Source organism: Carassius carassius, chromosome 22 (assembly GCF_963082965.1).
Source record: "Carassius carassius chromosome 22, fCarCar2.1, whole genome shotgun sequence".
NCBI lineage: Eukaryota > Metazoa > Chordata > Actinopteri > Cypriniformes > Cyprinidae > Carassius > Carassius carassius.
This window is the reverse complement of record NC_081776.1, coordinates 25,211,312-25,355,490: the sequence shown is the minus strand read 5'-3', so window position 1 is coordinate 25,355,490 and position 144,179 is coordinate 25,211,312. Positions and strand designations below refer to the sequence as shown.

Sequence of the window (144,179 nt, the reverse complement as noted above, 5' to 3'; positions counted from 1 at the left end):
TGTTTGTGACTTGCACTGGTCCTTTTTTAACAATTTGACAGCACACACTATCAGCCAGGACTGCTGGCCACTGCGCAGGGTCATCAGCTATAATGACAGTGCTTGTGGTACCTTGAGCTGTAGAGGAAAGAAACCTCAGTGTTGGGAAGTGGTGCAGACTCACTTTCTGTTCTGGATGCAGTGTCTTCCACTGTGAGAGATGGTATTGATGGTGTAGCTTTTGGAAAATAATGTTTTTATTAATATAACCCATCTGTTCAGGTAAAGAATGCATCACCTGACACCTAGAAATTTGACAGGCACTACTGTATATTAAAAATTCTGAAATGTCCATGGGCAAAAGTGATTGTTTTTTACACAGTTTGGTGGGAATTCAATAGTGACTTGCACTGTTTTTTTCTAATAATATGACAGCACACACTTATCAGTTTAAACTCTGGGCTGTGCAGGATATCAGCTATAATTATAGAGCTTGTGGTACCTTGTGCCATAGAGGAAACATCAGCACTGAGAAGTGATGCATCTGTTGATGTTGATGGTGTATAGCTGGGAAAATAATTGAAAACAAAAATCTGAAATTATCTGTGAAATACGTTTTACCATTTCACTGTTAGCATATTGAAAGAGGTCACTATTAACAGCTCAGCTCAGTAAGAGAAATTCACTCTACCTTCATCAGTGGTGGTATCCTTAGGAAGAGCCTGAGGGCTTAGAAATCTAAGCAAAGCACCTTGAGGGAGAAAGAAAAGATGGTAACGTCTTCCTTATCCCGTTAAAAACATATTACAGTAACCATATTCCGTCCGTTCGAAAAAAAAGTTGCACTAACTGTTCGTTACAAGCAGCATTTGCGATCAGGCAGGTAGCTAACATAAACATATTTTTGCTAGCCTACCTGCTGCAAAATTACACCATTTGTACAAGACTGACAAGTAGAGCTATTTTATCCAGTGTAATTTATCACTTACCACTATCTTGTTTTTTTCTTATCCTCCTCTTCTTTCTCTTTTGGCTTCCTGAAGCATAATTCCGCTTCATGACTGCCGAATGGGTTTTGTATTTTGCCGGCAGCAGAAATCACGTGGTTGGCTGGCTGCTGTCAGTGACTACTGAGAGGGGCCCCCTTGAGGGTGATTCCGATAACAGTGTCATTACACTTTACTGCATTGACGATCAAAGGGGCGCTCAGACAGTGTCGTTGCATTTTATTCTTAACCAGTCATTGTCTTGGGGCCCCAAGCAATTGCTTGGTTTGCTTGCCTTGTCGTGACGGGCCTGATCTTACAAACCACAAACAAATGCCTTTCAATTTGATTTGGGAGTAAATGATTGTGCAGCGATTTGTACATATTGCAGACATGTTTGTGAATAAAAATGTTCTGTTATGCATTAATATATCATAAATTGCTCATGCAAAAAGGAAACCATGCATATGTGGTGACACGCATGCATTAATTGACTTCTAGTTCGAGTCGATCTTGTTCGGTTCATTTGGATTTTGAGACTTCATTTTCACAGTTTTCAGCATTTCACATCCCACACACAAAAACGAACAAGATCGACTCAAACTAGAAGGTGTAATCTCAATGTCATGGGTGTTTATTTCTAAGGTTGATGTTACATTGTCTGTCTGAGTGTGCGGTTGTTCAGATACACGCAGCATCAGAAGCACGCGTTTATCACTCTATGGCTTCTATACATCGGCCTATAAGAACGTGATTTCAATAGCCACGTTTGCATGTACTTTTTTTTTCTTCTTTTGGCATTCAGATTTAAAGATTCGATGGACTGTTTACATGACACGTTATCTAATCTGACATGCTAAGTGGCCTACGATGACATACAAATTACCAGAGAAAAAAACAAAATAACAACGCCGTTACATTAATATTTTTAATAACTGCTCGCACTTGTTTGGAATACAAAGACTAATATTTGAACCTCTAGTGTTCATTCGTGCGCTCAGTCATGTGACCAGAACACGATCATATACACACTATGGCCGTCTTCTATCATACCACACCAGTGGTGTAGTCGGGGCCATACACAAGTATACGCCGTATGCTTACTTTTTTCCCCGGGCCATTTGCATATTACAACTTCTAATTGCATATACCCTCATTATACCCACTTGTTTTGTTGCTTCGCAAAGTCTGTAATCTACTATCATGAATTGTTTCCCCTTTAATGGTATACCATACAGTTATGTGAAATTCGTGATTCTTTGTTGTAATTGGCGCATTATCACTTCTGTCATTCTACATTTCCCCGCTCATCATCTACTGAGCGCGTGTGTCCGCTGCAGCAAGAGAACTCCGCTCAAATGCCATCGGGAGCACCGGAACATTTATGGACCAGTTCAGTTGAGAGCTGATCGCCAAAGCAAGGGAAACCTCCCACACATTAGGCACTGTTTTTAATTACACCAAACTGCAAAAATAAAAAACTGCAAGAACGAAACACTGCAAAAACATTATTTCTTACATGCTTAGCATTTTGAATGCAGTGCAATAAAATATTTTAATGCACACCTAGCTTATGCATCTATTTCATTTTATATATATATATATATATATATATATATATATATATATATATATATAAATAAAAGTTACTATAAATATATAAATAATAGGTTACAAAAGCATATATATGGCGAAGAAAAAAAAGATATTTAGAATATGATATAAGCAACAACATCAGACGACCAAGAGCGATGATCAGGACGATTGCAAGTGTGACATTTAGTTAATATTAATTGACTTAGCCTACATTTTAGAAAGAATATTGACTATTTAGGCTCTGTTTATTCAACGAAAATAGTTCCAAACAAAGCCACAGGAGACTGTTGCCGTGTTCAAGAAACACAAAACAGTGTTTTGTTCTTGAATGATTCCGTTTTTTTTATTAAATGAATCGAATGAATCAATTATTGAGTTAGTGACTTGCGCCACTTACTGGTGATTTGGTTTCATATTTAAAAGTATTGCATTTTGTCAACTCTGATTTCACTTGAATGTTAATAACCCCATTGTGCCCTATTATTACTACTTTATTTATTGATAACATTAAGAATCTGTTGTGAAAGATGACACATACGTCTACATTTAATAAGGTTAAGATAAAATGCCCCCTAATAAAAGTAAAAAAAAAAAATGTACTAGAAATCAATTTAATATGGTAAATATCACAAAATGCAAATTAAAGTAAGACATAATAGAACACTGATATTGTACAAGTAACATTTTTTGCTTTGACAGGTGATACATATTTAGACAAGTGCCAGCTTAATGCAGAGCCCTGTATTGAATCTGTATCTTTTTTTTTTTTTTTTTTTTTAAGTAATAATCATCATTAATGTTTTTTTGTGTCACTGTTTCATGTTGTGTGACAGAACGCTCAATTGAAAAAAAGGAAGGGAGACATAGACAGCTATTTTTTCTTAAAAAACAGAGAGGAAGCAGGACAACAGGAGCAAAAAGCAGATGCAGGAGATAAAGATGCAACTGAGAGACATATTTAAAGGGATGTTTAACCTAAACATGAAAATGCTGTCATTTATTCATTTAGGGTTCAGAGTTTAGCTTCAGTCCTAATCAGATACACTAGAAGCAGATAATGAATTTGCTACGGATTACATGCAAAGTGCAGCTAAATCTGTTTGTAGCCATTCAGTAGCAGATATATCCCTGTTGTGGAGGAATCAAGTAACTGTTATGAGTGTAAGGTAATTTTAAGGTATTGTGTTATGAATTAAAAAACAATATATCTCATTCTTAGATATATCCAGATTCAGAAGCGAGGGACCCACCCAGCCACAATTGCAGACATTCCCTAAAAGTATTCAAGGAGCTGCAAAGAGAAGTTTTCACATTGGGTGGTACAAGACATACACATGGCTGGAGTAGTCACAGTCCAAGGATTCTGCATACTGCTTCGCTTGCAGACACTTCTCACTCCCTAATGCTGCTAGTAGTGTGTTCACATCTGTAAATGGATACTCAAACTGGAAGAAAGCCACATTTAAAGGCAGTGGATTCAGTTTGCATGCAAACTCAGATGTCCATATTCATGCAATGACTGCCTGGCTTGAGAACAAAAGAATGGGGGAGAACAACTCGTCATTGTTTGCTCTGATGGATCATGACCACAAAAAAAAAGGTTACTGAAAATCAGAATTTTGTGAAAACTTTAGCAGAAGTTCTCCTCCTGACAGCTACACAGAACATTGCCCAGCGAGCCCATGGTGAATCTGCAGTATCTGCAGCTGTCAAGAGAGTGCTTGAGGACATTTCAGAGAAAAGTCATCCAGATAGGGTTGTAGAAGCGAGGGGGTTACTTGGTCAGATTGATTTGAATTTCACTGGGCTTTTGTCAGTCTTTAAGAAGGTTCTTGGTAGCACAAAAATTTATCAGACATGCTTCAGTCTCCTAAGTTAGATCTTTCAAAAGCAGTTGATCTCATTGGAGTACTAAAACAAACCTTTGAAGAGTACCGTAGTGAGACTTACTTCAACAACTTGCAACTTCTTGGATGAAGAAAGCATAGCCCTCTTAGCCAAAGCATATGATGCAGATATGGAGGACCTAAAACATGAGCACCAAAGTACTGTTCCTGAGGAGTAGTACAGTAGGTGGCCATCCAAAATGCCCCTTCTACCGCCGTGGCTCTGTAAAGTGCATTTGCAGCTTTTGAACGCTGAGTGGCGCTTTAACCACAAGTTATCAAACAAGCGCATCAAAGCACATTTTCGCAAATAGACGTCCATTTTGCCTCGCTGATGTGTAACATTTGATTTTTTTAGTCAGGGAAAATGAAAGAAAAACACTATTGTTTAAAATATTTAATATTCACAGATTCAAGTTTGGTACTTATTAAGTTATGTGCATTTCATAGAACGAATTCAAGCAGGATAAATGTCAAGCCTGTGCCTGAGATTATATTTTCTCTAAGCTACATGGTATTAAACCATATTTTAGATTTGACATTTAAATGGTGTGCAGCATTATTTTTATTATATGAATTAATTGTTTTATTATTCAAAAGAAATTGTGGTTTACCTTGCATCGGAGCATTAAAAGTGGTAGTCTATTTTAATGAGATAGGCTACATGGATTAATATGCAAAATGTCAATATGTTCATATATTAGGCCTATATTTTAATTTATATAAAAAAATTCCTTTAATAAAATAACATGCATTTTTGTTATTCGTTACCTGTCCTTTATTTTGACATAACTTCTTGGGGAAAATACATTTGTCTGTACATTAAGAAATTGTTGCATTTTTCGTAAAAAGTGAGGCACTGTATAATTTCGTTCTCATTATTTAGGCCTAATTAGCCTAAAACAAGAAACGAATAAATTAAACCTGCACGATTTAGCTAAATCTTTGAAACTCTAAAGCAGGGGTTTTCAAGCTGTGGGCCACGTGGTATTGCAGGTGGGAAGCCAATTACTATTAAAATAAATAATAATATTCTTAATACATGTATAAATTCAATTTTAAATTTAATTTAATTTAATTTTTTTATTTAATTTAATTTTAATTTTAAATGTCTAAGTCATAACATAACTTCTACCAGAAAGACTCGGGAGATGAAACGTACGAAGCATACATTTATTGACAGCTCAGCAAGCATAATTATAAATTTCTTTGGCGGAAGGCCCCGTCCATGGTTCATAATCCGAGGGTATCGAATCTTTTGCAATATGGGCATGGTAATAGGCAGACGTTTGTCTTTGATTTTGTTGGGGGACTGCTTGCTCCACTCACTGCCGAGCTCTGCCTGGATCTGGTTTTCCCATTTTGCTGAGCGGTGCCAGCCCGAGTTATTTTCTGTTCATTGGCAGTTCATTCTAGGGCTATGCGATTAATAGAAATTGTTATAAAATCACGATTTGAGCGTGCACGATTTCTAAATCGCTTTATAGCACGATTTTCCGCGGCCCTGACCATCCAATCAGAATGCAACGCGCCTAGCACGAGAACAGACTGGGTATATGCATAGGTAACTCCAGGTTCACACACTGTCTGTGATGCGTCTTTTTTCAGAGCCCATGTTAACGGATCAGAGCGTTCACACTGCACACGGTAAAAAAATAGAAATAAAAACCTGCCAAAATAATTAATATCTAGCACATGATCATAGAGAGAGTTGTGAGTGCACAGGACGCAGTTTCAGTAAGAGGAGACACGTTTTAAGTGCGCACACTCTCTCCGGCGAGATCAGCGTGTATCTGAGCAAGCACGTCTGGTTTTGTGACAGAGCAAAGGAAATATGCGTGCGAACAGAGAGTCGCGCTCGTGCATTATTTTAATGTGCTTTCGCATTACAATAATGCGCTCTCACTGCTGCTTCTGCACCGCGCACATACTATATACACACTGCAAACAGAGTACTTCTGAACCTGTATAATGTATAACAAATCTACACCTGAGGCACCGCTACAGTTAATGAGCTCTATGAACAATGCATGGCAAAAAAGAAAAAAAAGTCCCAGGACACGGGATTTATAAAATTTTTTTTTTTGCCTTAAGTCTAGAAATTTTGTTACACGATTACTTTTTGACTTATGTCTGTTCTAGAGACGTTACAACTTTTTGATAAAGCTCTAATTGGTTTTCTTTTGGAAATATCGCAAATATCGCAAAATTGCTCAAAGAAATCGCAAAATTGCTCAAAGAAATCGCGATAGTTTTTTTTTTTTTTGTCAATATCACACAGTCTTAGTTAATTCAATAAATATTGTTAACAATCTGCCTTCTGAGTGCTAAGTTATTTACCCAACAACAGCGGGGTCAGTTAATTATTTTTTTGCAGTGGGCTGCGCAAACATATGCGTTTGGTTGGTGGGCCGCGAGTTGAAAAAGGTTGGGAACCACTGCTCTAAAGAATGGATGGATTAATAAAAAACGTCCTCACGATTAAACTCAAGTTCTCTCATTATAATCAACAAAATGCACACAATGTAAAAAAGAGCTTCATTAATTGACAACTTAAGTGATTTTAAAGGGAGCCTTCTTTACTTGCTTTTAGGGCTGGGCGATAGCATATGGCCTAAAAAAAAAATTCCCCGATTTTTTTTCAGGAAAAAAAAATCAGATTTATGATTTAAATCGATTTTAAAATCAATATTCAAATGACAAAGAAATTTTTCAAAACAAGTTTTAATATAGTTCGTTATAATTCATTTACCAGTCATATTTATAACTGAGACAAGATGATTAAAAAAAATAGTAATGCTATTACCTTAATGATGGAAAGACCTTTATTTTATTTTTATTAATTTTTTGTTGTTGTTAATCCTAGCCCATCATGCATCTAACCATCCACTGGCCGTTAAGAGCTGTCCAGATTAAAACTGGAAGCTCCGCAGTGAGTCAGTGTCATGGACGGAGGACTAGTCTATATTTCCATCTCATTGTGCCGCTGGTTTAGTTTTTTTTTTATTATGTAACTTATATATAAATAGAGCAGACACTGTCTGTGACTACACCGGACATGAGAGTTGTCCAGCGCACCCCGCTGCGCTAAAAGTGTGTCTAAACTTGATGACATCACACTACAGTGTCAAATCATCTGAACGCAGTGTCAGAACATTTCATCATAAATAGGATTGTCAACATTGTTAAAAAAATACATTTCTTTGTCTTTATCTTTTTCAATGCCGTCTGACCATTCTCAGTCCTTGCGTGGGCCCATGGAAAGAAGAAAATGAACATAAACATCAAGCCAAGTCTGCTCACAAACTTCTTCCAAGTTTATTATTACATTCACACATTATATAGTTACATTGCAAGGGGTTGTGCTTTAGTTTATCAAATGATATATGGATTACATATGTGTTGAGTAAGGGCCAAAACAAAAAGTTAGTTGAGGTAAGCATATAGTCAGCAATTACTGGACATATAAGGAATAATATTGGCACTGAGCCTTTCAACTTTCTGTAAAGGACAAACTAAACTCAACAACCTGGGCCTAAAAGGTCCCTCCACCAATCTTCACTGATTCACCTCTAGGTATCATCTGCACATGCAGGTATACATTGGGGTTAAGAGACATACGACTAAAGAATAGAGAGAGAGGGAGAAAAACAAAGAAAAAGAGAAAGGGAGGGCAAGAGATAGAGAGAAGACAGAAACACTCACACCCAACAATAACAAGAAACATCTGTTGAAGGGAGCGAGTAAGAAGGGAGAAGGGATTGCAAACTACCATATTTTTCGGACTGTAAGTCACACCTGAGTATAAGTCGCATCAGTCCAAAACTACGTCATGAAGAGGAAAAAACATATATAAGTCGCATTTATTTAGAACCAAGAACCAAGAGAAAACATTACCGTGTACAGCCGCGAGAGGGCGCTCTATGCTGCTCAGAGTAGACTACAGGAGAACTGAGCAGCATATAGCGCCCTCTCGGGGCAGTAGACGGTAATGTTTTCTCTTAGTTAATTTCTCTTGGTTCATGTCAAACAAATTTTTATAAATAAGTCGCACCTGACTATAAGGACCAGCCAAACTATTAAAAAAGTGTGACTTATAGTCCGGAAAATACGGTAACCGTAATATTTGACAGAGATCATGAAATAATCTGTTCATTTTGCAGTGCAGGTAACTGTAGCCTTGTAGCTTTTCCTTGGCTTCAGTCTTAACAATATGGTTGGCTAGTCACTACCACATGTCCATAGCAAATGTATGGTGTATCTGCATAATCTAGCCAGTTTTCCTCACCCATATTTAGAAGGAAATATGTACAGGTGAGAAGGTATTCAACACAGCCAGGCATATTACCAGTTTAGCAGCCATTGCCTGATCATTTTAGTATTATTCTTACAAGTTCTAGTTTCCTTCACATAATTCTTTATCAAAACTTAATATGTTAGACTACAAAAAATGTAAATGCTTTGCATTATACTGTTCACATCTTTAGTTTCTAAAAATACCTCTTTATCCCCAACCGGATATCTTTAATGTTTGAACCTAACCAGGACAGTCAGATTCAAGCCAATATAATAACTAACCCCTAATGTCACCTGGATGTCTGCTGGGCTGAGGACTTGCTAAAGCTCTCAGGTTTTTAATGTCAGGTGGACTTCTAGAGGTGATCCAATTTTCAACTCACCTCATTTGTGCTACACTTTTAATTTTAGCTTCTGTTATTAATAATTATATTGTAAATAATTTATTAATCTAACAAATTACCTTTTAAAGTCTATATCAGTGCTAAAGACCTAAGCAGTAACGTACTCGGTTACTAATGTAACCTCAGTTCTCTCTAGAAGAGGGAACGAGTACTGCGTCTTGATTAGATGCTACAGGAAAAGTCTCTTTTCACAATACACTGAAGCAAAAAATTATCCTTAATTTTGAATTATTGTAAAGCGCATTTGCAGCAGCACACAGCCATAGGCGAGACGGCTCGCTCGCTCATTGGCTGCTCTGCGGCAACTGCATAAGCCTATCGAGCGCAGGCTGATGCAACATCAGACCAATGAGGGCACTTCGCGCCCTCCATGCCACTTCCCGCCGAAACGGGTGTGGCCTAGCCCTATAAAGGGAGCTCGAAAAGGCTGACTCACCTGATTTATTTCATCACCGAAGCGAACCAGAGTGAATCGTACGCACGGCAGAGAACGCAGTACTCGTTCCCTCTTCTAGAGAGAACCGAGGTTACATTAGTAACCGAGTATGTTCTCTTACGAGAGTTCTCTTGTACTGCATCTTAGCTAAGACGCTACGGGAACCCAATGTAAAACGCCGTGCGTGCAGAGATCACACACCAATAAACCTGGAAGCGACGCCCAGGATTTACAGTGCAAAATCACCAGAGGGACTCACAGAGAGTCCTAGAACAGGAGGGGGAAACCCTCCGTCCCATATCTAGCAGCGTCCGTAGACGCGGCAATATGACATCACATATTCAAGGCAAGGCCTGACCAATGTGGGAATGTGGGTCTTACGCAATACTGCCCATATAACAGTCGGCAGCGCATCGCGCTTGCGATCTCAGAGTTCCAATCAGGACACTGATTCAACTATACCGACAACAGCTTTGCTTGCAGAGCGGGAACCTCTAGGTTATAGAACCTGATAAATGTAGACGACGAGGCCCATCCTGCCGCCATACATATATCCTGTAAGGAAATCCCACTAGACCACGCCCACGATGAGGCGATGCCTCTTGTGGAGTGTGCTCTGACACCCAGTGGGCACTGAAGGCCCCTGGAAGTGTAAGCTAACGCTATAGCGTCAACTATCCATCTGGATAGGCTCTGTTTCGAAACAGCCATTCCCTCGGAACGTCCACTGAACGAGACAAACAGCTGCTCAGTCTGTCTGAAGACAGCAGAACGAGACACATAAGCTCTTAAAACCCTAACGGGGCAAAGAAGACTTGAGTCTCCATCCTCTTCAGATACCGACAGGGCAGACAGGGAAATAACCTGAGCCCGAAACGGTGTGTTGAGGGATTTCGGCACATAACTGTGCCTAGGTTTGAGTATGACTCTTGAGTCAATAGGCCCAAACTCCAAGCACGTCGGGCTCACCAAGAGCGCGTGCAGGTCACCCACACGCTTCACTGAAGCGAGAGCCAACAAGAACACTGTCTTGAATGACAGATGTTTGAGGCTAATCGTTCGGATAGGCTCGAAAGGGGAACCTTTCATGGCCTCCAAAACCGTCGAGAGGTCCCATACAGGGACTGATGGAGGTCTGGGAGGATTCACTCTCCTAGCTCCTCTAAGGAAGCGGATGACCAAATCGTTCCTTCCTATTGACTGACCGAGCGTTGTCTCGGAAAACGCTGCGATAGCCGCCACATAAACTTTGAGCGTGGAGGGGGCTCTGCCCTTATCCAACAGCTCCTGTAGGGAGGAGAGAACCTCCGTCACCTCACAACTAAGGGGTGAACGTCCCAGAGCTGTGCACCAGCTGGAGAATACTGACCACTTCGAGGCATATAGCCGTCGAGTCGACGGCGCTCTAGCCTGAGTGATAGTACTTAGCACTCCCACTGAGAGATCAGCGGGTAACTGTTGAGCGCCCAGACATGGAGGGACCAAAACTCCGGTTGAGGGTGCCAAATCGAGCCCCTGGCCTGCGAGAGGAGGTCCCTCTTCAACGCCACTGGCCACGGGGAAGTGTCTGCTAACTGCATCAAATCTGGAAACCATGGTTGGTTCTTCCAAAGTGGTGCTACAAGCAGTACTGAGCATCATGTTTCCCTCAACCGTTCGATCACCTGCGGAAGGAACAAGACGGTGGGAAAAGCATAGAGCGGGCAGCACGGCCACCTTTGTGACAGCGCGCTTTCGTTCTTGGAAAAGAACGCAGGGCAGTGAGCGTTTTCGTGGGACGCGAAGAGGTCCACTTCCGCCCTGCCAAATCTCTCCCACAGCAGCTGGACTGTCTGTGGGTGTAGAGACCATTCGCCCATGGGAATGTTGTTTCTGGACAGTCTGTCTGGACCCAGATTCTGTAGCCCAGGCACATGAACTGCTCTCAGCGAGCACAAGTTGCGCTTAGCCCAAACCAGGAGGCGTTCCGCCAACCTGTACAGGTTTCAGGCCCTGAGACCGCCCTGGCGATTTATGTAGGACACCACAGACATGTTGTCCAAACGGACTAAGACGTGGTGGCCCTTGATTTGGGGACAAAAGCGCATCAGCGCGTTCTCCACTGCCAGCATTTCCAGACAGTTGATATGTTGGAGCTTTACCCGTTCTGACCACAGGCCAAAGAACGGTCTGCCCTCGATCAGCGCTCCCCATCCCGAAGTGGAGGCGTCCGTCGACACCACTTTCACTTTCGAGGAAGTCCCCAGGCTTACACCTGATTGGTACCAGTCGTTCGCTGTCCAGGGTTTCAAGGCTGTAACACAGCTCTGATTGACCTTGAGACGCAACTGACCAGATATCCATGCTCTACGCGGTACTCGCGCTTTCAGCCAGAACTGCAAGGGGCGCATGCGGAGCAGGCCCAACTGAAGAACTGGTGATGCTGAGGCCATGAGACCTAGCATCTTCTGAAATTCTCTGAGCGAGAAGGTCGCGCCGCAGCGGAGAGAGCTCGCTGCGTGCTGAATGCCCAACGCGCGCTGTGGCGACAGCCGCGCCGTCATGGAGCGCCGTCAGTTGTCACTGAGACCGAGTTTCTCGAGGTGATCGAGAAGAATGGCCCTGTGTTCCACGAGCTCCGATCGTGATTGAGCCAGAATCAGCCAGTCATCCAAATAGTAATAGTAAATGCACCTCGTAAACGTACTAGGAGCCATGGACAAGCCGAACGGCAGGACTGTATACTGGTATGTCTGGCCCTCGAAGGCGAATCTCATGTATCGCCTGTGACGTGACGCTATCTGTATTTGAAAATACGCGTCCTTCAGATCTATCGACATGAACCAGTCTCCTCTGCGAATATGCGCAAGGAGTTTCCTGGTTGTAAGCATTTTGAAACTGCGTTTCGCCAATGCTTTGTTCATACATATGACACATTAACAGTTTGATGAAGGCCGTCATGACATCCTGAAAAGGTCAAAATAAAAAGTTAAGTGTGGGGTGGACAGGCTTGCATTCTTGCTCTGCCTTCCAATGTTTTACCCTGCGCAGGTGTGGTACTTTTTCTTTTCTTTCTGCCACAAAAAAAAAATATATATATCCCAGGTCAGGATATTAGCCAAATTAATCCATAGCCATTATTTTCTCTGGTATAATCTGCTTTGTGTGCCCACTTAGAAAATTTTGAAACAGCTGTTCATAGCGGTTTGTCTGCCTTGCTGCACCATCACTCACACACTTTCACACACTCTCACACCCACCTCTGGCCAGAGCATGATCTCTTTTTGTAACAATGTCTAAACGTTGGACTAAAACAGTTGGACGATGTCCTCCACAATGGGGTTGAATTTCTCATCGCCTTCATAACCCACAAATTTTTCACTATTTTGTCAAAACAATCTGTTTTTAACCTACACTGTAAAACATCATAGCCCAAATAAGTTATATGGACTTACTTTTCCTCTTTAACTTAAATTGTCATTTTAAGTTTTGGATACTGAACTTAAGTTTATAAGTTATTGAAAATTTAAACGTAAAGTAATGTGTTGTCTTGAATTCTTCTGAGTTTTGTCTGGCTTGTAAAAGTTCATTTAACTCGTGTCTGTAAATTATATGTTGGGGGAGGGGCGATACACGGAGAGAGCGAAATACAGAGAGAAGTAATCGCCATTTTGAGTTAATGCAGCTGCCTGGAGACCTTACACGAATTCGTGTCGAGAAACACAAAGAATGCGAGGAAGGTGAGTTTGTGTTTTTTTATTTGTAATGGTAAATGAATAATGTTGCGATTTATTGCATGTTAGCAAATTTGACTGTGCTTCGCTAATGTAATACGACACCACGAGTTTTTCCCTCGTTAATTCACTGTTTTCCAGAGCCTCAAACGCTAAAATAGTTATATCACTTTGGTTCACAGTGCTTATATTTTAGTTGGTCTTCGACCTGAAAACTGCAGGTATTATTATTTATTGCACTCGCTCCGCGAGTGACCGTGTTCAGTTGAGCCGCCGTCTGTGAACACCCGGTCAAGCCTGCCGTCGCCTGGATTTTGCTGCACGTCTGCTTGTGGATGTAAGGTGCCGCGATACATTAAGCTTCCAAAAAGCACCTTTCTCTGCTTTTTGGCCACACCACGCATTTGTACTGTAATTCAAAAATAGACAAATGTTCAAATCCAGGCAGCGGCTGGCTTGACCGGGTGTACACAGATGAAGACGCACTTGAATGGGGCAATATGGACACAGGGTTTTCCCTCGCTAATTTTACAGTTTACTAGAGCCTCAAATGCTAAAATAGCTTAATATTTCACTTCGGGTTTCAATGCTTATATTTTAGTTAATTTTAAACGTTTCTGACAGCTGTTTGTCTACTAATTTTTGTGTAGCACAATGTCATATGCTTAGTTTGTATTGCTTCTACTGATATGCTACTGCCTTTTCACTCCATTACAGCTCCTCCTCTTCAAAGTTATTGTCAGCTCAAGATATAAGGTTGTCACCCTGCAGAGTTTTCAAGAAGCTGATTTTAAGGACATTCATGTTACAATGAGGTACAGTTAACATCCTTATTGATATTAAAATCTTTTGCTGTTTAACTTGTATATTTGTTGCAGGCCTAATGCAATCACACAACATACGTATTTAATGCAGACCATGCAATTCTTTTTGTACAATTTCATATGCTTAGTCTATATTGCTTTACTGATATGCTACTGCTTTTCCACACCGTTATAGCTGTTGATTCCTCTTCAAAGTTATTGTCACCTCAAGATATAAAGTGTCATACCTACAAAGTTTTCAAGAAGCTTTGTGAAGGATGTTTATTTTACAATAAGGTAATTGTGAACTTGCTTATTTTTAAAACATTCTTTATTGTTGATTTTATTACTTGTGTCATGACCTCTATATATGACCTATATATGAAGTTATAAGATGGCATGTGATTTACATATGTGATTATTTTTCATCTGTACTTGCTGCCCACTACTAGTCTCTTTGGCTCCATTTTTCCTCCTGTCTTGTGTCTGTTTCAGATGAGCACAGAGTTCACCATCGATCGTCTGTAGTCATTCTTGGATGGACTAGATGCCTTGGTGTCTTTTAGAGCTGTACAAAGCATCTGTATCATCAAGCAGGAGCTTGAGCCTTAGCAATTATAGTGCCTTGATAAGGAGGTATGAATAAAAATGAACTCAATTTGATCAGTTTGCACTAATATAAATGTTCTTATATATATATATATATATATATATATATATATATTGGAGTCACTCAGTCTTGTTTATAATTGTATGTAGGACACACATATTGGAACCGAAGAAAAGCTGCCTTACTTGGACTTCTGTACTTCCTTTCAGAGGAGACTTATGAGATAATCAAAATATATTTAAATCTTGTTAATGTACTGATGATACTGATTTCAATGTAGAGCAGTATGTGTAGGGAAAAAGTAAATCAGTTTAACTATTACAATATATTTATTATTATTATTTAATCCCAGAACCAGTAATAATTTATGCTAAAATGCTTTTTTGACTGTCAGTTAATCTAAGTACTATACTATATATATCGTGCCTAAACATGTCATCAATAATATAATGTACAAATATAACAAAATATTAAAGTTTTTTTTGTTTTTTGCTTTATCTGGAATCTCAAATGTTGGTCAAGTGTTTACTATAAGGTAAAACCTTTGAGCATTTATTGGAAATAGACCAATTTCACATGTGTGTTCTTATTGCTTTTAGTGAGAGTTTACTACATGAGTATTGTTCAACACAGTCAATGACCATGTATTGTGCAAATCATTCAAAGGTCAAAAAGCTACATGTACTTGTTTATATAGAGAACACTTACAATCTTTAAAGTGGTTGATGAGCCGTTATTTTGTATCATTACACATGGCCTGCCACTCCTCATTTTTCCCCAATTCATGCCTTTTTCTTTCCCTCTCATTTACATTTTCTATACCTCTTTTATAACACTCATCTACTTTTCTTCTAGTTCTGTATATTATTAGAGAAACTTTGATGTTTTGATGAAATGGATGTTTAAGCACTTGTGTTCTTAAATGGCTTTTTAAAACCTGTTTTCTTACAAGAATTTGTATTCTCAAACCAATGTTAAAGCTTGTACAACATTACTTGAATTTTGAATATTTCAATAAGTTTTTTACATTTGAGCAGACCAGTTACAAGTTTATTTATTATAAGCTTATTTGAGTTTTCTTGAACTGATAATGTAACATAGTAAGTTGTTTTAACTCAGAGCATCAAGTTGAAACAACAAATGACCATTAGTTTAATAAATTGTAAACTTCTTGAGTTGAAACAAAGAGTATCTGTAAGTTGAGTTAACTCACATTTTTAAGGCAGCAGGTGAACTTTCGTTTATAAGTTTAACCAACATGAAATGTTTTACAGTGTAGGTATGCCATTATTTTTTTTTTATATATAATTCTATAAAAAAAAATATATATGAGAATTAACTAAATAAACTATATAAGAGTTTTTGCATTTTATAACAAAAAAAAAAAATGCATATATATATAAAATTGAAATAAAAACAAACAAACAAACATAAAACAGTGAGGTTCAATGTAAATCTCTATAAACAGCTGATGTCAAAGTTACATTGTAGACATGTAGGTGCAGAAATTGTCCCATTGTTCCTTCATGGTTTCATTCGTACAGTGTAGCCTTCCCAACATCTTTTCGCATGCTGCATTTTCAGTCATTCTTTCTTTCCACATTCTAAGTGTTGGGGCATGAGAGTCCTTCCAAAATTTCAAAATGAGTCGAGAACATGTTACCAAAGCAGTATTTAATACTCTAAAAGTATATTTATTTAACATTGGGACTTCTCTTTTATCTCCGAGTAGACACAGTCTAGGTGACTTGGGAAAAACTACAGGGTAACCAACCCTGCATGTAACCTAAAACACTGCTCCAAAAGGCATAAATCACTGGGCATTCCCAAAGGGCATGCATCAAAGTGCCTTTAGCTATTTGGCATTTCCAACACAAATCGTCTCTGCCAATACCCATTTTATAAAGCCTAGAAGGAGTATAATAATATCTATTAAGGATTTTGTATTGAATAAACTTGCCCCTTGCTTCTCTAATGTACAATCCATTATTTGACAGAATTGAATCCCATGTATCATCATCCATTGTACATCCTAAATCTCTTTCCCATATTACTTTCAGACTTTTATTTGTCTTATTTTTAACCCAGGGGCAAATATTATACCATTTTGAGGCTTTGCGCAATAGTGGAGGTAGTAGCAGAGAGGTTTCTATAGGATTTTTCCCATTTAATAGCTTGACACTTCCTTTCAAACAATCTCTGATTTGTAAATACTTCCAAAAGTGGTCAGGACCCTCCAAGTTAAATTTCCTTTTGACATCATCATATGACATAAATGTATCTCCCTCCATTAGATCACCTATAGTTCTAATACCTTTTCTTAGCCATTGTGCCCAGTAAATAGTCTGTTTATTAATTTTAATTTTTGGGTTATGCCACAAGGAGGCGTATTTTTTCACATATGTAACAAGCTTGTATTTTTTATGTACCTCCAACCACACCATTTTAGAAAATTTCAAGACAGGATTTTGCATTTTATCCCCTTTATTTGACTTTTGTGATAAAATATCTATTGGTGTGAACGGAGAGGCAAGCTCTTGTTCTATTAAAATCCAGTCCAGGTTATTTTTCCCTGCCCAATGTTTGGCCATCCTAGACATTTCAAAAGAGATACTATAATGTTCTATATTGGGCAGGGCCAACCCCCCTTCTTTTCTTGGTTGGCAAAGCCGATTAATATTAATACGAGGTTTACCACCATTCCAAAGAAAGTGTTTTATCATGTTATTGTAACTTATTAGTATTGGCCTTGGTATACACATAGGCAACATTCCAGTATAATCATTAATAAGAGGGGCTATGGCCATTTTCACTGTGTTTACTTTCCCCCATAATGTTAAGTTTAACTTACTCCATTTATCCAAGTTAGTCTTAATTTTGTTGAGCATTTTTCCCATATTGTCAGCCATAATATCATCAATATTTGGGTTCAATTCAATTCCAAGATATTTCATTCCTTTATCCAACCACCTAAAATTTAAACCAGTTAATAAACTATGAGTGCAAGCTTGTGAGACTGGCATCGCCTCAGACTTATGCCAATTAATTTTGTATCCAGAGAACAACGAATAGTTATCAATAACTTCAAGTAAGGTTGCGATAGAGTTAGTGGGGTCTTGACTTAATACCAAAATGTCCTCTGCGTACAAAAATAATTTGTGTTCCCTGCCCCCAGCGAATACACCCTTGATTCTTGAGTTTTCTCTAATTTGAATAGCCAATGGCTCTAAAAAGATAGTGAATAACAGTGGACTTAAACTACACCCTTGGCGGGTTGATCTGGAAATATTAAAAAATGGAGAAAGTACCCCATTTGTGAACACAGCTGCCTTTGGTCCCGAATACAAGGTTCTAATCCATCTACTAAATTTTCCACCCAGACCGAATTTCGCCATGGCGGTAAACAAAAAACTCCACTCTACCCTGTCGAAAGCTTTCTGGGCATCTAGAGATATAGCTAACACAGGATTTGCATTGTTTCTATTCATATATAAGAGATGCAATAATCTTCTCATGTTATCTGACGCAGATCTGTTCTTGATAAAACCTACCTGGTCGTTATGAATAATTTGTGGCAGTACAACCTCTAACCTTGTTGCTAACACTTTGGATAATATTTTACAATCGACATTTATTAAACTTATTGGTCTATAATTGGCTGGGTCGGTTAAATCTTTGTCGCCTTTTGGAATTAGAGATATTACTGCCTGGTTAAAACTTTCAGGAAGTGATCCATATTCAAATGCTTCATGAAATACTTCAGTCAAAAATGGGCAGAGTATGTCTATAAATTTTTGATAGAATTCGATTGGAAAGCCATCTATCCCAGGTGACTTTCCAGATTTCATTGCACCAATAGCTTTATTTACTTCAACCTCTGTTAAAGGAGTTTCCAATTTGTCTTTATCGTTTTGTGAAATTTTTGGTATTGTCATTTTGTCAAAAAATGCATCCATCCGATCCTTACTGACCATGTTCTCAGATGTATACAAGTCTTGACAAAACATTTTGAAAGCCATGTTAATATCTGAGGAAGATGTAACCAATGTATCATCCTTTTTGATTGCGGTAATTACATTCTGATTATCTATTTTTTTAAGTTGTCTTGCCAATAACCTTCCCGTTTTTCCCCCATTCTCATAGAAGTTCGTTTTAAGTCGAAAAAGAGCATACTCTGCCTTCTTGTTATAGATTTCATGGAGACTAAATTTAAGCTGACAAATCTCTTTAAATTTACTATCATCAAATTTCCCTGCTATTTGTTTTTCCAAAGTACCAATATGTTCCTCCAAAGTTTGGATCTTTGCCTTATTTTCTTTAACTTTTTTAGAGCTAAAAGCTAAGCATTTACCACGAACAAACGCTTTCAGAGCATCCCACAATGTAGCCAACCTGTTAGTAGACCCCACATTTATCTCTAGAAAATATTTGATATCCTCCTTCAATGTTGACACAAATTGTTCATCCTGCAGTATGTTTGAATTCAGTCTCCATCTTCCTTTAAAGTTTTTCTCAACCTTTAAATTTATATGTAGTTCCACCGGTGCATGATCCGTTAAAGCGATAACACCTATTTTACAGCTCGATACTAAGTCAACACATGAATTAGAGATCAAAAAATAGTCTATTCGAGAATAGGTTTTGTGGCAGTGAGAATAAAAGGTGTACTCCCTCTCCAGAGGATGTATAAGTCTCCAAATGACCACCAAGCCAACATCATCTTTTAGAGAACTTAAAGCCAAACCTGTTTTAGTGATTGAAGTTACATTATTGGCACTTCTATCAATATATTCATCCAAAACATTATTGAAATCTCCACCTAATAAAACATGTCCCTGCAAGCTTCCCAACATCTTATTAACCTTATGTATAAAATTAGGTTCATCCCTGTTTGGAACATAAATGTTGCATAAAACGACCTGAACGCCATTAATAAGTGCCTGGAGACATAAATAACGTCCAGTTTCGTCCTTAAATTGTTGTAACAAAACAAAATTAAGTCTTTTATTAATAAGTATCACAACACCGCGGCTTTTATTTGATACTGAATTATGAAATACTTTCCCAACCCAATCCCTTTTTAACTTCAAGGCTTCATTTTCATTTTCAAAGTGTGTTTCTTGAATGTATGCAACATCAGTGCTATGAGACTTAAGATAACTGAGTATTTTTTTCCTTTTGATTGGCGTACCGCATCCATTTATGTTCCATGATACAATATTAATATCTATATTACCCATTGTTATGCCACCGCAAGTTATATAGAAGCCCCGCATCTTCCAGTCTACAATAGTTAAACAAATATTGACAGCTTTGTGTGAACCAAAATGTAAATAATACCACCTCACTTTGAAAACCCATACTGGAACAACCAAAAAACAAAACTAGCACTGACCTAAAAACGAACATGACAGTGCAAATGCCCTCTAGGCAAAGCTAAAGTTATCTCTGGTCCGTGTGGGTCCCACAGACAGCGAACTCCGCTCCTCTGGCTGTCCAGGCGATGCCCCAGCGATCCCGCCCCGTCTTCTGAAAGAACTTATCAACTCTCCCCCACATGTGTAGTAAAACCTGTTGACCGATCACTCCATCTCGTCTTGAATGTTATCACGTACAAATTTCTCTGCCTCCGCAACGTCTTCAAAGCTCTTCCGTTCATCTTTCCATGTAAATCGTAATGTTGCTGGATGTGCAAGTGTGTGCTTCACCTGATGTTTCCACAGCGTTTTCATTACTGGGGAGAATAGCTTCCTTTGCGCAGCGCGCTCGGCGGTCATGTCCTCATAAAACGACATGCGACAGTTCTCCCATATTATGCCTTTCTTCTGTTTTGCGGCAGCCAAAACTTTCTGTCGTGCAGAGTAACGAAGAAATCTCACAAGAATAATCCGAGGGGGTTGCCCAGGGTCCGGGTGAGGTCTCAAACTACGGTGGCATCTTTCAATTTCAAACTCGTCTCCACGTAGCCCCAGGCCCTCAGCGAGTATCTTCTTCACAAAATCGCTCATATTGCCACCTTTTTCCATGCCTTCTTTCACACCGATAAGCCGAATATTCTTCCTGCGACTTCTATTTTCCTGGTCGTCAACACGAGCCCAGAGTTGCTTGAGTTGTTTAGAACATTTACCGTTGTCTGCAGCCATGCTTTTCACCTTGTCCTCCACATCCGAAATGCGTCCCTCGGCCTCGCTCATCCGTATTTGGGTCGCAGTCACAGCGTTTTTTAATTCAGTCATGTCTGACTTAATAAAAGATACATCTGCTGCAACACCATTCAAAATAGCTCCCATTTTAGTCATTTCGGCAAACAGAACGCTTATGTCCATCTTCTGGGTTTCTTCTTGGTTAGCGTTGGTATTGCTAGCTGTTGCAGAGTTAACATTAGCATCACGCACCGTAACTGTAGGCAAACGAGTTTGTACACTCTTCTTCTTGGACCCCATGGATATGTTTTACATCGATATCAAGATTAGTGACTTAAGAAGTTACCACCGTTCAGTAATGTGTTGTTTTGGGGAGATTAAGTTGTTTAAAACCAGCATTAGGTTGACGGGGTTCGGAGCTTTGCTACGGCGCGGCCATTCCCTGGTACCTCACCACGTGACTCCCCAGGTATGCCATTATTGAAAGAACCTTTTTGAATAATTTGAATTATTTTAACTGCTTTCCTTTGAAAAACACAGGAAAAAGGAAAGGGAGGGCAAGAGATAGAGAGAAGACAAAAACACACACCCAACAATAACAGGAAACATCTGTTGAAAGGGAGAAGGGATTGCAAACTCACAGTAATATCTGACAGAGATTATGAAATAATCTAACAAACATGAATTTATAGAACTGGCTGAAACTGAAAATGTCCAAAAAAATAACTTTCACTTCAATTACAGAACCCACCAGAAAAAAAAAAAGTATTACCATAAAAGTCTCTAAAACAAACATGGATAACATTGTAATCATGTCTACAGGAAACTTAAACAAGCCATTACAATTAAACCAACAACAACAAAACAAGGTTTTTTTTTTAACAAGCACTTAGGTGTGTAAAAGACATAACTATTCTCTGTCATTAGAGTAAAGATACTCAGTGTACGAAAAAGAAGCAGCGTCTTCATGGTGATGTGGTGGTGTCGGTCTGGTTGTTGCTGAAGAGGGGGCAGAGACAACAACTTGAGTATAGAGGTAAACATGGTGCTGATGGTGTGAGATGTAATGTGGTGGTGGTTGCCCTGACTTACTGTAGCAGGGGAAGGAGCTAAACTAAAGTGTGTAGGAGAAGGGCTATCACGACTGACTGACAGTGTGTAATCGGTGGTGCTGCTGTTGTTAATGTTGCTTCGATGCAACAATTAATGGTTGAATTAATGGCTGAAGAAACACCCCAGATCTGTTTCCAGAGTTCAAAGTACAAGATTACTACTCTTCCATGCCCGCTTCTCTTTCCGGAGTCTACCGCATGTCTGTACTTAAGCCTTATAGCCTTTAATTTTGTTGTGATAATGAGTTTTGTGAGCTGGTCCTTACTGTGGGGGTAAGTGACATCATTAACAGGATACTGTTCTTTGAAGTGGTCCAATATTTTGGCATATTTGTTTTGGCATGTTTCCCATTCTATATTCTCGCTCTCTTTTGAAACTTTATACCCCTGTGTTACTCACAGCAACAACTCCTCCTCACTGTCCGTCCATTAAAATTTTTTTGTGTTTTTCCTCAACATATTGCCGTGACATTTTAAACAGCCGGAAAGTAATAAGCGCCAAACGGAAATGACACAGGTCAAAGCGCATTACATTTTACGCATACACAGTACAGGAATGAAAGCGTTTTCAGTCGTTTCAGTGTGGATGACCAACTTTTGGAAAACTATTGAAAATGATAGTGTGGATGGGGAGCGTTTTTAGATGACAATACAGTTTTGAAAATTATCCGGATTTATGTAGACATAGGCTAAATCAAACTTAAAAGAAGATAGAAAAGGAGGAAACTTTTATTGTACTCATTCTGCAACCAGAAAAGGGTATTTTGTTTTGTCTCTATCATCTTACCATTGGCCCTAATCTTTCCTTACAAAAAAAACTTTATTTTGTAGGAAAAGTGGAAGCAGCCAAATATTATTCTTTTCCTTGCTCTGTTTGTTACTCTTCTTTTCTCCATCTGTTCTCTAGCTATACAACCTGTGTGTGCTTATTAATTTTCTCCACAGAGACTACAAATTAGAAGCATGCCCACCAGAGGATCACAGTCGCTGAGAACTACACTCACTCGCCCAGTACACACTCCACATTAAACAGTAGCTCCCCCTCTTTTCAAGCCATGCAGTTTGGTTAGATCCAAACACTCCACTGAAACGGCTGTGCCTTTTTAACAAGAAAACTTTTTTTTCTCTTGACAGGGGGGGAGTAGTAGTAGTAGTAAAAGCCTCTGATACAGTGAACCACTCAGTTCTACTTAACAAGCTTCAACAATTTACATTTTCTCGTGACACTGTTAGCTGGTTTGAATCCTATCTGCATGATCGTACACAATCTGTACTAATTAACAACTGCAATTCTGAGTCGCTTAGGCTAACCACCGGGGTTCCTCAGGGCTCAATATTAGCCTTTATATCAATGACTTGCCTAATGTTTGCTCTGAAGTACAATGTTTAATGTATGCAGATGACACCGTTCTATTTGTTCATGGTCGCTCTAAAGACATTGTTGCAGATAAACTTACTAAAGTAATGACTCGTGTTACATCCTGGCTGCAGGAGAACTGCCTGCAGCTAAATATTTTGAAAACTGTTTTCATAGGTATGTTCTTCAGTAAAACCAATAGAGCTTCATTTAATCCTGACATAATAGTTGCCGGAGAAAAATTACGAATCGTAAATCAATCAAAATATCTTGGCTTAGTAATAGATTCACATCTCTCCTTTAAAGCCCATATTAAAAAATTATGTAAAATAATCAAGTTTAATCTTGTAAATATCCGCTCAATTCGAAATGACATGTCAACCGAAGCTGCACTAATTTTTTTACATTCCATGATTTTCAGCCACCTCAACTACTGCTTTACAAGTTGGTCTCAAGCAAGTCAGAGCGCAAAAAGACCTATGGAGACATTATACAAACAAGCCATTAAAATCATGGACAAAAAACCAAGGCACTATCATCACTGCGCAATTTTACAAAAACACAGCCTTTTAAACTGGAACAGTCTTCATAAGTTTTTAAATCTGAATCTTATATACAAAGTGACACATGATTTGGCACCAGCTCCTCTGGCTGAGTTCATCAGCCAAAGAAACAGCTCTGAGCACGTTACTCAAGCATATTCAGTCGCTCGACCTGGTCAGTGAGGGGCGCTACTGAATGGAATTTTATACCTGAGGAGGTTAGACAGCTCAACACTTATACAAGGCCTTTACAAAAAAAACCCAGAACATTTGGCTCATTAACAATTATGCCTGCCAACATTAAAAGCTGAGCCTATTGAGCTGTGTTATATATTTGATTATACTTCTATCCTTTTTGAAAATGTGTTTTTTGTGTCTTATTATTAGCGCCAGAAGTTGGCGAATCCCAGAAACTGCTGCAGAGCCTTGCGTGAGTCTGGAGGTGGCCACTCAGCTATGGCCCTTACCTTAGCGGGATCTGCTTTGATTCCCTCTGCCGAAATGATATAGCCCAGGAATGGAACTGACTTGGAGTTGAAAACACACTTCTCCACTCTAACATACAGCTGGTTCTCCAGCAGCCGTTTTAGCACCTGACGCATGTGTTGAGGGTGTACCTGAAGCGAAGGAGAAAAGATTAGAATGTCATCAAGGTAAACAAAGACAAACTTGTTAACCATGTCTCTTAACACATCAGGGTTGTGGAAGACAGCTGGGGCATTGTCAAGCCAAAAGGTAGCACCTAGTACTCATAGTGTCCCAAAAGAGTGAAAAATGCTGTCTTCCACTCATCTCCCTCTCGAATCTGAACTAGATGATAAGCATTGTGGAGGTCCAATTTACTGAAGACCATGGCTCCCTGCAAAAGTTCAAAGGCAGATGACATTAAAGACAGGGGGTACCTATTCTTAATTGTAATGTCATTCAAATCTCTGTAATCAATACAAGGACACAAGGAGCCATCCTTCTTCTTTACGAAGAAAAACCCTGCTCCAGCTGGAGATTAGTAGGGACGGATGAGACCAGAATCTAGGGACTCTCAAATATATTTGTCCATAGCCTCTATTTCTGGACCAGGCAGGGAATATAAACAACCCTTGGGCGGAGAATTGCCTGAGAGGAGGTTGATAGCACAATCATAAGGACGGTGAGGAGGCAGGGACATGGCCATGGTGACATGGTTAAGGAGAGATGGGCCCACCAGAATCCTCCTGGCTAATGATGGGCCTTGGCTTTTACCCTCCCACAGTAGAAGCATAGGCCCCGGGTGAGTCTCTCTTGTTTTTGCTGAGGAGTGAGACGCAGGCTTCCCACCTGCATTGGTTCAGGATCAGCAGGGGAAGGCAGAGGCAAGGCAGAGATGGAGTCACTGGTCATTTCTCCCACTTTCTGAGAGGCGCGAACAGTCGATCATTGGCAACGAAGGCAGCTTTCCACATGGAGGGCCAAGTCAAGGAGATCATTATAGGTGTGCGGAAGCTCATGGGTTGTGATCCTGTCTTGGATCCCCTCATCCAGTCCAGCATGGAATACAGCTCTACAAGACCCCTCATTCCAGTCACAGGCCGCTGCTAAGGTCTTGAACTTGATAGCGAACTCAGTCATTGAACGAAGAAGAGCCAAGCTTGGGTTGAGCAGGAGAAGGTTAACGCTGCCAGGAAGCAGAAGGCAGAGGAAAATAAAAACTAAAAGATGAAAGCAAAAATGTTCAAGGTCTCTGCACAGCCAAAAAATATAAGAGATGATGTGGTCAGAGCTCAGCTTGCACAGAGCACAACAAGATGGTCTGACACAAGACAGCACACACAAGGAAACTAAATAGGGAAGGAGTGATTAACATAATGCGGAGCAGGTGATGGTGTGGGCCAAAAATAAGATAATAAATGGAGCAAGAGGGTGGGAAAGGACACCACAATGACACAGAAGGACATGATAAGTGTAAACACAACACACAATCAAAATAAGGGAAGAACAGACAGATCAGCCTAGGGCCATGACATAATAGTATTAAAATTTAAATACTGACTTTTTTTAATGCATTTATTATCATTTAAATCAGGGGTCGGCAACCTTTTCGACATGACGTGCCATTTTTAATTTTCCTGGTTAACCCTCTGAGGTCTAAGGGTATTTTTGGGGCCTGGAAAAGTTTTGTCATGCCCTGATATTTGTCCCTTTTTTCAGTTGCTTATAAACATCTAAATGGCTGAAGTCTAATGATACTGTAATCAGCACAAACAGGGTAAATGATTGTGTTTTTAGAGAAATTTTTTTATGCGTGGTTAGTGGAAAACTAAACATGTTAAATCACTTGAATAAGGCCATAAAGCACATACAGAACATTGGTTCCCGGGACTTTTGAGAACTGGAGCTTGTAGCCTAGAATTATTCTTTCTAAATGATGTGAAAATCATCTTGTTTACTCATTCACAGAAAACAATATATTTATTTACATTTTCTAAGACACTTTTTGCTTGTAAAAGTCATATGTGAGTAGGCGTCATTTATCATGAATATCATTGGGATTTACACCTGAGAAGACAAAGGCCTGCATAATGAGCTACATAATGAGCTGCATAATGAGCCTTTCAGTCAGGTGTGTGACTGAGAGGGAAGTCACAGTTATGTTATAGCAATTGTTTTTATGTATTTTAGCATTTAAATAATAGTAAATCTAAATTATATTATTATTACTATTTAACAAAATATTATTTTTACTTAATTTAAAATATATATAAAAAAAAAAAAAGTCTTTATTAATAACCAAAATAGTAATTTTTTAAAAATATTATAACAATAGCAATTAACCAATAATTATATAATAATAATATAATACTACTAATAATAATATTTATTGTTATTTAAATGTTAACAAATCCATTAAAATGTTACAATTGCTGTTAAATTAAAGTTAGTAGTTAGTATTTTAATTATATTATTATTTTTACTAAATAATTTGAGTTTTTATATTATATTATACGTCTTATAATAATAATTACTTTTTATTTAATAAATACATATTAAAATAAATATTATAATATATACTATTTATTTAATAAATATTTAGTAATATTTATTTGTTTAACTATTGTATAAATAATACAGTTATCATATATTATTAATAAATATTATTGATATTTATGTCATCATAACATTTATTTATTTCTTATAATATTTGTTCAAATTTAAATTGTAGTAGCCAAACTAATATTTTTATTTCATTATTAAATACTGACTTTTTATTTTTAAGTTCAATATTATTACCGCATTAAGATTTTCGAACTGGTATAAAATAAAAAATAAATTACATTAATATTTAGTATTATAATTATTATTATTAATAATAATAATAAAAATAATACATGCATAAACACTTTTTATTTAAGAGTACAAAAGTATTATTGTTAATCATAAAATTTATTTGATTTGTTATAATTCAAATAATTAAAACAATCATATCGTGGCTGTTGTTATTATCAATTCAGCAAAGATTATGCATATTTTATCACATTTTTACATATTTAGGTAAATAAAAACCACAAATAAAATCACAGCTTGAAAGAGACTCCATAATAATTTAAAACAGCTTTTCTATAGTAACAATATATTTTATTGAATGCAATGATTAATGTTTTATTCTAGGTCAGAAACTCTCCTGAAACCTATATCAGTCTTGTGAGGAATCAGTTATATTCATGATACAAGCATCAATTCAAACCTGATCTCAAGTTCATTTCTCACTGTGTATTATTTATGCACAAAAACAATAGAGAAAAATAAATTACATGTACTTTTCACAAACATGACTCGTAAAGAACTTTTCAATTGAAAGGAAATGTTGATAGTAATAATAGAAATGAATGATGTGACACTACAATAAAAACACAAATTTAGATACACACAAACACACTCTTACAAATACACACGTACTGATCTCACTAGCTGAGTTTACATGGACACTACTAATCCGATCGCAATAGGACTAGAAGCACAATCAGAATAAAAAAAAGTCACATGTAAACACGTCAATCGGATTGAATTGGCTCGATCCGACTAAAATTTTGATCGGATTGTAAGGGGTGGATAATCCCTTTTGTAATCCAAGCGAGAGGAAATGTAAACACTTGATCGGATTGAAAACCGAAACGGGAAAGTACTGGGCATGCGCAGTGACATAGACATAGCGTAATGACGTATGACGCGGTGAACGAGCTGTTCTTCCTGGTGACTAAAGTGTCATAAATAAGTGTCCTGTCATTATCCCCTATATCCCCTTTCACTCAGCGTATGTGAAGTGGAACACGACCACGTTCCACCCATCCTCGTTTAAGACTCCCATCAACAGACAACTAGTTTTGGGTGCAGGAAGGGACACTTTTAAACCTTTTCTTATTTTAAGTAACATTAAGCAGCACAACAGTTCATGTGCTGGTCGTCGCCTAATTAGGACCCGAAGTAGATAAATATCACGTGTGCTTTTTAAAAGAGAATGCGACAGCAGCGGGAAACTCTGTATATTCACGCAGTGTGCGCATGTCAAAAGAGTAAATCCGATCAAAAGTTTGTAACATGTAAACGCGCATATCAACCAGATCACTTTATCCAGTGTTCATGTAAACTACGTTTGGATTTGTCAATCAGAATGAATTCAATCCGATGGAAGCAAAAAGTGTCCATGTAAACGCACCTACTGTCTATACTGTATGAGGATTTTAGACATTTATTCTGACTGTTATTTCAGTCACAGAAGTTCAGCTGCAGTATTACATTTACAATTATTCATTTAGCTGACGATTTTATCCAAAGCGACTTACGATTGCTATATATGTCAAAGGTTGCACGCCTCTGGAGCAACTAGGGGTTACGTGTCTTGCTCAGGATACATTGGTGTCTCACAGTGGATTCGGACCCGGGTCTCTCACACCAAAGGTGGTGTGTCTTATCCACTGCGTCAACACCTCCCCTATTATTATTAGTCGTCAGTCTCATCTGATTCATCAACACAGTTTCACTGATGATCCACAATAATGAACATCAAACCCAGGGTAGAGCGGCTGAGTGAATGTGGTCTGGACTGTGTGGATGAGGCTCACTGTGTGAGAGACCCTGTAGAAGGACAGAGTTCCTGCACTGTGGTCCACATACACTCCTATTCTACTGATGATGGAGTTCACAGGGAGAACAGTATGTTTGTTATTGTGTCTAAATGAGAAACTGTCAGGAGAGCAGAACAAACTCCAGGACTGATCATTAAATCCAAACACACACTCCTCACCCCGTCCCTTCCTGTTGATTCTCTTATATGACACTGATATAAACACACCATAAACTCCACTCCATTCAATCTCCCAGTAACAGCGTCCACACACACTCTCTCTACACAACACCTGACACACATCATCAAATCTGTCTGGATGATCAGGATACGGCTGAGACTCTTCCACACCTGTCACCTTTCTGTTCTCCTCAGACAGAATGAGATGAGTGTTTGCTGTGTTTGGATCCAGTGTGAGAAAACAGGCATCTGAACACAAGAAAAGAGACATAACAATTAATGTGAGTGTGTGTGTGTGTGTGTGAGAGAGAGAGAGAGAGAGAGAGAGAGAGACTTTGACTTTAAAAAACACTTTAATACCAAAAAAAAAAAAATAAAGTTTTGCCAAAGCAGAATGTACAGGTAATTAAGCATCACATTTCATCATATTATCAACAAAAAGTTTGGTCTACTGTCTCTGGAAAAATCAACAGTGATTGATCAGCCTTTGTTTATGTATTGTAGACATTATTACTAGGCGAAGCAAAATTAGCTTTTTGTAAGAGCAGTTGTCCATCAGATGCATGTCAATTGCTGTATTGCTGAAGACTCCCAATTGAGGTGTCTTAAAAGATAATAGTCCACCATCAGTTTCTTCCCAGCTTTCAGTCTCTTCTGTAATGTCCAATTCTGTAAAGTCAAATGTGTTCATCTCTCCATTATAGGTTTCTAAGAAAAGTCTATAACTCTGTGGCAGAAACTCAGCAATCTGACTCAAAATTTTCTTTGCCACACAAATTGATCTTATGCCCAGTTTTTCGGCAAAAATTTCAGCTGATAGCCATACACCTTTAGGTATCAAGTGTCCATCTTCCAAGCATTCTGCTCGCCAATGTCCAGTCTCTGGTGAATAAGATGGACCAACTTACGGCCAGGATAAGTTTCCAACAGGACATTAGGGACTTTAACATCCTTTGTTTGTCTGAAACATGGCTCACAACCTTGGTCCCATACACTGTTGTAATGACGTCTGATAACTTCTCTGTTTTACAGATAAATAGAACATACGAGGCCGGTAAATCCAAAGGTGGAGGAGTATGTTTCATGATTAATAAGAAAAGGTGTGACCCCAGGAATATCTGCACTCTGTCATGCTCCTGCTTGCCTCATCTGGAACATTTATCCATTATTTTCCACCTATTTTATCTGCCCCGGGAGTTGTCATCGATCATCATTACTGCTGTTACATCCCACCACAAGCAGACACTGGCTTGGCTTTGTCTAAGCTTCATGATGCGCTCAGCGGCAACATTAACAAACATCCTGATGCTGCTTTTATCATCGCTGGGAACTTTAACAAAGCCAACCTCAGGCAGGTTATGCTGAACTTTTATCAACATGTTTCCAACCAGAGGACCGAATTCACTGGATCATTGCTACACTCAGTTTAAGAATGCCTAAAAAGCTCGCTCACTACCAGCTTTTGGCAAATTGGATCATGCTGCCATTTTCTTCAAACCGGAATATAGACAAAGGTTCATTCAACAATCCCCGTTGCAGAGGGTGGTGACTCGCTGGTCCGCCACTCTGAAGCCATGCTACAGGCGGCTCTTGATGACGTAGACTGGGACATGTTTTGGGCAAGTTCATCTGACATCAGTGAGTTCACGGATGTAGCATTAAGCTTTGTAAACACGCTAGATGAGCAAGCAACTGAAACAGTAATTATAAGGACCTTCTCTAATCTTCTCCTAGAAACCATGGGTGGACAGAACAATCCGTGCAGCAGTAAACAAATGCACTGCTGCTTACAACGCCGGTCTTTTGTCGGGAAACATGAGCGCGTACAAAGCATTGTTCTATGCTCTCCGATGCACAATAAGAGCCACCAAACTCTGATACAAGGAAAAAATAGAGTCTCATTTTCAGTTCAATGAGTCTCTACACATGTGGCAGGGACTAAGAACCATCTGTGCCTTTGGAAACCAATCCTCTGCAGAGGTGAGAGCAGATCCGTCACTGGCTGATGAGATAAACTCTTTCTACGGGCACTTCGAAAACAATCTGAGCGGCACAAGTCAGGCAATCATCAGACAGCTGCAGTCAGAGCAGCAATAATCATGTGATCATCGTGTCTGGGGATGAGGTTCGGAGGGCTCTAAAGCGAGTGAACATCAGGAAAGCAGCCGGACATGACGGGAAGCTACATTAAAACTAAGTAAAAACTACATTTGCTCCTTTGTCCCGGATACTTTGGACCCTCTTCAGTTTTCTTATCGCCCCAACAGATCCACTGATGATCCCATCTCTCACATCCTGCACTTTTCTTTCACGCACATTGACAGCAATAACGGGAACTATGTAAGGCTGCAATTTATCAACTATAGCTCAGCTTTCAATAATATAGTCCCCATAAAGCTAGTTTCTTGAATTCAGAGTTCCTGAATTCTTCACTCTGCAACTGGATTCAAGACTTCCTCACCGGAAGACCTCAAGTGGTGAAAGTGGGCCAGTTCACCTCTAACTCCATCCCCCTGAATGTAGGAGCCCCACAGGGCTGTGTCTTGAGTCCCCTACTCTACTCTCTCTACACGCATGACTGTGTGTCTTCCCACAGCTCCACATCTATTATCAAATTTACTGATGATATCGTCGTTCTGGGCCTCATTCACAACAATGAGAGTGCATACTTGGATGAGGTAGAGAAACTAACATCATGGTGCCTGGACAACTGTCTCGCTTTGAATGTGAGCAAAACTATAAAAAGCTGATTGTTAACTTCAAGAAGAGACAGCAGCAGCAGGACCCCTGTGGAGAGGGTGAGTTGTTTCAAGTACCTCGGTATAAACATCTCCGAGGACCTGACTTGGACTACCCAGATTCAAACACAGGTTAATAAAGCCAGGCAAAGACTGTACCATCTGCGACAGCTGAGGAAATTCAGGGTCTCACCAGCAATCCTGAAACCTTCTATTTAGGGGCCATAGAAAGTGTATTGACTCAGTGTGGTATGGGAACAGCTCCAGTCAAGACTGCAAAGAGTGGTGCGCTTAGCTGAGCACATTTCAGGGTCTGCTCTCCCCTCTCTGCAGGACAACTACTTCAAACACTGCAAAAGAAGAGCTGTTAAAATCATCAAGGACTCCATCCACCCCAGTGCATGCAGCTGGCTGTGTAGCCATCACAGTGCTGGATTGTTGCTCCTCTGATTGTTCTGTGCATTTATATCTACAGGTCAATGTTTGACTAGATGTGGTACTGAAGCTTAACAGAAGGGGAGCGTGTGTTTGTTTCTTTTGTTGTAGTTTCTTTTTGATTTGTCACTTGGTTTATGAATTTTTATGCACTGATTTGCTGTGGGGCTTGTCCCTTCTGTTAAAGTAGGCTTTATTACTGTCTCTTCGTAACTGTGGGTATTTAATTGGTAAACTGTTTACGAGTCCATTCTTTTGGAATGTTTTAGGATTAATGACTTCTTTTTAAAATGTTTTACTTTGTTAAGTCACGTCTCTTGCTCCTTTAGTAGAATCGAACCTGTGTTTCCTTGAATAGCACCTGAGGATGCGCAGTATTTCCCTGACTGCAAATTCTAGGGTGGCATACTCTCCCCTATTTCTGTGGCGTGATGCCACATTGCTATACTTATCATTGAAATTATCACCAAAGGCCTTTAGAGCATCGAGAAGAAAAAGTTGATCCACCCGATCAAAAGCCTTTTCTTGAGCTAATGATAAAGCCCCATTTCAATCTTTTCAAAAGCATAGTCATATAAGTCTTACTAAATGTAGATTATCTAAAATATATCTCTCCCAAGGACTATGTTTGCATTGCGGTGGCTCGGATCATTCCCTCCATTCATGCCTGGTAAAAGAGCCAGCCCGGTAGTAAATTTGAGGCTACTATCGGGTGGGATCTCTGCCAGGAAGTCCTTAACTACGTCTTCGACTCTACTTCCGGTAAAAATGCGATGGGAGAATCACACTCACGACTGTCACGCCCTTCTGGACTCTGGGGCCGAAGGTAATTTCATTGACTCTCTATTTGCACGTCACCTGAACCTTCCTGTCCTTCCCGTGTCTCATCTCATCCATGTCATCGCACTCAATGGCCAGGAACTGCCACACGTCACTCACTACACTGAACCCATAACTCTGCTCACCTCAGGCAAGCACAACGAAACCATATCCTTTTACCTCATGGACTCCCCTGTCGCTCCCATTGTTTTAGGTCACCCCTGGTTGATCAAACATAATCCACGAGTGGATTGGGGTTCCAACACAGTTCATCAAACAACCGCAGTAAGAAGAATATTTCATCAAGCACGGTGAGTAATGGCTTCTCCTGTCATTGTTACCTGCACCTCTTGCCACATGTACAGTTTATCTATCTCTGTCGCTGATGAGGGATTCACATGTGATAAATGCAGGGAAATAGTTAGGCTGACAGAGAAGATTTCAGAATTAGAGACACGCATCCAAACTTTAATTGAGGAAAGTAAGAATGTTAGGGCTCTAGATACGGCTTTGGATGCGTCTAGCTCAGGGATTCCTGTACATTGTTCGGTTTCGGAAACAGAGCCCCTGCAGCAGGGCAACTGGGTGACGGTGAGGCAGCGTAGTCGTGGGTCAAAACACCGCTCTTCTGTTCCGATCAAAACATTAAACAGGTTCTCCCCACTCAGTGATGCACCCACTGAGAAACCTGATGAAAGTGCTCTAGTTATTGGTGATTCTATTGTACAGAACGTGAATATAGAGACACCAGCCACCATAGTCAAATGTTTACCGGGAGCCAGAGCGCCTGACATCTTGGCAAATTTAAAAGTGCTGGCTAATGTTAAACGTAAATACAGTAAGATTGTTATTCATGCCGGCGCTAATGATGTTCGACTTCGCCAGTCGGAGATCACTAAAAATAACATTAAAGAGGTGTGTGAACTTGCAAGCACGATGTCAGACACTGTAATATGCTCTGGTCCCCTCCCTGCTTACCGTGGTGACGAGATGCATAGCAGATTGTCATCACTCAATGGCTGGATGTCTAAGTGGTGCCCACAGAATAACATAGGTTTCATAGACAATTGGACGAGCTTTTGGGGCAGACCTGACCTGTTTAAAAGAGATGGTCTTCATCCCTCCTGGGGTGGCGCCACTCTTCTCTCTAGAAATATGGCAAATAGTCTTAGTGTTTATACTTGACTAACTGGGGCCCAGGTCAGGAAGCAGACAGACTGGCTAAACCGACCGTCTGCTAGCTGCCTCCCGTCACAGAGGTCAGTTAATTCTCAGCACATAGAGACTCTTTCACCTAGATATCACACTATAGAGACTGTGTCTGTTCCCCGAACTAGAAAAAACAAAAAACGTCCAAACCAAGTTAAGATTAACAATTTAATTGAGGTTCAACAAATAAAAAACAGAAGCAATATGGATAAACAAATGATAAAGCTTGGCTTATTGAATATCAGATCCCTTTCTACGAAAACACTTTTTGTAAATAATATGATCACTGATCATAATATAGATGTACTCTGTTTGACAGAAACCTGGCTAAAACCTGATGATTACATTATTTTAAATGAGTCCACCCCCAAGATTACTGTTATAAACATGAGCCGCGTCTAAAAGGCAAAGGTGGAGGTGTTGCTTCAATTCATAACAACGTTTTCAGGATTTCTCAGAGGGCAGGCTTCAAGTATAACTCGTTTGAAGTAATGGTGCTTCATATAACATTATCCAGAGAAACAAATATTAATGATAAATCCCCTGTTATGTTTGTACTGGCTACTGTATACAGGCCACCAGGGCACCATACAGACTTTATTAAAGAGTTTGGTGATTTTACATCAGAGTTAGTTCTGGCTGCAGATAAAGTTTTAATAGTTGGTGATTTTAATATCCATGTTGATAATGAAAAAGATGCATTGGGATCAGCATTTATAGACATTCTGAACTCTACTGGGGTTAGACAACACGTTTCAGGACCTACTCACTGTCGAAATCATACTCTAGATTTAATACTGTCACATGGAATTGATGTTGATGGTGTTGAAATTATTCAGCCAAGTGATGATATCTCAGATCATTATTTAGTTCTGTGCAAACTTCATATAGCCAAAATTGTAAATTCTACTTCTTGTTACAAGTATGGAAGAACCATCACTTCTAACACAAAAGACTGCTTTTTAAGTTATCTTCCTGATGTAACCAAATTCCTTAGCATATCCAAAACCTCAGAACAACTTGATGATGTAACAGAAAATATGGACTCTCTCTTTTCTAGCACTTTAAATAAAGTTGCTCCTTTACGCTTAAGGAAGGTTAAGGAAAACAGTGAGCATAGTGAGCAAAGTAACATATCCTACAGAAAAGCATTGAAAACTGCTAGATCCGATTACTTTTCTTCTCTTTTAGAAGAAAACAAACATAACCCCAGGTATTTATTCAATACAGTGGCTAAATTAACGAAAAATAAAGCCTCAACAAGTGTTGACATTTCCCAACACCACAGCAGTAATGACTTTATGAACTACTTTACTTCTAAAATCGATACTATTAGAGATAAAATTGCAACCATTCAGCCGTCAGCTACAGTATCACATCAGACAGTGCACTATAGACCCCCTGAGGAACAGTTCCACTCATTCTCTACTATAGGAGAGGAAGAATTGTATAAACTTGTAAAATCATCTAAACCAACAACATGTATGTTAGACCCTATACCATCTAAGCTCCTAAAAGAGGTGCTTCCAGAAGTCATAGATCCTCTTCTGACTATTATTAATTACTCATTGTCATTAGGATATGTCCCCAAAACCTTCAAACTGGCTGTTATTAAGCCTCTCATCAAAAAACTACAACTTGACCTCAAAGAACTAGTTAATTATAGACCAATCTCGAATCTCCCTTTTCTGTCCAAGATACTAGAAAAGGTGGTATCCTCACAATTATATTCCTTCTTAGAGAAACATGGTATATGTGAGGATTTCAAGTCAGGATTTAGACCGTATCATAGTACTGAGACTGCTCTCCTTAGAGTTACAAATGATCTGCTTTTATCATCTGATCGTGGGTGTATCTCTCTATTAGTTTTATTGGATCTTAGTGCTGCGTTTGACACAATTGACCACATCCATCAGTGGAAGTGCATTAGCATGGTTTAAATCGTACTTATATGACCTCCATCAGTTCGTAGCAGTGAATGAAGATGTATCCTATCGATCACAAGTGCAGTATGGAGTACCTCAAGGCTCAGTACTAGGGCCGCTACTCTTCACGCTTTATATGTTACCCTTGGGAGATATCATCAAGAAACATGGTGTTAGCTTTCACTGTTATGCTGATGATACTCAGCTCTATATTTCTTCGCAGCCCGGTGAAACACACCAATTTGAAAAACTAATGGATTGCATAGTCGATATAAAAAACTGGATGACGAGTAATTTCTTACTGCTAAATTCTGAAAATACAGAGGTGTTAATTAAAGGACCTAAAAACTCCGCTTGTAATAACCTAGAACACTGTCTAAGACTTGATGGTTGCTCTGTCAATTCTTCGTCATCAGTTAGGAACCTAGGTGTGCTATTTGATTGTCATCTTTCCTTCGAAAGCCACATTTCTAGCATTTGTAAAACTGCATTTTTCCATGTCAATGTCACCTTTATTTATATAGCGCTTTAAACAAAATACATTGCGTCAAAGCAACTGAACAACATTCATTAGGAAAACAGTGTCAATAATGCAAAAATGATAGTTAAAGGCAGTTCATCATTGGATTCAGTTATGTCATCTCTGTTCAGTTAAATAGTGTCTGTGCATTTATTTGCAATCAAGTCAACGATATCGCTGTAGATGAAGTGTCCCCAACTAAGCAAGCCAGAGGCGACAGCGGCAAGGAACCGAAACTCCATCGGTGACAGAATGGAGAAAAAAACCTTGGGAGAAACCAGGCTCAGTTGGGGGGCCAGTTCTCCTCTGACCAGACGAAACCAGTAGTTCAATTCCAGGCTGCAGCAAAGTCAGATTGTGCAGAAGAATCATCTGTTTCCTGTGGTCTTGTCCTGGTGCTCCTCTGAGACAAGGTCTTTACAGGGGATCTGTATCTGGGGCTCTAGTTGTCCTGGTCTCCGCTGTCTTTCAGGGATGTAGAGGTCCTTTCTAGGTGCTGATCCACCATCTGGTCTGGATACGTACTGGATCCGGGTGACTGCAGTGACCCTCTGATCTGGACACAGACTGGATCTGGTGGCCACGGTGACCTCGGAACAAGAGAGAAACAGACAAATATTAGCGTAGATGCCATTCTTCTAATGATGTAGCAAGTACATAGGTTGTTATGGGAAGTGTTTCCGGTTCCGGTTTACCTAATTAATGCAGCCTTAAAATCCTTTAACGGATTTGGATAATAAAAGCATATTAGTATGTTATGTGTATGCCAGGTTAAAGAGATGGGTCTTTAATCTAGATTTAAACTGCAAGAGTGTGTCTGCCTCCCGAACAATGTTAGGTAGGTTATTCCAGAGTTTGGGCGCCAAATAGGAAAAGGATATGCCGCCTGCAGTTGATTTTGATATTCTAGGTATTATCAAATTGCCTGAGTTTTGAGAACGTAGCGGACGTAGAGGATTATAATGTAAAAGGAGCTCATTCAAATACTGAGGTGCTAAACCATTCAGGGCTTTATAAGTAATAAGCAATATTTTAAAATCTATGTGATGCTTGATAGGGAGCCAGTGCAGTGTTGACAGGACCGGGCTAATATGGTCATACTTCCTGGTTCTAGTAAGAACTCTTGCTGCTGCATTTTGGACTAGCTGTAGTTTGTTTACTAAGCGTGCAGAACAACCACCCAATAAAGCATTACAATAATCTAACCTTGAGATCATAAATGCATGGATTAACATTTCTGCATTTGACATTGAGAGCATAGGCCGTAATTTAGATATATTTTTGAGATGGAAAAATGCAGTTTTACAAATGCTAGAAATGTGGCTTTCTAAGGAAAGATTGCGATCAAGTAGCACACCTAGGTTCCTAACTGATGACGAAGAATTGACAGAGCAACCATCAAGTCTTAGACAGTGTTCTAGGTTATTACAAGCAGAGTTTTTAGGTCCTATAATTAACACCTCTGTTTTTTCAGAATTTAGCAGTAAGAAATTACTCGTCATCCAGTTTTTTATATCGACTATGCAATCCATTCGTTTTTCAAATTGGTGTGTTTCACCGGGCTGCGAAGAAATATAGAGCTGAGTATCATCAGCATAACAGTGAAAGCTAACACCATGTTTCCTGATGATATCTCCCAAGGGTAACATATAAAGCGTGAAGAGTAGCGGCCCTAGTACTGAGCCTTGAGGTACTCCATACTGCACTTGTGATCGATAGGATACATCTTCATTCACTGCTACGAACTAATGGCGGTCATATAAGTACGATTTAAACCATGCTAATGCACTTCCACTGATGCCAACAAAGTATTCAAGTCTATGCAAAAGAATGTTGTGGTCAATTGTGTCAAACGCAGCACTAAGATCCCATAAAACTAATAGAGAGATACACCCACGATCAGATGATAAGAGCAGATCATTTGTAACTCTAAGAAGAGCAGTCTCAGTACTATGATAAGGTCTAAATCCTGACTGGAAATCCTCACATATACCATTTTTCCCTAAGAAGGAATATAATTGTGTGGATACCACCTTTTCTAGTATCTTGGACAGAAAAGGGAGATTCGAGATTGGTCTGTAATTAATTAGTTCTTTGGGGTCAAGTTGTGGTTTTTTGATCAGAGGCTTAATAACAGCCAGTTTGAAGGTTTTGGGGACATGTCCTAATGACAATGAGGAATTAATAATAGTCAGAAGAGGATCTATGACTTCTGGAAGCACCTCTTTCCGGAGCTTAGATGGTATAGGGTCTAACATACATGTTGTTGGTTTAGATGATTTAACAAGTTTATACAATTCTTCCTCTCCTATGGTAGAGAATGAGTGGAACTGTTCCTCAGGGGGTCTATAGTGCACTGTCTGATGTGATACTGTAGCTGACGGCTGAATGGTTGCAATTTTATCTCTAATATTATCGATTTTAGAAGTAAAGTAGTTCATAAAGTCATTACTGCTGTGGTGTTGGGAAATGTCAACACTTGTTGAGGCTTTATTTTTCGTTAATTTAGCCACTGTATTGAATAAATACCTGGGGTTATGTTTGTTTTCTTCTAAAAGAGAAGAAAAGTAATCGGATCTAGCATTTTTTAATGCTTTTCTGTAGGATATGTTACTTTCCCGCCAAGCAATACGAAATACCTCTAGTTTTGTTTTCCTCCAGCTGCGCTCCATTTTCGGGCTGCTCTCTTTAGGGTGCAAGTATGCTCATTATACCATGGTGTCAAACTGTTTTCCTTAACCTTCCTTAAGCGTAAAGGAGCAACTTTATTTAAAGTGCTAGAAAAGAGAGAGTCCATAGTTTCTGTTACATCATCAAGTTGTTCTGAGGTTTTGGATATGCTAAGGAATTTGGTTACATCAGGAAGATAACTTAAAAAGCAGTCTTTTGTGTTAGAAGTGATGGTTCTTCCATACTTGTAACAAGAAGTAGAATTTACAATTTTGGCTATATGAATTTTGCAAAGAACTAAATAATGATCTGAGATATCATCACTTGGCTGAATAATTTCAACACCATCAACATCAATTCCATGTGACAGTTTTAAATCTAGAGTATGATTTAGACAATGAGTAGGTCCTGAAACTTGTTGTCTAACACCAATAGAGTTCAGAATGTCTATAAATGCTGATCCCAATGCATCGTTTTCATTATCAACATGGATATTAAAATCACCAACTATTAAAACTTTATCTGCCGCCAGAACTAACTCGGATGTAAAATCACCAAACTCTTTAATAAAGTCTGTATGGTGCCCTGGTGGCCTGTATACAGTAGCCAGTACAAACATAACAAGGGATTTATCATTAACATTTGTTTCTTTGGATAATGTTATATGAAGTACCATTACTTCAAACGAGTTATACTTGAAGCCTGCCCTCTGAGAAATCCTGAAAACGTTGTTATAAATTGAAGCAACACCTCCACATCTGCCTTTTAGACGTGGCTCATGTTTATAACAGTAATCTTGGGGGGTGGACTCATTTAAAATAATGTAATCATCAGGTTTTAGCCAGGTTTCTGTCAAACAGAGTACATCTATATTATGATCAGTGATCATATTATTTACAAAAAGTGTTTTCGTAGAAAGGGATCTGATATTCAATAAGCCAAGCTTTATCATTTGTTTATCCATATTGCTTCTGTTGTTTATTTGTTGAACCTCAATTAAATTGTTAATCTTAACTTGGTTTGGACGTTTTTTGTATTTTCTAGTTCGGGGAACAGACACAGTCTCTATAGTGTGATATCTAGGTGAAAGAGTCTCTATGTGCTGAGAATTAACTGACCTCTAGATATAAAATATATCTAAATTACGGCCTATGCTCTCAATGTCAAATGCAGAAATGTTAATCCATGCATTTATGACCTCAAGGTTAGATTATTGTAATGCTTTATTGGGTGGTTGTTCTGCACGCTTAGTAAACAAACTACAGCTAGTCCAAAATGCAGCAGCAAGAGTTCTTACTAGAACCAGGAAGTATGACCATATTAGCCCGGTCCTGTCAACACTGCACTGGTTCCCTATCAAGCACCGTATAGATTTTAAAATATTGCTTATTACTTATAAAGCCCTGAATGGTTTAGCACCTCAGTATTTGAATGAGCTCCTTTTACATTATAATCCTGTACGTCCGCTACGTTCTCAAAACTCAGGCAATTTGATAATACCTAGAATATCAAAATCAACTGCGGGCGGCAGATCCTTTTCCTATTTGGCACCTAAACTCTGGAATATCCTACCTAACATTGTTCGGGAGGCAGACACACTCTTGCAGTTTAAATCTAGATTAAAGACCCATCTCTTTAACCTGGCATACACATAACATACTAATATGCTTTTATTATCCAAATCCGTTAAAGGATTTTTAGGCTGCATTAATTAGATAAACCGGAACCGGAAACACTTCCCATAACACCCTGTGTACTTGCTACATCATTAGAAGAATGGCATCTACGCTAATATTTGTCTGTTTCTCTCTTGTTCCGAGGTCACCGTGGCCACCAGATCCAGTCTGTGTCCAGATCAGAGGGTCACTGCAGTCACCCGGATCCAGTACGTATCCAGACCAGATGGTGGATCAGCACCTAGAAAGGACCTCTACATCCCAGAAAGACAGCGGAGACCAGGACAACTAGAGCCCCAGATACAGATCCCCTGTAAAGACCTTGTCTCAGAGGAGCACCAGGACAAGACCACAGGAAACAGATGATTCTTCTGCACAATCTGACTTTGCTGCAGCCTGGAATTGAACTACTGGTTTCGTCTGGTCAGAGGAGAACTGGCCCCCCAACTGAGCCTGGTTTCTCCCAAGGTTTTTTCTCCCAAGGTTTTTTTCATTTTTGCATTATTGACACTGTTTTCCTAATGAATGTTGTTCAGTTGCTTTGATGCAATGTATTTTGTTTAAAGCGCTATATAAATAAAGGTGACTTGACTTGACCGTGTGGAGTGAAAGTTGTCATAAGTCTTGTCTGGTTTCTGCTTGTCCTGTTGTGCCTGTTTCTGTCTTTCAGGAGGAGACCATGGTGTTATCAAACGTGCCCGCAGAGTACTTGGACCTGAAGGAGGTGTTCAGTAAGTCCTGTGCTGTTTCTCTTCCTCCACATTGTCCCTATGACTGTGCTATATATAGACTTAGTTCCAGGTAAGTCTCCGCCTAAAGGCAAACTTTACTCTCTTTCTATTCCGGAGAGGGAGGCCATGGAGAAATACTTTTCTGATTCCTTGGCATCGAGGTTCATCCGCCCTTCCTCTTCTCCAGTGGGGGCAGGATTCTTTTTTGTGGGTAAGAAGGATGGTTCTCTGCGACCTTGTATTGACTACCGAGAGCTGAACAACATCACGATAAAGAATACCTATCCTTTGCCGTTGATGTCTTCAGCTTTCGAGAGGTTACAGGGAGCATCTGTATTCACAAAATTGGATTTACATAATGCTTATCATTTGGTCCGCATTAGGAAGGGGGATGAATGGAAAACCGCTTTTAACACTCCTAGAGGGCACTTTGAATATTTGGTGATGCCGTTCGGGCTCTCCAAATTGCCAGAGGTTTTCCAAGCACTCGTTAATGACGTGTTGAGAGACATGGTAGATCAGTTTATATATGTTTACCTGGATGACATACTGATTTTTTCTTCATCTCTCCAGGAACATGTGCAACTCGTCAGACGAGTGATCCAGAGATTACTTGAGAATGGTCTTTTTGTCAAGGCAGAGAAATGCGTATTCCATGTCTGTTCCCTTCCTAGGGTATATTGTCTCATCCGAGGGAATGTGTATGGATCCTGACAAAGTTAAGGCTGTGATAGATTGGCCATCTCCAGATTCGCACCTGGTTCAGGTTCGCCAATTTTTATCGATGTTTTATTCGTAATTTCAGCCAACTAGTCTCACCTCTGACCGCCTTGACCTCCCCCAGTACTCCGTTCAGGTGGTCTGATGCAGCCGAAACTGCATTTACCAACCTCAAGAGCCGCTTCGTTTCAGCTCCCATCCTAGTAGCCCCTGATCCCACACGGCAGTTCGTGGTGGAGGTTGACGCATCAGAGGTGGGAGTAGGAGCATTTCTTTCCCAACGTGCTGCCTCGGACGATAAGATGCATCCCTGCGCGTTTTTTTCACATCGTTTGTCTCCTGCTGAACACAATTATGACATTGGTAACAGAGAATTGTTGGCTGTCAAATTAGCTTTAGAGGAGTGGCGTCACTGGTTGGAAGGGTCAGGGGTACCTTTCATTGTTTGGACCAATCACAAGAATTTAGAGTACATTAGAACTGCCAAAAGACTAAATTCCAGGCAGGCTCGGTGGGCACTTTTTTTCGGACACTTTGATTTTACTCTGTCGTACCGCCCGGGTTCCAAAAATGTTAAACCCGATTCTTTGTCAGGTCTTTTTGATCCTTCCAAACGCCCGGTGACTCCCGAGTGAATTTTACCTGAGAAAATATTCGTCTCAGCACTCGTATGGGAGGTCAAATCGAAGGTCAAGACAGCCTTAGAAGGGGTAACGCCTCTGCCCGGATGCCCACCGGATCGTTTATTTGTGCCGGAAGAGTTACGGTCCGAAGTTATTCAGTGGGGTCACTGCTCTAATGTTGCTTGTCATCCAGGAATAAGCCGAACCAAGGGTTTAGATAAACAACGATTCTGGTGGCAAATTATGGCTCGCAACATCCACGATTTTGTTTTGGCTTGCTCAGTTTGCGCCAGTGGTAAGTCATCTAATCGACCTCCAGATGGGCTTCTTCAACCGCTGTCTGTCCCTTCGAGACCCTGGTCACATATTGCTCTAGATTTTGTTACCGCCCTCCCGCCCTCTAATGGCATGACGGTCGTTTTGACCGTAGTGGACCGGTTCTCGAAGGCGGCACATTTCATTCCCTTTCCCAAATTACCTACAGCCAAGGAGACAGCGATCACTGTCCTTGATCACTTTCGGTTACATGGCCTCCCGGTAGACGTGGTTTCTGACAGGGGATCCCAATTCATATCCAAATTTTGGAAAGAGTTTTGTAAATTGTTAGGAGCAACGGTTAGTCTGTCTTCGGGTTATCATCCCCAGAGTAACGGGCAGTCTGAGCGAGCCAACCAAGATTTAGAGAGAATGTTGCGATGTTTAGTCCTCCAAGAATCCAACAACTCTCTATGGTGGAGTACGCTCACAACTCGTTACCAGTGTCAGCCACGGGCCTCTCTCCATTTCAGTGCAGCTTAGGTTACCAGCCACCAGTTTTTCCTAGTCTGGAGTCTGAAGTCGTGGTCCCCTCCGCTCACGCATTTGTCCAGAGGTGCCACCGCACCTGGATCACAGCCCGCGAGACTCTGCTCCGGATGAGGGAGTGCACTAAGGCCAAGGCTGATCGCCACTGGTCGAAGCCTCCCGTATACGTCTTGGGTCAAAAAGTGTGGCTTTCTACTAACAATATTCCACTCCACTCCGTTTCTAACAAATTAGCTCCCAAATTTATTGGCCCGTTTCCTGTCACCAAGATTATTAGTCCGGTGACAGTCCGCCTCAAACTACCTCCAGCGTACAGGAGAATTCATCCCGCCTTCCATGTGTCCAAAATTAAACCCGTGTTTTATTCACGTATTAATTCACCTACCCCGGTTCCCTCACCGCCGCGTCTCGTAGATGGGGAACCAACTTATTCGGTGAATCGTATTCTGGACTCGAGACGGAGGGGACGAGGATTCCAGTACTTGGTGGACTGGGAAGGTTACGGTCCGGAGAAGAGGGGTTGGGTACCTGCTAGGGACATACTGGATCACTCCCTTATTGATGATTACAATCAGCAGGTAGGCCATTCTGGGAACTCCAGGAGGGGTTCCTAGAGGGGGGGGGGGGTTCTGTCACGGTTGGTAAACCGTGATCTCAGGGTTTTTCACTATGTGGGTGAAGTCTGTATGCTACGCGTCAGCTCTCCGCTAATTGTCATCAGCAACAGCTGTAACTCATAATTCATCCCTATATATTGGCTTGTCTAATGTTTTGTGTTTGTGAGAGCGTTGTTTCATGTACTTCAACTTATGTTTGCTTTCTTGTGTGTTTCTGCGTAGGATGTCCGTGTCTCCCCGGAACCCCGTCCACTCTTCGCACATCACCAACAAGCAACATCACTTACCTTCGGCTCGCTTCCCCGCAGTTCTTGTGTCACCTTCTCCTGCTGCAAACTCTCCCGATCCTTCACTCACCTGCACCATCCTGGACTGTGTATTCCCTTCAGCGTCATCTTTGTCTCTTATTGTTGTCCTGTATCCAGTGGCGCCCCCAGAAAATTTTAACAGGGGTGGCCAGATGAGGCCACAGTAAATCTTGGGGTGGCACACCAAAATAAAGAGAAAATAATTAAGGGTTTCCAATATTGACAAAAAAATGGTATCCCTGGTATTTCTGGGATTTTATCGATGACGATAAATAGACAATAATGTCACTTTAATAGTGCTGATATCTTATTTCTAATTGTGCTGACAGATGACTCCTGAATTTTTAATTTTTACCTTTACGCCATTTTTTCTAGAAGTGTGCACCATCTTTTAGGTCAAATACTTGCATTTGGGCTGTTACCAAGCAAATGCAATCAGTATCAACAAAATTGATCTTTGCAATGCAGAGAAAACAGAAGCTGCATCTGAAGTGCCATTGAGATGTTTTTACACACTGTTTAATGCAGCTCTGTGGGACATGGTAACTTTAGCCTGCAGTTATAAATTAATAAATAATGTTCTGATATTTTAAAAATAAAACATTGAAAACTGATGTACGAAATTATTTAAAAAATAAGAAGGTACCGTAAATATGAAATTAAAACCAGCAGAAGGTGGCAGTGAGTCACTGTTAATAAGTGAGTCATTGCGATTGAACCGAATCATTTAAACGGTTGATTTATTCAGGAACGAATCACTGTCATGTTGCTCAGAGACGCAAAACAGTGGCTGTGTTTGGAATGATTTTTGTTTGAACTGTTGTATAAAAGCAATGTCACACTTGTAATTATGTTGACTTTTAGAGAAAAATGTAACTCTTTGTGTGATAATAACTATATGAAATTATATAAACTATATAGATGCACACTCTGTGATTTGTTTGGACGGGGGAGGGCGACGGGGGGAGGACTACTTCGGTGCTGCCAATCTGCGATCTTTTTTGGTGGCTGCAGCATGTGCTGCATTTTTATTTATTTTTTTCCCCCACTTCTTAAACTATTACGAATTTACATTCTGCATTTAAATTTATAGTAGGTTACACACTGAAAATCATCCTAGGGGTGGCCACAGGGGTGGCCAGAGTTTATTCAGTGGTGGCCGTGGCCACCCCTGGCCACCCCTTGGGGGCGCCCCTGCCTGTATCATTGTTCTCATTAAATGAATTCTCTCTGCACCAGTATTTGGATCATAAATATTCACAAAAAGTAAAATAAGACTATTAATTTCTGCCCTCACAATCAGCAATCTCCCTGGATCAATTTTAACAATAGAAGAAAAAAGTACTGCCACTCCAGCACTCAAATTGAACCCATGCCCCATTCAGCCTCATTACTTTGATCACTAGCCGCATTTCCACTGTCGGGCCAGTGCGAGCCTGGGCTTAAAACGGGCCCGGTGGGGCTCATAGCCCCGGGCCAGTAGCACCTAGGCCAGAATAGCGCAGGGTTTCCACAGTCGAGCCTGAAGTTCCGCTGCACGTCACTAAAACACGCCCTTTACACGCCTCTCAGAACAACGTCACGAAACCTCATAATTTCACCAACAAAGAGAAGTTATCAGAAAACTAAGAAATAAGTCACTGGAACTAGCGCAATCACAAAACAAACATGATAAAAGCGGCCGTGTGTTTGTATGCTTTGTTAAATATTCATATTCAAAAGCATCAATGTTTTACTATAGAATAAGTGATACATTGATCATAATGAATTAATTTATCAGAACTCAAAATTAAATCATGAAGAAATAGATTTATTTGTATTTTACTTATTTATTTTAAACGCTTTTTTAAAATAGCCTGCTTATAAAGTCGAGTCTGTTTCTATTTATTTGTAGCCACAGTAGCAGTCACATTTAGAATGAATGACAATCTCTCTATTTTTATAAAACAAAACAAAAATACATCATTATATTTTTATGATAGGCAACGTGAAGCTAAACTCTCGAAATGAAATAAAATAAGTTACTAAATGAATACACGATTGTGATAGAGAAAAAGAAGCTGGCGTCTGATTTCTTCAAGTAGTCAAATTTACTATGTTTACTGTGGTAATGTTATAAATATTTCTGCCTTGTATGATTATAATCCACATCAGATCAAATTATTTCAAACACACCCTGCCGACTGAAAGTGAGTTTTGAACTCAACTTATTTAAAAAAGTGTTTAATGCTGGTTCAGAGTTAGAGCTGCTTTTTGTTATGATCCGCAGCACTGACTGACAAAAATCATTATTTTATTTTGATGACATATTCTACGCGGAGCTAAACTCTTGAGACTTATGACAGATAAAATATGTTACTAAATAAAAACACAATTGTGATAGAGAATAAGAAGCTGACGTCTGATTTCTCCAAGTGGTTGCATTTACCATGTTTACTATGGTAATGTTAATGTTTATCGTGCATAGTCTTTTACATCGCTTTTAAATATTTCTGCCTTGTATGGTGATCATAATCCCTTCGGATCGAGTTATTTCAAACACACGCTGCTGACTTAGAGTGAGTTTTGAGCTCAACTTATTTTAAAAAGTCTTTAATGCTGGTGTTAAAGCTGTTATCTTTCTGAAATTATCTGCAGCGCTGAGCTCTCCAGACGTGGAGAAACCCCGCCTTTGTTCAGAACCACTCCTCTAGTCCCAGCTGGCCTGCTTTGGCCCAAGGTTTTCGTCGGGCCAAAAAAACGTGACCGCTGGCCCCGAGGAAGCCCCGACGAGGCACGGTCAAGCCCTGAAGTGACAGTGGAAACGCGACTGGCCCTGGCACGCACTAGCACGCCCACTTTAAGCTCGACAGTGGAAACACGGCTACTGTGAGTCTCTTGTAGCAAAATCACACCTATATCCTTCAAATGTGTCAACTCTGAAAGTAACCTATTATTTCTCCCATCTCTCATCCCATTAACATTTAGGGGTCCCACCCGCAAGACTTCCATGAGAAAAAGGAAGAGAAAGAAAGAAAAAGAACAGAGAGAAAAATAATAAGCAGTCATCATAATGACTGAATTTTTGTTTTGCCTTTCCCCTCATCTTCCATTCTTTCCATGTTTGTTTTCCTTGCCTGATAACAGTCATGTTTTTTTTTAGCCAAAACCTCTTCTGCTGTGAAAGCTCTTCAAAGTTACTTGTTTTCCTAGCCCATACAACAAAGGCAACACCTGCTTTCCCTTTTGTTTCATCTAAAAAAAGAATTGATGTTCAAGAGTATACATATCCTTTTCGGTCACTCTTACTATATCAGATGTATCTGACCACTGCTCTTCATTTCTCAAACCAACATCAGTACATTGGGACAATTAATCTAATTCATCAGTCATATTTCTATCAGAAACTCCTGCTTTTGTTTCTTTGAGTTCACACATTCCTCCATCACCTCCACAAGCTTCACTTGTATCAGTCACATCAATCACATCAGTAACAGTCTCAGAAAAGCAGACCGGCTGCTCAATACTCCCAGCATTTAAATGAATATCACTCACCTCCTCTGAGGCTGCTTTCTGCTGCGTCTAAGTTCTCTGTTCTTCTGTATGCTTTTGGGGTTGGTTCGCATTATTTACATCTCTGCATGATGTAGACGGTCTCTGATCGTCTTTATGTGAAATGCTTTTTCCAGCAGAGATCATAAACATGAGTAAGTCTTTTTTTATTAATCTACTTGTATTAGTTTTTACATAATGTGTACACATTTTACTAGTTGAACTTTTTCCAAACTATAATTCCTGATTAAATGTATAATCAAGTGAAACATTATTAAGTTTCATTCACATGATCTAAATGTTCTACTGTATTAACAGTATCAGTGACCATCACAATAATGTTAATAATGTAGATTATCATTTAGTTTATTTGAGAGCACATAAACAAAATAGTACACTTTGGAAATGCTTGTTATGTGATCTTCATTTGTATATTTCAACATAACACAATACCAGTCAATACCAGTTTGCTAAAGCCAGTATTATTGTGAACTATTTTTAATATTTAAAATAACTTTCTATTTGAATATATTTAAAAAACAAAAAAAAAAAACATATACACTATACCATTCAAAAGCTTGGAGTCAATATATATAGAAAATAAAATTATTATTTAGCACACACGATGATAAATAAAAACAATATGATAAATGTTACAAACGATGCTGTTCTTTTAATTTATTGAAAAACAAATTAAAAAAATATATATTCTCAGCTCTTTTCAACATTAATAATAATAATAATAATAATAACAATGTTTTTTTTATATAGAAAATCTGAATATTAGAAGGATTTCTGAAGGATCGTGTGACTGGAGTAATGATGCTAAAATTCAGCTTTGAAAAGTCAGCTTTGCTAGTTCCTAATAAACTGTTTAACTGCACTTGCAAGTGAATGTCAAATTATTATCTGGGGTAATTAAATATATTCTAAATAAACTACAAACATAAAAATATATACATTTATTTTGTCCTCACATTCTTTCTTGCAAGTCTTACCTCTCAGTCACACACCTGACTGAAAGGATCAATTTGCAGCTCATTATGCAGGTCTTTGTCTTCTCAGGTGTAAATTATAATGATATTCATGATAGTTGACGCCTACTCGCAGACTTTGACAGTCTCGTGAACAAATATTCTGTATTTGTTTTATGACCTTATTTCAGTGACTTCAAACTATTAGTTTTTCACTAACCACGCATAAACGTTGTTTTCTCAAAAACACATCATGTACATACATGCTATTTACATATTATCGTAGTCCAGTTTGTACTGAATACAAGTGTGTTTTCAGACTATTAGTCCTTTTCCCCCTTCATCCTTAGGCAGGTATAAAATGCTCTGTTGCACCAGTGCAAATTGTCTAAGAAAAAAATCCACCAGAATAGTTTGAATTTGAGCTAACAGATGAACTGGATGCTCCACACAGGCCAGCCTGTGCCATAAGAGGATAGTTAGTTAGTTCTCTTTTATTGTCTCCCTTAGGAGAAATTTGTCATAGGCAACTGGGAGAGCAGATCAAATACACACCCGGAAAAAAAGAAATACATGCATACATGTATACATCCACATTAGGCCTTCCTTAAAAATATTCCTGTTTGCCTTAACCCGACCTACCCTGTCAATTTTTTTTTGCTTTTAGTCCGACCGACTTGCCGATTGTTAATTTGCGTTAAGACCGACCAATTTTTTTTTACTCTTCAAACAACTAATACAAAAGCAATAAAATAATATTAATTATATTTAAGTAAGTATTTTAAATATATAAATTTCCTAGGCCTACATACAAACGAAGGCTATCTTCCTTAATGAAAAAAAACTCAGTGATGTCATCTATGTTTACACTATTGGTTAACGGATGTCACACTATGGCCTGTGCGTTCTCATCGTCTCCTCTCATTCATTGTCAGAGTCAATGGTTCGCGCTTGGTAATGATGGTTGCGGCTGCAGTAAACAAAATTTTCGTGGTCACTGTTCAAAGTCATACGGGTGCGGGCACCATAATACATCTAAAAAATTCATTAAAACAGCTTGACACCGCCTTAACTCGGCACGAAGTTCTGGAAAAACTGTGCCCAGATCTTTTCCCATCCCTTCATCCATCTAGTCTAAAACCGTGTCTGTGTCGACTGTCACTTTATGTTCGAAAATCTATTGCATGAATCGATTGGACCAACCAACACAAGTTTTGAAAACGGAAATAGGATATTGATTTTAACGACCTTCTCTCGGAGCGCGTCCAGGTTTTTTTTTTTTTGGGAGCGCGTTTTGGAACACGCGTCACACTGCAACTGCAGCTTCGGACACACACGCATAACAACAAATAATACTTCTGCACAATGTTTCTCTTTTTACAACAGAATTCTGCCGGTATTCAGACTCATGCATACAGATTCGAGCTAGAATCTCCTAGTGCTGTCAAAATAGCTGAAAAACTAAATTAGAATTTTTTACTTAAATATGATCAAAATTCGAAATGTATTCAAATTTAAAATGCATAATTTCGGTTAGGGTGAAGAAAAGCTTTTTGCTTCTTATCTGAGGCCTCAAGATAGCACATCGAGCAAAATATTACTGCACGTTTATTCAAAGCATTTAGAATACATGACTGTGAAAAAACAAAATAATATTTAAAATAATTTTAATGAACCAATTATTATTAATTAAGTTGCTTATAGAACTATAAACAAAACCGCGTCATGCATGAATGCATTGTTAAATAAATAAAAAAGGCTGAAAACCAGTCACACAGAATAATTTTTTTTTTTATTTAAAAACATGAGATGCAGTGGGATGGGGAACAAAAACCCAACATAAAGTCTCGAGATATTTTTAGAGAATTTAATTAAATACTTTCATTTTACATTTCTTTCTAAACATGCGGCTCTCTTGTGCGAGACGCGAGTCCAACAGTGTCCCTCTAGAAAATGTGTCAAATATGCGTTCTGTTTGAAAGGCTTGGTTTCAGTTTTGATGTAAACAAGATCTTCTCCACATTGTTTCTCTCTTTTTTTTTTTTTTGTGGCTTCAACTGGATAGGCTAACATAACCTTATAATGCACATGCACACTGTCTGCATTATGTCCTTTTTATCATCCGCGTGCGGGCATTTTTTGAGACCGCGCGGACGGTGAGCGCACACAAGGTGAAAGATAAGACGGCAGCTACTGCGTGTTTAGCTCGTCCGCCTTTGAAAGTTGTGTAGACACGGCTGTGCGCGTGGCGAAATGGAATGGAACATGGACGGTGAAGTACCGGGGCTCATAAGGCAGCTTCCTTAATGCACACCTAAAATTCGATTTTTTTTTTACAGCCCTAGAATCGCTTATGCAATTTGTTGTTGTTGACATTTCTAATCATAAACACAGCCATGTTGAAGCCTGCAGTAAATGTTTGCATTATGGCAGTCCACTTTGCTTATTGTTTTTTCGAAAGTGTTGCACTCCTGTTTGTCATTGTGCACGTAACTTCATGCCAAAAAAATCATCAGAAATATTGGTCTTTACATTAGTCCTGCCTGTTGTCCGTGGATTTACCTATATTTGGTGTTATTTGCCATATAAAACTTACTTAGACATGCAAAATCGATTTTACAATCGATTCAATGAACACTTGTCACTCAAATCAAACAGGATTTTTTGACAACCCAAGAAAGCAAAGTAAACGGTCTCTCATTTGTAGGTTGCATTGATACCTAGTGGATCCAAGTAAAACAGTATAACAGTACCTAATTTTTTTTCTTTTCACCTGAAATTCTTTGTTTTTGACAAAGATTTTAATTTGTTTGTGGTCTATGTAGCCTGCATCAAAATGAGGTTTGCAAATATGCATCTGAAGGCACGGGTTGAAGACCCAGTCAGTGACATCATGATATGCTAATTTGTTTAAATTCATACCTACGTCATCACCATCACCAAAATGTTCCTTTTTTTTACATTGAAATTTGAAAAAAAAAAATATAGACCGACCTACCGACCCTTTTTTTTATTATTATTACTGTTACTGCAAACCAAAATATTTTTAAGGATGGCCTTACATAAATACACATTAAAAATAATAAACCATTCCAAAACATAATTCCCATACAATCCTAATAATACATTAACATTACATGTTACCCCATCACATTGCCCTCACCCACATAAATAATTTCAATCACTTATTCAATAATTTGACAGATAACGGAATTCGAGAGAATTTATATCTATTCAGCTTACTGATTGGAACTCTGTATCTCCTGCCCGAGGGCATTAGCCCATTAGCCCCGTATGGAGAATATGACTAGGGTCACTAATAATTTTAAGACTCTGCTTCTTAACAGACCTCTCAAAAATTTCCTGAAGATAAAGTGGAGACAACATACCAATTATTTTTCCAGCTCTTCTAACCACATTTTGAAGTTGTGACCTAAGTTTAACAGTCAAATTGCCAAACCATATTGTAAGACCATAGCATATTATAGATTCAAAGCTGATCTGTAAAACAGTTACATGATAGTTTTATCCACCCCATAGACCCTGAGCCTTCTCAAAAAATGTAAGCGCTGACTAGCTAGTGTACAAACATAGTCCACATGATGACTCCATTGCAGCTGAAGATCAAAATAGATACCTAAATACTTATATGATGTTACCTGCTCGACTTCCTCTTCATTAACTAAAACTGGACTATGATCACCCACCAACCTCGGGTCAAAGATCATTTCTTTAGTTGTGTTCCTCAAACCACTGCACAACCCCTTCTATTTCTGATTTGTTAGGATGCTACCAAATTGTTAACAACAAGAGTACGTCCCCTATATGACATGCTTGGAATCAGCCATCTCCATTTTCAAGGCAGCCCTTTATTTTTTCAAGAACCCCTTTCAAGTTTTTCTGCTGGGTCAGACCGTCACATAAAAACACTCCTAAATATTTAATATCAAACAATCCATCAGGAAGTTTTGGTTTACCATCGGCTTACTGACCAACTTATAATGTTTCCTATTTTGTCCATTTAATTCTGGAAGAAGACAGAAACATACATTTTTCAGTTAGTTTAAGCAAAACTTGTTTTTCATTTTGCCCACTGATAACAACCATGACATCATCAGCATAAGCTGACAGACAAAAATTATTTTTACAATTAGGTAAAGGTAAACCATATACAATATATATACATACATACAGGTCCTTCTAAAAAAAATTAGCATATTGTGATAAAGTTCATTATTTTCCATAATGATAAAAATTAAACTTTCATATATTTTAGATTCATTGCACACCAACTGAAATATTTCAGGTCTTTTATTGTTTTAATACTGATGATTTTGGCATACAGCTCATGAAAACCCAAAATTCCTATCTCAAAAAATTAGCATATTTCATCCGACCAATAAAAGAAAAGTGTTTTTAATACAAAGAAAGTCAACCTTCAAATAATTATGTTCAGTTATGCACTCAATACTTGGTCGGGAATCCTTTTGCAGAAATGACTGCTTCAATGCGGCGTGGCATGGAGGCAATCAGCCTGTGGCACTGCTGAGCCGTTATGGAGGCCCAGGATGCTTCTATAGCGGCCTTAAGTTCATCCAGAGTGTTGGGTCTTGCGTCTCTTAACTTTGTCTTCACAATATCCCACAGATTCTCTATGGGGTTCAGGTCAGGAGTTGGCAGGCCAATTGAGCACAGTAATACCATGGTCAGTAAACCATTTACCAGTGGTTTTGGCACTGTGAGCAGGTGCCAGGTCGTGCTGAAAAACGAAATCTTCATCTCCATAAAGCTTTTCAGCAGATGGAAGCATGAAGTGCTCCAAAATCTCCTGATAACTAGCTGCATTGACCCTGCCCTTGATAAAACACAGTGGACCAACACCAGCAGCTGACATGGCACCCCAGACCATCACTGACTGTGGGTACTTGACACTGGACTTCAGGCATTTTGGCATTTCCTTCTCCCCAGTCTTCCTCCAGGCTCTGGCACCTTGATTTCCGAATGACATGCAAAATTTGCTTTCATCCGAAAAAAGTACTTTGGACCACTGAGCAACAGTCCAGTGCTGCTTCTCTGTAGCCCATTTCCTGCACACGCCTGTGCACAGTGGCTCTGGATGTTTCTACTCCAGACTCAGTCCACTGCTTCCGCAGGTCCCCCAAGGTCTGGAATCGGTCCTTCTCCACAATCTTCCTCAGGGTCCGGTCACCTCTTCTCGTTGTGCAGCGTTTTTTGCCACACTTTTTCCTTCCCACAGACTTCCCACTGAGGTGCCTTGATACAGCACTCTGGGAACAGCCTATTCGTTCAGAAATTTCTTTCTGTGTCTTACCCTCTCGCTTGAGGGTGTCAATGATGGCCTTCTGGACAGCAGTCAGGTCGGCAGTCTTACCCATGATTGCGGTTTTGAGTAATGAACCAGGCTGGGAGTTTTTAAAAGCCTCAGGAATCTTTTGCAGGTGTTTAGAGTTAATTAGTTGATTCAGATGATTAGGTTAATAGCTCATTTAGAGAACCTTTTCATGATATGCTAATTTTTCAGAAGGCAAAAGGGCCAACAAGTGCTAAGCATCTCTCGGGGAACTCCTTCAAGAGAGTTGGAAGACCATTTCAGGTGACTACCTCTTGAAGTTCATCAAGATAATGCCAAGAGTGTGCAAAGCAGTAATTAAAGCAAAAGGTGGCTACTTTGAAGAACCTAGAATATGACATATTTTCAGTTGTTTCACACTTTTTTGTTATGTAATAAATTCCATATATAATTCCACATGTGTTAATTCATAGTTTTTATGCCTTCAGTGTGAATCTATATATATATATATATATATATATGAAAGACATACTCATGTTTATGATATCTGCTGGATTAAGCGCTTAACTCTCTTTCTGGGGAAATCCAAAACTCAAATCATGAAGTAATCGTCATCACATCTTCTTGGGGTGAATTATGTCTTATTCCTCTCAGCGCAAAGTAAACAGTAAAATACAAAAAACTTGAAGCTGCTTTGTTTTCTGTATGAGCGTATACAAGGTGCGAGCTTCACGTGGAACATTATAATCTCAATAGCACGTTCAGCAGAAAGACGGACATCGCGTTGTTTTCATATGGATTACTTTATCACAGAATATTTGTTTTAGGTTGCTTAGTTTAAAAGTAGACATGTTTAGTAGCTTTCTATAGATATACCTCTCATGTCTCTTCGTTGAATATACACTGAGTTACAGTTCATTTTAATGACGAATTTCTAAATGAAGATCACTGCAGACCAAGGCTTCAGACAGTGCACCTTGTTTGTTTTCTTTATTTTATAAATGCACAAAGTTTGTTGTTATTATGTGAGTATACAAATAAAAGTAAAATGCCTCATAACGCGTATACTCGGGGAATGACTCCAGAGGGCTAAATTTAGAAAATGTATCATTTTAAAGGAAAAATAAGTTGATTTTATATTTCATGGCATCAACACATCTCAAAAAAGTTGGGACAAGGCCATGCTTACCACTGTGTGGCATCTTCTTTTTATTAAAGTCTGCAAACGTCTGGGGACTGAGGAGACAAGTTGCTCAAGTTTAGGAATAGGAATGTTGTCCCATTCTTGTCTAATACAGGCTTCTAGTTGCACAACTATTGGGGGAATTGGTGATCCTCTGTCCATCTTGACTTCTGAGAGAATCTGCCACTCTGAGAGGCTCTTTTTATACCCAATCATGTTGCCAATTGACCTAATAAGTTGCAAACTGATCCTCCAGCTGTTCCTTATATTTACATTTAACTTTTCCAGCCTCTTATTGCTACCTGTCCCAACTTTTTTGGAATGTGTAGCTCTCATGAAATCCAAAATGAGCCAATATTTGGCATGATATTTCAAAATGTCTCACATTCAGCATTTGATATGTTATCTATAGTCTGTTGTGAGTAAAATATAAATTCATGAGATTGTAAATTATTTAATTCCTTTTTACTCACAATTTGTACAGTGTCCCAATTTTTTTGGAATCAGGGTTGTATTCAAAGTAGATATTGTTTTTTTTACAAACAGCTTTAAAAATGTGTTGAAGTCAGTTTACTACTTTGTAATAACTTTACAAAAATGATAAAATGGGTTCAATCCCCACAATGACTATAAACTGGTAGTGTGTTTGGCAGACCCCAGATATACACAATACCTGAAATGACCCACAAGTAACCACTGTGTCAGGTTTATAACTTTTGTAATGATATATTTTTAATCTGAAGTGAGGCAAACAGATTTTTTTTTTTTTAGAGAGAGAGAGAGAGTGTGTGTGTGTGTGTGTGTTTAGACGTACATTTCTGTAGTCCTGTTGTAATCCTGGATTCTCCTCCATGATCCACACTAGAAAACACACACAGAGCCACATTAAGTCGGTGAACAAATGGCTGTTGCTATGCAGTTACTATAAAATGTACTCAGGGTGGTTTCTAGGGAGTTGCTACGTTATAGACAAGGTATGTGATTTAGTTGCTTTGAAATTGGTAACATGTTCAGGGTGGCTTCTAGTGTGTTGTTATACATTTACTAAGATACCCAACTTGGTTGCTAGTGTGTTGCTGTGCAGTTTCTAGAGAATATGGGATGGTTGCTAGTAGGGCTGTGTATCATCATTAAAGTCACAATATGATACATATCCTGATAAGGGACTGAATTGGACTGAATTTCACCTCAGCAGAATTCAGTAAAACATCTTCTGTAAGAGGAGCAGACAGTTGATCTTTGCATTATGAAAGGCCTCAAGAACTGTATAACAATATTAGTAATGGTGTAGGTTTCATGTTAACATTGCACTCTTGACCAGGTTTAATATTCTGATTGTTTGCATCATGTTTTCAAGCCCATAAATAATAATGTCCTCATGCTAATATATTAATAAAATCATCTTTACATTGCTGGAAAGTGATCATTGCACAATTGTTCTAAACCAATGTCTTCACTGCAGCTCACACGCATACATTCAGTCAGTTCAGTTTTAACACACATTAAAAAATAGGAGTGGTGTTGGCGCAGTGGATAAGACACATGCCTCTGGTGTGAGTGACCCAGGTTCAAATCCACTGTGAGACACCAATGTGTCCCTGAGCAAGACATGTATCCCCTAGTTGCTCCAGAGGCATGCAACCTCTGATATATATAGCATTTGTAAGTTGCTTTGGATAAAAGCGTCAGCTAAATGAATAAATGTGAGAATGGGGTGGGGTGAGCAGTAGCTCATTATCATTTAAAGAAACACGGCTCGCTGGGAACAGAGGTGTTTTTGACAAGGTAAAAAGGCTGTTGTTTTACACAACCATTGAGGAATTTTAACCAAAGTATGAATTCATGTATGTATTATCTATGTAGTTTTAGAACTAATGAATCATACCAACTTGTGGAAAATGGGCATCTGATGTCCACTTTAAAGTTAAGGCTTTTTTGTCCCTTTATTTTATTTTAAGTTGTTAAAGTTTGCAACATAATTTATCATTTTGAATATGTTTCTACCTCTAATGGAAGCTGTAGACAGGATTCTGCTATTTTTATGGTGTTTCCACTGTTTGCTCTGGTTTTGTGGCCAGTTAGGCAACCTGTCCTCCAACCAATACGCTCATATAGGTCGTTTGTCCAAATCCCTGAAATACGACCCATCAGAGCGTATCCTACAATTGCGCCCCTATCGGCAAAAGGTCGTTTTCATATTAATGTTTTGTATTCTTTTATTTGCACTCTGGTTTGCGTTTCGGGTAGCTCAGTTGGTAGATTATTGCGTTATACCTTGATATGTAATCATGCTATCATGGGTTCGATCCCAGGGAACGGACGTGCACGAAAATGTATATGCTCAATAAATCATAATTTAGCATGATTTCTGTGAGGGTTAGGTTTAGGGGTGGGGTTAGGTGTGGTCATTCGAACGAATAAGCAACCTAGTAAAATATGTAGGAAATACTGTGAAATCGGTGTAAAAAGCCCACACATTGCATTTAAATAAACGTGCGTTTTGATTGGTAGTGACGTGATACGTCATTTCATGACGACAGATGCAACGCGATACTGTCATTATTTTTACGCCCGCTAGAGGGCGCTTAACTTTAAAACCTAAATATAGGTCTTAATAAGGTGCTTGCACAAACGACTTATATGGTCGTTTTTTGTTGGAGGACAGGCTCCAGTTAGGGGGTAAGTTAAAGTACTGTTTTGTTGTTCATTTGTTTTGTCCGAGCAGCTTAGTTAAGATTTTACTCCTCAGATTAGTGTTTTATTTAAATTTGAAATATTGTTGAATCCTCTAAAAACTCCTAGACTCATGTAGATATACCCAGAGACATTGAAAAGTTTAAACAATAAAACCTAAAACCTCTTCCTGCTCGACATACTTTAAATTATCCAGTGAGCCGTTTGGATCCTCCAGTTTTTCAGAGAGCAGGTTGACTCCTGAATCCCCAAGGTGATTATAGCTTAGATCCAGCTCTCTCAAGCATGAGGGGTTTGAAGTCAGAGCTGACAGCACATAACAACAGCCCTCCTCTGTCACCATACAGCCAGACAACCTACAAAAACATACAGAAACAGTCCACATCACATTAGTTTGTTTGTTCTGTATGTCACATTATGTGTTGTATACTTTTTGTGTATTGAACTGATTATTCAATAAAAATATGTGTGTATTTGGTGTCATTCTGATCTTGTCAGTCAGGTCAAATGTGTAATATCAACAGAGACAGAACAGACTTTATGAATATTTGCAATTAGCTTGTTTGTGACTGAGCAATGTGCTGAGGAGGTAGGAGCATAGAAACATGCTATACACACAAGCTTCATTCATACTAATGTGCTTTATATGAGGACATCCTCAGACCTCAGCATTCTCAGTCATTTGACTGGTCAGGCTGGTTCAAGCATCCCTTCTAACTACAAATGACCATATTTAATAATTATTTGATATAATTTTTGTGCATAATTAATGAGAGTGGCATATTTACTCAACTTCTATTAGGGTATTTTTACACCTAGTTCGTTTGAGCCCTCCAAACACTCTCAGAAAGGTTATCTGAGATTTTAGATAAACCTTAAATCACAGATAACCACCTAAAGAGACCCAAAAGCGAACCTTATTTAGGGCCCATTTTTCCCCTCAAAATCATTTTTTTCCGTTAAATTTTTCTAGACTCAGTTTTTGACACATTTTTGTTCCCGTTATCATTATTTGGTATTTTCTGTGCCCGTCCTTGTCATCTGAATTTGTATCCATTTGTGTCTCATTATCAGTTATCCTCCTCACGTGTCTGCCCCTCGTTATCTACCCTATTTAGTTATAGCCCATTCTATTCTCCCTTATTTAGTGTTCTATGTTGTATATGTCGTAAATGTTGTAAAGTTTAGATTTTGAAGGTCTTAAATGTCATCCCTGATGTTTGTTGTTTCTTTGTTTTCTAAATAAACTCCATCAAAGTATTCTCCAGCATCTCCTCATCCCTTCCTGTCTGAGAGACTGTGACAGAACAGCAGTCCCAACAGTAAGGGCCATTCCCTCTCTCCGTGTTTATTTTCCATTTTTTATAGCGTTTTGGTTTAGTTTTTCCGTTCATTCCTCCACGTCACCTAATGGAGGAACGATCCCTGTTTATCGATGTGGCTCAGGCGAGTGTTGTCTCCTGACCCCCAATTAAGCCTACAGAGGACTCCAGATTCCCTGTTAAGCTCACAGAGGGCTCCTGAATCCTTGTTAAGCCCACAGAGGGCTCCTGTTCTCGATTTAAGCCTGGGTAAGACTCCTGATTCCCGTTAAGCCCAGGGAAGGCTCCTGTTTCCCAGTTGAGCACAGGGAGGGCTCCTGATTCCCTGTTAAACCCAGGAAGAGCTTCTGATCCCCAGTTAAGCCCAGTCTCAGCTCCAGCCCCCAAGTACCCATCAAAGTACCTAGATTTCCCCAAGAAAATGTAGTTTTTGGGGGGGCCATACACCCGTGACCATGTCTCCTGAGTCTCCCGATCAGCCATGGCTTCCTGAGCCTCCCGAGTCTCCAGATCCGCCATGGTCTACCGAGTCTCCAGATCTGCCATGGTCGTCCGAGTCTCCAGATCCGCCGTGGCAACCCAAACTGCCTGCTCAGCCATGGTTTCCTGATCCGCCCTGTTCTGGCACCCGCCCCCCTCAGCGGTGGCATTGTTACGGTGTGGGATGCGCTGTCCAGGAGGGGGACAGTCTGTCACGTTTGTTCCCATTATCCTTATTTGGTCCTTCCTATGCCAGTCCTTGTCATGTGAATTTGTCTCCATTTGTGTCTCATTATCAGTTACAGTAGGTGGACAACCAGAATGGGTAATACCGCTGCGTGTACCGCCGTTAACTGTCAGTCGCGCAAAGGCACGGATTGCGAACTGAATGTAATTGCAAAATGTTGGTTTGTAAACGGAAATGAAGATGTAAAACAACAATACATTTATAATATAACATTGTAACATCCTTAAAAAACATTAAAAAATTACAGTGAGTTAATTTCAAGATGTGGGATAGTCTCATCAAAAATTAAAAGAAAGATCAATACACAAAGGCTTTAATGCATGCTTTTGTTATTAAACAGTAATTACTTATAAGACATATAGAATTGAGAAAGGTTCAGCATTTAGAAATTATTATTATTAACTCTGTCATTTTTCTTGATTTTTCAAACTGCTAACACTCTGAATTTTTTAATTCTGCCTTTACTGTGTCACCTAAAATTAAATATTATCTGTTTCAGCTGTTTGATCACGCTGGTGCCTCACGCAAACATATTCAGTAGAAACAGCACAGCCGTTCACCGTGCCATTCAGCATGAGCAGCAGGCTACAGGCATATTTTTGCTCATTATGATTTTTTTTCTGTCGATACTGAAACACGCATGAGCTACAAAGCCTATTTTACCTACTGAATGATAATTAAGCTTCAAATCACAACATCACAAATATGGAAATTTTAGGATTTGTCCCGATTGAGAGAGGTAAGCCCAACCCTACCTTATGTTTCACTTTAAATTATTATTATTATTGTTCTTTGTTTATAGCTAAGCCTATATCATTATATACTGCAATTATATTTATCCATTAGAATTACATATTTTTAATTCTTGTTCTGTTCTGATCAATTTGTTCAATTTAAAGGATTTGTTGTAAAGTGAAGGGAGCTAAAAAATATCCTGTTGGTACATTAGCCTATTTTAAAGTCAGATTAATAGTATTGAAATTCAAGTTGAATCTAGTATAAAAAAAGGCTTTAATTGTTTAAATGATTTCTATAAATGAATATTATTTTATAATGTTTTTTCTTGTAGAAAATAACTGATTATTCTTTAAGAAAATAAGGGAAAGAATAAGGGACGATACAAATATTTGTAAGGTACAATAATATAGGCCTATATCTGCCTGCAGTTAAAAAGTTATCACGTTTGTTTTGCTTCACCCATTTTTGTAGGCTACAATTATTCTAATATATATATATATATATATATATATATATATATATATATATATATATATATATATATATATATATATATAATTTCATTAAAAAATGTAATCTGCCTGAGTAAATTTTACCATTTTAGAATTGTTGTAGTAATTTAGGAGGTGGTCTGTTAGTCAATAAAGCATTTTTTTAAACAATGGCACTTCAAGTTTTGAACTAAAATATTATTTCAACCATATAGCCTGTGAATAAATAAAATGCATACTTTTTAATGAAAGAACACTTATAGAGTGTAGGCTGCTTCTGGTGTTTGGATTTGTACTTCAATATAATGAGCTCCTAGTTTAAGAATAGCCTACAGTAGTTTTTTATTATTATTATTATTTTTAACTCTCTATCTAACAGCATTAACTTACAATTAAATACTTCTTCCTTCGGGTAGACTGAATTTTTTCCTGCCTTGCTAAATGTTGGCCTCATGATAAATAAGTGGTAATAATAATAATTAATAATAATAAATAATAATTAATTATCCATTGAGAATTTATTATTATTATGGTCTTGTGAAAGTTAATAATATGGGCTGTGAGAAAATAATGAATGAAAAGAGTGCAGACAGCACATTTCAACCCTTTTTTCATTTAACATGACAAAACACCATTCATCGCAACTAAAAAACAGACTGAATTCAGTTCAGCTGGAGGGGGTAGTTCTATATAGCTTGTAGGAAAAAAAAGCCAAGAATATGCATGGAGTTTCTTGAAAAAACGAAAAAGGACGGAGGACTGGCTCTCCCAAATAAAAAGAAATTATTATCGGGCAGCAGATTTACAAATAATTATTTATTGGTTTAAGTCACATATAGAATGGTGTGAAGCGGAGTCTAATTCTTGCAAATCAACCTCATTGTCGGTGCTGATTACAATGAAGTCACCATTCTCACCATCACAATTTTCCTCAAGTCCAGTTGTAATTTCGACTCTAAAAATATATAATCAGTTTATACAAGCATTTCAACTCACAGACTTTTCCTTGCAAACCCCCATATGTAATAATCATCTTTTCCCAGCTGCCAAGTTAGATGCTACTTTCAAGCAATGGCAGGACTTAGTTAAATGCAGTGGCTTTTTCATCGACAATATTTTTGCCAATAACAATGATCTGATTAAAAAAATTTAATCTTCAAAAGTCCAATATTTTTTCGTTATCTTCAGGTTTCGCCACTAAATTCAGGCCCATTGTTCTGTGTTTCCTCAAATGGCCTCTGAATCAAGGTTGGACTTGGTTCTTAAGACCCCTACACACCTCAAGGGCCTCATTTCCAAAATATATAACTTAATTATGACATTCCAAAATAGATCACTAGAGAAAATCAAAACAGAATGGACAGTAGAGTTGGGAATTAACATATCTGAAGATACTTGGGACAAAGCTGAATAAATAAGGCTTCATCTTGTGCACGACTCAATCTGATTCAGATGAAAGTTCTCTACCATATTCACTATTGTAAAATCAAACTGGCTAAACAATACCCAAACATAGAGGAAACATGTGATCGTTGCAATGAATTTAAGGCAGATCTAACCCATATGTTCTGGTCATATACTAAACTGAGACAATTTTTGTCTTCAATATTTGAAATTTTAAACTTAGCATTTAATTTAAGAATTCAGCCTAACCCAATAATGGCTTTGTTTGGAGTTACAGGTGACGGCATTCACATAACTAAAAATAAAGAAAATGCCTTGGAGTTTGCAACATTAACATCTAGAAGAATAATTATTTTAGAGTGGAAATCACCAGTGCCACCTAAATTGTCACTATGGCTTATTGATGTAATGTTTTTCCTAAAAACTGAAAAAATCTAATATTTTCTCAGAGGATCAACCAGAACGTTCTACAAAACATGATATCCTTCAATAATCTATATCGAGAATCTATCTAATCTAAACCTAATCTGAATCTAATCTATAACCCCCCCCACCCAATATCCGCCCGCCCTTCCCCTATAGGGCTTTTTGTTGTTGTTGTTTGTTTGGTTGGTTGTTTTTTTTATGTTGTGGGTAGAAAAAGTACAAATGAATGCCTTTGAGAGTGCCTCTTTTATTCATTTATATGTCCTATTTTTACTTTCAATGTACCTTGTTCTGATAAAAATAAAAATAAATAAAAAATGTAAACTAATAATTGTGAAAAAGGAGACATTTTAATTATTTATTAATGAACAAATGTTTTCTTGTCGGCTGCAAGAGTGCTGACTCTCATCTCCACATTATAACTGTACGTACCTTTAAAGAGAAATGCAACCCTCACAGATTACATAAGGCTTTCATTTTGAATTGATTCGTTTAACCCTCTGAAGTCTAAGGGTATTTTGGGGACTGGAGAAGTTTTGTCATGCCCTGACATTTGTGTTTTTTTCAGTTTCGTATAAACATCTAAATGGCTAAACTCTAGTCTCACTCTAATCAGCACAAACTGGGCTGTAATAATATGTAAGCAGCATGTATGTACATGATTTTTTTTTTTTAGGAAAAAAATGTTATGCGTGTTATACGTGTTAAAAATGTTATGTTATGCGTGTTATGTGTGGTCATAAAACACATACAGAACATTGGTTCCTGGGATTTTTGAGAACTGGAGCTTGTAGCCTAGAATTTTTCTTTCTAAATTATGTGACAATAATCTTGTTTACTCTCTTTCAGAAAACAATATATTGATTTAAATTTTCTAAGACACTTTTAGTTGGTAAAAGTCATATGCGAGTAGGCGTCAACTATCATGAATATCATTGTGTTTTACACCTGAGAAGACAAAGACCTGCATAATGAGCTGCATAATGAGCCTTTCAGTCAGCTGTGTCACTGACAGGGAGGAGTTACAAGAAAGAATGTGAGGACAAAATAAATCTATATAATTTATATAATATATATATATATATATATATATATATATATATATATATATATATATATATATATATATATATATATATATTTATTTATTTATATCTATATAATATAATTTGTAGTTTATTTAGAATATATTTAATTATTTTTACATTTATATTATTTACATCAAGCTTTTGAATGGTATAGTATTGTATATTGTTATTGAAACTTCATAATATTTCATTTGATTTTACATTTGGTCAGGAATTATAGTTTGGAAAAAGTCGAACTAGTAAAATGTTTACATGTTATGTGAAAACTAGTACAAGTATATAAATAAATAAAAAGAGACTTACTCATGTTTATGATTTCTGCTGAATTGTCAGGGCTCAGGTTTGATCTGTCTCTTGCTCCTGCTGGAGCCTTTGTTTTTGTTTCTGTTTGCACGTGCCGGCCAAGATCAGCTGTTTGCATTTTGCGATCGACGTGGTTGTGCACGTGTTGATTTGTTTTGTTTTTCACTTGCGCGTGCCAGCCGCATTCAGCTGATTGCGCTTTGCAATCAGCGCGGTTGTGTATGCGTTCTCAGCTGTTTGTCATTTCCTCATTTATTTTTTCCTTATTTAAATCTCATGTTTTCTCTTTGTCTTTCCCAGTGTGTTTTGTTGTTGACGCTTTTTAATGCGTTTATTTTTTTGATTCACCACTTATAGTTTTATATTTTTTTCTCAGTTTCTCTTTTTTTTCTGCTCAGTTATTTCAACTGCTGTCTGCACTGTCTATGCTCCTTGACCAGTGGTCTGTTCATCGGGACTTTTGGATTGTTTGCTCTGGATTATTATCTAGATTTGTGGATCTCTCTGAATCTGCCTGGGCTATCATCTTTAATGACCATCGCCTGATACTGACTACCGCTCGCCTGGAACATATCTGTTTGGACTCTGATCTCCTCTATTGAGTTCTGGGATTGTGGATCTGGAATTCAGCAGTTCGAATTATCACTGAATAAATCTCTTGTTGCATTTCTACTGCATCTGGGTCATTCATTTCAGCAACACCTGACATAACACACTGGCCATTATGGACCCAGCAGAAGAAGTTCAGCTCCGAGCTGCCGTTGAACATCAGGTAGCGATGTTGAATCGTCAGGCTGAGGAACTCTCACATGCTCGTCACACTGTGGATGCCTTGGTTGCACGAGTTACTGAGCTCTCAGACAAGTTACGCTATCTTCAGCCCGTCAATCTCAATGTTTCATCTGCAGCATCCCAACAGGCCACTGGTCATGAGCCCCGTATTAATAACCCTCCTGTTTATGCTGGTGAACCTACTAATTGTCGTTCATTTCTTATTCAGTGTGAAGTAGTTTTTTCACTTTAACCCCAGACTTGTGCATTAGACAGATCCAGAGTGGCTTACGTGATTTCTCTTCTGGCTGGACGCGCCCGCGACTGGGGTACTGCCATATGGGACTCGCGCTCTTTGTGCTGTGATGATTTTAAATCATTCAAAGCTGAGATGATAAAAGTATTTGACAGAACTTCCGGTTTAAGGGCTAATGGAGTAGACGTGTCGTCTCTTGCTCCCGTATCTTTCAGTTTAACCCAACATTTTAAGTCAATTTTATCGTTTATTTAGTTTCAAAACTGAACTAAATATACTACGCACGCTGTAACTCTGTCTAAACATGACTTCTAAATCGGCTAAGCAGAGCAAAAAAGAAACGAAAACGGACTCTGTAGATGACACTGCTAGCGAGCTTAACATGGCGGCGATGGTCAAACTCCTGGAACAACATCGCCAGGCCTTATCGACCAAATTCAAAACAACCATCTTGACGCTCGAAGAGAAGATTGATCGCATTCAGACCACACTCTCGGACCACACACATAAAATTGCCTCGCTCGAATCGAGTACCAATGATCTGGACGAACGGGTGCGGGCGCTGGAAACGACCTGCGCCACAATGGCTGAGTGTAATGCGAAATTACAAGATAAAGTTGTGGATCTTGAGTCACGCAGCCACCGAAACAACATTCGGATTGTGGGCTTACCGGAACCACTCGAAGGGCCACGTCCTTCAGTTTTCTTCGCGAAGGTCCTCGCAGACATTATGGAAGAAATTTTACCCTCTCCGCCGGAGATTGACCGGGCACACAGAGCTCTCGTTAGTAAACCAGCGACCGGGAAGAAACCGAGGCCAGTTATCATCTGGCTCCATCGCTACCGTCAAAAAGAGCTGATCATCCGAGAGGCTCGAGCCAAAAGAGGCAAACTGGTTTACCAAGGCAACCCGGTCGCCATCTACGAGGATTACGCGCCTGAAGTGGCTACTGAAAGCGCTAAATACCGGTCCATTATGGCAGCACTATATAACCTTGGATATAAACCAACTTTGTTTTTCCCCGCTCGGCTCTCTATCTGGACGAAAGACAGAGGTAAGAAGATGTTATCTTCAGTGACGGAGGCCGAGGACTTTGTTGCAGCTGCCCGCTCCTCGGATCATGTGCCATAACTGTCCAACAGTCAATCAGCCGGCGGGGTTAATTGCTGTTCTCAGTTTTCTAGCGGTTAAATTGATGCAAGTTACAGAAACTATTTCCAATGTTTCCGCTTTGTGCTGAAAGCGGGGTTATTTTTGCCTTTTTCTATTTATTTATTTTTTGGGGTGTTTTTTCTTCTCTTTTTCCTCCCTTTTCAGTCACACCAGAGAGTCGGATATTATAGTAATATTTCTATCCGCTCAATGCCGTCTAGTAACTGTTTGGTTGGCTTGACATGATTATTGCATCGATTATCTCGTTGATTTAACGTATTTAGGTATGCATACCTAAATGTACTATACATTGTTATTATTTCTGGCATTGTTTTGTTCGACTGTTTTCAGGTTAAACTATATAATTTTACAATTATAGGGCCGACTCTTATATGTGCATATGCATGCAGAGACTAGGCATTTATTTATCTAGACATTTATTTATCCTAAGGTTTATTTTTTCTTCATACTGTTGTATTGCAAAATCACATGGGTTGCCTCATAGCTGGCAACTTCACCTTAAAAACTATTACTATTATTATTTATTTTGGCATTGTATGTGTATATTATGTATAGTATTTTTATTTATTTTGTTTATGTATACAATTATTTTTACTCAACTTATTTTTATTTATTTATTTTTGTTTGTTGAGGCTCTTCCCTTTTGTACTTTTATGCTATAAAAAGTTATGTTTTAAACCTCAAGTTCAAGTTTTATAGGGCTTACTACTGGAACGGGAATGAGATCCAGAAGGATAGAAGCAGTAGCGGAAGTCGAGACTTAAGTGCTCAGGCAAGTTAATTGTTAAAGGTGGGTGGGGGGGTGTTGGCTATATTGGTCTCCTTTACCTTTTTTTTTTTTTTTCTTCTCTCCTATGTGGATCCAGAATGCTTTCGGCCAGTTCAATGCGATCCTGTTTCGTTAAACTCACAGAATGGTTAATACCATAATGTTAAATGATGGAAACCTGCACTTAGTGTCATGGAACACCAAGGGGATGAACAGTGCCGTCAAAGCTAGTAAGATTTTAGCGCATTTACGGGACGGTAACGGTAGATATACTGCGTATTAAGAGATCATGGATGGGTCACCTGTTTCATTCCAAATTCTCTCAGAGAGCTCGCGGGGCTGCTATCATTATCCATAAAAGGGTTATGTTTGAACACACTGATACTATTATGGATCCAAATGGCCGTTTTGTTATGGTCTCGGGCAAACTCCAAAACATACCAGTAATTTTAGCTTCCATTTATGCCCCCAACTGGGACAATGATGAGTTTTTCGTTAAGTTTTTTTCAAGCTTACCCAAAGTAGATGAACATCATATAATTATTGGAGGGGATTTTAACTTGGTTCAAGACGTATCCATGGACAGGTCTTCCTCTAAACAGTCTACTCTAACAAAATCAGCTAACGTGGTGCTAAACAACGCCTCTCAACTGGGACTCTCTGACCCTTGGAGGTTTAAAAACCCTCAAGGCAAGGCTTTTTCATTCTTTTCTCATGTTCACCATACATTTTCTAGAATTGAATTCTTTTTGGTAGATAATAAATTGTTACACTGTATTTCCTCGTGCACTTATCATGCATTAGTGGTCTCTGATCATGCCCCAGTATCTATTGACGTAACTTTGCCAACTAACAGACCGCCGCCCCCACCCTGGAGATTCAACTCCTCCGGGCTATCAGATAGCGCATTCAAAGATTTCCTTTCCTCGCAGATTAAGTTTTACTTCGAACTCAATCAGACTCCAGATGTTAGCAGTCACACCTTGTGGGAGGCTTTCAAAGCATTCATTCGCGGCCAGGTAATTTCATATTCCTCACAAGTAAGGAAAGCCAAAAAACTTAGACTATCCGCAATAGCTGACGAACTGTCTAAGTTAGATGTCTCTTATGCCGCTTCCCCTTCACCTGTCCTCTATGCTAAAAGAGTTCAATTACATTCAGAATTAAACCTTCAGTTGACCGATTTAATAGAGAGACAGCTTAGGCAATGTAGACAGTATTTTTTGAGCATGGAGACAAGGCTGGCAAGCTCTTGGCCTATCAGGCTCGATCAGCTAGCACTTCAAGATGGATTTCTGGTATCAGATCCCCAACGGGTGAATTAGTTACAGAACCAGCTGAAATTAACCTGGTTTTCTCAGACTATTATGCTAGACTGTACACTTCAGAAAGCCCTCCCAATAATACTACAAATTTAAATCTTCTCAACTCGCTTGAATATCCCACAATTGATGAAAACACTGCTAAGAATCTAGGCAACCCAATTACAGAATTAGAGATACAGGTAGCAATTAATTCCATGAAACCGGGAAAATCTCCTGGCCCCGATGGCTTTACAGTTGAGTTCTATGAAGCTTTTGCTCCCCTTTTAGTTCCTACTTTAGCATTGCTTTTCAATGACTCTTTTAAGGTGGGCTGCCTTCCTCCTACTCTATCCGAGGCCTCTATTTCTTTGCTCCTTAAAAAGGATAAAGATCCTATTTCATGCGGTAGTTATAGACCAATATCACTTCTGAACGTAGATTTTAAAATTCTGGCTAAAGTTTTATCTTCTCGCCTTGAACGTGTATTACCATGTTTAATTTTCCATGACCAGACAGGCTTCACCCCAGGAAGACACTCTTTTTTTAACACTAGAAGGCTTCTCAACATTCTCTTTTCCCGCCCATCTGACTTACCCCGAAATTATTGTGTCTCTGGATGCTGAGAAGGCCTTCGACAGGGTGGAATGGGGTTATTTGGTTTTTATTTTGGAAAAGTTTGGGTTTGATTCTAATTTTATCTCCTGGATCCGACTCCTTTACTCCTCCCCTATGGCATCTGTTCAAACTAATGGCATACGATCACCCTATTTCTCGCTTCAGCGTGGGACGCGGCAAGGATGCCCCCTTTCTCCCTTCATTTTTAATCTAGCCATAGAACCTTTAGCTATCTGGCTCCGTAGCCACAATGGCTTTGAGGGAATTTCTCGTCATGGTTTAGTTCACAAACTCTCTCTTTATGCTGACGACCTTTTATTATATGTCTCAAACCCTGCTGCCTCCCTACCCCCAGTTTTGGATATCCTAGACAAATTCGGTCAACTATCTGGCTACAAGATAAATGTACAAAAAAAGTGAAGTTTTTCTGGTTAACTCTGAAGCTAAAAAACTTCCACGATCACTCTTACCCTTCAAGATTGCGCCTGATGGTTTCAAATACTTGGGGGTCCTCTTTACGAATTCATATAATAATCTATTTGCAAACAATTTTCAACCGCTTGTGGACAAATCAAAGCTTGATATGTGTAGGTGGGCCTCTCTACCTCTATCCCTTGTAGGTCGAATTAACTTGGTCAAAATGGTTATTCTACCCAAATTTGTGTACCTCTTTCAACACTTACCTATTTGTATTAGGAAATCTTTCTTCACTGGCTTTGACAGTATTTTGCGGTCATTTCTATGGGGGAATAAAGCTGCTCGCCATAAGAAATCAATTCTCCAACTTCCTAAAGCTAAAGGAGGCCTTGCACTTCCCAACTTTCAGCAGTATTACTGGGCCTGTAACATCAACAAGCTTCTTTTTTGGAACAAATAAATCTACTCTGACAGCCCTCCTTGGGTGCATACAGAAACATCATCAATGAAAAGCACTCTCTATTCAGTTGTCTGTTCTCAGCTTCCCTTAGTTGTAAACAAAGTTTCAGATAATCCAGTAGTCACTAGCTCTCTTAAAATTTGGGTCCAATTTAGGAAACATTGCGGTTTACATAGAGGCTCCTCCACTAATATGCCCATCCTCAATAACTACTTTTTCCCCCCGTCTAGTTCAGACCCTGCATTTCGTCTCTGGTCATCTAATGGCCTTCTCAAGATTAGTGACCTCTATGATGAGGGAGTATTTGTCTCTTTCTCTTTCTTATCTAAAAAGTATAACCTACCCAGTCATCACTTATTCCGGTTCTTTCAAATCCGACACTTCGTTCAGAAGCAGTTCCCATACTTTCCCAATCGTCCCCCTGAAACAAAAATTGATCACTTTCTTGCTTTAAATGCCAACCACAGGCATTTAATCTCAGTCATTTATAATTTAATAAATTATATTAATTCTGACACTAATGCTACTCTTAAAGATACCTGGGAGCAAGACCTCAATGTTACTATTACAGAGGACCTATGGAATAACATATTGAACCAGGTACATACCTCTTCCATATGTGCGAGGCATGGCTTAATTCAATGTAAAATACTATTCCGAGCGCACTTAACCAATGCCAAGTTGGCAAAAATCTTTCCAGACAAGAGTGCTGCCTGCAACCGTTGTAAACTTGCTCCTGCCGACCATCTACACATGTTTTGGACTTGTCCGCAGCTGGTGTCATTTTGGTCTAATGTATTTCAGACGCTTAAAAAAGTTATCAACACTAATATTGACCCTGATCCAATTACAGCCCTATTTGGGGTTTCCCCTATGCCAGATTTGGTTGCCCGAGATCGTAAAGTCATTGCTTTTACTACAATTTTGGCCAGACGGGCCATCCTTCTTAAGTGGAGGCATGCTTCCCCTCCGACGCATGACAGGTGGATACAGGACATTTTTCACTGTATTGGACTTGAAAAGCTAAGGTATTCACTCTCTGGTTCACTTACATCCTTTTAGAAGACTTGGAATTACTTTTTAAATTACATTAAGGGTTTACCTTGTGCATCTGTAACTGGCAATGGTACATAATTTTCGCTTATTAGGATGATCTTTGTAGGGGATTTATTTATTTATTTTTGTTATCTTTTTTTATTTTTTTTTATTTTTAATTTATTTATTTTTTTATTTTTTATTTTTTTTCTCAACTATTGGAAGGTGGGGGGGGGGAGATCATGTTAGGGGTTAATAATGGACAATATCTTACTCTATACTGTTTATGATGTTTTATTCTGTACTGTCGTTGAAAACCAATAAAAAAGATTTGGAGTAAAAGTATTTGACAGATCTGTGTTCGGCAAACAGGCTTCCAGGCAATTGGCTTCGCTGCGTCAAGGCAAGAGGTCAGTTGCTGATTACTCTATTGAATTTAAGACTCTTGCAGCTACAAGTGAGTGGAACTCAGCGGCCCTGGCGGCTCGTTTTTTGGATGGATTAGTGGCGGATGTTAAGGACGAGATCTATGCACGTGACCCTCCGGACCTGCTTGACGATATTATTGATCTCGCTATTCGTTTGGATTCCCGTATGGAATTGAGACGTAAAGTTCGGGGAAATACCACCTGGATGCGGCCAGAACCGTCTGTTTCCTCCTCTGCTTTCTGAGCTCCTGAATCGTCTGATCTGGAGCCTATGCAGCTGGGGAGAATGCGTCTTACTGCTGAGGAAAAACAACGCCGACTTTTAAAGGGGCTTTGTCTATATTGTGGCGGTCATGGTCATATTGCTGCCGACTGTCCGTTAAAAGCCAACGCCCACCAGTAAACAGGAGAGTTCTGGCGGGCGGTACTTCAATTTCTCCATCAGAGGGTTCTCGTACTCTCATTCCTGCTTCAGTGTTACTGAATGGCTCGGTTATTAAATGCTCTGTGTTAATTGATTCAGGTGCTGAGGGGAATATTGTTGATGTTAAATGGGCTCATCACTATGGCTTGCCCATTCATTCCCTTTCCTCTCCTCTCACCGTTCATTCCCTTAATGGACAGCAGCTCATGGCAGTTACTCAGATCACTGGTCCGGTGAGTTTGATTACCTCTGGTAACCACCGGGAGGAAATAGAATTTTATTTATTTACAACCCGAATTCCGGAAAAGTTGGGACGTTTTTTAAATTTTAATAAAATGAAAACAAAAGGAATTTCAAATCACATGAGCCAATATTTTATTCACAATAGAACATAGATAACGTAGCAAATGTTTAAACTGAGAAATTTTACACTTTTATCCACTTAATTAGCTCATTTAAAATTTAATGCCTGCTACAGGTCTCAAAAAAGTTGGCACGGGGGCAACAAATGGCTAAAAAAGCAAGCAGTTTTAAAAAGATTCAGCTAGGAGAACATCTAGTGATTAATTAAGTTAATTGATATCAGGTCTGTAACATGATTAGCTATAAAAGCTTTGTCTTAGAGAAGCAGAGTCTCTCAGAAGTAAAGATGGGCAGAGGCTCTCCAATCTGTGAAAGACTGCGTGAAAAAATTGTGGAAAACTTTAAAAACAATGTTCCTCAACGTCAAATTGCAAAGGCTTTGCAAATCTCATCATCTACATCATCAAAAGATTCAGAGAAACCGGAGAAATCTCTGTGCGCAAGGGACAAGGCCGGAGAACTTTATTGGATGCCCGTGGTCTTCGGGCTTTCAGACGACACTGCATCACTCATCGGCATGACTGTGTCAATGACATTACTAAATGGGCCCAGGAATACTTTCAGAAACCACTGTCGGTAAACACAATCCGCCGTGCCATCAGCAGATGCCAACTAAAGCTCTATCATGCAAAAAGGAAGCTATATGTGAACATGGTCCAGAAGCGCCGTCGTGTCCTGTGGGCCAAGGCTCATTTAAAATGGACTATTTCAAAGTGGAATAGTGTTTTATGGTCAGACGAGTCCAAATTTGACATTCTTGTTGGAAATCACGGACGCCGTGTCCTCCGGGCTAAAGAGGAGGGAGACCTTCCAGCATGTTATCAGCGTTCAGTTCAAAAGCCAGCATCTCTGATGGTATGGGGGTGCATAAGTGCATACGGTATGGGCAGCTTGCATGTTTTGGAAGGCTCTGTGAATGCTGAAAGCTATATAAAGGTTTTAGAGCAACATATGCTTCCCTCCAAACAACGTCTATTTCAGGGAAGGCCTTGTTTATTTCAGCAGGACAATGCAAAACCACATACTGCAGCTATAACAACAGCATGGCTTTGTCGTAGAAGAGTCCGGGTGCTAACCTGGCCTGCCTGCAGTCCAGATCTTTCACCTATAGAGAACAGTTGGCGCATCACTAAACGAAAAATACGTCAAAGACGACCACGAACTCTTCAGCAGCTGGAAATCTATATAAGGCAAGAATGGGACCAAATTCCAACAGCAAAACTCCAGCAACTCATAGCCTCAATGCCCAGACGTCTTCAAACTGTTTTGAAAAGAAAAGGAGATGCTACACCATGGTAAACATGCCCCGTCCCAACTATTTTGAGACCTGTAGCAGAAATCAAAATTGAAATGAGCTCATTTTGTGCATAAAATTGTAAACTTTCTCAGATTAAACATTTGCTATGTTATCTATGTTCTATTGTGAATAAAATATTGGCTCATGTGATTTGAAAGTCTTTTAGTTTTCATTTTATTAAAATTTAAAAAACGTCCCAACGAATTTCCGGAATTCGGGTTGTAATTCCCCTTCTGTTTCTATTGTATTGGGTCATCCTTGGCTTTCTCTCCATAACCCACATATTAACTGGGCTGAGAATTTAATTCTTTCTTGGAGTTCTCGCTGTCATGCTGCTTGTCTTGTGTCTGCTCCGTCTTCTGTTGTTTGTTCTGTGTTGCAGGAGGAGGAGGTGGATCTTTCCCTGATCCCTGGCATGTACCACGACCACGGTCTTCAGTCGGTCCCGAGCTGCCTCTCTTCCTCCCCATCGACCGTATGATTGTGCTATTGATCTTCTTCCCGGCACTTCTCCTCCTCGCGGACGTCTTTTCTCGTTGTCTGCACCTGGGTGGCCATGGAGAAGTATTTATCAGATTCTCTAGCAGCAGGTTTGATTCATCCCTCTTCCTCTCCAGCAAGAGCGGGGTTCTTTTTCGTGAAGAAGAAGGATGGCTCTTTGCGCCCCTGCATTGACTATCGTGGGCTGAATGACATAACTGTTAAGAACAGGTACCCCCTGCCTCTTATGTCAACAGCCTTCGAGGTCCTGCGGGGTGCAAAGTTCTTCACGAAATTGGATCTACGCAATGCTTATCATCTAGTTCGGATTAGGGAGGGGGATGAATGGAAGACAGCTTTTAACACGCCCACCGGGCATTTTGAATATCTTGTTTTACCTTTTTGGCTTTCCAATGCTCCAGCCGTCTTCCAAGCGCTCGTCAATGACGTGCTGAGAGATATGATTAACGACTTTGTCTTTGTGTACCTGGATGATATTTTAATTTTTTCTCAATCATTCCAGGTGCACGTCCAGCACGTCAGACGAGTGCTTCAGCAGTTGTTGGAGAATCAATTGTTCGTGAAGGCGGAGAAGTGTACTTTTCACACCCAGTTGGTTTCGTTCTTGGGGTCGATCATCTCGGCGGAGGGGATTCGCATGGACCCTGCGAAGGTTGGAGCTGTTTCTGACTGGCCGGTACCTGGCTCAAGAAAAGCTTTACAACAGTTTTTGGGCTTTTCCAATTTCTATAGGCATTTTATTAGAAATTTCAGCCAGGTAGCGGCCCTTCTGACAGCATTAACTTCCACAAAATCCAAATTTTGTTGGTCTAGTGTTACTCAGGCAGCTTTTGACGAGTTGAAATCCAGATTCACTAATGCTCCTATTCTTATTTTGCCGGATCCTAGTAGACAGTTTGTGGTCGAGGTGGACGCTTCACAGGTTGGTGTCAGAACAGTTCTTTTCCAAAAATCCCCTCATGATAATAAGTTGCATCCTTGTGCTTATTTTTCTCATCGCCTTTCTCCCTCAGAACGAAATTATGACATCGGCAACTTCATTCCCCTTCCTAAACTCCCTTCGGCTAGGGAGACGGCCCAGGTGGTCATTGACCACGTCTTCCGGATTCATGGTCTTCCGGAGGATGTGGTCTCTGACAGGGGGCCCCAGTTCGTGTCCCAATTTTGGAGGGAATTCTGTCAACGACTGGGCGCCTCCGCCAGTTTGTCTTCAGGATTCCATCCACAGACCAACGGCCAAAACGAGCGTGCAAACCAGGATCTCGAGCGGATGCTCCGATGCCTGGCTTCCCATAACCCCTCCTCCTGGAGTCAGCAGCTAACTTGGGCTGAATATGCCCATAACTCCTTGCCGGTGTCCTCGACTGGGTTTTCCCCGTTCATGTGTTGTCTTGGTTATCAACCCCCTCTGTTTCCTTCCCAGGCTGCTGAGGCCGCAGTTCCCTCAGTCCAGGCTTTTATGCAGCGCTGATATCGTACCTGGAGGAGGGCCAGGGAAGCATTGGTCCGGTCTGGGGAACGCACTAAAAGAGCTGCTGACCACCGTCGGACTGAGGCACCCAGGTATGTTTGTGGGCAAAGGGTGTGGCTCTCTACCAAAGATCTGCCACTTCGGGTTCCAGTTGGCACCCAAATTTATAGGGCCTTATTCCATTGTCAAGATGGTCAGTCCGGTGGCGGTGCGGCTTCGGTTGCCTCAACCTTTCTGTCGTGTCCATCCTGTCTTTCATGTTTCTCATGTTAAACCTGTTATACGTTCTTCCCATTCTCATGTTTCTATCCCCACCCCCCCTCCTCCCTTGATGATTGAGGGCGCTCCAGCCTTTATCGTCAGGCGGATTCTTGATTCCAGGCACCGTGGACGGGGTTTTCAATATTTAGTGGATTGGGAAGGCTACGGTCCGGAAGAGAGATCTTGGGTCCCAGCTCGGGACATTCTGGACCGCTCGCTCATCGTGGAGTTTCATCGTCGTCAGTCTCCCTCGACCAGGAGTACACCGGGTGGCGTTCCTGGGAGGGGGGGTACTGTCAGGGCTCAGGTTTGATATGTCTCTCGCTCCTGCTGGAGCCTTTGTTTTTGTTTCTCCTTGCACGTGCCGTCCAAGATCAGCTGTTCGCATTTTGCGATCGACGTGGTCGTGCACGTGTTTATTTGTTTTGTTTTTCACTTGCGCGTACCAGCCGCATTCAGCTGATTGCGCTTTGCAATCAGCGCGGTTGTGTATGCGTTCTCAGCTGTTTGTCATTTCCTCATTTATTTTTTCCTTATGTAAATCTCATGTGTTCTCTTTGTCTTTGCCAGTGTGTTTTGTTGTTGACGCTTTTTATTGTTTTGATTCATCAGTTATATTTTTGTATTTTTTTTCTCAGTTTCTCTTTTTTTTCTGCTCAGTTATTTCAACTGCTGTCTGGACTGTCTATGCTCCTTGACCAGTGGTCTGTTCATCGGGACTTTTGGATTGTTTGCTCTGGATTATTATCTAGATTTGTGGATCTCTCTGAATCTGCCTGGGCTATCATCTTTAATGACCATCGCCTGATACTGACTACCGCTCGCCTGGAACATATCTGTTTGAACTCTGATCTCCTCTATTGAGTTCTGGGATTGTGGATCTGGAATTCAGCAGTTCGAATTATCACTGAATAAAACTCTTATTGCATTTCTACTGCATCTGGGTCCTTCATTTCAGCAACACCTGACATGAATAAAGCACTTCATTCTTTTTTTCTGAGGAAATCCAAATCTCAAATCCTACCATGTCACATCTTTTTGCGGTGAATTATGCCTTATTCCTCTCATCACAAAGCAAACATTAAAATAAAAAAACTTGAAGAACAGTCTCGCTGCGTTGTCTTCTGTTGTGTGGGTGTATTCAAGCCGTGCGCTTCAGTGAAACAGTAGAATCTGAATAGAGCGTTTAGCGCGGGGGCGTGGTCGCATTAGAAGATAATGAAGGGAGACGTGAAAAACGGCCCTCGCGTTGTTCTCATATGGATTACTTTATCACAGAATATTTGTTTTCGGCAGCACTTGTTTAGTTTACAAGTAGACATGTCAGGGTTTAATAACAAATAACAAATAAGAATAAATGTTGAGTGTTGCATCATGTGCACAGTGCAAATCTTGCACTCTGATATTTTAAGGAACATTATACACACCTGAATTTAAATGCAGCTGCAATTTATTTATTTATTTATTTTAACTTATATGGAATCAAGTAAAGAAGGCTTCCTTTAAAATCACTTGTCAAATAGTTGTCAAAGTTGTCAAATAATGATGCTTTTTTTTTACATCATGTGCATTTTGTTGATTATAATGAGAAAGCTTAAGTTTAAACGTGAGTGCATTTTATTAATCAGTCCATTCTCTAAAGTTTTAATGATTAGCTAAATCATGCAGGTTTAATTTTTTTTGTTTCTTGTTTTAATTAGGCCAAAATAATGGTAGCAAAATTTTACAGTGCCTCACGTTTTACTATAATATTGAAAATAATTTATAAAACACGTAACAATTTCTTAATCAGTGTAGAGACAAATATCTTTTTCCCAAAAAGTTATCTGTCAAAATAAAGGACAGGTATCGAATAACATTGTAGTGCATGACAAAAATGCATGTTATTTTATTAAAGGAATTTTAAAATCTTAATTAAAATATAGGCTTTATATGTGAGAATATTGACATCTGCATATTAATCCATGTAGCCTAGCTCAATAAAATGGGCAACCACTTTTAATGCCCGATGCAAAGTAAATATTTTAACTATATTTGTGTTTTTCTTTCATTTTCCCTGACTGCAGCAGTCATATGTAACACATCGGTGAGGCAAAGCTGATGGCTATTTGCGAAAATGTGCTTTGATGTGCTTTTTTTAAAACTTGTGGTTAAAGCACCAGTCAGCAGTCAAAAGTTGCAAATGCACTTTTCAGACCCGGCGGTGGCAGCAGCAGAAAGCACATTTTGGTTAGCCACCTACTGTATCCTGTAACCTGTCTGCCCCTTGATATCTGCCCTTTTCTGTTCTAGCCCATTCTGTTCTACCTTGTCTGCTGTTATATGTCATAAATGTCGTAAAGGTTAGATGTTTAAGGTCTTAAATGTCATCCCTGATTTTCATTGTCTCCTTGTTTTCTAAATAAACTCCCATCAAAGTATTCTCCAGCGTCTCTTCATCCCTTCCTGCCTGAGAGACTGTGACAGATTTAATGGTTAAATTAATAATTTTAACAATAAAAATCTTGTCTAATTAATTTAAAATAATGAAACAGACACAATTTAACAGCAATATATTAAAAGCTAACAAAATGACATTTTTAAGGCCCTATGAAAAGTGTCTTGCATTAAATTTCTAGATTACGTTTTAATGGTTTAATTCAATTTTGTAGTGAATCAGCGGGAAGCGGGAATCAAGGGGAAATATGAATAATTAATTATAATTAGTTATAATTAATTATAAATATTAAGCTACACTGTATTACTGTCCATCAGTTGTAATAACGATAATTTCCTGGTTAAGGAAAATTAATTTCTTAATATGCAATACTACTAGGGCTGTAGCTATCGAATATTTTAGTAATCGAGTATTCTACCAAAAATTCCATAGATTAATCGAGTAATCGGATAAAATGTGTTTTTGCTTTATTAAAGTGCAATATTAATTATGCAAGAGAAAATAAGACTCCTGGGTCTCTTAAAATGAACAACTAAGTTTCCTTTTTTAGATTTTTTTTTTTTTTAAATGCATAGAATACATCAAAAATAAACATTTAATTAGTACCCATTGTTTCTCTGTCCGTACTTGTACTGTGAACAATGACAATAAAGTTGTCAGATGAATTAAGTGCATTTAAGTGCCATTCAATTGGGGTTTTAAATAAAGCATTTTCTGAGATGCACATTAAACACAAAACATTAATTTAATTTATCATTTAATTATTGAAAATTTACTTAACTTTTTGGTAAACAAAGGGGATTTACTATTAAAAATAAAACATGGAAGAAATGTTGTGTGATTAAACCTTAAAAAAAGAATGTTTGAATTTTTTTTTTTTTTTTTTTAGTAGTAGGCTATGTACATTCTGCTGAACAATAGTTATACATCTCTGGCAAATACTTGTCTAAACTAAACCAGACTTTTATTTTGACGGGTTGACGTACCTTTACAGTTCGGTGTATGTGATGTGACGCTAGTTTTACTCAAATCAAATGGTCAAATGCTCATGAAGTGACTGTCAGAGCAGTTTTGGAGATGTTGTTCATGTGTTCACGAGACAGCAGATGCTGAAATTACCGCGAGCATCACGCGCGCTTCAGTGTGTGTAAATAAAGAAGCGCTTCTGTGCCGTTCATTAACAGAGACACGCAGAACATGCAGGATTCATATTGCTTAATGTTTACATACATTATTCCATATTGTGATTTGATGTAAGTGCAATGACCTATTTTGAATAATTCATTCAAAATTTGGCAAATTCTGTGCCATTCCGCGTTAAACTGTAAATTCAGTTTTTATGACTGGATTCCGCAATTCCCTCCGCGTTTTCTGCATCGCGGAAATCATAGGGCCCTAGTTTCGGTATGCCAGCTCTATCTTGCAATGGACACATGCCACGACGTTCTCTTTACGCTTGCTAGCGACCTCAAATCAAAACAGAGCTGACTCCTTGCAGTATGCGATCAGACTCAGCGCTTGTGTCTCCTTCCGCTTTGTGGGCGACGTAAACACGTTGTCACATTAAAAAAATCATTGCGAAAGAACCTGACGTGAGATTTAAAATAAATTAAAAGAGGCTTCGAGGCAGAGGAATTTGCCTCGATCATTTTTTTGTAATAGAAATACTCGAGGAATCGTTTCAGCTCTAAATACTACTGTGCATGTAGCAAAAATCTACATGATTAGGAACTCCAGTTATAAGCAAACAATTAACAACCTCAAGTGTGAAACATGTAAGACTATGTTATATATGTTACTGCATAAACACTTAAACTAGTCTAACACACACACACGTCGGCATAGGAAAAATAGTTAACCTGTTAACCAGACCCCCCACTTTTTTTTACTTTTTATCAACCAGAGTTGATAATGTTAAAAAATATTAAAAGTTAATAGACACTGAAGTGCCTTGAAAAAAAACCACACTGTTTTTTTTTATTTGATATAAAAATACATGAAATGAGTCCTGGAGCAATCTAGAAAAGTAATGGGTTGAAAGTCACATGTATCATGAGTTTATATTTCAAATCTGAAGATACCATGAAAAATTTGTTTCCTACAACCATTTTTCTGAGACTATGTCTAGTCTCCCCCGCCCCACAAATATACAAAAAATATTTACTAACTGTATTGAAGGGTTCTACAAACTATTTTAGTCATTAAACATTCAACTGCATAGTTTTTCAATTATAAAACAAAAGATAGAATCTTAGACATCATATAATTGATTTGAGCACTAGAAAAGTACATTAAGAATAATTTGAATAATAAAAATGAAAAATATTTAACTATGTATGCCAGTTACAGTACATCCTGAGATTGCTAGAAATGCAACATTTACAATAAATTCTGGTGATATAGTCAATTATCATGTGCTGATGGCCATTATAGAGATGATAATCATAGAGATGTGCCATAAAGTCAATAATCACACCCTATTCATATAGACAGCGTTCACATTGATAGCTGTGATTACACAGTAATAGCGAGATGATTTGCGCTCAAACAGATAGTAATCATGCAGATATAGTCACATTCAACATAAACCACACTCACACACATATGCAAAATGTTGAAAAATAAAACAAATAAAGAAAAAGGCGATCGCTAAGTTCCGCCTCCATCAGATGATAGGTGCGTCACAGCGAGCATCACGAGTGAGTGGCAGAATTAAAATAAACAATCTTCTCTCCTATCTTTCACTTTTTTTAGTAGATCGTCTCATTCTGTTTGTGACACTGTACGCTACAAAACCATGGCAGTTTTTTACTACCAAGACGCAGTTTTCGGAGCGTGAGTTATTCCATAACAGACACAAACAATATTGTCCCTGAAGAACTGAAATGTAAACAAAGGAATTATGATCCATATTACAATGTTCTTGCTTCGTTGGACTAAACGTGCTTCATGAGATGTCATTCAGTAGACGCTTACCTTCCTAACTAAACCAGGATTTACAGCTGTGGATTGTTACGTCTGGTGCAGAAAGAAAGGCAGAGAATCCAATAGTGAGTAAATGACAGAGGTTTATTATACTCAAGCACTCGTGAAATGACAATGACAGATTTACTGGACGAAGCACAGACGAGTGAAGACAGGCTCTGAGGCAGGCAGGCAGGCTGAGGTGAGGTGAGGATACCACCACTCAGGACAGCGACGCAGGAAAGCAATGGGAGAACCAGACCGGCGGGATCCAGGAATCCGAACCGGAGAGTGTAGACCAGGAAGCACATGAACAGCCGGATCCCCAAACACACTGAAACGAACTGACAACACGGCTGGGTGAGAGACAGGTAAATATAGCCCGGTGATGAGTGCAGCAGGTGGCAGTGTTCAGAGTGATAGGTAACCAGTAACCATACCTCCAACACAACCACACTCACAGAAAAGGTGAGACAGTGAATTCATGAACCGTGACATGGATGTGTTTATGACGTTATTACGACAAATCTGGTATGTATTGCATTTTTATTCTTTATGTTTTGATCTGTACTGCTTAAATTTTGCAAATACATTCTTTATAAGCTTTCCATTGAAAAACAGCGATCTGTCGTCGATGCTTGAAGCTTAGATTTTTATAAAGATATATAGTTTGTCTAGATTAATTTTGTCCCGTGTCATTTAATCTATTCGTAAAAATTGACACGTGCAAACAAGGACATCCAGTGTCCAGGTGCACGTTTACAGGTTAAATCTTAAGCAGTAAAGAAAAGAGAACTACAGACATGAAGCTCTGGTACAATTTGATATTCAGCAGATATACAGACTGAAGGAAACATCAGTTTCTTAGTTCAAACACACCTTTGTAAAAAGGTGCAGATTATGATTAATGTATCAATTAATAAGTCTGTTTGATACTTTGCATGTCTTTTCTGTCTGAAAGATAGTCATGAAGCAATCTTGAAGGCTCAAGTTGATCTTTGCTAAAGTTGTTTGATGAAAAAGAACCAGTTTGAGTCAGAGGATCTTGAAGTGGAAAAACTAGGGCAAAGCCTGGCACAAACTTAGGTTGGGTTCTTGAGGACTCTTAGCTTTGCATCTTGCCTGGAGTTTCTACATCTAAAAAACGTATTTTCTTGAAAATTCTGATCTTGTGATCTTTTAACCCTTTGGAGTTGATTAATACGGATACGCGTTTTGTGGCATCTTTTCCTGATAGAACCAAAAAGAACTTAAACTACACTTTCAGTTTTGGTTATACAGATAAGAGCAACACATCAATCAAATCTGTAAAGGGACTACTTTTATTTGTATACACACATAATAACAACAAAACTTGGTGCATTTACAAAAAAAAAAAGAAAACAAACAATGTGCGCTGTCTGCAGCCTTGGTCTGAGGTGATCTTCATATAGAAACGGGTCATTAAAATGAACTGTAACTCAGCAAATACTCAACAAAGAGACATTATATATCTATTGAGAGTGAGGAGTCATGTGCCGATTTGGGTTGATTTGGGCAGGGTCTGAGCCGGTCGGCCATGATGGTAGGACACGCTATCGGTTGCCAGGGGCAACGCCTTCAGAACTTCACAGAGGCGCGACTAAACATTCCAGAGCCCTTTAATTTTTGCCCATTTATCATGTCGGCGGAACAGAGACGAATACGAGAAAGAAAACAAAAAAGAAAGTAAAGCAATGCAAAAAGATAAGGCGAAAGAAACAGGGAACAAGCTCACACCAAGCGCAAAACAGCGGTATTTGGAGAAGCTCTCAGGACTCCAAAATATCGACCCATACGAGCTCCCTGCAGCGGTACAGAGACCTGGACCATTTACCTCCACGCACACATATGGACATTGTGAATTATTTTGTTTACGATGTAAGTCACCTTGCATTCACGCTGTTAATGGCTTTAATCAAACCAGGACATTTACATCTTTCAATCACACATTTAACTACCCTAGCTAACCCAGAACTGGTTTGTCCACTTTGCAGCCCCCAACACAAAAACCTGGTATAATATCTGTCATTGGGCTAAAACAAAATTATAACTAAACATACACAGTTACAATCTAGTGTTTACGAAACAGTCGCAGTTATTTAAGTTACTTTGTCATTTTGGTCAAGAAGTGTCTGCTAAATGCAATTTGTAATTACAACATGCTAAAATGCATGTGAAGAAACTTGCACTAGAATTCAGAGGTACAGCACGCACATCCAAAAACTTTAAAACTGGTTGCTGGGCAGACAAGTAGTTGCAAAAGTAAACAATGAGTCCACACACCAGAAAATGCTCCTTAGCAATTTTAATGGTTGCTCACCACGTGTAACGTTTCGGGAACTAGCCCTTCATCAGACATGAAAACAAGTGGGGAGACACACCTCCATATATACAGCCATGTATGATAACATGATCACATACATCCATGATTAATCACATGAACAATCAAGTTAAATTGCATCAGGAAAACAGATATATATATATATATATATATATATATATATATATATATATATATATATATATAAACCGACATTTGTAATACAAAAAATATATTAAGTGGCTAAGAAAAGGCCTGCAGTGCTTGAAGCATAGCCTAGAAAGTTTTTTTTTTAAATGTCTCTACCACTGTAGGCAGTCGTAATAGATGAGCAAGAATGTAAATACATAAGGGGTACCACAAAAGTGTGTTACATATATCAAGTCAGCAAAACAATATTTACAATATTAACAAAATTAAAGAAGTATATTTACAGAAATGGCCTCAGGTCAATGTCTTCATTCAACCCTTTTGGGGCTAAAGTGTCCAGGGTATAGATCCAGAATGCTTCTCTTTTGAGTAGCAGACAATTAACATCTCCTCCGCGGGGGGGCTGTTTCACAAGTTCAATGGTGCAATATCTGAGAGAGGAAACGTTATGAGAAGTTTGTGAAAAATGCACCGCTACTGGACTTTTGATGTCATGGTTGCGAATATTTGATCTGTGTTCTGAAATTTCTTGTTTTCAGTGGCCTGGTCGTTTTACCAACATAGGCCAAGCCGCATGGGCATTTAAGTAAATAGATAACATTCTTTGTGTTACAGGTGATCACACCTTTGATGTCATAGAGTTTTCCAGTGCATTGGTGATTGAAGGTGGTAGTTTTATGTGTGAAGTTGCATTGAGGGCAATAACCACATCTGTAATTCCCAAAGGGAATAGACTGCAAAAAATGTGGTGGAGTCAATGGTGGAAGATGCGCTCTCACATACATGTTTTTGAGATTAGGTGCTCTCTTGTACACAATGCGGGATGATGTAGTGAAGCATTTAAGTGCTGGATCAGAGTCAATAATATGCCAATGTTTTTTAATGATGGATTCGAAATCTCTGCCAAGAGGTGAGTATTGGACAATGCAGTTAACTCTAGACTCAGAAGTTCTGGATCTAATTTTGCGGAGACAATCAGTTTGCGGTATATTTTCAAAGCAATTACGTGCTTGGGCAATACATTCATGTTTGTATTGGCTCTGTTGGAAACGTTTTTCTAAATCAGCTGCCTGGGCTTGGAAATCATTATCAGAACTACAGATCCGGCGAATGCGACTAAACTGAGACAAAGGCAGACTCCTCTTGAGTGGAATAGGGTGAAAAGAATGTCCATGAAGAATAGAATTTACCTTGGCCAGTACAACACTGTTTTCACCACCTGGAGGCTTGTAGATGGCCAAGTCCTGCACCCAGCCAAAGCAGAAAGCCTTGTAACTTTCCAAAGACTTGTGGCTTTTAAACTCCTGCATTGTGTAGTAACTTACACCAAAAACAAGATAATTCACAATGTCCATATATGTGCGTGGAGGTAATGGTCCAGGTCTCTGTGCCATTCCGCTACAGGGAGCTCGTATGGGACGATATTTTGGATGCCTGAGAGCTTCTCCAAATACCGCTGTTTTGTGCTTGGTGTAACCTAAAAAACTGTATTTCATTATTCCTATGTTTTCCATATGTATCGTGAGAGGTACTGGAGCAGTTTTTAATGCAGCAGTAACTTCCAGGCATGGTAAAACAGTGCAGAATTGCGAGAACCTCCTCTACTAATGAGTTAACACCACACGTAAACAATCACGTTTTGCAGCTAAAAACTATGCAATATCTAATGCAACCACACCCACGTGCCGTGCATACTATTGATATTATACTTTTCCATGTGAAGCTCGCGGCATGTAAACGCCTATACCACATAAAACAGTTTTGTTTTCCTTTTTTTTTTACTGTTCGCGCTGAGAGGAATAAGACATAATTCACTCCAAGAAGAACCGCTAAGGATTACCTCAGGATTTGAGTTTGGGATTTCCTCTGAAAAAAGAATGAAGCCCTTGATCCAGCAATTACTCAAAGTAATTTGAGTTCACACAAACAATATACACTTTGGAAATGCTAGTTATGTGATGTTCATTTATATATTTAACCCTTTAAAACGGCGCCGACACAATTTACCATGCGGTATTAATGTTTTCATAACTCAGCAACCGTATATACTATGAAAAAAAATCAAATTGCGTCTGATAGAAGACAGCTTGCGCTTTAAGACAGCTTAATACGGTAACTGCATGCTGTCCAGCAGCAAATCACAGTGGCTTTTGGGGAGAGGGGGAAGGGCGGATTTGAAGCGGGAGATACGGAGCGTAGCAAGTTTGAGAGTATATGTGCGTTGCACACACGTGTAAGCACGTATGTGCATGCATGTGTTTCATATTTGCTCATGTAACGTTATCGTGATGTGTATGGGTGCGTGTGCATGCATACATAAATTTCTGTGTGTATGTAAGTGCATGGATTTCTCTCTCTCTCTCTCTCTCTCTCTCTCTCTGTGTGTGTGTATGTGTAAGTAAAGGTGCGTGTGTGTGTATGCGAATGTGTGCGTGTGTGTGTAAGTGCATGAATGTGTGCATACGTTTATGTGTGTTTGTGTGTGCTACTGCTAATGTGTGCATGTGTATATCTGTGTGTTTGTGTGTATGTGTATCTGTGTGCATGAGTATGTTTGTGTATGTGTGCATGTGTGTATCTTATACAGTCTATGATGTGTATGCAAATGTGTGTATGTGCATGCGTGACTTTATGCATGCATGCACTTATGTCTATATCTGTATATTTGTGTGTGTGTGTGTGTGTGTAGGTGCATGTATGTGTGTGTGATTGTGTGTATGCAAATGTGTGTAAGTAACTGCAGGCTTTATTTTAATTATTTTATTGTATTATTATTATAGTTATTTTTTATTTATTTATTAATTTTTTTACCAATTTTCTCTTACTAATGAATTGCTTCATAATGAAAAGTATTTTTATGTACATATATAGTGAGTTTGGAACACATGCTGCTTTTTTTCAGTGTGGCTTCTCCAGTTATCTACGAAGAAGCAAATGGGCCATCTACATCGAACACAACACCATCTCAGAGGGGCTGAGGTCATGGTCGCAGCTGTAGCTGTACAATAAGTACATGGGGGGACTTGACACCTCCAACAAGATGCTCAGAACAAAGTCGGTGCCCCATAAAACAAGTCATATGTGACCATTTTCCAGCACTTCCTGGACATTGCAGTGACCAACAGCTTCATTTTACACAAAAAACTGTGTGCCATCCACCATGATAAGCTCATGACACGGCAAAACTTTCAGGAGCTGCTAGCTGCTCCGCTCACAGGTGTTCCCCTGGATGGCAGCTTGAGAGAGATGCGATCATCTGCCTGTTCCTGTGAGTGATACTCAAGACCTTACAGAGTTGCATAGGATGCAAAAGGAGCACCCCATGGAAGTGCCAGGAATGTGATGTGGGACTATGCTTGCAGTTAGGAAGCAACTGCTTCAGAGAGCACCACATTTAAATGACTGGATTGAAGGATCCAAAAACGCCTGGAGAACTAGAGTAAAACAAATGGCTCCTGAGTGAAAACTGTGCAATCCAGTGTCTCAAAAAGACTATTATGTATTATATGTATTATGATATATGTATTATAGTTCCTTTTTCAAGATTGAGGCATTAGATTCTTTCGATCATGTGTTTTCAGATTTTTTCTAAATAAAAACCAGTACAACTTCTTCCCGTTTTAATTTGTTTTTGTTATTTACTAACTCATTACACATAATAATGTAAAATAACTGGCATTTCCTGAAAGCCTATTATTTTCTGAAAAAAATTACACCTTGCACTTGAAGATACCACATTATGTTATAATTTTATACTCAAAAAACCAAAATGAGTGAAAACGGCCAATTTTAGCTTTAGGTTCTAAAGGGTTAAACATTACATAAAACTAGTCAATAACAGTTGGCTAAAGCAGTAATATTGTTTAGTATTTTTACTATTTAAAATAACTAATAAATAACTTTCTATTTGAATATATTTTAAAACTTAATTTATTGCTGTGATCAAAACTAAATTTTCAGCATCCAGTCTTACTCCAAGTGTAACAATATACACTATACCATTCAAAAGCTTGGAGTCAGTATATATAGAAATTAAAACTTTTATTTAGCACACAAGTGATGATAAATACAATAATCATGTTACAAACAATGTTGATGTTTCAATTCTTCAAAAAAGAGAAAATAAAATATTCTCAGCACTTTTCAAAATTAATAATAAAAAAACTTTTTTTGTTTTTTCTTTTTTGAGTAGCAAATCAGAATATTAGAATGATTTCTGAAGAATCGTGTGACTGGAGTAATGGTGCTAAAAATTCAGCTTTGAAAGTCAGCTTTGATTGTTCCTAATAAACTTTTTAACTGCACTCACAAATAAATCTAAAGTTATTTTGTGGGATAATTAAATATATTCTAAACTACAAACATAAAAATTTATAAATTTATTTTATCCTCACAATCTTTCTTGTAACTCTTCCCTCTCATTTACACACCTGACTGAAAGGCTGATTATGCAGCTCATTATGTGGGTCTTTGTCTTCTAATATTCATGGTCAATCACACCTACTCGCTTTAGAAACAAAAAAGTGTCTTAGAAAAGTTTTCTGTGAGGGAGTAAACAAGATGCTTTACACATTTTGAAGCAAAAATTACTGGCTACAAGCTCCAGATTTGACAGTCTTGTGAACAAATGTTCCCCATCTGTCGGTCACTACGAGTTATGTCGAACGACATATGGGGTCTCACTTGGGAGGCCAATCATCTCTGAGTTTAAGAGAAAATGCCAATGAAAATTGGCTAATGGATTTAACATACCTGAGCCACTCCCTGTGCCAACGGGTATAAAGGGCGAAAGGTGCATCCACTCATTAGATTTTTTTCTTCGGAGCAAAAGCCATTCATCTGCTATGTGTCGGGAAGCTGTTCTGGTTGGCGGTACGGCGCAAACAGCGGTGTCCCTTTCAGCGATTCCCCTGGGCTCTTCAACTAAGAAAGCAGATTTCCTAAAAGAGCAAATCACCGATGATTTGCGTCTTTTTAAAGACGCTGTTTCGTCCGTGTCCTTCTGGATGCGGTCGTTTCCTGTTCTCTGACAATGGCCACGAGCGTTGTCTTCTGTGTCTGGGCATTAAGCACGCTGAAGACGCGTTCGTGGATGGTTCATGCACGCACTGCCTGTGTGACCATGGCAACACTGCGATCGTGTCTCTCCTTTCTTAAAGACAAAGGAGCAGACCCCTCTGTCAGTACCCGTTCCGGTTTCTCTGCCATGAGCAGAGGACCGCCAGCTAGTGCTCTGGGAGATTTGAAGGTGACAGTGAGAGCTTCTCTGCCGGGCCATGCCCTATGGACCTCTTACCCCTTCCGCAGTGTTTGTTCTGTGCGCTGCTGGGTGATTCTGCTGGGCTGTCTTATGGCAGTCCCAGCGGGTCATTCAGTTTGCCGCTGGGGATCAGATGTCCATTTTAGCATTGGGGATGGGCTATTGACCTCTGTGGATAAAGATTCGGCGGGGCTGCCCCCCTCAAGTGTTGTCGCCACTGCCGAATTGGACCCAGAGTTGACAGCCGTGCTTGCCTGGGCAGCTGTGAGCATCAGGATGGAGGTGAATGCACCGCCCAGCCCTGAGTGCTCATTGCTGTTCGATTGGTTCTCGGTGTTGAGCGCGGCTCACAACCACGTTTTGCTCTGGTTCCTTTCTTCCCGGATGGGCATGGGGAAGTGATGTAGTCATGGATGGCCCCTTTTACGGCCAGAAGCTGCTCGTTTCATTCCTCCGTCCTCACTACCCTCGATGGCGGGACAGCTAGGGGTGCGTCGACATTCCCCAGCAGCAGATTGTGATTGCGGTGCACTTGTGTCCGCAAAATGCCACCACTGGGAGGAATAGTCCGCGCCTCTCACCCAAGGCCTGTAAGCTGTTGGCCGCTCTCACTGCCAAGGCTTACAGTGCTGTGGGCCAAGCTGCCTCTGCCCTGCATGCCATGGCTATCCTGCAAACTCACCAAGCCAAGGATTTAACAAGTGCACGAGGGTAGAACCAACCCGAGGTTGATGCAGGAGCTGCGCACATCGACTGACCTCACCCTTCCGGGCGACGGAAGTCAAGACGCAGTCCCTCAGGAAGGCGATGTCCACTCTGGTGGTCCAGTAGTGCTGTTTCTGGTTCAGCCGGGTCGCTATGAGAGACGTTGACAAAGTACACTTTCTCAACGCTCCCATCAGGCTGTACTGTGTGGCCACGCTGTCAGGGGCAGTGCCCAGTTTACTGACAGAACAACAGCAGACTGAGGCCATACAACACATCTCGCATATGGCATCCGCAGCCGCAGTCACGCTGCTCTGGTTGCTCCATATGAGGCCACTTCAGCACTGGTTGCACTCCCAAGTCCCAAAATGGATATGGCGTTGTGGTACACATTGTGTCACCATCACACCAATGTGTCGCCGCCTATTCAGCCCCTGGTCGGACCTTGTCTTTCTATGTCACAATAGATGCCTGTGGCACAATATGCAACAGACAGGAGCTTCAGGGTCCTGGACAGGACCTCGACTGCTTCGGCACATCAACTGTCTGGAGTTGCTGGCAGTGCATCTAGCTTACGGCAGTTTTGGCTTACGTGCAGCTGGCGTGCTCTCACGACAGCTCACCTTTCCCGGGGAATGGCGAATCTATCCCCAGATGGAAGGTCCAGCTGATCTGGAGTGCATTCGGGAAAGTCCAGGTAGACCTGTTTGCTTCCCACGAGTCCTCCCACTGCCAGCTAGAGCTGTAGTCAAGTCCAGCTTTGTCGAGTCCAAGTCAAGTCCAAGTCCAAAAGTTTCGAGTCCAAGTCAAGACCGAGTCCAAATGAGAGAAAAAAGGGTCCTCTTCAAGACCACATACTTAACTACTGATAATGTATGTGATGCGAAAGACATCATATCTCCTTTTCTAAGAAAATAATTTTACATTATTATTTGAAATGATCAAAAAGCATGTGCAAAGTAACAACTCTGTAGGACAGGGGTCTCCAAACTAGATCCTGGAGGGCCAATGTCCTGAAAAGTTTAGCTCCAACTGGCCTTAACACACCTATCTGGAAGATTCTAGTGTGTCTAGTGAGAGCTTAATAAGCTGGTTCAAGTGTGTATAATTAGGGTTGAAGCTAACAGGGGCATTACACAAGATCCCGGGCCCTATGCATAGGCAGTCCTGATGGGCCCCCATGCCCCCCACCCATGAAAATATCCAGGTAAAATAAAATATATTTCAGATTCATACTTTTCAAGGGCCCTCTCTTCCTTTGGGGCCCTGGTGATGAGTACTGGTTTTACCCCCAGTCTGACCCTGGGAGCTAAAAAATAAAGGACACTGGCCCTATAGAACAGAGATCGGAGCTGTAAGGTCAACTTATTTTTATGTACTTTATTTTCATTTTATTAACTTAATAATGCTTCTTTTGCTGATATTATGTCTGTGGTCAAAAATTAAAATGACTGATGCCTTGGCACAGTGCACACACACATGCAAAGCTCGGGATATGATAAATGCGCGCGGGAAGGCTAGAAGGGATACGTTTGGCTCTACTGTGCATGCGCACATAAATACAGTGAAATTTTTTCTCATACTGTACTAGTGCTTGCATAGACTAGTCGAGCGGTGTCGGAAACAATCAACTACTCCAGCATGCATTAACCATAATGCATACAAAGTGTTTGCAAGTATGACGTGAATTTTAGAATTACAATATTGCGTGAAGCAGTTACTTTCTATGACCTTATCTATGTTGCATGTAAAAATAAAATATGTAATGTAATAATTAGGGTTGTGCCTGAAGCCGAATACCTTATTCGGAATGGCAAGGATAATGGCTTAAAAAACGGAATAATGGACAAGGAATAATTCTGCCTGAATACTCGCCTGAAGCTGACACAGTCTGGTGTTTGCTAGATAACAGGTGAGCCAGGGGATCTCCGCAATATTATACTGGGAGCTCTAAAGTCACGAGTGTGAAGTGAATAAATGTAAACTTTATGAGCAAAAAGAGTGCAAATCAAACACCGCATTGTTGGCGCCTCTCTGTGCATCTCTCAGAAATCAGAGTGTTGCAAGAGTAATTGTACCTATAATAATACATCTTACACGTTATAGTATTTGTATATATTTAAAAGGCAATGACTTAGGCTACGATATGATATGAATGAATGGAATAAGCACAGCGCGCTCACCAATCAAACAGCAGCGTTGCGCGTCAGTCTCTCAAAAATCAAACCAGTTCTCTCTCAAGAGTAGGCTAATAATCAGCTTAGATACGGATATATTGTCTACTTGGCCTACATGTTTGCATCTTTACCTTTTGCTGGTTTGCGCAGCACACACACATCTGTTTAGTGAAGTTCACTAAACATTAAGACTCGCTTAAAGTGTTCTGCGTGATGAAAATGTGCGCATTGAATGGATTCAGTCGTGCTCAAATGATCACTAAACGTTTGTCATGACCTCTCTCTGCTTGCATGATAAATATTATTTTAGAAATTAATAATTATTTTAGTTTAACATGACATACTTGTTCAGTCATAGCTATGAAAAAAAAAGATAAAAAGTCATAATGTTCTTGTCAAGCAACTGTACGACGTTGTATCCGTAAGACGTATCTATAGACATAATCTAACAGGTAGAAAATTAAATTTGAAACATCTAAACTTTTCAGGTTGCAGCAAGTGCACAGCTGGTCATGCACATCCTTTCCCAGAACAATACTTGAAAGCTAAGCCAAGATGGAGAAACAGATTATCATAGCTGTACAAGGACAGCCATTTTTTAATTAATCTATTAGAAGAGCTACTGCAAGGGATTTTTAGTGCTGGAGATCCATTTAATTTTTGCTGAGACTTCTGCTTCTTCATGGAGAGCAGGTGATGGTTGCCTAATGCCCAGCAACAGCAGACTGGAGCGCAAGCGCAGGCTACAGAGTGCTTTGGAAAAAAGGAGAAAGCGTTTTCCACACGTTTTCAGTCGCAACATCATGCAAATCTAGTTTTGTTTTGAAGAAAGAATTTTTTATTTTATTTTTTTGCTGGATTCGGTCGAGACCAACTAGAAACACTTGGCGAGTCCAATGGCCAAGTCCGAGTGCAAATGCAAGATCGGACTCGAGTAATACAGCCCTACTGCTAGCTGTACTGTTCCCAGGCCCCCCTGGGCACGGATGCAATGGCACACAGCTGGCCTCTGGCGCTATGCAAGTATGCGTTTCCCCCAGTGAGCCTGCTCGCATAGATGCTGTGCAAGGTCAGGGAGGACGAGAAACAGGTCCTGTTGGTTGCGCCTTACTGGCCCACCCGGACCTGGTTTTCGGAACTCATGCTCCTCATTGCAGCCCCTCCCTGGGGCATCCACCTGAGGAGGGACCTCCTCTCTCAGCTGTTGGGCACCATTTGGCACCCGCGTCCAGATCGGGACTTCAGAGGGGTCCCTTTGAGCCGCTGGATTCAGTCGAGCTTAAGTTCCTGTCTCTCAAGACAGTGCTCCTGGTCGCGCTCACTTCCATCAGAGGGTCGGGACCTCCAAGCACTTTCAGTAAGTGAAGAGTGCCTTGTGTTCGGGCCGGCCTACTCTCACGTTGTCCTGAGACCCCAGGCTGGATACATGCCCAAGTCTCCCACCACTCCCTTCCGAGAACAGGTGGTGAACCTGCAAGCGCTGGCCCTGGAGGAGGCAGATCCAGCCTTGGTCGGCACCCAAAGCTTCAGAAGAAGCCTTTGGAGGTCAGCAGAAGGGGAAGGCTGTCTCCAAGCAGAGGTTGGCCCACTGGATCGTGGATGCCATCGCCTTGGCGTACCGTTCCCAAGGCGAGCCGTGCCCCCTAGGGGTGAGGGACCACTCCACGTGGAGTGTGGCCTCTTCCGCTCTGGCAGACATTTGTCGAGCTGCGGGCTGGGTGACACCTAACACCTTCGGGAGGTTCTACAACCTTCATGTAGAGCCAGTTTCTTCCCGTGTGTCGGGTAATAGGTAATTGGCTTGAAGGGCTGGCTGGGTGTCACGCTTGCTGTGCCATTCCCCCTAACACGGGATGCGAGCACCTTTCTTCTCCCAGTAGAGTTCCCCAGTTGGTGTACCCTGGTCGAGCATCCTCCAGCACCCTCGGCGGTCAGACTTGGCGGAGCAGTCTGTCGCCAGGCCCAATACTGCTGTTAGCATGCCCGGAGCTCTGGTCAGCCCCTGTACTGGGCTAGGTGTCCAAATGGCTTGGTTCCCTACAAGTTATCCCATATGTGTTTTTTCCATGGTAAGGTTTCCCTCTTGGCAAACCCGTGTCTTTCCTTGACAGACCCATTCTGTCAGTCTCTTCTGGCATCTGTTCCATCCCTGCTCTAAGGTAGGACCTGCCTCAGAGATCCTTTCCATATGTAGAACTGCCCCCTGGGTTAGTCCATATCAGTATCTCCACATGTTTCCTCCCTACGGGTCTCCGTAGCGGCCTGTTCCTAGGCTCGCTTCCCCATTGTCTTGCCAAGCTGAAGGAACAAATAGGTAAGATTAGAAGCAATCTTTCACCGAACGTTGAAATCCCTTCCACTAACTTTGTGTGGGCGGAGCAACAGCGTGACCTTCTCCAGCAGTGATGTACTCTCCCTTTGACTCCTTGGTACCAAGGTCAGTGAATTTGCGCTGGGGCTTTGGGAAGGTTACGACCTTAAGCATAGCTTTTGGGGCACGCCATGGCTTGCCGACAATTGCAGCGCCACAGGGTTATTACGGTGTTCGGGTAGTGGCGTTTTCCATAGTACCCCATATGTCGTTCAACATAACTCATAGTGACCGACAGATAGGGAACGTCTCGGTTACGTACGTAACCCTCGCTCCCTGATGGAGGGAACGGAGACGTTATGTTCCCATGCCACAACCTTGAACCGTTCGCTGTTGCCGGGACACGTTCTTGGCTCCTCAGCGTAAAACCTAATGAGTAGATGCACCTGTCGCCCTTTATACCCGTTGGCACGGGGAGTGGCTCAGGTATGTTATCCACTAGCTAATTTTCATTGGCGTTTTCTCTTAAACTCAGAGATGATTGGCCTCCCAAGTGAGACCCCATATGTCGTTTAACATAACGTCTCTGTTCCCTCCATCAGGGAACGAGGGTTATGTACGTAACCGCGATGTTCTGTATGTGTTTTATTACTTTATTTAAGTGACTTGAAAAAATGCAAGGAAAAGTGCAACAGAAAGATTCCAAACATAGCATACCTGTGATCTCTGTTAACAAAATTATGCAATTCTAAAATGTTAATTTAAAAGAGTTTGTCAATACATAAGCAAAATTATGAGATGGGGAAAATTGGGTACATGTCCCTACATTTTTCAAGTGGTTATATCTAGAAGGAGATAGATATAATTACCATGGACTGATTAGTATGAGGGTACATTCCTCTGAGTTGTAAAACGTCTCAGGTTATTAATGTAACCATGTGTAGGACCTCGGTGAACAAGCACCAGCACAAGAACAAACTGCACAAGCGGCTACTTCTGCCAAAGGAATTAAAAGAGCCTATTTTCTCCCATCTGCGCTCTGAACATCATTAATAATTAACTAAAGGGGAACAATGCTCAGATTGTCTGGATCCATTTCCTGTCAATCAGAAGAATTTCTAAAAACCTATCTCAGTTTTAAAAGAAGTGATAAAGTGATTCCCCAACAGAGGACTTCTGTTCCAAACTCCCGCTATCAGAAAAAGTAATCATGAGCTAATCATGTGACATCGCCATCCTAAGTTGGTTTCCTGTCAGCTGTGTTGTTTTCCAATTAAAACAGATGAAGACATTAACTCTTTTCACAAGATACAAGGACCCTGTGTATAAAGAAGTATCTCGTTGACGAAGGACGGTGCTTGTTGACAGTATAGTGTCCCCATCACTACACTGGGGCGCTAGGACCCACACAGGGTGAGCACCCCCTACTGGCCTCACTAGCACCTCTTCCAGCAGCAACCTAGTTTTCCCAAGAGGTCTCCATTCCAGGTACTGACCAGGCTCAGCCCCTGCTTAGCTTTAGTGGGAAACCTGTCTTGGGCTCCAGGGTGATATGGCTGCCGGCTAATGGACCTCAACACAAAGAATCCTTATAGCATGCCCCATGACTCTTTCTATGAAATGAACTTTTCAATAAACAATCTCAAAAGACAATCATTGAGTAATCTGAAGATTAAACTACATTAACAAATAATATGTTTCCTGTCTTATACACGTTTGATGTGTTCAAGGTAATCGGTGCAACGTTAACCATTGTTGTATGGCTTTTATAACTTTAGCAGATTATGCTAAACTATGCTATTAAAAGTGTGTAAGATATGGAAAGTTTATCGTTGAACGAATGGCCACAATCTTTGTTAGACTGTGAAATTAATGAAAAGATGGTATTTTAATGGTGTGTATTGTACAACACGTTATAGAAGTTATTAAACAAAAGCCTAAAAAAAGATATTCTCCCATGTGATAAGTTGAAGCATCATGTTAAGGAATGCATGCTCTGCATTGCAACAAGTCGACGGGAAGATCGCGGTGTGGGATGGACAAAATCCGTTTGGATAAAACCCCAAAGCCTGAACTAGTGCACTGCACTTCCGTCTTTGCCATGGCTTGAACTACCTTCTTCAATACGCTGCTAGCATTCTTGTCATCCAGAACTCAAAACACAACTTTGTTACTGCCAAGAATCTTTGACCAGGAATCTTTTGACCAGGAGTTTTTCCAAAAGACGTCATCCAAATGTCCAAACTCTAACCCAGTGGTTAGAGAGTTTGACTCCTAACCCTAGGGTTGTGGGTTCGAGTCTCAGGCAGGTAATATCACGACTGAGGTGCCCTTGAGCAAGGCACCGAACCCCCAAATGCTCCCCGGGTGCAGCAGCATAAATGGCTGCCTGCTGCTCCGGGTGTGTGTTCATGGTGTGTGTGTGTGTGTGTGTGTGAGTGTTCACTGCTGTGTGTGTGCACTTTGGATGGGTAAATGCAGGGCACGAATTCTGAGTATGGGTTACCATACTTGGCTGTATATAACGTCACTTTCATCTCTGCTTTTTTTATTTTCTTGTTGCGATCTAACGAATAACCTACTCCAGGGACTTCATTCAAATCTGTTATCCTCTTCAGTAACTGTGTGTGTGTATGTTTGTGTGTGTGTCTGTGTGTGTATGTTTATGTTCATTAGGTTTTAGATCCATGTAATAGAGTAGCTAGATTAATTCTTGTTTCATTTATAATGAAGTATTGTATTGTTTGGTGTATTTTATTATGATTACGTTATAATTTATTTAATTAAATTTAAGATTAAACTTTGCCGAGATCCTGTGCTACCTTACTCGTAACATATAAATTATCATTCTGTTTGTATTCTCATTGACCATGAAGTAATATAAACAGAATTGTAAAGATACACTGATTTTAACGTTCGCTGGATGAACTATTGATAAAGTATAAACTAATTAAATTTGGAATCAGTTGAGTAAAAGCAATTTGAGTCTTTAGATTTGATTCTTCTTTATAACGAAAGAGCTTAAATTTCCTTACACATGGTTCCCTGAGTAGGGAACGAGACACTGCGTCCTGTAGGGGTCGTTATGGGAAACGCCTCATTGTGACTCGTGTCGGAAGCATTCATTGAAAAAACACCAACAACATGCCAGCGACAGCCCATGACGAGACTACTGGTGCGACTATAGTATAAATAGGCACTGTGAGAACATGTCATTCACTTCTTCATCTGAAGCTTGCGTCCAAAACATGGCAGGAATGTAAAGGACACAGTGTCTCGTTCCCTATATTCATATCCTGAAACAATCCCTTTCAAGTGAACTTCGAACTGCGTCCTCTAGGGAACAGTATTCCCATGCAGCCATGCTGAGGGGATTGCAGGCCAGAACCAAGGTGAGCAGTAAGTACCAACTCTACCATTTCCATGGGAGTTGCCCCTGGGATCTTAGACGGCTGTCCATGACATTATCCCTTATGGCCAAAGGCCTAGGCTACATACCCTACTTACCTGCTAGGGCCTCGGCTCAAGGTTTGTAATCAAGAAATATTCCTTTAAAGGGATATGGCAAAGAGCCTCACATTTTATACTAAGTCTTGCCTGTCACACAGGGGCTACCACTTGCTCCTACATAAGCTTGCTGAAGGACAGGACAGGAGAGTCTCAACAGATCTCTAGTAGCAACACCTTGTTTAGATAGGTATCCGAGGATACATAGGTGGAGTGGCGCCCAAGATGAATGGGGCTTTTACCAACTAAAAAAAGGGCACAAAGCAACTGCACAAAGCCTTCACCATATAGGATATTAGAAAGAACGCAGAGAACTAGCATGCAAACTTACCACAGTGTGGGTTTTAGAAAGTGAGCAATGACTTCACGGGCACACTTACCATAACATGGATTTTAAGATACTACTCACAATAGCCCTGCATGTTGAGGGAAGCAAAGCTTGAAGTGTATTAATAAAAGAACCACTGGTTGAGTGAAGCCCAAGAAACCAAGGTCTAAAAAACTCGAAGAAAGGGAATGAAGCTGAGTGCGTAAGCCTTATGGTACTTGCGTGCACACTTACCACTTATGTGGATTTTAGAAAGTGCACAGAGCTTAGCTTGTGTACTTCCAACCAACAACATGTATGTTAGACCCTATACCATCTAAGCTCCTAAAAGAGGTGCTTCCAGAAGTCATAGATCCTCTTCTGACTATTATTAATTCCTCATTGTCATTAGGATATGTCCCCAAAACCTTCAAACTGGCTGTTATTAAGCCTCTCATCAAAAAACCACAGCTTGACCCCAAAGAACTAGTTAATTATAGACCAATCTCGAATCTCCCTTTTCTGTCCAAGATACTAGAAAAGGTGGTATCCTCACAATTATATTCCTTCTAAGAGAAAAATGGTATATGTGAGGATTTCCAGTAAGGATTTAGACCGTATCATAGTTCTGAGACTGCTCTCCTTAGAGTTACAAATGATCTGCTCTTATCATCTGATCGTGGGTGTATCTCTCTATTAGTTTTATTGGATCTTAGTGCTGCGTTTGACACAATTGACCACAACATTCTTTTGCATAGACTTGAACACTTTGTTGGCATTAATGGAAGTGCATTAGCATGGTTTAAATAGTACTTATATGACCGCCATCAGTTCGTAGCAGTGAATGAAGATGTATCCTATCGATCACAAGTGCAGTATGGAGTACCTCAAGGCTCAGTACTAGGGCCGCTACTCTTCACGCTTTATATGTTACCCTTGGGAGATATCATCAGGAAACATGGTGTTAGCTTTCACTGTTATGCTGATGATACTCAACTCTATATTTCTTCGCAGCCCGGTGAAACACACCAATTTGAAAAACTAATGGATTGCATAGTCGATATAAAAAACTGGATGACGAGTAATTTCTTACTGCTAAATTCTGAAAAAACAGAGGTGTTAATTATAGGACCTAAAAACTCCTCTTGTAATAACCTAGAACACTGTCTAAGACTTGATGGTTGCTCTGTCAATTCTTCAAATAGCACACCTAGGTTCCTAACTGATGATGATCGCAATCTTTCATTAGAAAGCCACGTTTCTAGCATTTGTAAAACTGCATTTTTCCATCTCAAAAATATATCTAAATTACGGTCTATGCTCTCAATGTCAAATGCAGAAATGTTAATCCATGCTTTTATGACCTCAAGGTTAGATTATTGTAATGCTTTATTGGGTGGTTGTTCTGCACGCTTAGTAAACAAACTACAGCTAGTCCAAAATGCAGCAGCAAGAGTTCTTACTAGAACCAGGAAGTATGACCATATTAGCCCGGTCCTGTCAACACTGCACTGGCTCCCTATCAAGCATCGTATAGATTTTAAAATATTGCTTATTACCTATAAAGCCCTTTTATATGAGGTTTAGCACCTCAGTATTTGAATGAGCTCCTTTTACATTATAATCCTCTACGTCCGCTACGTTCTCAAAACTCAGGCAATTTGATAATACCTAGAATATCAAAATCAACTGCGGGCGGCAGATCCTTTTCCTATTTGGCGCCTAAACTCTGGAATAACCTACCTAACATTGTTCGGGAGGCAGACCCACTCTTGCAGTTTAAATCTAGATTAAAGACCCATCTCTTTAACCTGGCATACACATAACATACTAATATGCTTTTATTATCCAAATCCGTTAAAGGATTTTTAGGCTGCATTAATTAGGTAAACCGGAACCGGAAACACTTCCCATAACACCCTATGTACTTGCTACATCATTAGAAGAATGGCATCTACGCTAATATTTGTCTGTTTCTCTCTTGTTCCGAGGTCACCGTGGCCACCAGATCCAGTCTGTGTCCAGATCAGAGGGTCACTGCAGTCACCCGGATCCAGTACGTATCCAGACCAGATGCTGGATCAGCACCTAGAAAGGACCTCTACATCCCTTAAAGACAGCGGAGACCAGGACAACTAGAGCCCCAGATACAGATCCCCTGTAAAGACCTTGTCTCAAAGGAGCACCAGGACAAGACCACAGGAAACAGATGATTCTTCTGCACAATCTGACTTTGCTGCAGCCTGGAATTGAACTACTGGTTTCGTCTGGTCAGAGGAGAACTGGCCCCCCAACTGAGCCTGGTTTCTGCCAAGGTTTTTTTTTCCATTCTGTCACCGATGGAGTTTCGGTTCCTTGCCGCTGTCGCCTCTGGCTTGCTTAGTTGGGGACACTTCATCTACAGCGATATCGTTGACTTGATTGCAAATAAATGCACAGACACTATTTAATTGAACAGAGATGACATAACTGAATTCAATGATGAACTGCCTTTAACTATCATTTTTTCATTATTGACACTGTTTTCCTAAATAATGTTGTTCAGTTGCTTTGACGCAATGTATTTTGTTTAAAGCGCTATATAAATAAAGGTGACTTTGACTTTGACTTCCAGCTTCCTAAGCATTGCAGTTGGTGCCGAACCAAACGGGAGAGGCAAGCTCAGGAGCTAAACACACTCCACCCACTCGGTAGATTACCACAGCGTCGCTATTCCCGCAAGAGATGAAAGCACTCATGCAAATGTTGTCTACAAACTTCAGATAAATGGTGAATTACTCATCCCCTAAGTAATCCTGCAAATGGTTCACAATAAGCACAGGACAGCTGAATGCACCTGCACTTGCTCTTCACTACACACACACACACACCCACAATACGCGAGCCGTGTGAACTGTAGGTAATAGAGCAAAACCTCTGACGAGAAACATGCATTCCTAAATGCTGTACACTTCAAACAAAACGAAGAAGAGAATGACGTGTTCTCCTGGTGCCTATTTATACTATAGTTGCACTAGTAGTGACTTCATGAGCTGTTGCCGGCAAACATGTTGTTGGTGTTTTTTCATTTATTTATGATTCAGACCAGTGATGGAGTACTCGAGTCCTGGACTCGGACTCGAGTCCGACTCGAGTCACTATTCTTTGGACTCAAGTCCAATTTGACACTCCATTCTCTGGACTCGTGACTCGACTTGGACTCGCGGACTGATGACTCGTACTTGGACTCAGACTGGAGGATATATAAAATCGGACTTGAGCATTCATCACGTTGTTTTTGACAAAAAATGTTATTAAAAAAATTATATAAGGTGTTACACTTTTCCTGTTTCGTGCCCAAGACCAGCCGGGATCTATTCTTTTCCCTCACAGACACTGCTACCGCTCGCTCTCTTTGCTTGACAACACACTCACTGACGTCACTCACTTTACTTTTTTTCCAAAGCACTCGGGCACTTGCGGGAAAGGATGAAGCTGATTGGTTAGTTCTTTTCACATGACCCGCGGTGCGCTTGCGGCATTCTGAAAAGTTGAGATGTTTTTAACTCAGGTTCAGGTTAACTTTATTGTCCCCAAGGGGAAATTTTGCTTGGGCACAGTGCAGAGTTGCTTCATAAAAAACATCACAAAAAGACATTACACATCATAAAACACATTGACAGAATACACAGAGAATAAAAGAACATTGTTGACCTATTAAAATACTAGTGTAGTTATTGCTAGAGTTTGCGCAATAGTGTACATAAGTTAAAGTGCTATAATTTATTGCTTTACTGCCCTATTACATGAGGTCGTATTTAAAGTGCTAAAGTGCTTACGTATTTATTAATATACACAGTTCTATTTCACATTATTCAGCAGCTTAATGGAGGCTGGCACAAATGATAATTTTAGGCGATTAGATTTACATTTTGGTACATGGAGTCTTCTTCCCGATGGCAGACTTTCATATTCAGGGAAGAGAGGATGTTGAGAATCTGATTGAATTTTTATAGCCTGTTTCATAATTGCCTGATCATATAGGATTTGTATAGTGTCATAGTCTCTCCTCCCTATTATTTTCATTGCTGTTTTGTGCATGTTGGCAAGCTTATTTTTTAGCTTAATTGTTAAGTTGCCAAACCATGCGCTGATTCCGTATCGGATTACACTCTCTAAGATTGCTCGGTAGAATATCATCATGATCTGACTACTCACACCGTACAATCTTAAACGTCTTAAAAAGTAAAGCCTTTGCTGCAATTTGTTGCACAGATTGTCAACGTGTGTATTCCAGCAAATAAGACTATCGAAGTGAACACCTAAATATTTGTACGAGGACACCTGAGTTACTTCCTGGTTTTTGATGACCACGGGCTCATGATCATTAACTTGCCTTGGATCGAAGACCATCTCCTTAGTTTTTTGAATGTTTAAAATTAGATGGTTACTATCACACCAATTAACAAATGTATCTATTTCGTTTTGGTACATAGAGGGGTCTATGTCCTTGTACAAAAGGCTCAGAATCGCGGTATCATCTGCAAATTTCAGTATATAGTTGTTAGAGTGTACATTTCTACAGTCATTTGTGTACAATGTGAATAGTATTGGTGACACAACACAACCCTTCACAGCTTTTAAGCAGAAATGCTGGAAGGCCATCAGGGCCTGTGGCTTTGCCTCTGTGTACTTTACTGAACAGTCGTTGGATGCTAGATGGATCCACTTCCAGATAACATGTATTATCAGTAGCAGGTAGAGACTGCAGAACACTGTCACGTTCCTGGGAGAAGTTTTTGGAATCAAATCGCAGGAAAAAATCATTCAGCTCATTTGATTTGTATTGGTCATCCTGTGTAATAATTTGTTGTTTTGAAGGGTTCATATTAATCACTGATTTCATTGTGTCCCAAAGTTTTTTGGTATTTGATTTTTGAAAGTTTTGTTTTGGAGTTGTTTTGGTTCTTTTTGGACCACTGACAATCCCCCTCGGTCTTTGTTTCTGAAAGCTTTTTTTTTCCTATTTATGCAGTCTTTAATTTCTTTTGTGATGTACGATTTGTTGTTGGGGTACACTACAATGTCCTTTTTTGCCACCACATTGTCAACACAAAATCCTATGTAGTCTGTTATAGTGTTAGTAGCCTCGTCAAGCTCCAGTGAATGAAAAATCGACCAGTCTGTACACAGGAAGCATCCTTTTAGTGTCTCAATAGCTTCGTCTGACCACACATACACAGATTTATGTTCAGGTTTACTTGACTTGAATACAGATTTGTAGGACGGTATTAAATGTAGTGTATTATGGTCTGAGTTGGCAATAGGGGGTTTCGGCTTTACTGAATATCCCCCCTTTATATTTCCATAGCATTTATCTAATATCTTATTATTTCTCGTGTCACATTTTACATATTGTTGGAAACCAGGCAGCGCACTCTCCAGTTTGCAATGGTTGAAGTCACCCAAAAAGAAAATAGGCGCCCCGGGTGAGCGCTGCAATTGCTCATGTGCGCACTCTGCTATGCGCGCGGCGGCTCTGCCTGCATTGGCGCTGGGTGGAACATAAACAGCAGCTATAATAACATTGCCAAACTCCCTTGGTAAGTAGTGAGGTCTCATAGATACACAGAGCAGTTCGACATCGGGGCTACATATAGTCTCTCTCACTGTGTGTTGTTTGCACCATTTGTCACTCACGTACATGCAAGTTCCTCCTCCCTTCCTTTTCCCGGACGTGTCGGAGCGTATATAGGCTTCACCTCCTTGGTGAAGCCACATCTCTGTGAACACCATAAGGTTAGATTCCCGGTACTCAAAGCAGCTCCTTTGATTAATACGAAGCTCATCCATCTTGGGTGTCAGCGATCGCACGTTGCTAAGGATTATGGACGGCAGCGGTGGTTTGTTGGTACGCCGACGGAGACGTTCCCTGACGCCTCCTCGTCTTCCTCGCTGGGGTTTAAGCCATGTGCCAGTCTGTGTTGCTCGGATGGCTGCTGGCAAGTTATCCAGTGCTGTTGATTGGAGTGGTCGGAGGGACAGCAAAGTTTCTCTGGAGTAACCATGGCTTAGTTTGTGTTCCCACGGCACAGTTATGGCAGAACAGGGGATTAAGTGTTCGCTGATAAAAATCAAAACTAAAAGTATAATAAGGAGGCCTGATGCCATTGTTGTTTAAGGGTACTATCGTAGTTCAGAAATTCTCCGTAAAATAAAACTTGCTGTTGTCAACAAATAAAAACACTTTTAAAACACTTAAAACTTAAAAGCAACGGCAGCACTTGCCCGAGTCGCTACAGAGCAGCGCCACCGGAAGTCAACTCGATGCGGTACGTACGCGCCTGGAATAAACTAGAACATCACTTCCATTACGAGCGCGCATACCGCGTGCCTACATTGGAAATAACGAACTTGAGCACACAAAAGACGCAATATGTGAATGCTCCTTATCGTTACATGTTGCTTTCTGACCAGTCGCGTGCCGTCACACACACACACACACACACATTCACTTGAACACATACAAACGCACTCACGCTAAATCACTCGGTCACTCACACACAAACGCTCTCTCTCTCTCTCTCTCTCTTTCTCTCTCTCTCACACACACACACACACACACATACACACACTCTCTCTCTCTCTCTCTCTCTCTCGGCATATCATTTAGATTTTTATGTTTTAAGTATCTTTAAAATACAGTGTCCTGTAAAATGCACGTTTCCGCCTAGTGTATTTCTGTAATAAAGTGTTAAAGGATTAGTTCACACAAAAATGAAAATTTCCTAATCATTTACTCCTCCCAATGCCATCCAGGATATCCATGGCGTTTTTTCTTAAATTATGTTTTTTAAGGAAAACATTTCAGGATGTTTTCTTCATATAATGGACTTCAATGCCTACCAACTCGGTTGCTATTGTTTCCTCAAAAATCTTAAAAACTTTTCCAATACGGGACTCGAGACTCGACTCGGACTCTTCTTTGGTGACTCGGACTTGGACTCGGACTCGAACACTGGGACTCGAGACTCGACTCGGACTCGACAGTTGGTGACTTGACTACAACACTGATTCAGACATAGGTCAAGATGAGGTGTTTCCCATAGTGACCCCTAGAGGATGCAGTTCGAAGTTCCCTTGAAAGGGAACAATCTTATCTTGATGTGTATATTAAGTTCCCTATCAGTTACTGTAGTAAGTTCATGTGCGGCAAGGACGAGGACAAAGGGGTCGGCTGGACTGCTGACGTATTTATTAATAACAAAAATAAATAAAGCTTTGCAAACACTAAATGGTGACTTCTATTCTGACACGTTGGCAGAGCACTTTCGGTTTACTCCTTCTGGTTTCCGTTTCAGTTCAGCAATCCGTCTCTCTCTCGCTTGCTTCCATCTCTCCTGGCGTTGTATACTGTCTCCAAGCCAATTACTGGAACAAGAAACAGGTGATGATAATTTTTGCCCAAACCACTCACTTACCGCTCGTCTCCTGATTCTCTCTCCTGCTGTAGACTTCGCTAAACCACGCCCCCCCGCCACATACCCCCACCGCCCGACTCAGGCCGGGGAGCCATCCGGCCTGCAGCCCCCCCCCCCCCCATTTCTGGAGAGGAAGTCAGCCACTGCCATCTGAACACCCAGCCTGTGGACCACCTTGAACTTAAAAGGCTGAAGAGCTAGATACCAACAAGTGATCCGCGCGTTTGTATCCTTCATGCGGTGGAGCCACTGCAGCGGAGCGTGGTCCGAACAGAGGGTGAACTTTCGTCCCAGGAGATAATAGCGGAGGGTGAGGATGGACCATCTGATGGCAAGGCACTCTTTCTCTATGGTGCTGTACTTAGCCTCTCTCGTCGAGAGCTTCCGGCTAATGTACAGCACCGGCCGTTCCTCCCCCTCTATCTCCTGGGACAGGACTGCCCCCAGCCCCCTGTCCGACGCGTCTGTCTGCAACAGAAAAGGGAGAGAAAAATCAGGAGAGTGTAACAACGGCCCACCACACAGAGCAGCCTTGACCTGGGTAAAGGCCTGCTGACACGGCTCCGTCCACTGGACCGTATCTGGCACCTCCTTTTTAGTAAGGTCAGTCAAAGGGCTGGTGAGGTCCGAATAATTAGGAATAAACCGTCTATAATATCCCACCAGCCCCAAGAACTGCCTTACCTCCTTTTTGGTCTTGGGACGTGGGCAGGTCGCAATAGCGGCTGTCTTATCAATTTGGGGACGCACCTGTCCATGCCCCAAGTGGAAGCACAGATACCTTACCACACGCCCAATCGCACACTTCTTTCGGTTGGCCGTGAGCCCCGCTCCCCTCAGCGACCTCAGGACAGCCCTCAGATGCTGCATATGCCGCTGCCAATCATTACTAAATATAATGATATCATCCAGGTAGGCAGCCGCATATGCAGCATGGGGCCGCAGAATCTTATCCATGAGGCGCTGAAAGGTAGCAGGCGCCCCGTACAAGCCAAACGGAAGGGTAACAAATTGGCGTAATCCAAACGGCATTGTGAAAGCTGTCTTTTCTCTGGATAATGGAGACAAGGGGATCTGCCAATAGCCCTTTGTTAAGTCCAATGTCGAATAAAAATGAGCCGTGCCTAGCCGATCAAGCAACTCGTCAACCCGCGGCATTGGATACGAGTCGAATTTCGACACAGCATTCACCTTGCGATAATCCACACAGAACCGGACTGAGCAGTCCATTTTCGGAACTAAAACTATCAGGCTCGCCCAGTTACTGTTGGATTCTTCTATTACCCCCATATCAAGCATAGCACCTAATTCAGCCTGAACTACTTTTTTCTTGTGCTCAGGTAAGCGATACGGCCGGCTGCGAACTACCACGCCCGGCTCGGTCTCGATATGGTGCTGAATCAGGTTAGTACGGCCCGGTAGGGGCAAGAAGACGTTGGCAAACTCTGCCTGTAATTTCGTTAAATCAGTGAGTTGGGACGGCGAGAGGTGATCTCCACCTGGAGCCAGGGCGAGGGATTGTGGTTTGAAATTCGCCTCTGGTCCGAGATCATCCCCCCCCCCCAATCACCGTTGCCAACATCACTGATTCTGCCTCATTCCATTTTTTAAGGAGGTTGAGGTGGTAGATCTGACGGGACCCGTTCCTATCGGACCGTATTACCTCATAATCGAGATCTCCGACTTGTCGTGCGACCTCAAACGGTCCCTGCCATGTAGCCATTAATTTAGAACTCAACGTTGGGAGTAATACAAGTACTTTCTCTCCCGGTGCAAATTTGCGTAACCTAGTTCCCCTGCTATACAGCTGGCGGTCCTGGGCTTGTAACAAATTCTCCATTGATAGCCGCCCCAAGGTGTGGAGTTTTGTTCTCAAGTCCAGCACATACTGAATTTCATTTTTGCCCTGAGATGGACCCTCCTCCCAAGTTTCTCTCAGTACGTCGAGCACCCCCCGGGGCTGTTAGCGGAAATGTTGCAGAGGGCCACTGCTTCAGGATATCGTGTTGCATAATCAACTATGACTAATGCAAAGCGATGTCCTCGTGCCGATCGCTCTAATGGCCCGATGAGGTCCATACCAATTCTCTCGAAGGGGACCTGCATTAAGGGAAGAGGGCGCAAAGGCGCTTTTGGGGCGGCCGGTGGGTTCAGCAACTGACATTCCGGACAAGACGCGCACCACCTGCGCATGTTGTCATGAATGCCCGGCCAAAAGAAACGGGTCATGAGGCGATTTAGTGTTGCTGCCTGTCCCAAATGGCTTGCAATAGGGTTAGAATGAGCCGCATGGAAAAGCATTTCCCTGCTGCTCTTCGGAATTAACAATTGGGTTGTATTCACTTTTGTCTGAGCGTCTTGGGTCACTCGATACAACCGGTCTTTTGAAGTGGCAAAATACGGATAGGTGAGCGGGAGGGCAGGTTGGAGAGGCTGGCCATCGATGGAGCAGACCTGTTGAAATGCATGCTTTAATGTCTCATCCTGAGACTGCTCCAGGGGAAAGTCATCACGCTCCGAGAGAATCAGTCTCCCGATTTCATTCGGTTCCCCTGAAGCAGACCCCAGCGGTCCTGGCTCAGTTTCTCCCACCTGTACCCGTGCGGTCTCCTTCCGTGCCTTACTTCCCCAAGAGGCATCCGCACATAACGACCCCAATAAAACCATAAACGCAGGCCAATTCGTTCCCAAAAGAAGACCAGGAGGTTCGCCACCGGAAATTATTGCGCGGCCACCTGGGCCTCGCCGGAGAGCAGTGGAATGAGGCGCACCGGCCACTGCTCGCGGGGCCACCCGCAGGCCTCCGCCGACTTTTCAAACAGCTCCAGGAAGGCCTCCGGATTGTCCTGGGGCCCCATCTTGTGAAGTGGCAGGTGCATGGGGGCGGCGGGCGGCCCGGCGGCCTTGGCGCGAACCTCCTGATCAATCCAGCTCCGGAACCTCTCGCGGTCCTCCTGCTGGGCCTGAACGATGGCCTGGAAGCGTCTCTACTGATCGGACCTCAGGTCCAGCAGGGCCTGGTGTTGTTCGCGGTGCAGGACCGCAAGGGAAGCGATGATATCCGCAAGCGGCATGGAGGACGGGCTTTGCATGGCGGCGGCGGTCCTTCTTCCTTCCCGGGTTTCGGCACCAGTGTAGTAAGTTCGTGTGCGGCATGGAAGAGGACAAAGGGGTCGGCTGGACTGCTGAAGTATTTATTAATAACAAAAATAAATAAAGCTTTGCAAACACCAAATGGTGACTTCTATTCTGACACATTGGCAGAGCACTTTCGGTTTACTCCTTCCGGTTTCCGGTTCGGGTCAGCAGTCAGTCTCTCTCTCGCTTGCTTCCGTCTCTCCTGGCGTTTTATACTCTCTCCACACCAATTACTGGAACAAGAAACCGGTGATGATAATTTTTTCCCAAACCACTCACTTACCGCTCGTCTCCTGATTCTCTCTCCCGCTGCAGACTTTGCTAAACCACGCCCCCCCTGCCACAGTTACAAATTATCATTAATTACCTATAAGGCCCTAAATGGTTTATCATATATCATATCAAATGTATATCATAATTTGTGACTCCAGTTGTATCTGATCAAATGTGCATTATTATTCTTTAGCTTGGGTTAAACAAATTAATTTTACTTGGTTGGAACAGCAGCTACGCTAATTATGTCTCTATTTGTTTCTCTGTTTTGCCAGAGAATTTACACAAGCTCCAGGCTGGATCCAGAACACCTGAGAAGACATGATGCCAACCCCTCAGAGGACCTCAGATGATGCTATCCCTGAAAAAACATACAGAACTAACAAATATTGCTACAAGTGGAATTGCATCATATAATAATTGCTGGTAATAGTGTTCATCGTCTGGTTGACTAAGTCTTGTATTAATTTTTCTGAAAATTTCTGTCATATGCACATAAACTGACAGTCACCACTGATAAGCTAAACTTAATTTTCTGAAAAGTTGCTTTGCAATGATTTGTATCACAAAAAGCGCTATATAATTAAAGTTGAATTGAAGTAAATAGTATTGTCCACACAAATATAATTTGTACATTGCTTTGATAATTGTTATAATGGCATGCAGACAAAATCTGAGTTTCTACTCTGCTGGGTAAAGTTGACCAACAGGTCAAGAGTCCAGCCAGCACAAATGACTTGCTAATGCAAATGATTGACAGACGGAATGCTTTAGCGCAGCATGTAAGTTCCAAACTGGATTCCATTTACAAAGCTCAACAACTATACAGCATCTCGAGGCACTTGAGAGACAATTAGAAAATGCTGCAGAGGACAGAGGAAGAACCCGCAAGTAATCCAAAGAGGATTAAACAGACACATAATATGACCCTCATGGTAAGTTTATTAAAGATGTTAAAAACAGCTACTGCATGCATTTGAAAACTGCTCATGTGTATCGTGCATTCCAGTGATTGTTTGGTCTGATGAGTCTTACAAAATGATGTGCTTATCATTAGATAAAATCCTGCATACCTTGTGTTATCTAGGGAAGGTGGTAAAACTTTAAACTTATTCTTTCACAGGAAGCAGTATGACGGCTTCACAATAACGAAAATAATCCCCACAAGTACGATCCACAAACTGCTCATACTGCTCATACACACTCTGTATCGTGTACAAAATCCCTATTGTGTTACACACAATTATGTTTGAAATTCTGCTTTTTACAGGGAAAATTCTCCACACAATCATGTCGTAACAACACACCTACCACAAGAGTTATGTAGTAGTACCTTTGCTGATGCTGACCCCGACATCTTGAAGTCTATGGGGTTTTGGGGGCCTGGAAAAATTTTGACATGCCTTGACTTTTTAGTGATGTGTCATTCGTGAACGAATCGTTCTATTTGAACGAATCTTTTAGGTGAACGAATCATTCTCGTTCACGCAATCCTCTGACTCACGCAATCCATCTCATTCAGTGAAGTTCCTCCCTCCACAGCAGCATGGCGCTATAAGCAGCACATGCGCAGCTCAGTGAACTGGGTAACAACCATTTCATCCTATCAAAGAATTACTCAACCTCGAGCCAATAGCCTTCGAGTATGAGAATGCGACAGAGTATGTGATTTGTTGAATGTAGTGAACGAATACGCCCTTCAATGAACGAGTTTCATATGAGTCTGAACTAGATCTAAAGATCTTAAATGACTGAACTGGTACACATGTCGTTCGTGAATGAGCTGAATGAACTGATACATGTCGTTTGTGAATTAAATGAACTGGTACATAGCTTATCTTGTTCGTGAACGAAATGAATGAGAGTAAACCGCGTTAGTCTGCCATTTAGCATGTCAATCTCGCAAAATGCAAAGCGCAGTTACAGGTACTGTGCACATACACTTGTTTTGATATTTAGCAACTCCACGTTTAATCCCCGATTTATGAATGTGAATATATAATATACAAACTGTCTGACCAAACAATTAAAATGCTAATTAGGCAAGAAAACCTTGTGCTTTGTTCATCTGAACAACTTAATTAGACTTTATATATTGAATGCGATTATGCACACATTTTTATAAAGCCAGATCAGTTTTTGTAACAAGTCAATACGTTCGTTGACTTAAGACATAACACATAATACACTCTTTTTTTGCCACCTGCTGCCATATTTTGTGTAATACGAAGAAATGATCACTGAACGAATCAGTGAACGATTCTGAACGAATCATTTTGGTGAACAAACTGAAACTGAACAAATCTCTTGAAAGAATCATAATTTCCACCACTATGATTTTTGTACTTTTTTCAGTTGCTTATAAATATATTCATGGCTAAAGTCTGAAAACACTGTATTCAGTACAAACTGGGCTACAATAATATAGAACATATAGCATGTAAGTACATGATTGTGTTTTTGAGAAAACTATGTTTATGCATGGTTAGTGAAAATCTAAAAATTTTAAGTCACTGAAATAAGGTCATAAAACATATACAGAACATTTGTTCACAAGACTTTAAGCTTGTAGCCTAAGATTTTTAATTCAAAATGATGCGAAAATCATCTTGTTTACTCACTCACAGAAAACAACAGATTAATTTACATTTTCTAAGACACTTTTTGTTTGTAAAAGTCATATGCGAGTAGGTGTCAACTATCATGATTTTTATTGTAAATTACATCTGAGAAGACAAAGACCCGCATAATGAGCTGCATAATGAGCCTTTCAGTCAGGTGTGTGACTGAGAGGGAAGACTTACAAGAAAGAATATATGTATACAAAATAAATGTATATAATTTTATGTTTGTAGTTTATTTTGAATATATTTAATTAAACCACAAAATAATTTGAGATTCACTTTCGAGTGCAGTTAAACAGTTTATTAGGAACAATCAAAGCTGACTTTCAGCATCATTACTCCAGTCACACAATCCTTCAGAAATCCTTGTAATATTCTGATTTGCTACTCAAAAAATTTTTTGATAAATTGAAAGAACAGCATTGTAACATTTATCGTATTAATCGTTTTTATTTATCATCATGTGTGTGCTAAATAAAAGTTTTTAATTTCTATATATGACTCCAAGATTTTGAATGGTATAGTGTATATAGTTACACTTGGAGTAATGATGCTGAAAATGTAGCTTTGATCACAGGAATAAATTAAATTGTAAAATATATTAAAATAGAAAGTAGTTATTTTAAATAGAAAAAATATTTTATTGCTTAAAATTAAAAATAAATGACTGCTTTAGCAAACTGGTATTGACAGGTATTGTGTAATGTTGAAATATATAACTGAACATCACATAACTAGCATTTCCAAAGTGTTATTATGTGCTTTCAAATAAACTAAATGATAAACTACATTATTAACATTATTGTTATGGTCACTGATACTATGACAGTAGAAAATTTAAATTATGTGAATGAAACTTCATAATGTTTCACTTGATTATACATTTAGTCAGGAATTATAGTTTGGAAAAAGTCCAACTTTATGTGAAACCTAATACAAGTATATATTAAAAAACTTTTTATTGTTTATTGTCTCTACTGGATAAAGCGTCTCATTCTTTTTTCTGAGGAAATCCAAAAGTCAAAAACTGAGGTAATCCTTAGTGTATCTTTTTGGGGTGAATTATGTCTCATACACATGCAAAAAGGTTAATTTTGGACCCTAGCTAAGATGCTAAGGTTCTGCACACAGCTGCTAAATAGTGCTGCTTGCTTGATCAGTGCTGTCAGAGGAAATATATTTAGAAATGCAGCAGTTTTGAAGTTAGTAATTGTTTCAGGCCATTTCAATCTTTAAATCCACATCTACAAAGATCTGCATAAATATGAAACAAAATGCCTGCAAATGTTGTTTTCGTCTCTATTTCTGGAATTCCATTGAGAGCCTAAATGGTAACATTTGTGGTAGCATTTTGATAATTATTTTATGGTAAACCATTTACCTCAGTATATCCAGCTGACAGTTTAGACTCTTCAGTCCATCAGATAGAAACTTCACTCCAGAATCCTGCAGGTCATTGTTACTCAGGTCCAGCTCAGTTAAATGTGAATTTGAGGATTGTAGAGCTGATGACAAATTCTCACAAGACTGAGCAGTGAGGTTACAGATGGAAATTCTAAACAAGAAGAACTCAGTAATTACATAAAGAATTAATTTTAACAGTGTGATTTTTTTTAGTAATTAATTATTTTGCATTGTTTTGCAAGTATAAAGTATTTCAAATTCAAACCTCAATATCTTCAGCTTAGAGTATGGACTCTTCAATCCTTCAGAAAGAAGCTTCACTCCTGAATCCTGCAGGTCATTGTTACTCAGGTCCAGCACATTTAGATGGGAATTTGAGGATTGTAGAGCTAAAGACAAACTCTCACAGGATTGAGCAGTGAGAATACATCCACATAGCCTGCGTAAAGAACAAAACAGTTATATTAATGTGAATGTATGAGTTTATATAATGTATAATACGCAGTGCATGTTTTTGCTAAATACAGTGCAATTAGACTTCACATAGTTACATTTTATAATAATTATAGAATATCAAAGCACTTATAATTCATTTTAAAACTACTGTAGTTCATTAGTAATTTATAAACTTTAGTTAATACATTAATAGACTATATACAAATAGTGAGTTCATCATTGTCACTGTAATTAACAAAGTGTTATTGTTTAATTAGCTCTTATGTAAAGAATTAGATACATTCATACATTCTTCATTAACAACTTATTTACCATAAATATTACTCACTTTAGATTAGATCATGGAAAATCAGAAAATATCATGAAGTGCTTTTTATTGGATAATAATTGCATTCATTTTCAGTTTTTATACTGTACAAACTGTATATTTTGTCGCCTAAAACTGCCTCTAATCCTAACTGATGTATTTTAACAACATGATCTAATGAATATTTGTATACATCGTTGTAATTTTTTTAATGTGGTTATGTTTAGGCTTGGGGATAGACTTCATGTATTTGTAAATATTTAAGCAATTCCGGTAACACGATAATAATGAATTACTTAAATCTTTTACAAACTGTTGATTTACAGTTAATTAATAGTTTATACATTGTAGTTTCTATGTTAAGACATTAATTTATAAAGAAAGTAAGTTTTTCATTTATTACTGTAATTAACAATTTTTTACTGTTTAATTTCATATGTAAAGACTTAATGATTTTTCATACTTTATTAACAACTTGTTAATTATATCTAAGTGATGCATTTTACTCCAGTATTAAATGAATTCCTAATGGTTTATGAAAACAAGAACTTTTTAATTAACAATAAATAAATGTTTATGTATAAAGTGAATTTATGCATATTTTAATGCTTTCATTAGTGTCTTTGTAAACATTTTTAACACTTAATCATGTAATTAATGTATAATAAAAGTAGGATTGCAGTAGGACATCTTAAACTATTAAAAAGGAGAAAAAACGGAATACAGAAAAATTAAAACAGAAATAACAGAATTTGGAAAAAATAAAACAGATTTCACAGGGCCCTATTAGAGTGTGGTAATTTCAAAATGTACTATTACTATTATTATTATTATTACTTTAATTATTATTACTACTACCAGGATGGTTCAGTACTGTTTTTATTTTTTAAAATAAAGCACTATTTTAGCTTTTGTTAAGTATCCATTTTAAAAACGATTGGTTAATGAATCGGTATCGGCCAGTGTGGTCCAACCTACCTATCAGTATCGGCAAAATCCAATATCGGTCGACCTCTAGTCAGAATAGTCCATCTGCCATCAATGGTTCAACCGTTACATTATAAAGTGACGAGAGTACTTTTTTGTAAGTGATGCAACTACAATAAAGGCCACTTTTAATAATTCCATTGTCATCAATCTCCTTTGAGTCTCTCCATATCACTGTATGCTGTGTATACACTTCTGTATCAGCCGCGCCACAAGGATCCGCTGTTTTCTTTCAAATCAGAGCTAAATGCACGTAGAAACAGCGCAAACTGATTAGGCAGTGTTTTGCTTGTTGGGGGAATCCTGGGGTCTGATGTATGAGGGAAACCCCAGTACTGCAGCACATATAAGCATGCATATAAATATTAAAATACTTATATTTATATAAAAACAATACTGTATGTTTTCCTCAGACTTAATATTTGATCTGTGCATCAGCATCGGGTGGGAAAAAGGTTATAATCTTGTTTGAGGTAGGGAAAGCTACAAACCCCATTCCAAAAAAGTTGGGACACTACAAATTGTGAGTAAAAAAAGGAATGGAATAATTTACAAATTTCTTAAACTTATATTTTTCAAATGTTGGAATTGAGAAATTTTGAATTGATATGCCAAATATTGGCTCGACATTTTGAAATTTCATGCCAAATATTGGCTCATGTTGGATTTCATGAGAGCTACACATTCCAAAAAAGTTGGGACAGGTAGCAATAACAGGCCAGAAAAGTTAAATGTACATGTAAGGAACAGCTGGAGGACCAATTTGCAACTTTTAGGTCAATTGGCAACATGATTGGGTATAAAAAGAGCCTCTCAGAGTGACAGATTCTCTCAGAAGTCAAGATAGACAGAGGATCACCAATTCCCCCAATGCTGCGGCAAAAAATAGTGGAGCAATATCAGAAAAAATAGTGGAGCAATATCAGAAAGGAGTTTCTCAGAGAAAAACTGCAAAGAGTTTAAAGTTATCATCATCTACAGTGCATAATATCATCCAAAGATTCAGAGAATCTGGAACAATCTCTTTGCGTACGGGTCAAGGCTGGAAAACCATACTGGATGCCCGTGATCTTTCATGCCCTTAGATGGCACTGCATCACATACAGGAATGCTACATGGGCTCAGGAATACTTCCAGAAAACATTGTGGGTGAACACAATACACCGTGACAATCGCCATTGTCGGATAAAACTCTATAGGTCAAAAAAGAAGCCATATCTAAACATGATCCAGAAGAGCAAGCATTTTCTCTGGGCCAAGGCTCATTTAAATGGACTGTGGCAAAGTGGAAAACTGTTCTGTGGTCAGATGAATCAAAATATGAAGTTTTTTTTGGAAAACTGGGATGCCATGTCATCCGGTCTACACATCTGGAAAGGAACCATCAATGCTGAAAGGTATATCTAAGTTCTAGAACAACATATGCTCCCATCCAGACGTCGTCTCTTTCAGAGAAGACCTTGCATTTTACAAAATGACAATACCAGACCACATACTGCATTAATTACAACATCATGGCTGCGTAAAAGAAGGATCCGGGTACTGAAATGGCCACCCTGCAGTCCAGATCTTTCACCCATAGAAAACATTTGGTGCATAATATAGAGGAAGAAGACCTAATACAGTTGAGCAACTAGAAGCCTGTATTAGACAAGAATGGGACAACATTCCTATTTCTAAACTTTAGCAACTTGTCTCCTCAGTCCCTAGACATTTGCAGAATGTTATAAAAAGAAGAGAATATGCCACACAGTGGTAAACATGGCCTTGTCCCAACTTTTTGAGATGTGTTGATGCCATGAAATTAAAAATCAACTTATTTTTCCCTTAAAATTATATATTTTCACAGTTTAAACATTTAATATGTAATTTATGTTGTATTCTGAATAAAATATTGAAATTTGAAACTTCCACATCATTGCATTCTGTTTTTATTCACAATTTGTACAGTGTTCCAACTTTTTTGGAATAGGGTTTGTACTTACATGTAGGTTATGCACAGGGAAAGCATTCGTGAAGACATTGAATTAAACGAACACAGCTTTTGTCTCGTTTACCATATTTTCTGAATATATACTGGCCAGGATGATCATCATATATACTTTCCATTTCTGTAAATTTTTGGGAATGAAACTGACAATGAATGCCTCTCTCAAGCCGTTATGTTGGCCTTGTCTACAGCCACTAGTGACGCCTGCTGGTGAGGCCGTCTAGCAGCAGATGATTATCACACATTGGTGATCTAATGCCTTTCCTGCAGTTCATGTATGTGCAGTGTTGAATTTGTAAAGCAAATTTGTAAAGCAAAATGAAATAGACCAACAATTACCTGTTTAATATTATAGGTCGAATTTTTTAAACAGACTGAATTTTTTGGAAGTGAAATCTGAAAGGTGATTTTGGATTATTGAATATTTTATAATGAAAATGTATGTGACATTTTTTGAATTTAAATATTCACAGTTTAAACATTCAATCATGTTGAATTTCAGCCCATAAAAATGCAAGCTCAAAAAATACAATTCATTAAAATTCAAGCAGAGTTAAGGCAATGTATGTTTTTCAATTAGTGCAATTCAACAAGGTTTTTATTTTAAATACTTTAGTGATTATTTTACTTACATATAGATAACTACTTTAACATTCAATACGTCTACAACATTTATTCACCAAAGATAATAATAATTTCAACATTTACTAATGCAGTATTAAAATCAAAATAATTTGTACTTGTTAACATTAGTCAATGCACTGTGAATTAACGAACTAACAATGAACTGTATTTTCATTAAACTTCACAAAGTTTAATAAATACTGGAATAAATGTATTGTTCATTGTTAGTTCATGATAGTGTGCTGAGCCCCCTATTTTACACCCTCTACACACATGCTTGCACCCCTGTCCATGCCAGTAGCACTATTATTAAGTTTGCTGATGATACCACTGTGGTGGGGCTCATTCTTAAGGATCCATCTCACCCAGGACATTCTCTTTTTGAACTGCTGCTTTCGGGCAGACGGTATAAGGTTCTAAAATGCCGAACAAACAGATTAAGATATAGTTTTTATGTCAAAGCTGTTTCTGTTTTCTAATAATGTATTAAGTGTGCAATATTGTGCCACAGATCGAGTCATCTGTGTACAATTTATTAGATTATTGATTGTTATGCACCCAAAGGATTGCACTTAATTTCGTTGTACTTGTACAATGACAATAAATTCATTCATTCATTCATTCATAGTTAATACATTACGAACTAATTAATAACTAAATAACTAATGGATCCTTATTTTAAACTGTTACCCAAATTTTAATCTAGCAAAACGTAACTATCTAGCTGTTTAACGTGTACATCACTACATCTGGTTTACTATTATCCTGGCATTATTTTATAAAAGCATTTCACACTGGGTTCTTAAATATCAGCTGACAGTAAGTTGTTAAATTTGGTTCTAGCTTCTGACCATCCACTTCTCCATCTTTATTTATTTATTTATTTATTTAAGCAAAGCCTTTGTTTTTTTAAATAAATGAAAATATAAAAATCATGTTTGCTATTTTCTGCCTTCAGTTCTATGCTGTTATCCCTGCTATCATATACTCCCTCATTCCAGTAAAATGTGACGGGCTAAACTAAACTCTCCATTAAAATGTCAAAGTAAACCACTGAATTAAATTATCAGGCACTGATGGTACATAAGAAAATAAACAAGGCAACAGTTTGGCCCTACTGTTTTTAACAGTTTTGCTGTTGTGTGCACGTCCACTAGCCTGTGTTTCTTTTAATGGGGTAATTCAAAACTCAATGTATATACTTACTGGATACTAGATTAAAAACACAGCAGACATTAATTTTCATAATTTTAATTTGATAGTTTTGATGCTCCTCACGTTCCAATATAATGTACAATATTCTGAACCTTAAGTATCCTTTTCATTGTCTTGTTTAACAAGTATATCAAAATGAAAGATGACACTATTCAACCACAATCCTCTGATGAGGATTAATCCTTTATCTGAAACTTCTAGATCTGATTCTACCTCAGACACAGATATGGAAAGGAAAAGGAAGAAGAAAAAGTTGAAAGTCCACGGCAAAAAAAAAGTCTGGCAAAAAAAGACCGGAAGTCAAGGAATGTTCCATGGCAAAGAGGTACAATCACAATTTTGTTTTAAAACACCCTGTATGAGTTATTCACTTTTTGTTGTTGCTGTGTCCCTGAAGTAAATTTGAACACATACATAATACTGTGTCCTGCAAACCATCAGGGTCTTACTGTTATGGCATTCTGATTTCATGCTTTACAAATGGAGAAGAAATTAGAGCTTATATGCATATTTTATCAAATGTGCGTGTACTGTGTTGTACAGCATTCTCATTGTGTTACTTTATCACCATCATTTTCAACTTTTTTGCAAGTGCTGGCACAATACAATCAGCAGTTTTAAAAAAGGATAGACAATGTCTGCTGGTTTTAATCATGTGGGTGTGGATCGCAACACTGTTAATCTCTAGCAAAGAGTTATTTTGTTCTTAAAATTTTTACAAATACACTAATTAAGTATTAAATGTGCATCAATTCACTTTATACATAAGCATTTATGTCCCGTTAATTCATAACTTCTTAATGTTTTCATGAACCATTAACAACTAATTTAATACTGGCGTAAAATACATCATATATAAGTTGTTAACTTGGTATAGTTAACAAATTGTTAATAAAAGATAAAGAACCATTGTGTAAGTCTTTACTAACAAGCTATTTAAACAACAATAAATTGTTACAGTAATAACATAAGAAACTCACAATTTGTTTATAACTTTATAATTATTATAAAGTGTTAAAAAGTTATAAATAACTTAAGCCCAATGTCAGGGGCTGTCACAACATCTCCAAGGCCTGCAAAACGCCTCAGCATGAACTCATGAGGGTTAAGTTTAAAACTCAGCTGAGCATTTCTGTTGAACACTGTAGCAAATCATTCATGAATCAAACTGATCCAGCGGTTGATCACAGTGGTTTTCAAGTTATCAACACACTGAATCTGTCTGACTGAAATAAGGCAGGATCCAAGAGTAATATGATTCTCTGAGCTGAGGATTTCACTGATGAAGTAAAAAATAAAGCTATTGTAATAAACAAATTTTTGAAAAAAAAAACAAACATGTATCATATTATTATTATTATTAACATGAAACAGTTAATTGGAATGAACTGTTCAAAGAAGTCACTTAAGGAAATGTAGTTATTACTTCATTCTCATAACTGGAAAACAGCATTAAAAAATGCTTATTTTTCCAGGATGCTTAGAAACCCCCCATTGTTTTCTCACCATGATTTTGAATAGGTATTGCCTGCCTTGTCTCCTGATACATTCATATTACAATGTATACAGGTGATTTCTACTAGCTATAGTTATTATGACATCTATTCATCCACATATTTGAACATAGTGATTCAGTGAATGTCAAACCTCAGTATGTTCAGTTGACAGTGTAAACTCTTCAGTCCATCAGAAAGCAGCTTCATTCCTGAATCCTGCAGATGATTGCTACTCAGGTCCAGCTCCATCAGATGAGAGTTTGATGATTTTAGAGCAGAAGACACAGTTTCACAGCATGTTTCATCAAGAGCACAGCCGTCAAAACTGCCAAAACAGAATGTTTAACCAGATTACTTTCTGATTTTGACATTTAATTGTTTAGTGGCATAGAACAAAACATGTAATAAAACAGCATTCAGTGAAATTACTCACAGGGCTTTTCTGCAGCATCTCACAGCTGGAATGAGTCTCTTGTAGTTTGAAGGTGACGTGAACCTCTTTGGACTGAACTCATCCAGCACCTTCTCTGACATCAGCAGTATGTAGGTCATCACTGTGCACATTGAAGATGAGAGGTCTCTTCCTGGATGTGCATCTGAACTGAGGTAACTCTGAATTTCCTCATATAATGAATTATCTTTCAGCTCAAGTAAGCAGTAGAAAAGGTTGACTGACGTTTCATCTGAGATGTCCTGTTTTTGTAATTCTTTAATGTGTTCAGTGGTTTGTCTGATGCTCACACTGGTGTCTTTAGTGTGTGTGATCAGGCCTTTGAGCATGTTCTGACTGGATTCCAGTGAAATGCCCATCAGAAACCTCAGGAACAGGTCCAGATGTCCTCTCTTACTATTTATAGCTTTATCAGTGGCTCTCTTTATTAAGTCATGAAATTTGACATTTCTAAAGAAGAACTGAAGCTTTTGTCTGGCTGTATTTTGTGAATCTTCAAAGAAAAACTGAAGCTCTCGCTTGTTCTTGTTCAGGTAGCAGATGAACACATGCACTGCAGCGAGGAACTCTTGAACACTCAGATGCACAAAGCTGAAGACCTTTGTCTTATAAAGTCCATCTTCCTTTCTAAAGATCTCAGCGACCATTCCTGTGAACTCAGTGTCTTTACTCACATGAATACCACATTCTTTCAGATCTTTCTCATAGAACACAATGTTTTCCTCCTTCAGATGTTCAAATGCTAACTTAGCTAACTTCAAAATCATCTTTCTATTTAATTTTAAGTGCTCTGTACATTCACTTTCTTCTTGTTCATCATACTTCTGACTCTTAATGTTCATCTGTATCCGCAGGAAGTGAATGTACATTTCAGTGAGTGTTGTGCTTATGTTCTCTGTATTGTTCTTGATGAGAATATCCTGAAGTACTGTGGCTGTGATCCAGCAGAACACAGGAATGTGGCACATGATGTAGAGACTACGAGACGTCTTAATGTGTGAGATGATTCTGGAGGCTTGAGTCTCATCTGTGATTCTCTTTCTGAAGTACTCCTCCTTCTGTTCATCAGTGAATCCTCTCACCTCTGTGAACAAACCCACAAACCGAGGAGGGATCTGATTGGCTGCTGCTGGTCGTGAGGTTACCCACACAAGAGCTGACTGAAGGGGCTTACCTTTGACCAGACTTGTAAACAGCACATCTACAGATGCTCTTTCCTCAACAGTGTCCAGCGTGTCACTTTTAAAGTTCAATGGCAGTCGACTCTCATCAAGTCCATCAAATATAAATGCTAGCTTACATTCCTTATATAAATTTGATTTCTCTAGGTCTTTCAGTTCAGGATAAAATTTCAACAGAAACTCATGGAGACTGATGTCTTTATCTTTAATAACGTTTATCTCTCTGAATGGAAGCAGGAACACACAGTTTATATCCTGACTGGTGTTTCCTTCTGCCCAGTCCAGGATGAACTTGTGCACAGAGACAGTTTTTCCGATGCCAGCAACTCCTTTGGTCAACACAATCTTCTCCTCATTTTTTTTCCTCAGTTCAGTAAATATAGCATTGCATTTGATTGGTTTGTCTAGTGTTTTTTTGTTCCTGAAAGCATTAACCTTCAGAATCTCATGTTCAGTATTGACATCTTTCATATCTCCCTCAGTGATGAACAGCTCTGTATAAACAGTCTTGAGATCTGTGTCGTTTTCTTTGTTGCCCTCAAAAATATATTTTGCTCTCTTCATCATATTGTTTTTGTGAGTTTTCAAGAAGTTTTGCAGTTCTATAATGATAAAAAAAAACAAATCAATCAGATTGATAAAGCATAAATAAATAAATTAGAGAAATATTTTTCATATCAGCATGATCATTATTATTAATAACTGATGCAGACCGATTAAATTCATACTGCTCAGCACAGCACAGCACAGACCATCTCTAACAGCTTGGTTTCAGTTTTAGAGTTTCTGAAACTTTTTTTATTTATTTTTTTACCGATTGAGATCATCTTTAGGGCATGCTGATTAATGTTACTTTAAACTGATAAATGGTTTACACATTATCTAGCACACACATCAAACAGGATGTGAAGCTGTATTTACAACATGTTTTGACCTGCTAAAATGAACCTTTCCATGTGTGATCGTAATCATGGATTGATGACATTTAATCAATTTGTTGACAGTGCCAACTACTGGTCAATTTTAATAAACAATTTTTAGACCTTTGTGAACTGGGTATCAATGGGGACATGCAGTAACACTTTATTTTAAGGAGCAGCTCTCACTATTAACTAGTTGCTTATTAGCATGCATATTATTAGCATATTGGCTGTTTATTAGTACTCATGAAGCACATGCTAATACCTTATTCTGCATGACCATATTTAAGATCCCTTAATCCTACACCTTACCTAAAATTAACAACTACCTTACTAACTATTAATAAGCAGCATATTATGAGTTTTTTTCAGGGAAAGCTTTTAGTTAATAATGAATGTGCTCCCTATTCAAAAGTGTTACTGGACACACTATTCTACTCAATATGTATTTGTATAAGATCTGCCACTGGTGTGACTGGCCCTGTAATGCTTGCAGTTATATTTTCTCTAGTTTGTATTTACAGACAGTGATTGATATTTACTCTGGATATGTTGTGAATTACCTCCAACAGGGACAGATGTCTTCATATTTCCCTCAGTCTGAGCTGTGAGAGAGAGTAAGAGAGAATTAATTCCTGGGAAACATCTATCACACATTAATAACATCAGCAAAGCAAAGAGGAAACTTGTAAATATTTACTCACGTCATGTGAATTAAATGTTACCTTGCTTGTGTTCATTCTCCAGCTGATCAGCCAAATCATTATGCTTCATCTTTCTCAGGATGTCCACCATGATCTTTACAGCTCCTTCTTGTCCAAAGCATGCCACCATCTTTTCCACTGTGTCGAATATATCTGCCTTTTCCATTTCAGACTTTGATATACACTTATGATGTGCATTCATTAAGCGCCAATGAAACTCCTTCAGTTCAGCTTCTACCAGCTCCTTCAGTGAGTCCACGAGCAGCTCTTTAACAGGCGCCATTGTCCTTCACCAACTCACAGCTGCAGGGCAAAAAGAAAAAGATCTGAAGAACTTTCACTCTTGACATGGAACCAAGGGCTCAAATCTTATTTGGATTATGAATCTGTGAATGTAGATTTTTATATGAATCATCAGAAAGTTGTTTAAGCAAATCTGCAATAATTGTTTTAAGTTTTGTTAGCAACAACTAACAAAAAAACTGCCGTACACAATGTCTCAATGCTGTCTGATACTGTAAGTGTAGAATCAATAAATTTTAAAATCTATATTTCTCAACATCACATGAATTAGTACAGTATTATTTACTAAACATGAAATGAATAATGATGTAGATGTTTCTTGTTTCTTCAATGAACTGTGTCTTGATCAGAAGTTCGGAATCTCTTTTCAGTTCTGATTTTTTTCTAGGACTCTGGAGGGGAAAGATTTTTTGTTAGAACCAGAACAATTTAAGAAAACTAAAATCACTTTTTCAGACTCGAGATGAGAGTTAAACCAGACCCAAACACAACATATTTGAAATACCAATAAAAGTAAAATAATTGACAAATTAAAGGTAAAAAAGACACAAACAACAATGAAACACACATATAAACAGAGTAGTGATTCCAATACTGGTTTATGATTTTAAATAAACTTTGAGCAAATTTATTTGTTGTTAAGGTAACACTTTAGGGACCAATAGTCACTAATAACTAGTTGCTTATTAGCATGCAAATTAGTAGCATATTGCATTATTCTGCGTGACATATTTTAGATCCCTAAATCCTACCTCATACCTAAACTTGACAACTACCTAACTATTAATAAGCAGCAAATTTGGAGTTTATTGAGGCAAAATTCATAGTTAAGAGTTAATGGTGAAAATTGGTCCCATTATTTATTTCCTTTATTACAAGTCAGAAACAACTCAATAGCCTTCAAGTTTAATCAGGATCCAACAAAAGATATCACATATTTAGTACAGGCAGTTTTTTCCCCCTTTTACTTAATAATAATAATAAATCATCATTTTAATCAGTATAATTTCAAAGATTTAAATCAAAAACAGAATGGTCTGACTTAAGCTTTGTGAAATCATGCTATGTAAAACATTCCAGCACAAAACAACAGCAGCAGACAGACTGAATGAAGATGCAAATTCACTCTTAGCTTGTAGGTGGGAGCTCATGGAACAGCAGGTATACAGCATTTCCTTGGTTACCGCTGTAAACAAAGCAGTTCTGCGCTTATAAATACTACTTTACTGACACTGTTTTGCCATTGCCATCAAAACTTTTCTTAAGACAGTCATTTCCTTTCAGTGATGCATTCAAATTTTCTTTCTATAATTTGAGCATCATGAACAGTGAGTTGCTCTGTCTGCTACAGTATTTTCTCCTCATTGCATCTGTCTTCAGCATCTATGGCCTCTTTTAACGTCCTGTTTACAGACTCAGGCATTATGTTCAGTATACTTTTTTATACCTTTCAGAAGAAGCACATGAACTTCACATGTGCAATCACAAGTTAAAATCACATTTGAAATATGTGAAAAATGTATGTGAAACACTATACTCACATGAAACGTGGTTTTGGAACATTTTCATGGTGTAAATGTGTGAAACCCATGAGATCTGATGATATTTCCACATGTGATTACATATTGTCCACACATGTTCGCATGTGATCACATGGGTTTCACACATTTACACCATAACAATGTTCCAAAACCATGTTTTATCTGAGCTTTGTGTGTTTCAAATATTTCACATGTGATTTTAACATGATTGCAAGTGCTTTTCCAGTAGAACCCAAAAATAACATAAAAAATTAAGTACAAAAAATACAGTACAAAGACTGAAGAAATTTAATGTTTTGTACTTATTTTCTGTTATATTCGGGGGCTACTGGGATATTGATAAAGATCTACCATCAGACCACGATGTATGGGTTGGCAACCACTGCTATAGAAGAACATAACATAAAAGACAACAAGCCATTGACTTAAAACACTGTCCTGTTCAATAATGAAATAAATCAACAAGCGTTTTGGTTAACACATACGCCCTAATTGAGTTAAATGCAGATGAAAAGTCAATAAAAGCCACACATGCCTTTGTTGTGGGGTCTCCAAATGTTGAGCTACTAAGTGCACAAGAGTTATTACGGCATCTACAACACCCTTCTTTGCAAACTGAAATGGATCTTATCATAATTGAAACATATCTTCTACATGCTTTAATGTCTCCATTCTCATCATTTTCTTAAGTGTTTTCATCACCAGAGTAGTGAGGGCTACTTGTCAAAAATATTTTTAAAAATCATTTAATCTTTGGATTCCTACATTTCCTGCAGGAACCACTATGTCATGTTTCCAGATTTGTGGGACAATTTGCATTATAAGAGACATGTTAAAAAATCAGTGTAAATATGGTCCAGGACTTTTATTTATCTTTATCATTTCAAAACACCTAGCCACTGCAGGAACATCAATATTAAAAACTGTTGCTTTGCCAAAACATCATCATTCACACTAAACCTTTTTTTTTCAAGGTTTATTATAACACAGATATAAAACACAGAACAATACAGTAAAGAAAACATTGAATTTTTCCCCCTATCCCCACGTTATAATAAAGTATGTATTCATATAAGAGAAAAGAAAAAACAAACAAAATAATTATACAGGTGCTGGTCATATAATTAGAATATCATCAAAAAGTTGATTTATTTCATTAATTCCATTCAAAAAGTAAAACTTGTATATTATATTCATTCATTACACACAGAGTGATATATTTTTAATGTTCGTTACTTTTAATTTTGATGATTATAACTGACAACTAAAGAAAATCCCAAATTCAGTATCTCAGAAAATTAGAATATTGTGAAAAGGTTCAATATTGAAGACACTTTGTGCCACTCTCTAATCAGCTAATTAACTCAAAGTACCTACAAAAGCCTTTAAATGGTCTCTCAGTCTAGTTCTGTAGGCTACACAATCATTGGGAAGACTGCTGACTTGACAGTTGTCCAAAAGACGACCATTGACACCTTGCACAAGGAGGGCAAGACACAAAAGGTCATTGCAAAAGAGGCTGGCTGTTCACAGAGCTCTGTGCCCAAGCACATTAATAGAGAGGTGAAGGGAAGGAAAAGATGTGGTAGAAAAAAGTGTACAAGCAATAGGTATAACCGCACCCTGGAGTTGATTGTGAAACAAAACCCATTCAAAAATGTGGGGGAGATTCACAAAGAGTGGACTGCACCTGGAGTCAGTGCTTCAAGAACCACTACGCACAGCCGTATGCAAGACATGGGTTTCAACTGTCGCATTCCTTGTGTCAAGCCACTCTTGAACATTACATTTACATTTAGTCATTTAGCAGACGCTTTTATCCAAAGCAACTTACAAATGAGGACAACAGAAGCAATCAAAAACAACAAAAGAGCAATGATATATAAGTGTTATAACAAGTCTCAGTTAGCTTAAACATAGTAGGAAGGGCTTTTAAATATTATAATAAATAAAAAGAAAACGGTATAGAAAAAGAATAGAGCAAGCTAGTGTTAGAGGTCTTTTTTATAATTGTATAATAAATGAAAAGAAAATAGAATACAAAAAGATAAGAAAGTTAGATTTATTTTTAAAGAATAGAATAGTGTAGAATAGTGAGTGCTAAAGTTAGAGGGTCAAATAAAGATGGAAGAGATGGGTTTTAAGCCAATTCTTGAAGATGGCTAAGGACTCAGCTGCTCGGATTGAGTTGGGCAGTTCATTCCACCAGGAGGGAACATTTAATTAACATTTAAGTCTTTTTGCTTCTTTGGGATGGCACAATCAAGCAACGTTCACTTGCAGAATGCAAGCTTCTAGAGGGCACATAAGTCTGAAGTAATAAATGTAGGTAAATGGGTGCAGAGCCAGTGGTGGTTTTGTAGGCAAACGTCAATACCTTGAATTTTATGCGAGCAGCTATTGGTAGCCAGTGCAAATTGATAAACAGTGGTGTGACGTGTATTCTTTTCAGCTCATTAAAAAATTAATCTGGCTGCCGCATTCTGGATTAATTGTAAAGGTTTGATAGAACTGGCAGAAGACCTGCCAAGAGAGTATTGTAATAGTCCAGCCTGGACAGAACAAGAGCTTGAACAAGGAGTTGTGCAACATGTTCTGAAAAAAGGGCCTGATCTTCCTGATGTTGAATAAAGCAAATATGCAGGACCGGACAGTTTTAGCAAAGTGGTCTGAGAAAGTCAGCTGATCATCAATCATAACTCCAAGGTTTCTGGCTGTTTTTGAAGGAGTTATGGTTGATGTGCCTAACTTGAAGCTGAAATTTTGATGAAACGATGGGTTTGCTGGAACCACAAGCAGTTCTGTCTTGGCAAGGTTGAATTGAAGGTGATGGTCCTTCATCCAGCAAGAAATCTCTGTTAGACAAGCTGAGATGCGAGTAGCTACCGTGGTATCATCAGGATGGATTGAGAGGTAGAGTTGAGTGTCATCAGCATAGCAGTGGTATGAAAAGCCATGTGTCTGAATGACAGAACCTAATGATGCCATGTAGACAGAGAAGAGAAGTGGTCCAAGAACTGAGCCCTGAGGCACCCCAGTTGTTAGATGTTGCGACTTGGACAACAACACACTTTGAAGGACCTATCTGATAGGTAAGACTCAAACAACTGAAGTGCATTTTCTGAGATGCCCTTTGCCAGTAGGTTTGACAGGAGGATCTGATGGACAACTGTGTCAAAAGCAGCGGACAGATCGAGCAGAATACAGTAGGTAGACAGCCTAAATGGGCATTACCGCTGCGAGTACCGGTGCCATGGCGGTAACTGTAATTCAGTCGCTCGTTAAAATCATTCACGAAACTACCGCCAGGTGGTGCAAAGGGACGGATTGCAAAATGAATGTTATTGTTAAATGAGATAAAAGGAGGAAGTAAAACAACAATAACATTATGATATTGTCACGGTTCTCAGATATATGGTGTCATCTTGTTGTCTGTGTGTAGGTTGCGGGGTGTATCACCTGATTGTTCTGTGTGGGCGTAATCAGCGGCAGCTGCGGCTTATTACATCTTGCCTATATTAACGCCTTGTCTTTCATCTCATGTTGTCAGATTGTTTGTTGGAGTCCTGGTGTTTGTTCGTGTCTCTCGTGTTGTTGTTCCTGCTCAGGATTTCTCGTCGCTGTTTCCTGTTGCCTGTCTGTTCCTGTGGATTTAGTTCTGGATTTCCTCGTTCATCTCTTCAGCCTCGGTTACTTCACGAACTCCACTCACCACGGACACAATCGCCCATCAAGGTCCCTGTGTTGCCATCTCTCCTGCTGCTTTATTGTCTTGTCATTTATTGTACATCTGACTTATTCAGCGTTAAGCTCTATTAAAGGAGATATTAACTTGCAATTGCATCCAGTCTTCTTTTCCGTGACAGAACGATCTGACCATCATCATGGATGCGAGTTCAGCGGCTCTCACCGATTTCATCAGCCACAGCATAACTGGAATGGATCAGCAGCAGGAGAGCATCTCTTCCACCGGACGCGCCGTCCAGGCGCTGGTAACACAGGTGTCCGAGCTCTCCCAACAGATGCAACAACTTCGCGCTCCCACTGCGTCAGCCCCGCCGACCGTTTCCCCACCGCCTTCAGAACAACGGGATATCTCGGAGCCCCGCCTCCCCGTGCCACAGACGTATTCCGGTGAGCCTAGCTTTTGTAGAGCATTCTTCAACAAGTGTTCTCTTCACTTCACTTTACAGCCCCGTACGTTCGAGAGGGAGGAGTCCAAAGTAGCATTCGTGCTCACGCTACTCACGGGGAGGGCGGCGCTGTGGGGAACGGCGGTTTGGGAGAACCGTGATCCTTGCTGCTCCTCGTTCACAGCACTCGAGGAGGCGCAGTGGGACGTTTTCCTGCACGGGCTGGCTGATCACGTCCACCGTGAAATCTACACCCTGGACTTACCTGAGACTTTTAATGGCCTGGTAGAGCTGGCATTACGTGTGGATTCACGCCTTCGACGAGTGGAGGCTATGGAGGAGTCTGGAGAACGATGCAGCGGTCTTCGAGCCAGTCCGGTGGATGCGGTCAGCCCAGCATCCGATCCCGAGCCTATGCAGGTGGGGAGAGCACGGCTTTCCCGGGAGGAGAGGGAATGGCGGAGGTCCCTTGGCCTTTGCCTCTACTGTGGAACGTCTGGTCATCTCGTTAGAAACTGCCCGGTAAAAGACCAGGCTCGATAGTAAACCCGAGGCTACTATCGGGCGGGATCTCTGCCGACAAGTCCTCACCATCTACCCTCCTTCCGGTAAGACTGAGATGGGCCACCAACGATGTCACCTGCAGTGCACTTCTGGATTCCGGGGTCGAGGGCAGTTTCATGGATTACAACTTCGCTCAGCAACATGGCAACTCCACTTCCTCCCTCGAGCACCCCATCTCCGTCAGCGCACTCAATGGACAGTCACTACCTACTCTCTCACACATCACGGATTTCATCACACTCATCACCTCTGTTAATCACTCCGAAGAGACTCAGTTCCTTCTTATGGATTCACCTCACGCTCCCATCGTCCTGGGCCACCCCTGGCTCAGGAAGCACAAACCCCCGCATTAACTGGATTCTGGGTACTGTCACTGAGTGGAGCACCCGTTGTCATAAGTCTTGTCTTTTGTCTGCTTGTTCCACGGTGTCTGTTTCTGTCTTGCAGGATGAGACTGTGGATCTGTCTAACGTGCCCAAGGAGTACCTCGACCTGAAGGAGGTGTTCAGTAAGTCCTGGGCTGCTTCTCTCCCTCCACATCATCCCTACGATTGTGCTATAGACCTAGTGCCGGGTAAGTCTCCGCCTAAGGGCAAATTATACTCTTTGTCTGTTCCCGAGAGGGAGGGCATGGAGAAATACATTTCTGATTCTCTGGCAGCCAAGATCATTCGCCCTTCCTCTTCTCCAGCGGGGGCGGGTTTTTTTTTTCTGGGGAAGAAGGATGGTACCTTGCGACCTTGTATTGATTACCGGGGGCTGAACAACATCACGGTTAAGAATACCTATCCTTTGCCGTAGATGTCTTCGGCCTTCGAGAGGTTGCAAGGAGCATCCGTCTTCACTAAATTGGACTTGGTAATGCTTATCATTTGGTCCGCATCAGGGAGGGAGATGAGTGGAAGACCACTTTTTACACCCCCAGAGGGCACTTTGAATACTTGGTTATGCCCTTCGGGCTTTCCAATGCGCCTGCGGTCTTCCAGGCACTCGTCAATGATGTGTTGAGAGACATGGTTGATCAGTTCATATATGTCTACCTGGATGACATATTGATATTTTCTTCGTCTCTCCAGGAACATGTTCAACACATCAGACGGGTGCTCCAGCGGCTGTTAGAGAATGGTCTTTTTGTCAAGGCGGAGAAATGCGAATTTCATGCACAATCTGTTTCCTTACTAGGGTACATCGTCTCGTCTGAGGGAATTCGCATGGATCCTGACAAGGTTAAGGCTGTGGTGGATTGGCCAAGTCCAGATTCCCGTAAGGCCCTACAGCGGTTTCTGGGGTTCGCCAATTTCTACCGGCGTTTTATTCGCAACTTCAGCCAACTAGCCGTGCCTCTGACTGCCTTGACCTCCCCCAGAACGGTCTTCAGGTGGTCAGATGCAGCCGAGGCTGCATTTGCTAAACTGAAGAGTCACTTCGTTTTGGCTCCCATTCTGATTGCCCCTGATCCATCACGTCAGTTCGTGGTGGAGGTCGATGCGTCAGAGGTGGGGGTAGGAGCAGTTCTTTCCCAGCGGTCTCCCTCAGATAACAAGATGCACCCTTGCGCGTTTTATTCTCACCGTTTATCTCCCGCGGAACGTAATTATGATATTGGTAACAGAGAGTTGTTGGCGGTCAAATTAGCGTTAGAGGAATGGCGTCACTGGTTAGAGGGTTCGGGGGTTCCCTTTATCGTCTGGACTGATCACAAGAACTTAGAGTATATACGATCAGCTAAAAGGCTCAATTCCAGGCAGGCTCGGTGGGCACTTTTTTTCGGTCGTTTTGATTTTACTCTATCGTACCGCCCGGGCTCCAAAAACATCAAGCCCGATGCTCTTTCTCGTATTTTTTTGTCCGTCCGAACGCCCGTCCCCTCCCGAATGTATTCTTCCTGAGACATCTTCCTGGCGGCCTTAGAAGGGGTAACGCCTCCGCCCGCATGCCCACCGAACCGTTTATTTGTGCAGATGAGTTAAAGTCCTGCGTCATTAAGTGGGGTCATTGCTCTATCATTGCTTGCCATCCAGGGGTTAATCGAACCAGATGTTTTGGTCAAGCAACGATTCTGGTGGCCAGGTATGGCTCGTGACATCCGCAATTTTGTTTTGGCTTGCTCGGTTTGCGACACTGGTAAGACTTCCAACCGTCCTCCAGATGAGTTACTCCAACCGCTGTCTGTCCCTTCGAGACCCTGGTCCCACATCGCGCTAGATTTTGTCACCGCCCTCCCACCCTCCCAAGGGTATACGGTTGTTTTGACCGTTGTGGACCGGTTCTCTAAGGCGACCCATTTCATACCCTTGGCCAAATTACCTTCTGCCAAGGAGACAGCGGTCGCTGTCACTGACCACATCTTCTGGATACATGGCCTCCCGGTGGATGTGGTATCTGACAGGGGGCCCCAGTTTGTGTCCAAATTTTGGCAGGAGTTTTGTAAGTTGCTGGGGGCAACGGTTAGTCTTTCCTCTGGGTTCCATCCCCAGACCAATGGTCAGACCGAGGGAGCCAACCAGGATTTAGAGCATATGTTGCGATGTTTGGCGTCCAAGAATCCTTCCTCCTGGAGTCAACAACTCTCTATGATTGAGTACGCACATAACTCGTTACCAGTGTCTTCTACGGGCCTCTCCCCGTTTGAATCTAGCTTAGGTTACCAGCCACCTGTTTTTCCCAGTCTGGAATCCGAAGTTGCGGTTCCCTCTGCCCTAGCCTTTGTCCAGAGGTGCCGCTGCACCTGGAACAGAGCCCGTGAGACTCTGTTGCAGGTGAGGGCGCGCACCAAGGCTAAGACCGATCGTCACCGGTCAAGGCCACCCGTATACGTCGTTGGTCAAAAAGTGTGGCTTTCTACCAAGAATATTCCGCTCCGCTCCGTTGCTAATAAACTTGCTCCCAAATTCATTGGCCCATTTACTGTCACCAAAATCATTAGTCCGGTGGCAGTCCGCCTCAAATTGCCTCCAGCGTACAGGAGGATTCATCCCGCCTTTCATGTTTCCAAAATTAAACCAGTTTTTCATTCACCGCTTAATCCGCCTGCCCCGGTTCCTCCACCGCCGCGACTCGTAGACGGGGAACCAACCTATTCGGTTAACCGTATTCTGGACTCGAGGCGGAGGGGACGTGGATTCCACTACTTGGTGGACTGGGAAGGTTACGGTCCAGAGGAGAGAAGTTGGGTACCTGCCCGGGACATTCTGGATCACTCCCTTATCGATGATTACAATCGACAGGTAAGGGGTGGTGGGAACGCTGAGAGGCGTTCCTAGGAGGAGGGGTACTGTCACGGTTCTCACATATATGGTGTCATCTTGTTGTCTGTGTGTAGGTTACTGATCAGCGGCAGCTGCGGCTTATTACATCTTGCCTATAATATACACGGATAAAAAGCTAAATGTTTTAATTTCATTTTCATTTCGATTCATTCTTGGTTTAAAAAAATCTTCAGGTTCCATATGCAGAGAGAAATGGGAACGGTCCAGCATTTAGCAATAATTATTAACTCTTTTATTATTCTTGATTTTTTCAAACTACTAACACTTTGCATTTTTGAATTATGCCTTATGTGTGACCAAAAATTTAGTATTTTCTGTTTCAGATGTTGGATCATGCACATATTCACTGGAAACAGCAGTCGTTCACCAGACATTCAGGGTTAGCAGCGGTCCACTTACTCCAAATACTGTTAATTATGATTTTTTTCCATTGATACTGAAACACACGTGAACGACAAGCTTAGCTTTAAATTATTATATTTTTTGTTTGTTTATAGCTAAGCCTATATTATTATATACTGCAATTATATTTATCCATTAGAATTCTATATTTTTAATTCTTGTTTTGTTCTTATATATTTGTTAAATTTAAAGGATTTGTTGTAAAGTGTAGGGAACTAAATATAAATTATAATATATATATAAATATATTAGGCCAGCCATTATTATTTCTAAATGTAATAAAATGCAATTTATACATGAATTATATAATACCCCCCCCCCCCCCCCCCCCAAAAAAAAACCATGCAGCAAACGAAAATAGGTGATTAGTTCTAATTATGTTGTTAAGTTAATTTAGGCTATTTAACATGCACTGTGAAATTTTATCCTTTTTAATTCATAAACTCCTTGAGATTTTAAAGTTAGTTAAATAGTACTTAAATTCAAGTTTAAAAATAGGTTTTAACTGCTTAAATTATTTCTATGAATTAGTAATTAATAATTAATAATTAGTGTTATCATGTTTATTCTTGTAGAAAATAAGTGTTTATTCTTTAAGAAAATAAGGGGAAAAATAAGGGACAATCCAAATATTTGTTTTGCTTCACCTATTTATGTAGGCTACAATTATTCCAAAATAAATAAATAAATAAATACAAATAAAACGCCATTAAAAAAAATACCATCGGCCTGAGTAAATTTGACCATTATAGAATTGTGACTTTAAAGGTTAGTGATTTAGGAGGTGAAAATACTGTGAAATTACAAATGGCACTGGATTTTAGAGCATAACAACTGAAGGGTCCATGAAACGTTAGCCAATAAAGCATTTTTTTTAAACAATGGAACTTAAAGTTGTGAACTAAAATACCAACAACCATACAGCATGTGAATAAATAAAATGCATACTTTTCATAACATTTCATTATTCATAAAATGCATAATGTTTCTGGTGTTTGGATTTGTACTTCAATATAATGAGCTCCAAGTTTAAGAATAGCCCTAGACTAGGTTTTCTCTCTCTCTCTCTCTCTCTCTCTCTCTCTCTCTCTCTCTCTCTATTTAACAGCATTAGCTCAATGAAATACGTCTTCCTTCAGGTAGAATGAATGTTTTCCTGCTTGCTAAATGTTGGTCTCATGGTCAATAAGTTGTATTTGCCTCAATCTGATTCAGTAAAGTCAAAACGCAGGCAGTGAAGCTGCTTCAGTTAGCGGAGTCCTGCGCGCTGTGAGGCGGGAACAGAGGATTCTGCTTGGTCTTAAAGCTTTCCGCAAACACCCACGATCACAAATAACAATGATTTTTGTAAAATAATGATTAATTATTAATTGATGATTTATTATTATCATTATGGTCTTGAGAAAATAATAATATGGACTGGGAGAAAATAATGAATACAAAGAGTAGTGCTGCTGAGTGCAGGCATGTTTCAGCCCATAACACACTGTTCTTCAGAGCCAAAACACAGACCGAATTCAGTTCAGCTGGAGGGGGTTAGGTTTTTTGGGGGTAGTTATGTGTGGCTTGTGGGGGTTGACATAAAGGTGTGAATCTCATGCTCTTTCATATGGACAGTGTCTTATGAGGCTTTCAAAGTTGCTGAACCGGTTTATATAGGACTGTTGTTTTGGTTATAGACTAAAAAATGGTCTGCCCCCACGTAAGATTTTTCTATTTCTAGTCGTTCATTTTTTAAATTCAACTAATCAGAGGTTTATATTAAATTTACATAATCAAGTATTAATATATTCCGCGTTCAAGCACATGCATTAAGTTTGCCACAAAGCACATACAGAAGTAGCCTAATAATTTTGATTTTAATTATTTTAATTATTTATTAATAAACAAATGTTTTCTTGTCGGCTGCAAGAAATTCACAGTGCTGGGTCTCTCCGACGAGAGAAATGCAACATTCACAGACTGTTGAATGTTGAATATTAATGCGCCCTGTCATTAATGCGCATTAACAATTTTTGCTCAAATACTTGAATATGAATATTAATCCACATTTTGCATATGCATTACAACGTAAATTATTTTTTACATGCAATTATCCAAAATAAAACCAAACAAGATTTGTAATGAAGATAAAATAAATAAGAATAAAAGCTGCACATCTACCATCACACGTGCAGTGCAAATCTTGCACATATTTTACACACCTGCATTTAAATGCAGCTGCATTTTTTTTTTTCATTAAATTATATGAAAGCAAGTAGGGCTGGGTGATAAATCGATTTTATCAATTAAAACAAGTAGAGCTGGGTGATAAATTGATTTGAACAATTAACTCGAATTTGTAATTTACATCGGTTTGTTTGAATGAAAATCGGTTTTCTTTTTAACATCCACCGACGCACCACTCAGTTCTCCCGTAGTTCCGAGGGGCTCAACCCTCCACCTCGAGTCTGACAGAGACACGCCGCCAAGCAAAGGATGAGCTGAGAGGTATGATTCTGACTGGAGCCTCCATCACGAGTACAATTCATGCCAACAGCCCATAATATAACTGAATATTCAGCAAGATTTCATTTTACACAATATTTAGTTATGGCTTAATCAGGTTATAATGACTGCAAGAGTCGAGCGGGATGTTAAAGGCTAAGGAGTTTGTCTGTTTCTTTTACTGATTATTTTCGGGTTAAAGCATGATATTTGCCGAATTGCAGTATGAAAGGGGCTACAGACTCTGCTGCGAGTGAGAGAGATGTTTCACCTGACGAAATGAAGACGACCGCGGGAACACAAGCACAGCACATCCACCGAAATCAACCTGCAGCAATGCTCGTTCATTGACTCGCCAAGCTTTACTTTTGTAGGTCGCATGGCAGTAAATAATACGATGATATGATCATGCAGTCAATACATATATTTAATAAAAACATTAAAAACAAGCATGGCTGTAACATAACCCATTAAAAAACGCACGCTAGGTCTACACTGGACACGAGTGGAACGATCCAACAAAAGACAGCAGAACACAGTGATGGACACACTGGACACGATCCCCATCAGTGAACTGATGCTCGTTCTGTTAATGATGAAATGTTCTGACACTGTGTTCAGATGATTTGACACTATAGTGTTAGACACACTTTTCGCACAAAAACTCTCGCGTCCGGTGTAGACACAGACAGTTACTGCTCTATTTACAAATAAGTTATATAAGAACAAAAAAAATCCTAAACCAGCGGCATAACGAGATGGAAATATAGACTAGAAAATATATTTCCACTTGCTCTGTCCTCCGTCCATGACACTGACTCACTGCGGAGCTGGCAGATTTAATATGAACAGCTCTTAACGCCCAAATTTTCTGACATACTGAATTTGGGATTTTCCTTAGTTGTCAGTCATAATCATCCAAACTAAAAGAAATAAACATTTGAAAAATATCAGTCTTTGTGTAATGAATGAATAAAAATAATGTACAAGTTTCACTTTTAGTTTAGTTAATTATAAACAACATTTAACCCCCTCCTTGCTGAAAAATATAATGTAGCAATTCATCATCGATTAGTAAAAGTCATGTGGCAGCGCTGACAAGCTTATGAAGACCTTCTGAATGTTACTTTTTGCAAATCAATCTCAGATCTGTGTGCCAGTGGTGTGTGTGTGTGCTCTTGTTTTTTTGTGACATATCAGGACACAACTCTGTATAATGACATGGGTATGACACAGGTATTACAAGGAGAGGGTGACTTAAGAGGACATATCCCATGTCCCCATTTTTCAAAATCTTATCAACCATACAGAATGAGTTTTTTTGAGAAAGTAAAAATGCACAAAGTTTCCTGTGAGGGTTAGGGCTAGGTGTAGGGTTGGTGAAGGGCGATAGAATATACAGTTTGTACAGTATAAAAACCATTACGCATATGTGTGTGTGCGTGTGTGTGTGCACATTAATTAAAGCGATATAGAACTGTGATTAAACTGAACAGTTTTAATGCACTGGCCTTATCACACTATATCTCTTATTCAAAAAACTTTTGAAACGTTTAAAAACAATTTATGAAAAAATTCTCAGAAACTATTTGCATGAATATCAAATAGGCATATTGTTTTTTAATCATATCATTGAAAAATCTATATCATTTAATAGTCTATGTATTGTATAAATACAGAATGCAATAAAAAAGATGGGGGGCGGGGATGGGGGTGTTGGCACAATAGATTACCAGAAAATTTTAAAATGGTATGTCATGCCGAAAAGGTTGCCAATCCCTGATTTAGATGAAAGCAACATGAGATCGATTTTTCTGGCAGTTGTGGGAAACTAGAGAAATTAGTTCTTACAAAATTACGAAGCTGGAAATACTTAAATAAGTCTCAGAGTAAAGAGTGCATGATGAGAAATACTGAAATCACAATCACTTACAAACAGAAAAATGAGAGAAACAGAAACAGTGATTTCACACGGTGTGGCAACCATATCAGAATGAGCAGCTCTCCATGATTCACTGACAAAGACACACTTGATCTTGATCACACTTGATCATCTGTTTGATCACAACATCAAGAGCTTTAAATAAAATCATCAAAACGACTTCAACACAGAATTAAACTCTCAGAAGCTCAGAGTGACCAATGATATATCATAAGATGTCACTCATGCATGAAAATACCTAAAGAAAGATCAAACGCTCACCTCAAACAATATTCATATTTCCTCTGAACAAATGTGTTGAACAGCACCTCTGAGATTTCTTTCACTTCTGTAGAACAACTGAAACCTGCTTCCTGTTTTCTTTCAGGGAGAGGCATGAGAATTAGAAGAATAACAGTCAGACATCAACACACACACACACACACACACACACACACTGATCTGGTTCCTTAAAGATTCATTCTCAGGAAATTGTACTGCTGTAGTTGCACGGATGTTTCAGTTTAATTTTAACTACATATCAGAGATGACAGATTTTGACAAATAATGGAAAAGAAACAGTAAATATATGTAAATATAAATATAAATGTATATAAATAAGTGACAGTTAGCATTTATCCGATTATGTATAAAGATTATTTTTTTGTCATTGTTTAGTAGGTTGTGATTTATTCTATATAATTATGTCATTAAAAAAATACTGTGGCTCAGTGTTTGTAGTGAGAATGATATTTTTACTGCTAAAACATTTTATTTTAGTAAGTGAAGTGTATTTATATAGCACATTTATACACAGTGAGTGCTGAACAAGGTAATTCACAAGCATACATAATTTAAAACAATATAAAAGAAATACTGTAAAACAGCAGAGAACAGAGAGACGTTTTAAGCCTAGATTTAGAAGCATGAGACAAGGTACAAGATGGATGGATGGGAAGAGAGCTGATTCCAGGTGAGAAGCTTCATCAGCCTTTTAATTTGAGACAAAATCATGAGCCATATGCAGAAGTGCTTTATCTTAAAGATCTGCTAGATGAGTGAGGGAGGATAAGATCTTTAATATATGATGGGGCCGGATCACTGAGGACTTTAAAGAAAAACAAAAGTTTTAAACTGGATCAAGATTGTAGAATTAATTGGTTCAAATAGCTTTGCTGAATTTAAATATGAGAGCAGTTGGGAAAGCATGACTTTCTCTAATGGTTTAACAGATAGAAAAATCTGACTAATCACCCTATACCAAACAATCTAACCGTGAGTGTTTATGAGACCCTCCCCCTAATTCAAATAACATGAAAGAACAGAACAGACTTCTGTTTACCAGAGTAACCAGATCTTTATGACTAAATGTAATTTAGATTCTCAGTCTTAATTCCCAACTGAAACAGACAAGGACGACTTTTCATGAATCCATCAGCTTTGCCTTCTGGTTGCTGCTCGTGTGGGACCCTAAATCCTGAGACCAGCACCTCGACTACAAACATGTCTTCACTTTCCATCTGGGAGAAAACTCTCCCGATCAGCACTGAGACTGAATAACATCTATGGAGTGTGTCACTCTTTCACCCAGAAGAACTCGATTGTAACTCCAACACTATCAAACTGTTAAAGCATCAAGACTTTCATCAGAATCTGCATCCGGATGCTCATTCATCAGTTAAGACAATCCAAGTATCATTTGTCTGAACGAAACAGAGGTTAGGGTTAGTGTTTAGTTAATTAATGTTTTGTGCAAAACTTGTTTCTGATTCTATCACTGATTAGTAACTGATCTTGTTACTTGCTCTAATGCATTAAGTAACATTTCTAAGAGTTGATGCGAAATTACACTAAATGCTCGCTGGACAAAAAGTTACAACTGTTGTTTTTATTGTATGAAATATACAATGTTATTAAAGTCTTCTGGAGGCGATATTTAGAGTAGTTTCAAGAAGAAAACAAATGTAGAAGAGATTATGGCTCGAGATTACATAAATAATATAATTAATATAAGGAGAATATCTCACCTTTAAGAAAGATAACGCATAAATAATATCTATGAGTGAAACACATTTATTACATTTCACATTATGTACAGTGTAAAACAACCTCATTTCAACTTTTCCAAAACTATAGGGTAGGTTGTAAAAACAGTAGGGTACATTCGATTACACTGACAATTATATTGGGTTTGAAGACATGTTTACGATCTAGTAATCCCTACATGTTCATATTTAATTATATTTCTTGAGTGCTTCATGATTAAGTTAGTATTTCATGCTTACTTACATTAATAAGGAAGTCGCTTAGTGCTCCACACCTGAAGATTTGCTTTGATCAAAATCTTCGCCTACCGGAAAATTTTTCCAAATGCCCTTGGTCTCTCATTAAGTCAATTCACATATGAGCAAATAAAAAAAAAAGACTGTTTTCAAAATGAATGTGTAAACATTGCCTGTAAAACAAACTGCATTCACTTTCATTTTGTCAGCAAGGTTGCCATCAGGGACGTAGTTAGGCCCAATTTAGGGGAGCTGAAGCCAGCCCAAAATGTTCCTAAGCCCCCCCCCCAATGATAAGAACAACAGTCAACAACAATTCGATTTATCAATAACCGTATCCTCATTCATATTTAGAAATTTACAAATTATATATATCCAGCTACAAAAAATAGCCGAAAAGTCAGAAGTTGGACAGAAGTACAAAGAGTCGCTGTGCTAAAAAAAGACTGCGTTTCAGTCATTATAATATTACACCAGAAACATTAAAATATAGTAATAATAACTGTTTTATTGAGAATTTGGCTGCATTAAAATGCAGTACGTGAACACAGGGAGGCAAGACAATGCGATACACTTACGTTATGAATAAACTAATTAGCGTATGACGTCAGCTAGTGATATTTAGTGACTTTTCTGGCGGGCTTTAGCTACTTTCCATTAAAAGAAGTCGGCAACACCGATACACACGCCAATGGTGAAAGGAAGATTGGTAAATGTCGTGATACAGAGTGAAAGGATTGTTTTGTTTTCTTCTAACAATAAGCATTTGTAGGCAGGTCTAGGCACTATGCATAGCCTAAACTAAATTATTGCATTATATTTATTATATATGACAGTTATATTCTGAGTCTAGAGCTGAGTCAATTATAATCGTGATTAATCGCATCCAAAATAAAAGTTTGTATTTACATAATAAATGTGTGTGTACTCTCACTGTGTGTGTGTGTGTGTGTGTATATATATATATATATATATATATATATATATATATATAATGCACAAACACACACACACGCTTGTATGTGAGTGCAAAGATTTTGCAAACGCAAGTTACAAATACCCTGGGGGCTAAGCCCCCCCTTTCTTCCAATCCTAGTGACTGGTTGCCATATCTGTTTGGAGTGAAAGAAAAAAACACCTCATGACAGTAGTTTTTAAAGTTTGGTCTTGAGAGACAAGATTCTGATTTGATCAAATATTTGGTTGACAAATATTCACATCCCGTGCCATGCTGCTGTATTTTGTAGTTATAGCATATATGGTATATATTGTTTTCTTCCTTTTCGGGTCATGCTTTCTGGACAATTCAATTCACAGCATTTACATTTATGTCCATTTAGTCTGCAAAAGTAGTACATTTGAACATTTCTCCTTTTTTGTACATTAAGGAACAATAAACATCTAAATACAATTAAACACTTGTGTTCACTCAACACTTCAATTTGTCTTTAATGTTTCATTTAGTCTATTTTAGAAATAGTGAAGTTCTATACAAAGTTGAATCAGATTCATTACAGTGCAACAGCACCATATATTTAATGGAATAAACAATAAGAATCAACAGTCTGAATTGATGCTGGAATTATGTTTTTAACCCTTACAAGTGTAAATTCTACAGTAAACCACCATTGTATCTTTCAACTTTTCCACATAAACAGAATGGAGTGACTAAACTCAATATAGCACATTGTCTAGCTCGATCTGGGAAATCTTTCAAGATTACTAAGATTATTAAGACTGTTTCACATTTCTTACTTACACTTCACATTTTTAACAGCATCATGAATTTTAAACTCTGTTCACTCAACTAGAAATTACAGTGACTGAATCACAAATAAACAAATCTTTTTAAAACCTGACAATCACTTTCACATTTTTTGAATGGCTTTGGCCAGAATGTAAATGCCTCATCAATGTAGTATAATGCACCACCTACAGGCATCTTACAAAACACACTTAGAGGGATAGTTCACATCAAACATCAAAATTTCATTAACTTTTCATTTTTGGGTGAACTATTTCTTTAAAGGGATTTGTGTACAGTTTATATAGCTAATTGCAAAAATTAAGGCTATAGCTACTTCCCATTTCTGGTGAAGTGTACTGTTAAACAAAGAGTCCATAATTACAATTTTGTTATATTTTATCTTGTTTATTGCAGGCTCTCCATAAGGAGGTCCTAGACATGACAATATTACTCTTAATCAAGAAATGTGTAGCTCTAAATGAGGCTTTGGTTATTGTTTTTATGGAGTTTTTCACTGGTTTCGTGAAAAAAAAAACTGCTGTTACAACAAACTTACCTTTAATTCACAGGCTTTTGCTAATAGTGCGCTACCCAGCAGGTAGTTATCATGGTAGTTTGCATGACACGTTCAGAAATGTCTCTCGACATTGTGACAATTTGCCATTGCCACAGTCGCCCCGCAAATGAGACAAACGCATTAATCTTTCACAGTGGTAAAAAAGAACTCTTTCTCCCATTCACTGTGGAAATGATATGTTTTCCTTCTTTTTTCTGCCATGTCTTCAGAGGTAAATCATCTCCTCACCTTCACTGCGGCAACGGTTGCCATGGAGACCAGCTAGCTCTAATCTAATATAGACCAACGCTACTTTTGCGTCATCGAAGGGTAACGCCCCTTTTTGGGGGAAAACAAACGGATTCCCCTGATACAGAACTCGCTCCAGGGACCTTTTGTTTTTCATTGTTTCTGATGTGTACAGGCCTGTCAGACACAATTTCAAACAGATATTGTTTAGTCCTAGCCTGCGAATATTTCAAATATAAAATCAGTTAACAGCCAAGGTAGCGTGCCTAATGAGCGTTAACGTTAATCACGTAGCTACTAGCAGCTTCGTATTTCTAACTAGTATAGCTAGTCGACAACAAAACTGTCAATAGCTTAAATCAAGTGAAATATGATCCAAGTAAACCACCGACTCCTCTTGACATGACCTCATCGTCTAGTTTATCATACTGTGAGTGTGTTAATGACAAAAAATAGGCTACTTGGTGATTCCACGAGATAATGGTAGATGTCATATCGGTCAGTCTTTAAGTCCAGCAAACCAGAAATCCGAACTGTAAAGGTGTGGTCGGACGATAAGATTGAGGAACTGAAAGGATGTTTTCTCTTGACAGACTGGGACGTCTTTTTTCAAGGAGGCGGACATTGACAGGGCAACAGAATCCACAACTGCCTACATCTCCTTT

At 39.4% G+C, this 144,179-nt stretch overlaps 1 protein-coding gene across 1 annotated transcript; it reads right to left on the bottom strand.

Moving 5' to 3' along the window:
• Positions 1-28,627: 28,627 nt before the first annotated feature.
• Positions 28,628-124,359, bottom strand: LOC132099254 (NACHT, LRR and PYD domains-containing protein 3-like). The gene is made up of 9 exons (XM_059505693.1): positions 124,073-124,359; positions 123,920-123,961; positions 121,238-123,050; positions 120,956-121,129; positions 113,995-114,168; positions 113,707-113,880; positions 58,809-58,982; positions 56,747-56,793; positions 28,628-29,387 (listed from the first exon to the last, which is right to left on the bottom strand). The coding sequence occupies exons 1-9, from the start codon at positions 124,341-124,343 to the stop codon at positions 28,861-28,863; spliced, it is 3,396 nt and encodes a 1,131-aa protein (XP_059361676.1). The 5' UTR covers positions 124,344-124,359; the 3' UTR covers positions 28,628-28,860.
• Between the last annotated feature and the right edge of the window lie 19,820 nt (positions 124,360-144,179).

What these genes read in the sequence shown, in the direction of transcription:
- LOC132099254 (XM_059505693.1), bottom strand. Translation starts at nt 124,343, where the DNA reads ATGGCGCCTGTTAAAGAGCTGCTCGTGGACTCACTGAAGGAGCTGGTA. An exon ending in TGTCAACTGAACATACTGAG is followed by an intron (nt 114,169 to 120,955) that starts GTTTGACATTCA and finishes TTCTTTACGCAG; the next exon opens with GCTATGTGGATGTATTCTCA. An exon ending in TGTCAGCTGGATATACTGAG is followed by an intron (nt 58,983 to 113,706) that starts GTAAATGGTTTA and finishes ATGTTTTTGTAG; the next exon opens with GTTGTCTGGCTGTATGGTGA.